Source organism: Vigna radiata, chromosome 1 (genome assembly GCF_000741045.1).
Source record: "Vigna radiata var. radiata cultivar VC1973A chromosome 1, Vradiata_ver6, whole genome shotgun sequence".
Classification (NCBI taxonomy): Eukaryota; Viridiplantae; Streptophyta; class Magnoliopsida; order Fabales; family Fabaceae; genus Vigna; species Vigna radiata.
The window spans coordinates 3,159,449-3,260,559 of NC_028351.1; the positions used below are offsets into that span (position 1 = coordinate 3,159,449).

Sequence of the window (101,111 nt, forward strand, 5' to 3'; positions counted from 1 at the left end):
AAATTTTATTTTTTAACTGTGATAGGGGAATCTACCGCGGTTAAGTACTTAACCGCGGTATATTATGGTTATATGTCGCGGTTTCACAGCAAACCGCGGCCTATAGTCATTAAAAAAATAACCTAAATGGCATTTTTGAAAATTATTATGGCACTATATACCGCGGTTGCCCGCTGAACCGCGGTATATTCCTCGAAATATTTCAAATTCATTTTAAATTTATTTCAGGTGGGAGTATATGCCCCTGTCATTTCCAAGAAGGCAGTTGGAGGGAGTTATTGTATTTAGAACGTTACAGGGGTATATGCCGCGGTTCCACAGAGAACCGCGGCATATACCCCTGCAACTTCTGAAATTCCCTGACTGATGGGTTACTTCAGAAGTTACATGGGGTATATGCCGCGGTTCCCCACATAACCGCGGCATATACCCCTGTAACGTTCTGAATACTTCTGTCTACCCAACTGCCTTCTTGGGAATGACAGGGTTATATGTCGTGGTTCGCTGGGGAACCGCGGCATATACCCCTGTAACTTCTGACATTCTCTGACTAAGTCAGCCCCTGTAATAAGTTGGCTTGGGTATATGCCGCGGTTGCCCAAAGAACCGCGGCATATACCCCTGTTATTTCATTTTTTATTCAAATGTGGGTCAAAGGGATGGTTGACTGGAGGATATGCCGCGGTTCAGAGGGGAACCGTGGCATATTCTTTCGTTTTATTTATAGAACTGCCACCGCGCACCATTATGTTGCGGTTTCTGGTGAACCGTGGCATAATGTGCACTGTAAAAACCCAATTTTTTACTAGTGGGTGTTTGTCACATGCCATAAGACATTGTAAATTGTTGAAGTTATTGAATATTAAAAGCTCACTACTTTTTCCATATAAACCATCAAATTAATTTGGACACCCCAATTGTAAAGGGCAGAAAGAATCACATGGAGGAACATGAAGCCCCACAATTTCTGTGATTTCACCTTTCTTTACTTCTATTCATTTAATGAACCTCATCAATTTCAATTGCAATCAACCAAACCATGTTCAATGCGGATTCATTGGCCTAGCTTTTACTATTATTAGAGATCATTTCAAAAGCAGTAATTTTTTTTTTTTTCATTTTTAAAGTCATTATTGAAGAAATGTTGTTAGCAAAAGATAGTTATGCCAAATGATACATTTTTATTCATATAAATCCAAACTGATATAACACAATCTTAATGAACAAAATATTTCGTGATGAAAATAAAATATAAAAGCGTATCTGAATTTGAATTTGTTATTGTGAGATATAGATAATAATATTAATAATAACGAGAATGTGATTTTCTAAATATAAAGAAAGTTAGATATCAAGTTTATTTTATCCCATGACGAGAATAAAATCTTAATGTAACCCGTCTTATTATTATTGAGTTACATTTCAATTGTTGCATGTATTTACATGTTGGAGATATTTTTCTTTTTACAATAGTGATAATTTCATTTGAGTTTATATATATATATATATATATATATACACACACGCTTGTTCAAATTTCTTGCTAAATTCATTAAATGTGTGCTTGAACTTTTGTCTAATAATGATACGACTAAATGTGATTATTTTAGATTGTAAGACTTTAAAAAAAATTGTAAAAAATGAAAAATAACGATAAATGTAGTTTTGTTTGTGTTGACAATACATGAATGTAGGTTGGGTATTTTACATGTAAATCGACAAACAAGAGACTTTAACAAGGGTTTGGAAATTATATTATTATATATATATATATATATATATATATATATATATATATATATGAATTTGCATAATATTTGAAATATGAATTATCATGTTAGAAAGTGTAGGATAATTATGAATCCTGCATTTCGGTTTTGTTTTGTATGTTTGTGACGTTGAGTACGAATAATTTGATTTTCTAATCAGTATTTGTCTCAAAATTCATTTTATATTTTTCAATCATGTTTAGTTGAATTTTAACTTGTTTTCCTCCATCATAATTGTTTCGTATTCTCTTATTGGACACACTAAAAATAGACATTAGAAATAAAACAAATACAAAATAACTTAAACATAAAACAATACAAAAAGCAATGTAAACTTAAGGATTAAACAATATAAAGACTATAGAGAAGTTGATTTTATTCATTAAACTTAACACAAATAAAAAGTAGAAAATAATGTTATCAAACTCTCACACATTTAAAACCTTGTTTATTCTCAAACAAAAAATAACTTAGCTTAGAAAGACATCTACTTAACATAGGTGAAATAACTAAGAAGCAAGTTCACACAATCAATTCATATATCATTCATGAACGTTCTTTTTCAATATCCATTCAAAGATAATATGTGTTAATTTGCAAATCCTTAGTTATGATGTTCACATTGCAACAAGAATGAATTCACATGCTTTATCACATACTATCAACCATGAAAACTTTTTTGCATTAATTAACCAACATAAACGAACCCATGTATAAGGATGTGTTATTCTCTCTTTTACCACTAATTACACACAATTTAACTATCATTTAAAAGTCAAGAGTTTCATAAGGTACAAACATTAGCAATGACTTTATTTGGTAAATTATGACTATGTTGAGAAGGAATTGTTCTTTCTAGTTAACATGAACAAGCAAAGAAAACAATCAATAAAAAAAATTATATTCTACTATCTTCTATTTGAACTATAATGAAACCAAACATCATCTTAAAATCACTTATAAAGTAAAAGTGTTTAAAGTCATATATAATTAGTTGAATAATACATGTTATCTAAAAGTGTGTAATAATTAAAGAAAAAATTGAATTGAGAATGTTTAATATATATATATATATATATTTAAAATAATTTATTATCATATCGATTATAATTATAGTAAAAATTAAACGACAAAAATACACTAATCAATATATAATATTACACTCTTAATGAATATTTTATACAATATATTTTGATTTACTGTGTGAATATAGGTATATCTACCATTAAATAAAAAGTAATTATTATGCTTAATATTTATTCAAACCAAACATATATATTACTTTATATTTTTATTTTTATTCCGTCTTCATTATACATATACATATATACTAAATTTAATAAAATTGATATATCTTAAACACAATTAATTTTTTTTTAATTATTATTTAAAATAATTAATTTACAAGATTTATTTCAAAATATAAAAATTAAATATATGTGCGTGTGAGTAAACTACAGATAATTACAAATTCTTTATTACTTTTGAAAAAGAAATAGTTTATAAAATATGTTCTAAAATTCGTAGCAAAAAATATATTTTTAAAAGAAAAAGGTCCATATATATAAGTATGATAATATAGAAATATATATATATATATATATATATATATATATATATATATATATATATAATATTTTTCTTACTATTTTTCAAATGTTTCATACATTATTTTGAATTTAAACTCAAGACAAATTAATTGAATATTGAATTATCTATGGCATTATATATTTTTTAATCTTAGGTATATTTTCTATAGCATCATTTATCCATCATATAACTACCACTTTTTTTTTCCTACTTGGTAGTATTTTAATTTCAATGGAAGAAGCAATTTGCAATTCTCTGCAACCCTAAATGAAAAGTAACTTTCACACATTTAAGAAGAACCTAACTACCAACTTCCATATTCCAATCCGTATTGTGGACCGTACGATGAAATCTCATTTATCATTAAAGAAAACAAATCAACTTTACGTTATACTCTGTAATGAAATACTAATAGTTTTTTTCTTAATCTATCTTCAAAATAATTACTTAATATGTTCTTACTGAAAAAGTAACTCTACTTCAACAACAAAAACTATGTTTGTAAATCATCTTAATTTATAAATTGTTTTCCAAATTATACTTTATCAGAATAACGTGAGAAAAACTTGAATTAATGTAATTTTGAGACGGAAGCAACAGTGGTTAGTTAGCATGAACATAACACTTTAACAGTAACATCACCAATGCTGACAAACATGTGTGATTTTAGGTACGAAGTAAAACTCTCTGCTAGTGTTCACACTCCACAGTAATAAATTTTGGTGCTACTTAAGGTATCCCTTCCAACCCCTTCCAACCTTCTTCTATAAATGCTCCCACATTCATCTCTTTCTGTCACCACCCTCTTCTTCTTTCTGCACAATATAGTTGAAAAAATTTCTGGTTTATGCTAGCTTCCAACAATGGCTGTTGTGACTGCTAAGCTCCTTTCTGCTTTCATCATTGCCCTCATTGCCATTTCCATGCTTCAAACAATGGTTGGTCTTTTCACTACATATATATACAACTCACACTCTTGATAAATCTGGTTCAACAATATTGTCGAAGTTTTGAAAGTTTTTCTCACATTTTTCTTGGTTTGGTTTTGAAGGTTGTAGCATCCCATGGACATGGAGGTCACCACTACAATGACAAGGTGTGTGTGTGTGTGTATATATAGCATGTCTTCTTATTTCTGGTTTTTTCTGTTATGAGTTTTTGATAACTGATGTTCTGCATAATTATTGTGTGTTTATCAGAAAAAATTTGGACCTGGAAGTCTCAAGAGCTACCGTAAGTGAAGTTTTTTCTGCTATTCATTAAGTTATTTTTCAATATACACTATTTCCAAACATGGTGTTCTCATTTGATTATGGTCAGATATATTTTTCCGTGATCTTTGGATCTGAGACTTTGACTTTAAATTTGTACAAAATTAATTTTCTCATTTACCAATAACTGTTCATCCAATCACTAAACTGAATTCATATTTAAGGAAAATAAATTATACTATTTTATTAGTTGATATATTTGAAAGGGATCAATCAAATACTCTCACATAAATTATTATAAAAATATTGTTAAACATACATTTCCTTTCACAAAAAAGTTAGAAATTTCATATGGAAAAAACCTATATGGTTGCTATTATTCTTCACAAAAAGTTAGAAATTTCAGATGAAAAAAACCTATATGGTTGCTATTATTCCAAGATGTGAATTAGAATTTTTTTTCTTGAAACATGAATAATAAATAATTTTATTAATTTTTAACACATAAATAGTATCAATTACACTAATAATAATGTATTTAAGTTTTAGTTTTATCTGATCTTATTTATAAAAAAAACAAATCATTGTTGTGATAAATTAAGTGTTTTTATGTATATATATGTATCTTATATTATTTTTATCACAAGATTTATAATATAAAATATTAATTTATCTTCTATAGATTTAATTGTGTTACATTACTTTTAAAAACTTTTACTTTAATTTAAGAGTATTATAAATTTATATTTTTATGACCTAAGATCCTATTTGAGAGGACTAGGGTGGGTCATTAATTAAGATGCCTTTTTGATTACAGTAATCAATGGATGAAGATGCCTTTAAGTTGACATGAGAAGATTCAATTTATGTAAATTTTTTAATGAGAATTTTTATTTTCTTTTGGGATATGATATGACCAGAATGCCCTTCACAATGCACAAGAAGGTGCAGCAGGACCCAGTACCACAAGCCCTGCATGTTTTTCTGTCAGAAATGTTGTATGAAGTGCCTGTGTGTCCCCCCGGGGTATTATGGGAATAAAGCAGTGTGCCCTTGCTACAACAACTGGAAGACCAAGAGAGGAGGACCCAAGTGCCCTTAACAAATTAACAAAGTTATATAGCTTTAATTTCCATAAAGTATAATGTCTCAATTATTCAAAAGATAAAATTTTGAATGTAATTTTAATTGTGCTTACTTCAATAGTCTACATCAGCTTTCATGGTTAGTCTTTGCCATAGATAGAAACTGAATTCAAACTTTCATTATAATTGAATGATAATAATAAAAAAATCTGTATTAATTTTCTTTAAATTAATTGAATGAACAGTGTCAACAGTTTGAAATGCAGTAAAAAAGATGAGAACAGGATTTTGTAAAGGCAACAGGGTTTTCTGTCTCACATAGTGTTCTGCCATTGATCACAGAATCTTTATAATCATACCTTGAGGGAAAAAATTACACAAGAAAAGGTGCAAAAGCAGGAACATCAATTAATAAGCTTATGGTGTCATAACTGAGATCATGTTGTCTGAGAATTTGGAAACACGGATCACGGCATCCTAGGAAAGTCATGAGATTCATCTGAAAAATTCATGATTATAAAGGAAGCCAGAGAGGAAACACATATCAACTCTTGTCTTAATTCATGAGCGAATTAGCATCATAGTAAGCATTTTTCAACCATCCTTAATACCTAGAAGAAAATGCTAAAACATGCAAAAGTGAAAAGGTTTGAACTGAAGATTTATCATTGACTGAAATATTTACAACTCTCCTTCCCAAAACTATTGGAACTAATAAACATGTCTTCTTTTGGTACAACACAAAATAAGTACATACTAATAATTATAGATTTTTAACTATGTAGCTATTTCAGTATCTAGAATCGAAAACTATGTCACTTCTCATTGCCTATCTTCCATAATGTTTTATCAATTTTTTTTTCTTAAAATCCAAATCTGAACAAGTGAATACCTATCAAAACCACTCCGACAATTAAGTCCGTTTTCAATTATATTAATAATTAATTTTTAAATGTTTAATAAATACCATGATCTAATGTCTCATAATCATATTTTGACTTTATTAATCAAATTGTGACATCTTTAATGTGTAAGACACCGAACAATTACCAACACGACCGTTCGACTAACATTGTATTAGGTGTTTTAGGAATTGATGTTCTAAGTAGTTGACTGACTGAATTGCGTTGACTGATCAGTTTATACAGTACAATAACAAATCCATTTCAGAGTAGAATAACCCTTTAGCATAAAACTATACACTTTGTTGTAGCATGTATTGTGTCTACAAAGCTTCCATGTCCACAAACCTATGCTTTTTAAGCAGTTGTTGGTTTTGTGATTCAAAACTATTGAGATCGTCTTCTAATTTTCTCTTGCCATAAGGATCAGAAAACCAAATATCCTCCATGCCACCTTGTTTGAAAACATGAATTCCACTTTCTTTAAGGATTGAAATCTCTTCCAAACCTACGTATTTAACTTCAGCATGGTTCCATTCATTGTCTAAAGGAACTCCATATAAGTTATCTTCAAACTCTACCGTTAGAAGATAAAAAATATATGTATGATCCATTCCCATCATGAAATAGCCACTACCAAGAAAATTCTTATTGCCATTGATGACTACCATAGGCCTAAACATTCCAGAGTCATTCACAGGTCCAATAACAAGACAAAGAACCTTCTCAGGAAACCTATTACGAAACCAGAAAGAAATTGAAGGTCCATTACTTTGGTGATCAAACCATTCTGGAACCCTTTCTCCTGGTAAATAAAACTGAGTTTTTCCAGCCTCATGTAGTTCCTGTTAGTCACAAAGAACTCATAAGTTTTCCGACATTAAGTGAACTATATAGTACTAACTCAAGTACATTAGAAACAAAACAAAACCAAACCTGATTTAGGAACATCCTTGTGCTTGAGGGAGTCAAGGATTTACAATTTGTTGCTAAGAAATGTTTCAAGCTTGGTGGAATCCCTCTAATTTCCTGAAGAAGCTTGCAATCGTTCACATTAAGCTTCCTTAAAAATTGAAACTCTTTGATGCATTCAGGTAGCATTGTGAAATTGTTCTTTGATAAGTCTAAGTCTTTGACATGAGCAAATCTCATGAAACCGATTGAAAAGAAATCATCACACAGGTTGCATTCTGAGGCCCAAAGATATTCTACATTTGAAGATACTATAGATGATCCCTCTTTTTCTTTATCCTCTTCCTGTTTCAGCCATTGCCACCCTTTCCATTTCCAACCAATAAGATCAGTCAGTTCTGGCATCACAGCAATGCTACTTGGTAATTGAACAACTCCACAGTTTGATAGTTGTAACTCTTGAAGCCGTGTAAGATTTTGAAAAGAATTTGGAAATTCTTTTATGGCTGTGTACTCCAACTGAAGTTCCCTTATGTTTTCCATCTTTCCTAAAATTTCTGGAAAGTTTTCAAGACTGTAACAACGTGAGAGATTGAGCTTTTCAAGAGCAGTCAACTTGATAGGTGGAAAACTCACAAGTTTGGTGCAGCCAAAAGCACTCAATATTTTGAGTTTACATAGAAAGCCAATGGAATTGTGAATTGCAGTTAAATTCTGACAATGCTGAAATGAAAGTTTCTCTAAATTTGGGAGACCAGATACATCAGGTATCTGTGTTAAGGATTTGCTTTTGTCCAAATTTAAAAATCTCATACCCATGAACTTCTGCAAAACAAGAAAAGACAATCAGATGCACAATCCTAATGTAAATTCATTGCATGATAAGAAAAGTGAACTAGTTAAACTTGCCTTCAATAAGCTAACCAGCTCATGTGATGTAAAGCAACTCTGAGGTAATTTGCACATGGCAAGTTTCTTTGAATGAAAATCGGATGGTAAATCATGTGAAGGATATCTCCACCATTCTAATACTCTTAGACTATTTGGAAGATATTTGGGACCTGCAGAAAAGTTACCACTTTTAATAATTAGTGTTTTGAGGTTTCTCATCTTCTTGAAGGCCTTTCTGTTCCATTCTACCATTTCTTCTTTGTCAAGTAGGGCAAAATCCAAATGTATGATTTCAATTTCACTAGTTCCCTGTAATGCAAAAAGGCACATATCAACCACCAAGAATTTAATCAGAACACATTGACAATATGATAAAGTTTGTAGACTTTTTATGATAATTACATACAGTATATTTTTTGTTGGTTTATAGAGAAAACATTTTTACTTGTTAATGCAAGGAAATCAGCCTCATTATATATGCAAGATATCAAACATGCATATTATAAAGGAAAAACAAACAACTATGACATAGCATACAATTGTCTGAATAGATAAACAAAATCTCACTCACTGTGTTGTCTTCTAAAACCTGTATTATATCCTCATGCAACCATAATCTGCTACGTTTGCCTGGATCTTTTGGTGACTCCTTTCGTACAATTTCCTTACCCATGTCCTCTACCAAGTCATGCATTGTCACCATCATACCATGCATACTAAACTTTAAGAGAGATTTATCAACCAGCACCCCAATATGATATTTCATGCAATCACCGTAATGTGCATGAAGTATATCTTGGACCTCTTCCAATTCATATCCCTTGAAGCAGCAAGCAATGTCAAGAAAAACATTCTTCTCTTCTTCCTCCAAAGCATCAAAGCTTACTTTAAGTATCTTCAGGATTTGGTTATTAGGAATTCTTTCATATTGTTTGATAGCAGATTTCCATTCTTCTATACTTTTTCCAAACAAGTTGGAACCTATTACTTCCAAAGCCAATGGAAGACCAGAAGCATAAGCTACCACACGTTTCAAGACCTCCTCATAACTTGGATCAGCTTCATCAGTTCTAAAAGCTTTCCATGTAAGCAATTGAAGAGCATCCTTCTTGTTCAATTCCTTCACCTCATACATTCTTTTAATCTCATGAGATGCTAGCAGCTGTTCATCTCGAGTCGTTATGATGATTCTGCTGCCTGAACCAAACCAGTCAGATCTTCCAACAATAGCCTGCAACTGCTCATGCTTGTCAACATCATCTACTATCAAGAAAACCTTCTTTCGTTGCAGCCTATGTTGTATCATTGAAATTCCTTCTTGTACACTTGCTATGTTTATTCTCTTTTCTTTAACCAACTCTGCAAGAAGAATGCTTTGGAGATGTTGTAATCCATGTTTGTCTGAGTTTTCTCTCACGTTTTCAAGAAAACACAGACCATCAAAATGGTCAAAAACCAAATTATAAATTGCAAGAGCAAGTGTTGTTTTTCCTATTCCACCAATTCCATGGATCCCAACCATGTGAACACCATCATCAATTCCAACATCCAAAAGCTTCATCACTTCTACCATTTGTGCCTCTAATCCAACCGGGTAATCCGCAACATGTAAAGGAGTTCGATTAATCTTGCTAGAGACCAACTCAACAATCCTTCTGATAAACTCATATTCATATTCATATCTGCTTGAAAGAAATGTTCCAATGAAGTTAGATTAAAGATGAAATAGTTTATGCACTAGTAGTATAAAGAGTTTTTCACTATCATTACCTATTATGTTTAGCAAACATCTATTTTCTGTTGACTAAATCATTAGACAAGTGTAACTGAATCAAACAAAACTTGAGTGAAAGTTTGGTAAAACTGGTACCCTTGTTTGAAATGATAGCCAGACAAGTTAGCCACATGAAGCAAAGCCATCTTCCATTTCTCCAACCTCTCCATGTTATGGCTGAAACTTTCCTTCTTGTCTTTGAACCTTTCCTCATGCCTTGTCAATGCTTCTGCATAACTACCTTTCTGGTGTCTTACATCAGAAGGATTTAAGTCATAAAAAACAGGCAAAACCAACAAGCCTTTCTTCTTAGCACAAGCAATGATATGAACAAGTTCATCTAAACAAAATGATGAAGAAGCATAGTTGTGAGAGAGCACAGTGATGGCAATCCTAGACTCTTCAATTGCCTTCATAAGTGCAGGTGTTATTTCCTCTTCTCTCTGAAGCTTCTCATCATCAATGAAAGTGTGGATTCCCTTGTCATCAAGAGCTTTGTAAAGATTCCCAACAAAACCATGGCGTGTGTCTGAGCCTCTAAAGCTGAGGAACACATCATGGGAGAAGGCATAGGAACATGATATTGCAGCCATGAGAAGAAAATTTGGTGGGTTTAAGATGGTTTTGTTTCTCTGGAATCAAACTCCATAGGTGAACAAATGTTAAAATTTAGATTAAAAAGTGAGATATATGTGCTACCAAACATTCATTGCAGAAGAACTTTGTGGAAAAATATCTCTTTTTTTCTCTTTCTATGAATTCTTAACTTGTGGTCTACAAGCAATCATATAGATACCTTCACATCAGATTAGCAATTATTTTCTTTTTGGCTTTCTTTCAATTTTAATTCTTATTGCCTCAAAAACATAACTTCATTTTTTATAAGATAATATCTGAGACTTATTAGCATCACAATTTTTACAATATCAACATATAGAATAAAATATATTAGAAAATAAATATCCAATACATTTAAGATTTGTTGGAAATTTAAACATGATTCTTTATGTATAATATTAGACTTTATTTTTTTATAATGAATAATATTTACCAATTTTAAAATATATATATATATATATACATTTTTTTTCTTTTCTTGACTCCTACACTTTTCTTTTATGGCAGACCATTTAAATTGAATTTTTACTGTCGTGTTATCCTTGTATTTTTACTAAATAAATTATAATCTATTTTACTGTATTGAAAAGACAACTTGCATTTTCACTTGTCACCGTCATCTTCCCTTTCTTAATATTGTTTCCTTGTTTATTCACTGCAATCACTTTCTGAAGAGCTGGTTTGCTTAAATTATACATTGAAAGGTTATATTAGAGAGAAAAACTTAAAATATACCAAGATATCAACTATAAATGATAAATTTACAGGTCAATGGAGTAAGACATAAAATTGTAATGCATAAATACTAAATGAAATGTTTTTAATATTTTTTTTATAATTAAATAATAATAAATTGGATCATATATCTTTTGATAAAACTATTTCTTTCATCAAGATTAACTTTCTGTATCATCAACTAATGACATTATAAAAGTAGTCTTAAAGCATTAACTATTTATCAATTTATTCTTTGTAAAATTTATTACTATAGATGGACTAGTATCTTTTTTTTCCAATACTTCCACGAATATTTTATATGGTTTATAATACTTGATAAGCAAAAAGTATTAAATGAAAATTTTAATTATTATTTATATTTAATTTTATCTATTTAAATATATATTTTTTAATAAATCATATTCTTCATATCATACACAAATTTCTATTAATTTCTTACTAAAATTTTTTAATCCAAATAATTTTATAATTCATCTTCTATCTCCTCAAATTTATTTACCTATTCTTTCTCAAATATCCAACTCAATCCAAACACTGCTTATATGTTAGTACCAAAACCATTATAAAATTGTAAAAATTAAATACACATGAGACGGAGAAAAAAAACTTATTTAAGTTAATACGTAGTATCTATCTCAAAAATAAAAAATGTACTCCTAATTATCTTTTAAAACATAAAATCATTATTTTTTTTTTCTACAAAATTTCTGGTGAAAGAATGGTCCTAAATATATATATTTTTTTAAATTCTTTTGACACTTGTAAAACTTTAAATATTGTAATTTAGTTTGATAATAATTTGAGTAAAAGAATAATATATTTAAACTAACAATAAAAAAAATTATCAAAATTAAATTATTACATTTATTAACTATTGAATGTACTAATTCAATAAGAAAGTAAATGTCACAACTAAATTAATATATTTTCTATATATCAAGGGTAAAAAAATATTATTTTTTTATATAGGTAGATGATTAATTTTATGAAATACCAAAAACTAATTTAACCCTATGTATTTGGTGTGTGGCAATTGGGAATTCAAATTCCCGCCAATGTCCCTTTTCTCTTTAATTTGATTTTCAAAATTCCAATCTCTGCTCTCTCCCATCTCCAACTTCCAAACCTTCCGCGCCGATGGACCCGCACGCCGAGTCCGCGCCTGACTCAGCCACTCGCCGCCGCTCCGCGCGCCCTAGGCTCTTTATAAAGGAGATGATCATGCGCAACTTCAAGTCCTATGCCGGCGAGCAGCGCGTCGGTCCTTTTCACAAGGTTAGGGTTTCTCTTTCACTTCCCAGTCTTCTTTTTCTTCTCTTTCTCCTTCTCTTTCACTTTCACACTTCGATTTGCTTCGAATTCGCTTGCGGTAATTTGATTGGTTCAATCTCACTTGCAAACTTTTGAATTGGCGTGTTTACATATTGTTTCTAGAAGTTCACGAGTCGTGGAATTGGAATGGTCTTTCTTCCTCGAACCTTTTTTAGTGTTTTTGTGCGTATTTCGATTTGCTCCGCTTTCACTTGCTAAACTTTTGAATTGCTTCGGTTTCACTTACGAACTTCAAATTTCTTTGGCTTCACATCAAAACTTTGGATTGATTCGGGTTTTTGCTAACTTTGAATTGCATTAATTTCACTTGCGAACTTTTGAGTTGCTTTGGTTTTACTAGAATACCTTGATCCGCTTTGGTATCACTTGCGAACTTTTGACCTTCTGAATTGCTTGGGTTCAATTCGTAAACTTTTGTATTTCTTCGATTTCAGAGTTTCTCTGCAGTGGTGGGACCTAACGGGAGCGGAAAGAGCAATGTCATCGACGCAATGCTTTTTGTGTTTGGGAAGCGAGCAAAGCAGGTGTGTTTACAGATGTTCAAGAAACTCACAATTTTTTGGAATTAGAATGTTATTTCTTACCCGGTCGATATGTTTATTGTTGGTGTGCTTATTTTTATTTATTTGGAAACTGGTTTTGGTACTTGCAGATGCGGCTGAACAAAGTTTCGGAGCTGATACACAATTCTACTAATCACCAGAATTTGGATAGTGCGGGGGTTTCTGTTCATTTTCAAGAGATTTTAGATTTGGTAATTTCTACTTATTTTTAATCTTGTTAGGCTTTATATATGTTTACAATAATATTAATCGTAAAAGTGACATTTTTTTAGCTCTGCAATATGATATAATAGTATGCTGAAATTTTGATATTTAACTGAGTTGAAAAGTGTGGTCTGATCTATGTAGCAGTCTCACCTAGTGGATAACGACTTTTGTTTTTCCTTTTCAACATGACATATTCTATTTAGCTCTCTGCCTTGCTTTCAATAATTGACTAATTGTGACTAAAAAGTGCCTCCTCGAAAATTTGAGAATACAGCTAGTTGATTTGATGTTTCTCTTCTAAAACTACATGGCTGAGGATGTGTTTGGGCTTTTATTTATTTTTGTTTTGTTGATATGTTTATAACTATGAAATAATTCCAATTTTTTTTCTTTATCTCTGATTCCCGTTTTCAAGAATTTCTGAAGTGATATTGAAAATTAAAAACAAACTATAGGAACCAGCAATGACACCAAAGAGTTCCATATCCTGGCTATGTTTTTGATTGCTTTTTCTATTTTTAACTCAGTTTATCTTTTATTGAGTAAAAAATTTTGTAACCGGGTTCAACTCCAAGTTATTGGGATTAGGTGAATTGATTCACTTAAGGATGTTTTATTCCTTTTATTTATTTTATATATTTGTCACAGTACAATCAAAGTGGATTGACATGACTTTTTTTATAATAGTACAATCAAAGTAATCACTGAATTCATCAAACATTACTGTAAATATAGTAGTTGAAAAATTAAAGTGTCAACTTATAAAATTGGCAAACAAAAGAAATTAAACATTCAAACTAATTAAATATCATTGATCAATATTCTAGTATTTAAAAAAATCAAATTGTCAACTTACATAATAAGAAATAGTAAATAATTATAATAAAAAACACATGGAAAATGTTAAAAAAATAATAAAAAATTATTGTTGGTGGGTTTTGTGTCAATGCGCTTTCTATCTGTCTCGAATATATTTAACTCACGTATTAAGTGAGTTGGGTTCAATTTGATCCACATTGAAAAAAAAATACATTTTTAACCTAACTTATCACGAGTTTGAACTGGATTGATGTAAATTCTTCAACTTACCCTCTCTTGCCAAGGGTTGGACATTTTGAGTGTGGGACTAGAGGGTGACACTGTCCAGCAAACTTCATTAGGATATGTTCTTAATGACTCTAACACCATCTTAAGAAAATGTAATAATTTAATATTATAAAACTGACTTGGTAAGGTGATACGATAGACCATAAGATGGTATTAGAATTATTCAGAGCAGTCTAGTTTGTTAGGTTTAGTGTTATCCGCTATTGGATCCCCAACCCGATTGCATGCTTAGAATGTCCAGTCCTTGTCATGAAGGAGTGTTTTGAAGCGTTCACATTAACTAAAGATAATGTCAAATTATGTTATATAAGTGAAATGTAAATCTCATTTTTTAAGTTAGTTTTATGAGATTAAGTTAAATTTGAATTTGAATTTCTTACTATAGTCATTTCTTATTTCTATATTTTCTTAACGAAAGTAAAAACTAAAAGTATCAATGGTTACAGGAAGATGGAACATATGAGGCTGTTCCAGGAAGTGATTTTGTGATTACCAGGGTAGCTTTCCGGGACAACTCTTCTAAGTATTACATTAATGATCGCACAAGTAACTTTACGGAAGTTACTAAGAAACTAAAAGGGAAAGGTGTTGACCTTGACAATAACAGGTTTCTAATCCTTCAGGTCTGTTATTTGTTATATGGTGATTTTAAGATTTTCTGGAAATCTTTCTATTCTGTCCACCTCTTTTGATGTTTGATCTGCTTCTTATCAGGGTGAAGTTGAGCAGATTTCACTTATGAAACCAAAAGCTCAAGGACCACATGATGAAGGTTTTCTAGAATACTTGGAGGATATAATTGGAACCAACAAATATGTGGAAAAGATTGATGAATCACATAAACTGTTAGCACTCTTTCCATTAAGTCCTGAGCGAATCAGGCCATGCAACTCAATCAACATTGTGAAATCATTTATACTTGTTTGCTGTAGCAGTCTAATTTTATTTTTATTTTTTATTTTTAAAATTCGATCAAGTATTTAGTACTTCCAATGAATTTTTTTCTGTTTTGAAAATAACTTATAATAAAGTATTAAGAAGGCTTTTGAAGAAAACACAGCAATTCTTCCCAACTTTGATTATTTCATATTTGGTTAAGACTTTCTCAGGAAGTTTTAATGTGGATTTTTTAGGAAATTAGCCAATCTAAATGCACTCTTATTTTAGTATATCTTTCATTTTTCTTTTTCTTTTCTTCTTTTATAGTATACATGTTTTTGAGCTCATTTTTATTTCAATTTTAGAGTATCTAATTTTTGAAACAATGTTGGGATGTTTTAGGTTAGAATCCCTGAATGAGAAAAGATCTGGGGTGGTGCAAATGGTTAAGCTAGCTGAGAAAGAAAGAGACGGCTTGGAGGTTTGTAAATTTATGAGTTTGTGTAAGCATTTTATATTTGTCCAACACTTAGCATTCTTATGCTGCAGGATGTGAAGAATGAAGCAGAAGCATACATGTTGAAGGAGTTGTCTCTGTTAAAATGGCAAGAGAAAGCCTCAAAGTTGGCTCTTGATGATACAAGTGCAAAAATGGATGAGTTGCATGGGAATGTTGTCACTGTAGAGGAAAATCTCAAGGAAGAAAGGTAAATTTGGATTACATAGGGTAATTTAATTGTTTCTTTATTGTTGAATTTGTATTCTTGTCTCATGAAGGATTTCGTGATATCATATTCCAGGGATAAAATCCAAGAAAGTAAACAAACTCTCAAAGAGCTTGAAACTAAGTACAACAACTATATGAAAAGACAAGAGGTTTGGATGACATGGGTTTTGTAATTGAATCAGTTTTCATAGTTATATTGCTTTGCATTTATTCTTAACAATAAGCTTTTGAGGTGGTAATCTTGCCATTATTAACTTCTTTCATTTTCAGGAGTTAGACAATGATATGAGGAAGTGCAAGGAAGAGTTCAAGGAGTTTGAAAGGCAGGATGTCAAGTATCGGGAAGATTTTAAGCACGTAGGTCAGAAGATCAAAAAGCTAGTGGATAAAGTAGAAAAGGTAGAGGGAATTCATAGTTCATTGCAATTGAAACTGTGTTCACGAGTCATCTAATTCTTTTGTTTCTACTTTGTATGTCAGGATTCATCCAAAATTGAAGCCCTTATAAAAGAGGGGGAGGAATCAACTGATTTGATACCAAAACTTGAGGACAATATTCCAAGACTGCAAGAGTTGTTGCTTGATGAGGAGAAGATCTTGGATGAAATCACAGAGAGTTCCAAAGGTGGGTTTTTATCATTTTATTAATATATTTTCAATATATTAGAAAGTACTTTTAACTAAATTTGCTTTGCTGAAGTGGTGATGGATCTCCAACTCCAATAACTATACTTTAGTCAGCCTCCTTAAAACATTTTTTGATTCTTAAGCATTCTTCGTTGCAAGTTAGTACATTTTATTTTCCATTCTATTTTAACATTAAAAAGTTTACTTTAGTCAGGTTCCTTATTCTAATGCAGAGATAGTCATGGCTGTCTTCTGCCTCTCGAGATTATGAAACACAGTTAGAGTGAACACACATATTCTATTGACATATTTGAATAGATTTCAAAATATACCTTGCTATTTTTGTTGGAGTAAGCTGCATATAGTTATCCCTCGAGGTCTATATTATTTCTAGTCATTTCTGGAACACATCATACTGACTTTCGGTGTTATTTGTGGTGGAGGCTGGTCTTTATATTTTATTTATTATATACCTCTGTACACAAACGGAACTGATATCCCATTTTGAATAGAGGGTTTTTAGCTACTTTATCGTATGTAATTCTTTTTTATCTTTTGTGTCCCTGCCATTGGTTGGTGAGCAGTTGAAACTGAGACGTACCGCTCTGAGCTTGCTAAAGTTCGTTCTGAGCTTGAACCTTGGGAGAAAGATTTGATTGAGCACAAGGGAAAACTTGAAGTTGCATGTACAGAAAGTAAGCTTCTGAATGAAAAGGTGAGAAGGACATCTCTTACGTTTTAAGTGCTATTGCTCCCTGTCTCAGCTTTAAAGACAGTAATTTATTCTTTGCTCTTAATCATTCGTATATATTTTTTGAAAAATCATAGTAAACCCGTATATGTTACAGTTACTTATGGTGATTGTAAAAGGAAACTCTCTAACGGACTTTGCCTCTATCATTTACTTACAATTTTCTGCGATCATATAATTTGAAGGGTCTTTGTGATTAGATAAAATGTGAAGGACAGGACAAAACAGTTATTGTTCTTTGTTTGATTTTGAAAGAGGTCATGGAACTACATGAAAAGGGATGAAGAACAAGACAAAAATAAAGAATTTTATTACATAGAAAACTAAAGATCAACATTTGTTTAATGGGAAATGTAGAAAACCATCCGAACGCTCTACCTACTTTGGTGTTCAATCAGTATACTAACTCTTAGAAAGTTGATTTAAGTCCAATTCAATTTTACAAATTCAGCTTGCAAGGTAGAATTTGCACTTATATAGTATAATTTGGTCATATCTTTAGTTGATATGAGACTTTCAATTCAACCCACTCTCTTATGTTGAGGACTAGATATTTATGGGTGGTCTGATAGCAAGTAACATGATAGGCTCAATAAACTTTGCTAAAATAGACTCTAATGCCCTTTTGGAAAGTAGATTAAGGTCTAATTTAACCTCACATAATTTACTTTTAGGACTAAGTTTTTATCCATTTAGATGTGTAATTTGGTCATATTTTTAGTCAATACGAGATCTCTAATACTGGCCATCAACTAGCATGTCAACTATACTCACTCCCCCAATCATTGCCATCATAGGAACTACCATTGACCCTCGTACTACCTTCGTGCTTGTTACTGTCTGTCCCAGCTTTTGCAGTCACTATTACCATTGTTGTCACCATGAGTAACACATGGGGTTTGATGTTCATTTCACATTTTTACTAGTCTTCTGGCATATCAAACACTATGTCACAACATTATTTGCGTTTTCCTTCAACTAGCAATCAGTAGACTAAACAAAGAGTTGTATTGTGGTTTAGTTATTTCTAATGTGAACGTAAGAAATTGAACATGGACGCAAATTGATTCTTTCTCCGAATGTAAACTTTTATTTTTTGTTTTCATCATGCTTGTGAACTTATTCAGTAGCTATTTCGATTTAAAAGCTTATGCTTGCCTTGTACTTTGAATAAAATGGCCCTCTCTGCACATGAATGATCATGATTCATGGAGGGTGCACTTATTTATTTATATTGAATTTGAATTATGGTACATTTGTGGGAGCAGAGTCCCTTTATGTTTTCTTGTTGTTGGATGTTTAATAAAAGACTATTGATTTAATTGGCAGCATGAACGTGCTTCTCAAGCTTTTAGAGATGCTCAAAAGCAGATGGAAAACATATCAGAAACAATTAAATCAAAGACTGCCAGCCTTTCTCAAATCAAGAGGGATATAGAAAAGAGCAAGCGTGATGCTTCAGAAGCTCACAAAATCGAAGAAGTTAGCAAATTTTCTTTCTTATCCTTAATTCTATGTTTCTTTTTTGAGGCTTGTAGTGATTTGGTTGCTTCTTTTAAAGGAATGTATCAAAGAACAAGATGAACTGATTCCTCTTGAGCAAAGTGCTAGACAGAAGGTTGCTGAATTGAAGTCTGTTCTAGATTCTGAAAAAAGTCAAGGATCAGTTCTGAAAGCAATCCTGAAAGCTAAGGAAACAAAACTAATAGAAGGAATTTATGGCCGGATGGGTGATTTAGGTGCTATTGATGGTGAGGTTCTCCAATAACACTTTTAGCTTCATGAAGTTCCCTGTCTTCCAAATTATGACACTTGAATGCTGCAAAATTTTAGGAATGTGATTTTGGATGCTCTTGTTTTTATCTAAGATTAACATTTATGTTAAAACTCAGCACAACAGAACATTCAAAAGAAAAACATATATTATTCTACTTGACAAAAATAAATAGGTTTGGTATGCTTGACTCAAAGCTTATGATTATTGAAGTTTTGAACTACTGGTTAAAGGCTAGGCTTGTGCTTTGCCAATTCGTTATTTGGTTCTTGTTTGAGATTAAGTAAGCACATGATGGGAACCAGCCTCACATCTGAAACTTAAAACCCTATCTCAAAAATCATACTTGATAAGCGTGTGTAAATTAATAGAATATATTTATAATATGCCTGTAATTAATATTCAACATTCCAAATGCAAATCTTAGAATCAATATAAAACTAATATTCAACATTCCAAATGCAAATCTTAGAATCAATATAAAACGTATTACTTGTCTCATGTTTTTTGAAGCATTCTTTCTAGTCTTGGGAGAATTAATATTTTTCTTGATGGTCTTGATCATAACCATCAAGCAGGAATTAATTAACTGCAGAGTTAGTACTTAGTGTACAGTGGTCATTTATACACCATTGAAGAAAGGATATGTGATTTCTTCTGTGTTTTTTATTAATAGTTTAGACAATCCTGATTTTCTTAGTATGATAAAGTAGTCATATTTTTTTTATGGAAACGGCATCTGTGATTTCTTCTGAGTTTATTATTTGTTGGTAACATAATCCTAATTTTCTGAGTACACTGGTTTTGCTCTTAGATTGATATTACATTAGATTAATACTTTTATATTTATTTTTATCATGTGGCATTCTGCTTTGTATGTAATCAATGAATGTCATTGGATTAACTTCTTATAAATTGTTGCAGCAAAATATGACGTTGCAATATCAACTGCATGTTCCGGACTTGATTATATTGTGGTGGAAACAACAAATGCAGCTCAAGCATGTGTTGAGTTGCTTCGGACAGAGAATCTTGGTGTTGCTACTTTCATGATATTGGTATTTCTTATTATATTATTTAATTTGTTGGTTCTAAATGACTATTTAATATTTCAAAAGGCATAAATTAAATTTCTTCCCTTATACTTCTGGATTTTTGTGTATGTATAGTGACAAATGGGTTAAGGGCATGTTTGGCATTAGGAAATGTTTTCCATTTTTATATTTTTTTCACTAATAGTTACAAAAATTTGATTACATTAAGCATTCGTACAAGAAATGGTGAAACCTGAGATTTTGGCATAGTTGGTCTTTAATTTCTAAATTACTTTAAGAACACAGGGCCAATATAATTTCCTTAATTCAATATAGTTTGCAAATGAATGTTAGAGATATATCACTTTTCTCTAACAATGACTGATGCTCCATTTGGTTCTGTAATGCTTTTTAAAAATGCTGATAATACTTAAATCAGATATTCGATAAATGTATTTAGAATGCATTTTCTTTATTCAGGAGAAGCAAGTCGATCTTCTTCCAACGATGAAAAAGAAGGTAAGCACTCCAGATGGAGTTCCACGCCTTTTTGATTTAGTGAAAGTTCAAGATGAAAGAATGAAGCTTGCTTTCTATGCGGCACTAGGAAACACTGTGGTTGCTAAGGATCTTGACCAGGTCAGTTGCACTTTTGTAGGAGGATACTCCACTCTGATGTTAAATATTAAGGATTTGTTATAAAATGATATATTTCAGATATGAAAATCATCATATCCATGTTTATAATTGTTTGATAAGCAAGTTTCTAGATGTGTTTCTGTTTTGTACTTTCAACGTTTATAACATTGTGCTTACTGTCTGGTCTCTTTAAGAAATAAAGACCTACTAATAGGATTGTTAGGCTTAACTTATTTACCATTTGGTTGCAATATGTAATTGAAGTTTTGTTGCATTTGCAATTTTTCTTGTCAGTACAGTTAAACGGTTAAATAGTAACATTTTCTTATACTGTAAAATTTAGGCTACACGTATAGCATATGGTGGAAATAATGAGTTTCGTCGGGTTGTCACCATTGATGGTGCGCTCTTCGAAAAATCTGGAACAATGAGTGGTGGGGGTGGTAAGCCTCGTGGTGGGAAGATGGGGACATCCATTCGAGCTACAAGTGTTTCTGTAGAAAGTGTTGGAAATGCAGAGAAGGAATTGTTTGAGTTGACTGCTAAATTGAATGACATTCGCCAAAAAATTGTGGCTGCTGTGCAACGTTACCAGGCCTCAGAAAAAGCTGTTGCTGCTTTTGAAATGGAGTTAGCTAAAAGTCAGAAGGAGGTAATGCACTATTTCTGAGCCTGAGAAAAGTAAATTGTAATTTTCTTAAAGTTGTTGATGCAGGCATTGAGACTTTTTCCCCTTCCTCTACAGGTTGACAGTTTAAGTTCACAATTTAATTATATTGAGAAACAACTTGATTCCCTTGAGGCGGCATCGGTGCCACAGGAAGATGAGCTTGAGAGATTGGAAGAGCTGAAGAAAATTGTTTCTGCCGAAGAAAAGGAGATTAAAAGACTAACTAATGGATCTAAACAATTGAAGGAGAAGGTTGGCTCGAAATTCATTTTTTTAATTCCTTTACAAATTGAGGGTTGCCTGACAGGTCTTGCATTTATTTTTATTTCTAAATAAGGTGGATAAATGTTGAAAATAAAGGTTATATTTGTATTTAACTTTGATAGTTTAATTAATGTTTGACAATTCCAGGCTTTGGAGCTCCAGAGAAATTTAGAAAATGTTGGGGGTGAAAAATTAAAATCTCAGAAGTCAAAGGTCCAGAAAATTCAGTCTGTAAGCATCTCTTATATCAAGAACCTTCAACTACATTTGATATGGGGGATTGTTTATGTACTAATGATCCCTTTTTACTAGGATATTGATAAGAATAGTTCAGAAATAAACCGCCTCAAGGTCCTAATAGAGACAGGGCAAAAGATGGTGAAAAAATTGACTAAAGGAATTGAAGATTCAAAGAAGGAGAAAGATAGGCTCACTGAACAAAAGGAGAAGTTAACCGGAGCCTTTGCAGAAATAGAGCAGAAAGCTTTTGCAGTTCAAGAGAATTATAAAAAGACCCAAGAGGTTATTAATAGCCTTGTTTTGGATTTTGTAAAATTTTTGCCTTAGTAAACGATATACGTTAAAAATGTATAGTGCAATGCACCTTTTGAAACTTAGAACATATACATATTGGTTGTGTAGGGTCATGGCTAATTTATTTTTACCGTGCAGATAATTGATAAACATACGATTGTCTTGGAGGAAGCAAAATCCAAGTACAACACGATGAAAAAAAAGACGGATGAATTGCGTGCATCTGAGGTACTGGTTTGTTCATTTTTCACATTGCAACAAACTTGAAGTTTTCTCATTACAGTTATTATTTTTCAGGTTGATGCTGATTTTAAATTAAAGGACATGAAGAAAGCATACAAAGAATTAGAAATGAAGGGGAAAGGTTACAAGAAAAGACTAGATGAGTTGCAAACTGCTATTCACAAACATCTCGAACAGTATGTTATGAGATAACTCTTTTGGAATACATGGTTTATCATTCTGAAGTTCTTATAAGATTGTAAATGGTATGCAGAATACATGCTGACTTAGTGGATCAAGAAAAACTGGAGGTTACATTGACCGATGAACATCTTAATGCTGATTGTGACCTAAAAAAAGCCTGTGAAATGGTTGCTCTGTTTGAAGCACAACTGAAGGAGATGAATCCTAATCTTGATTCAATTTCAGAGTATGAATTTTTCTAATTTGGTGCTCTGTTTATCTTTACTTATTCTGATGTTGTATTAATGAAGATTCACAATTTCTTACTACCATCAGATATCGAAAGAAGGTATCTTTATACAATGGGCGAGTTGAAGAACTTAATTCAGTCACTCAGGACCGGGATGACATAAAGAAGCAGTATGATGAATGGAGAAAAAAGAGGTGTGCATGATAAATAAATAAATATATATATATATATATATATATATATATATATATATATATGTTTAATTTATTATATGCCTTGATTTACGTTAGTTGACTGTGTTATGGCAGATTGGACGAGTTTATGGAAGGATTTAATGCCATATCTTTAAAGTTGAAGGAAATGTATCAGGTTTGGAGTTTTATCTCTCTTTGAATGCTCACTTTCGTTGCCACAAACACGTTAAATAGTTCTCCTCCAGATTTATTTGTGATATTTTAATTCCTTATGGATTTTGTCACCTCTCTTAGGACTTTCAGACCAGCGTGTTGGCAACTTGGTGTGACTATGATGCCAACTTATCTGTAAAATTTGCATTACAGCTTATAAAATGATGTTAAATTGAACCAACAATTTATTTTTTAAAATTTTAAGGGGTTAATCTAATGTAGAGCCTACACATGTATTAGTTGCATAAATTGATATAATGCTCTTACTTATTTTTCTTGAGAGTGCAAGTTTCAATATTAATCACAAAATTGGTATTTTGTGGCAGCAGGAATAAACATTTGCTCGAATCTAGTGGTAATGAAATGAGTTTACCATATAATTAGTAAAAATAATTGAAAAACACCGCTATTCTTAAAATGGTTCCAACTTTGCCATGTGAACTATCTATTTTTATGTTTCCTTCTGAAGACATGCACTTCTAAATTATACCGTCTTTTACCGTCTCCATTTCCTGAAATCATTGTTAAGAAGCTCTCACAACAATGTTATATCATTCTCAGGAACTTATTACCTAGTAATTACCATTCCTATTGTGCTATTTTTACATGGTGTCTTGCATTACATGTTTTCTTTTATCTTTCAATGCCCAGTTTTTGTGATACTGACATAATTTTGTAAATTATAATCGGAACTCATGGTTTGTGTAGCTCGTTAAAAGTTGTGATTTGGTAAATGTCAAACTATATATATATATATATATATATATATATATATATATATATATATTTATATACATATATATGTGTGTGTGTGTGTGGAATAATAAAAATAAGCAATACTGATTTCTCTATTTCCTTAATATTGATAATGAGAACTAAAACAATATTAAGGTGACATTTTTTAAAACTATTGAGACATGAAAGCGAAAACAAAAAAAAAATTCTCACTCCTGTTGGCTCCAAATTTAGAGCTGTTATGTTCCTAGACTTATGATTATGGCGTGTGTAACCACTTTTATCATTTACAGATGATTACTCTTGGAGGTGATGCAGAACTCGAGCTTGTGGATTCTTTGGATCCATTCTCTGAAGGAGTTGTTTTCAGCGTCAGACCACCAAAGAAAAGCTGGAAAAATATTGCAAATTTATCGGGTGGTGAAAAGGTTATATCCGCTTCTTGTCTGCATTTTCCTTTGGTTTGGTCTCGGTTGTTACATTGCAAAGTTCTATGTACAAACTAGAATTCTATTTTCTGGGTTGAACTTACATGAGAAATTGAGCATTATGCTTCCTATGCATAATATCATTTTCTTAGGCATGCAGAAAACGTTAAAATGCGTTCATGGACACCATGATCTTTTTTCCTTTCTATATACTTTTTCTATTTCTTTTGCAGACTCTTAGCTCGTTGGCTCTTGTATTCGCACTTCATCATTACAAGCCTACCCCGCTTTACGTAATGGATGAGATTGATGCTGCCCTGGGTACTTACCATTAACTTTACACCTTAATTCTTTTATTGTAAATGCTATATGCAATGCATTAAACTCCTTTTTACTATATGGTTTGACAGACTTCAAGAATGTTTCTATAGTTGGGCATTATGTGAAAGACAGAACCAAAGATGCTCAATTCATAATCATTAGGTATGTCCTTTTACCCGGATTATCATTAGTAAATTACATAAGAGAAATAATAGCAATGATCTCATTTGAACATACTTATTATGACCTAATTACATTTTTTTGTCATAAATTGTGTAATTTAGTTTTTGATTTTCTAATGGTACCAATTATATTTTCTAGATAATGTAACTGAATTTTTTAATCTTTTAAACACATCTCTCAACTCAAGAAAAAACTAAATTCGTAAAATTATGATATCAAGAAACTTTGATGTAATTGAAACTTGAGAACTAAAATAATTCATATTCTTGACATAAATGGAATGAGGGATTAAGATTAGACTATTGTTACATTTGAGGGATTAAAAGTTCAAATTAGTCATTTATTATTCGTTGAAGATTTTTAAAACTAATTTCGTAAATTTTAGTTGTGATTTATAATTTTTAATAAATTAAACAGTGTTAGAGTGTGTTTCTACTATTCGTACTGTGTAATATTTCTAATACTTGCAATGGTATATGATTATGCTTCGTGTAGTCTTAGGAACAACATGTTTGAATTGGCTGATCGACTTGTTGGGATATACAAAACTGATAATTGCACAAAGAGCATTACTATCAATCCGGGAAGTTTTGTGGTTTGTGAAAAGGCTGCTTGATGGAATTGTCAACGTTTTGTTGATGATATTTTGAAGAATGCTTCCATAATTAGTCTCTTGACCAGGTTGATCTTCCATGTAATCCTAATTGTTACTAATTTATTTGTCTTTTATGTTGTATATAAAATTATGGCATGTCTGACTTTTTATTGTACCATAGATTAGGGGGAATGAAATCTATGTAAATAATTAATACACTGGTTTCTTTGTGACAGGAATAGTTTAAAAAGTTTTTAATTTAGATTAATTTGTTTCAGAAAATTATTTATATTTTAAACCAATTGTAAGAAAGAATAATATTAGTTCAAAATTTGTTTGATATTCATTGAAACTTTGGTTTAGTTTAATTATATATTATCAAGTATGATATTTAGGCCAAAACGGTCAATGTTTATAATTAAATTAAGTTTTAATATAAACTCATTTGTTACTAGATTTGATGTTAGAATTGTATACATTTAAAGTGATGCAATTCATCACATTTGTATTCTAAATCAATATTCTTTAACATAAGATAATATTATAAATAAAAATGTTTCTATGTGCACCGTTCCTTTCTTTTTTTCTCTTCTGTCGTTGGTTCCTTAAATTTAAATGTTATTATATAACATCTTTAATACATTTTTGCACTCTACGCATTAATAATTCGATATTAATAAATTAATAAATTAATTAAATAATAAATTTTGTTATAATAGATTATATTTATTTAATTTTAAATTAAAGACTAATTAAATTATATCAAAATTTATTATAGGATTTTTTTTTATTTCATTTATAAGTTTAGGAAGTAAAATATATTTAACCTCTTGTAAAACATTTACCCATATTCTAATGTTGATGACATATAGCATATTCATAGTCTAGATAAGAAGTCACGTGGTCACTTGACAATTATCCCTAATTATAGAACTAAAACGTTAATGGGTAAAAGCTTAAAATTTAGGAGTAGTCAAACAATTGTTTTAGAAAAAACACTTTAAAAAATAAATGACTTAAAAAAATATTTTATCCCTAATTTAATTATATTCTGCCTTTTAAATTCATCCGCCCTCTTAAGAAGAATTTTAAAATGAAAGAAATGTATAGAATTTTGGGTGGAGGTGATATACAAACATAATGGTAAAATGATATGTAAAATAAGAAAAATAATTTTTAGGACTTTAGGTTCATCTTTATTTTTTCTCCTTACCACCAACAAGAAAGATCACTATGCATTCAATGTAAAACAAATTAATAAATAATATTAAATAGATATCAATAATTGTATATATTTCAAAATATTATGAAATATCTCAAAAAGATATTTACATTTAATTATAATAATCAATAAACAGATTTTGTTGCATCGTCAATATACTATGAAATGTGTCTAAAATATAATACATTTAATATGTTATAATATAATAATTTATCATTATGTTATATCTCTAAAATATTATAAAAATAATAATTTATTATTCAATATCTTATAATAATTGATAATATAATATTTTAAAGATATAATATTTGATTATTTCAAAAAAATAAATATTTTAATATCTCTATTTATTTTACTTATTCTTGAGTGTTCGACCAAATTTGATAGAAACATTATTTAATATTTATATTATTAATAAATATTTTAATTATTCAATTTTTTTTATGCATGAATATAAATATCATTTATCTAATCTGCATATTCTATTTTTTTAATGAATTTTATTTAAATATTTTAACCAGATGAAATTATGAGAGTAAAGTTATTGATTAGATATATATTAGTCATTACATAATTATTTAAAATTTAATTTTACACATGTAATTATTTTTATTTAAAATTATGAAATTGAAGCTGTATTTAAAAATACTTTTTTTACAATTAATACTTTATGATCCAACTTATTTATCTTTTAAATATATTAAAATATTTGTACCAATATTTTAAAATTAAGTTTAAAAGTTTAATTCTAACTCCATGTTACATATATATGGATATTCCCAATTACTTACTTTCTAATATGAGATTGTTTGATTTCTTCAAATTAACATTATATATTTGTAAAAGAAACAATCTTACAATAATATTTGAAAATGTTTTCATCTCGGCCACAAGTATATCCATTGGTGTTAAACCATAATTATTGTTGTGTTCAATAGTATTTTCTAACTTTTTTTATAGAAATAAGATTATGTTTGAACACAGATAATAATTTCTAGTTCATCAACTGTATTATAAAGCGTCGTTATGATAATATTTATAGTTTAAGTAATAATTTATATGTGAGTCTTGCATTATTATGTGTTGTATGTGAGTTGTAAACATATTACCAGAGTTTGGAAATGCATTTTAGATTGTTTAATCTGAAAATTACAATTGAAATTCTGGATTGACCAATCCAGTCTGCATTACTGAATTTGGAAAAACATTCTGAATTGTCCAATTTGAAATACACAAAGGTGTTCCAAATTAATTAATCTATCGTGTATTTCTATATCTAGTACTACATTTTAAATTAATAAATCCAAAAATCATAACTAAAAATCATAAAATTATTCAATTTCAATTTCATTGTTCTCGCCCAATTTGAAATCTCATTCCTTTTAATTATGAATAACATCTTAATGAATCATAAACTAATATTTTATTAATAAATTATAATTAAATAAAAATGTTAAAATGATAAATAAAATAGCTTAATATAAATGGTAATAAGTGTAATTTTTTTTAATGTTATTATAAAATGTTGTTTTGTTTTATTTATTAAATTTTACAATAACTTTTATTTTTATTCTGATTTATATTTTAAAACTAAGTTTATATTAAATTGTTTTTAAAAAATTACATTTTAAATATATTCTGAAAAATTATTTTACAAATCAATTACATCTTTTACAAATTTTTCATTTTTTTAATCCAAATAACTTAACTCTTATTTTGTGTGAAACAAAAACAACTTGCATTATTCAAAAGTAAAAAAAGGAAAGAAAAAAAAAAGAAAAAACTATTACATCAGGTAATATTGAAGTTTTTACATTGTTCTAAGAGACACTTCGTCAAGATCTAAAAACACCGAAGAGAGGTTTCTTTACTTTTTATTTTTTCTGATTTATGCATCCATGAATACTGTATAAGAATATACAGAGAAAATCATAAAACTGAATAACTGATGTAGCATAAAAAAAATCTTACATATAAGACCTTGAGTGTTAGGACTAAAGAATTTTTTTTCAATCTTAATAAAATATAATATTTTTTTTTTTAAGTTTTAAAAAGTTAAAATTATGTATATACAAATATAACAAAAGTATTACATCTACAACAATGTTATAAATAACTTCCTTTAAGGAGAAAAAATTGTATCCTTTTAAAGAAATTATGTATTTGCAGTTTTTGTTCTCATGTAAATGAGCTTCAATCCTAAGCAAATATGGGAAGTTATTTTATTACAGATTTTATTATACTTATACTTTTTTTAGTTTAACAGTTTTTAAATTTAGAAAGCTTTTATCAAAATATAAATAATGAACAAAACATATTTTAAATATTTTAATGTAGTTTTGCAGACAATAATGTCAGGCAAATCACTATAGTCGCCAAAATAGTGATAGTTTCCCAAATCACTATATTAAATTTTTGACACATGATATTCATTTACTAAAAGAGCGAATGCTGTAATTAGGAAAGATATTTATATAATCTTCTTAATTAAAGAAAATATTTATAAAATTTTCTTAATTAAAGAAAACACGTGTATTATCTTCTAGACTATTTTGTTTCCTTATTTCCTTTTTTATAGAATATTAAATTAGTATAAATAGAGGTAAAAAAATATAATTGCAATAAATAAAAATAATAAAATAATTCTTTTTCAAATAACTCATAATCATAAACTTATTCAATTTCAATTTCATTGTTCTTGTCCTATTTGAAACGCCATTCCTTTTAATTATGAATAACATCTTAATGAATCAAACATTAATATTCATTCCAGTGAAAGAATGAAAGAATAATTAAGAGTTTGTGCATGATTAAAAGAAAAAAGTATGACATAAGGTAATATTGAATTGTTTATATTGTTCTAAATCCATGGAGGAAGAGATAATAACTCCATCAACATCTTCAAACACAATTTGCTTTCATTCACTTCCTGTTCCTGGTATCCCATGCCACGTAGGATATCAACTTCTGCTTCTTTCCCTTCTTCGTCTACCATTATCTGCTTGCAAAATAAAGTTTTAAATAAAAAACTAAGGAAAAAGTCTCTTTAACAACCTTTTTTTTGACAACGCGTACGTGACAGCTTATGATTGGTCCGTTTCAAATATTTTTTTAAAATAAATTCAAACAGACGAATGAAATGGTGACACGTGTTCCGTTGTCAAAAAGTGTTATTAAAATATCATTGTCCAAAAACTAACTTTCAAATGCTTCTACTTTTTATACAGCAATAAAATAAGTAACATTATACGAGAGAAAGTCAATTTTAACCTTAATACATAGTCATCATTAAAAGTTTATCTTAATGATATGTGTTGTTATATTCGTTATCGGACTATCCCACGCTTAATATGTATATATTTCCTGTATGATGCGGATATACGTTTTTCTTGTTTACCTTATTCTTCGTATGTCATTATCTTGTTGCAAATTTATATATCAACCCAACAAAAACAAAGTTATTTCAAATAAAAAACTAAGAAACAGAGAAAAGAAAGTTTCAAGTAAGAAACTAAGTATCAAATATATTTATACTGTCTTCTACTTTTTATACAATAAATAAAATAAGTAACATAATATCTCTGCTGTAAGGTCTAATAGAAATGAAAGAACATTATTTTCCTAAACATTCTTGTTAGGTGAAGATTTTTTTTGTCACTATGTTTAAAAAAACAAAATAATTATTTAAAAAAATTACAGATAAAAACATATATTTAATAGTTGAACATTATTTTACAAGTGCATACCCCTTTGTGATAAACTTTTTAACTGGAGTAACAAATATTTAAATATATCTTAAGATTTAATTGTATTTCAATTTTAATATAAGGGCACTTTAATGATTTTTACGTATATAATTTCTTTTTAATTTTTCACATAATCAAATCACTCGCAACTTTTATTTCTTATTTTTTCTCATTTCCTATTCTCTTCTCTTAGACTTACTCTGAAGAACCTCAAATTCAATAATTTGTTTCTCTTCTTTTATGTCTTTTTTTTTTTTCACTCCTTTGATTCAAATAAATCATGGTTGTGAAAAGATGGAAGAGTGGTGGACCCCTTTTAAAAATGATGAATTGATATTTATCTCTCCAATAATTGAAATCAATTACATTACATAACATCGTAAAAAACAATGAAAACATATCATCCAATAAAATGCCAAGTCACATAATACATAATGGAATCATATGGTAAATATAATATACTTCTATATTACAAACACAATTCATTTTGTAAATTTTAGTCATATCTAAGAAAGAGATTTTTAATAATCACTTTTGTTTAATGTATGAAAGAGATAGCAATTTCAAATTTTAATCCTTTTAAATACAGAAAACACTATTCAATTTGTAATGATTTAACTTATTTACATTACTTAATTAAATTCTAAGTGTATTTTGCATTAGAGTTTTTATTTTTTATTTTATTGAGTTTTTAAGATTTATATATTTTTAATTGATTTTTTTAAATTTTTTTAGTTAAGACTATACTTTTAACTTATATAACAAGAAAGCATCCTAATAACCTACATTAATGGTTACGAATAATAATCTATCGACTATTATAAACAATGACCGAACAATATCTTAATTTTTTTTTATTTAATATATTATTTGATTACATAATTAAAATATATTTTTATATTAATAAAAATGTTTTACATCTTTAACACGTGGATAAATAAATATAATACGAAAATAATTTAATTAAATAAAAAATAGAAATTTTTTAAATAGTTGATAAATCAAAATCTTTTTATAAAAATACAAATCACCTACAATTTAATTAAGCTTGCTTATATTTATATTTCTCTCAAATTATATATCAGATCTTCATTTTCTCTTTTTGTTAAACTAAGATTTTACGGCGTTTGAAGTAAACTTTTTAACAGAGTCAAAGCTACCCGATAGAAAATGGTGGAAAGGTTACTCCAAATTTAGTAACAGTTTCACAAGAACAAGACAAGTGTGCACCACTTCACTCAGCTAACCGACACCTATGTCGAACCACGACGATCATCATCAACTGTTTCGAAAAATTTCACCTTTAAAATTCTCTGTCCTCGTCATTCAAACTACACTATCAAGGGGACCCTTTCAGGTCACTAATTTGCGGTCATCTTAAGCTCTGCTCCAGACAAACCATCATTGCATGCTTTTTTTCTTCTTCGCCATTTTCAGTTCTGAGTATGTTGTGAAAGAAAGCTCTCACCTTTTCATCACACTCTCACTCTTTTCTTCACTTTGCTCCCACCCTTTTGCTCACCCTCGTTGATCTCTAGTTTACGCCATCTTGGTCTCCCCAGTTTTCGCCACAGCACTTGTTCCTCTGTATCTACTGGCGATGGCATCGATGGGTTCTGCACCCTTTCTCGTGGAAGCCAATGCGGACTCCACTTTGATGATGAGGATGTTTCACGGCAGGAGTCTCAAGCTTTCTTCGCGGAAGTTTGGTTCTGTGAGTGGTTCATCGTTTGGACATTCGGGGGCAAGAGGGTGGGGGCGTGGAAGAGTGAACCATTTGTGTAGTAGGGGTTTGCTGTGTTTGGTGGAGAATAATAAGCGAATAAGAGCTTTGGGGAATGATTCTGGGATGAGTGAAGAGTCAGAGAAGATTCTTCAGGGCACAATTGAGAAGAGTAAGCAGGTTCTTGCTTTGCAAAACGAGCTGCTTCAAAAGGTATCATTGTGTTGTGGAATGAACGTGTTTTACATAGGGTCTAGGATTTCATCTCTATGTTTGTCCCCAAAAAGGTTTATGTTGAGACCCACGTCAGTGTTGATTTTTTTAATTCATACTTTTTTCAGACTACATGCATGCAAGATAGGATTTTTTATTATAATTTTTGGTCTTTCATTGGATTGATTTGTTGAGATTGGGAAACTGGGAATTTATTGGAAAAATAAAGGAGACACTCTATTTTTCTCTTGGAAAGGTGAGTATAAAAAATGACTAGTAAGCATGCTTTCCTTGGTTGCACAATTGATCATGCTGTAGCATCGACAACCTTATTCAGCTTCACTCATCGTGGGTCTTTCGCTTCTGTGATCTATTTTTGAGATGTTAATTTGGTCTATGAGATCCTTGTGCTAATACATGCAAATTGCATGCAGCTTGTCCTTTTTAGGATTAAGTGCCAAGGAATTAACAATAACTAGGTAGAAGTGACAAAAATATGCTTTGTTTAGTAGAGAAGATAACTCAAATCAACTGAAGGGCGTAATAGAGTGAGACTTTATTTTTTTTAGAGTAAACTACTATATGCTACTGCTTAAATTAAAACTTTCTTTACCTGTCGTTCTTGTTTTTTTTTGTGTGAGCATACTTTGTTTGCTTTTTTATGTGCTTTAATAACTGGTCATATTATTATAAGCATCCATGTGGTGATATTACTTAGCTTTATTGTTTATTGTAGATTGCTGAAAGAAAGAAACTGATTAATGCGATAAATAGTGAAATCGGTCTTGTAGAAGAAGGAAATGGTATTTCAGATGAGCACAGCAATGAATCCCAGTTAAGTATTGTTGAGAACCAAAATGGTGGCACTGTTTCAAGCAATTACGTCCAATCTAATGAGAAAGAAATACCAGATGTCTCGGTTTTAGGCATTGATCGTGGTTTTGATAAAGGTGAAGAAGAAGATAAATCTCTTGCTGAAAAGGCTTCAGCTGTGCAATATCTTGATGAACTGTTGAATAGTAATAGATATGAGACAATTGCCCCTGATACTGTACCAATCGAAATCCCAAGTGGCACCAGACCCACCAATCATGTTATTGAAATACTGGAAGGTATGAGAGAATCAAGTTTAGTTGAGGTTGCTAATGAAACTGACAATGTTGAGAGTGAAGGTGAAAAACCTCCACCATTGGCTGGGGACAATGTTATGAATGTTATATTGGCTGCAGTAGAATGTGCTCCCTGGTCCAAAGCAGGTAACTAACATTATTTCATGTAATGTTTTCTTTGATGAATGTAGGCAACTGAACTCCTTTGTGAATTGTGACTAAACACATATAGGCATTATTGAAAGAAATTTGATAATTGGCTCTTTGTTGGTAATCTGTTCACTAGCCTGATGATGTTTAAATAAAAGAGAAAAATGAAAGACTTTTTTTGGGGGTCAAAATTTTCTTTTAAATTTCTATTTTATCATTGCATGCCTTGTTCTTGAATTAACATTCTTGTGATGCATCTTACATGAAGCTTCCAATTCTCTGGATGTCAATCTGTGCATATGCTGTTTTGTCTTGCCGTAATTTAAAACATATACCTGAATTGGTAGGTGGGCTTGGAGATGTTGCTGGATCATTACCTAAGGCTTTGGCTAGGCGTGGACACAGGGTTATGGTAACATGCTATTCCCTAAATGAATTGACAGAGCATCACTTAATTTGGGAAGAAAACTTGCTCTTTAGATATACTCCTTGCTTAAAGAATGTGTTAAATTGTCTTTTGAGATAGAAAATTTACACTATAGAAGAAATAGAAAATTCTCTATTAATAAAAAAAGAATAAAACTACTAATAAGAAATCTCTGAATTTTTTATCTCTTACAAGAGTACTCTCCAAAGAATTTGTACAGTTATATATATATATATATATATATATATATATATATATATTTTTTACAAGAGTACTCTCCAAAGAATTTTTTATCTCTTTTGAATGAATTGTTACAATATCTCTGCACATATTTATACTAGTTCTGAATTAATTGTTACTATATCTCTGCACTTATTTATACTAGAATGCAAGCAACACAAGCCTTCCGTTATGAATGGTTAATATCAACTAAACCATTAAAGCAAGTAACGGAATATGGTTATTTACTAAATGTAGAAATTCTATCAAGCCAACGCAACAAAACTCCACCTTGGCTTTAATTCTCAATGTTATTTAGCTCTCACCATCTATCAATGTTGTTCCACCCACTTCCAATGTAAAGTAGGACCAGTAATTTCAACTAAGCCCTAAGGATCTTCTCTACCACCTCAAGTTATGACATCCCATATTAAATATATCCTGGCATCAATATGTTTGTCATCACATATGAAAAGTCATTAAACTTCTTAGACCCTTTGTGGCTTCCATATAGCACCATCTCCAAGTGTGGAAGTATAACCAGTCAATGACCTCCTATGATCAATATCACCCACATAATTTGAGTCATAAAACTTGCAATGTGATATTAACACCATTTGTTCCTCAGTTAAATGCTAGTCCTATGCCAATTGCACTCTTCAAGTATTTAAGCATCCACTTCAAAACTTGCCAATGAGCCTTACCAAGATTAGTCATATTACAAATAACAACACTCACTACATTTACAATATCCGGTCTAGTACAAATCATGACATAGATAAGATTTTCAACTATATTGAAGTAGGGCATTTGAGACAAAAACTCTTTCTCCCTTTTTACATGGTGACATTTTTGCTGGTAACATAAAATGAGTCGTGAAAGGTATACTAATTGCTTTCTGCATCGTGCTTTGAAAATCTCTCCAAAACGTTCTCAATATAGCTCCTTTGAGTTAAATATTATCTTCCAGCATTTTACCTTCTTTGATCCCCATACCAAGGACTTTTTTTGCTAACCCAAATCCTTCAACTCAAATTCAGCATTTAATTGTGCATTCACTTTATTGATCTTGGTTGGGGACTTATATGCAATTAGCATATCATCAACATAATGAAGTACCTAAATATAGGAGCTTATAGACAATTTCTAATTATTGGAGATCTTACATCAACTAGAGATACTACAAGTTGGATTTGTGAAGTTGAATTAGATTTAAAATCTACTAGAGTCTATCTTAGCAAGGTTTGTTAGACTTATCATATACCTTGTTATTGGACTACTGTTAAACCACTCACAAATATGTAATTTGAGTACTCAACATAAAGGAGTGTTTGGAGATTAATTGATTACAGATATGATCAAATTATAGTACATAAATAAATGCAAAATTCATCTGTTTTGTGATATTGAGTTAGATGTAATGTTTACTTTATGAAACTTATGATAAACATAACTATCATACTCTCTTCTTGTATATCCAATGTCAATCATAAATGAGTTGGATCGTTTATACCATTGCCTGAGAGACCACTCCAACCCTTATTCAACAAACACAAGTGTTCTTGTTTTCTAGGTTTGTTATATCCCTTTTGTTGCGAGTAAATCCTTTCCTCCAAGTCACCATGGTCTTCACATCTAGTTGTTCTAACTTTGAGTCACACTTGTATGAATGGATATTATAGAGTCCCCTATGAACTCCAACGTGAGATTTTACTCTAAACATAAAGCGCACAAAAATCTGGCTTTCCAATCCATTGTCTACTAAGCACATTTTTCTTACTAAGCTCCTCCATTTCACCCTTGCTCCAATGGCCTTACTTCGTGTGCCATAAATGATTTTGGTCAAGATCATAAATAAAGGTTACTACCACAAGATATATAGTCCATTCTTCAACTTTCTTTTCATATTAAGGCACCTGTAGAAATTCTTAAGACTTCACCTTCAGCTCTATATGAACAAGCAAGAGAATTTAGGTTGCTAAAATAAATTAAATTCTTAATGTGCTCATACTACCATCAACCATCTTTATTTGCATTGTATCTTTGCCAACTATTCTTCAACTACCATCATATTGAAATTGACAAACACTTCATCAAAGATAATCTTAACAAGAAGCCTAGTGGTTACAACTCACGTTGCAACATGATTTTAGATGGCAGACATTCTCACTAAAGGACTTCCTTAGGACAGATTCCAGGATCTTGTAGGCAAGTTGGGAATGATATTCATTTACCAACTTGGGAGTGTTGTTAATGGCAGATTATTAGGAAAAAAAATATTCTCAATTTATCCATAGTCTGTGAAAAAATATCTTCAGAATCTTTCTATTCATTTCAGCATATTTGTATTTCACTTTTTAAAGGTTTTGATTATTACAAAGATGAGAATGTAAGTTGTGTGATTATTATTATTAATAATTCTTTATTTTCTTACATAGTTCAAGTGAAATGACAGCTGTTTCATGTGTCATCAGATTGTTATTGGACACTTCAGTGAGTTTCATCTTCCTTTTTATCAATACTCCCATTGTCTTTTTTCATTCTCTTCATTTTCTTTGTAGGTTGTAGCACCTCGATATAGTAATTATGCTGAAGCACAAGAGATTGGAGTACGGAAACAGTACAAAGTGGATGGTCAGGTTTGGAGCAGCAACTCTATTCTTGATCAGTTATAATTTGTTGCTGCTACCTTGGTTTTGTAACAAACCATTGTTTTTTCTTGACAGGACATGGAAGTAACATATTACCATGCTTTTATTGATGGTGTTGACTTCGTTTTTCTTGACAGTCCAAACTTCCGCAATTTACAGAATAACGTATATGGTGGAAACCGAATGGTAATAATATATTTTTCTTGAACGGTAATAATATGCTTTTGCTTGAGTTGTAGCCCATCATTAAGTACTTCCATTGTCTTAAATGGTAATACGTCTGATTTTAAGGTATTCTAGTAACTCCATCTTGCATTATCATATATTCAAGACTGCCCAGTTTACCCGTAACTATTTCTCTGCTCATATTAATTTCTTTTTGACTCGGTTCATGTCCTTTAATGGAACAGGATATTCTAAAACGCATGGTGTTGTTTTGCAAGGCAGCTGCTGAGGTACGTGAACTAAATGATTTAGTTCGTGACCACATTATTTATGGGGATGCTTGGTTGACAGCTATCTATGTTTTATTAGAATGCATATGCTATGTTTTATAAAGTTAACCAAATGTATCCTTATCCTTGATTTTTGATGTAAATAGTATGTTTCAGGCAACATGAAAAATACCAATCTGCATTACATCAGGTGATAAAAATGTTAAAATAAGTGACTAGGTAATTTGTAGTTCCACGCAATGTGACTAACATAAACTCTGGTATTGTAATGAAACAAAGATGCTTGCCCAACTGAGCTTCCAATGAAGACACTTGGGACATATCCATCTTCATTTGTTAGAGAATACTAATTTTGAATTTTTCTTCATTAGCACTTAGAATCATTTTTATGCATGCTTCCATGCATCACTGATTAATGGACAGGACTACCACAGTAAATATGTAAATATGCCTTTAGAATTACTTAACCCTGGGTCCCCAAGAAAGTTCTGTGAAGTTCTTACCACATGATAAGGCGTATAAAGCAGGGTGCTTGTGAGTAACCAATTTGATAGAATTATTCTCATGCCTAGTTGTTGACAGAGTTTATCCAAATCATTTGTATCAATTTTCAAAAGTCTTTTTGCAGATATATTCTATATGAAATCTTTATTGTTGTCTACTTTCAATGGATAAATGACATTAATGATTTTCAGGTTCCATGGCATGTTCCATGTGGTGGTGTTTGCTATGGAGATGGAAATCTGGCCTTCATTGCAAATGATTGGCATACTGCATTGCTGCCTGTGTACCTGAAGGCATATTATCGTGACAATGGTTTGATGAAGTTCACAAGATCTGTTTTTGTGATTCATAACATAGCCCACCAGGTTCATCCTCTAGCTATTTATATGGTTAATTACATATCTATTGAGTGTTTGAGTGGAGTTAATCTTGGCCATACAATTGTAGTAGATCTCATATTGAGTAGAGATATACCAAATTATGGTAGGTAGAGAATGCAAATCTTATCTTACAAATTTGTTTTGTAAGGTTAAGTTAAACTTAAAGTCTACTTCTTCTGATGGTAGTGGTAGTAAAATTTGTTGAGTCTATTGTGTCATTTGTTATCTGATCACCCATGAATATTTAATATCCCATATTGACTAGAAGTATGGCTAAATCATAGGATATAGGTGAGTGTAAACATTACCTTACAAACCAATCCTATGAACTTGAATTAGACTTCAAGTCCAATTTCTACGAACAATAATAAATGGATAGTGAAGATTATTTTACCTAAATTTAATCTTTACAATCCAATTGAATTAAATGACATAGAATTACTCCTCTTGTTATAACTATAGAAATTATAGAAATAAGATGCAAATCCTTTACAATCACTAATATCTGAATTATATATATATATATATATATATATATAACATTTCTATTGATTCCCATATCATATCTTTATCATTAGACGATTTTAAATCTCCTCTATTTATTGTACTAATTCTATTTTCTCAATAAGAATAAAACACCCATGCTGGTAGGATATAATGTGTGCAGAATAAAAGGAAATAGATTAGGAATTAGTTGTTAGTTGGTTAGGGGAGTCTTTATAAGAAGGCAGGGAGGTCTTGTGTCAGGAGACCTTTTGATAATTTTGTAGATTGAGCTTTGGCTCTTTGTGAAGGGGAAAACCTTGGAGGAGGGAGTGCTCTTCTATTTTTGTATTCTTTAGTTACAATAATAATACAGTTTTGTTTCTAGTAATATGGTGAGTGAGTGTGTTGTTTTGAGTGATAGTTAGACTTCTTGACTAAAGAAGCCTAACAAATTGATCCGACCTACCGGATTTCCTTAGGAGAGGACTATCACATATCCTTAATCAGAGGCAAAATTCCTGGATAGCTCTCTATCCCAAGGCTAAAATCGAAGGGTTTTTTAATGAAAAAATGGCTTTGGATATTCGTACCCTTAGATGTCTTTGTTTCTCTTCGATGATTTATTTATTGTTAGGAGGTTCTTATTGGATAGAATGGATTACTTATGTGGTACTTAAGCCTTAGGTTCTCCCAATTAATGGATCAGTCTCTGTTTTTGTCTTCAACTCCGAACATATTGTCATATGTTTGCACTCCAACCTTTTAAATATTACGTGAATGTGAGTATGCATGTATACTGTCTTGATGATTAATGTTAATGACTACTCAATGCAAGAATATGTTTTCTCATCTGATGCATTTATGTTTGTTTCACTTATGGAATGTGGATTGTTGTATCTATAAACAATTATTTTATCTTTAAACAAAAAAAACTATTTGTTAAGGCAAATCACTGTTTCATTTTCATAACGGTTGGATTTTATATTATAGGGTCGTGGCCCACTTGATGAATTCCGTTACACGGATTTACCGGAGCACTACATAGACCTTTTCAAATTTTATGATCCTGTTGGAGGTGAACACATGAACATCTTTGCGGCTGGCATAAAGGCAGCTGACCGGGTTGTCACTGTCAGTCATGGATATGCATGGGAGATCAAAACTTCTGAAGGTGGTTGGGGTTTGCATGGGATCATGAATGAGAATGACTGGAAACTGAGGGGAATTGTCAATGGAATTGATACCAAAGATTGGAACCCCAAGTTTGATGTTCACCTGACATCAAATGGATACACCAACTACTCCATTGAAACCCTGCAAAGTGGCAAGCGTCAATGCAAAGCTGCCTTGCAAAGGGAGCTCGGTTTGCCAGTTCGTGAGGATGTTCCATTACTCGGGTTCATCGGAAGGCTGGATCATCAAAAAGGCATTGATCTCATAGCTGAAGCTATTCCATGGTTGATGGGTCAGGACGTGCAGCTTGCCATGCTGGGAACAGGAAGGCCAGACTTAGAAGATATGGTTAAGGAACTTATGGCCCAACACGGTGACAAAATCAAAGGATGGGTTGGCTTTTCTGTGAAGATGGCTCACAGGATAACAGCAGGTGCAGACATATTGCTCATGCCATCAAGATTTGAGCCATGTGGATTGAATCAACTCTATGCCATGAACTATGGAACAATCCCTGTTGTACACGCTGTGGGTGGACTGAGGGATACTGTGACACCTTTTAATCCATTTGAAGAGTCTGGCCTTGGATGGACATTTGATAGTGCTGAAACTTATAAGCTAATAAACTCATTAGGGAACTGTTTGATGACCTTTAGGCAGTTTAAGCATAGCTGGGAAGGGCTACAAAAGCGTGGGATGATGCAGGATCTCAGTTGGGACAAGGCTGCTGAGCAGTATGAGGAGGTTCTTGTTGCTGCCAAGTACCAATGGTGAAATCTTTGCTTCTACTCTACCTAAGCAGATTCATCAATGTGAGTGCATTCATGCTGCTGAGTTATATCATGGTCTGTGCAAGGGAAAGGGACCCTGTTAATTGTGGCCAAGTTGCTACAACTTTCTTGATGCAGGTCCTGCAGGAATATTTTTGCCCATTAACTAAGGTTTATGTAATAATCACTTGTTATATATGTCATCTCTGGCACATCTAGTATTGTCCTTTTTGAATAAAGAAAGAAAGAAAAAATAGAGTATTAGCCCTTTAGATAGATGAATTCTATACCTTTCAATGTTGCAATGGTGTGTCTACAACTATGTTACATAGCAGTAGCAAAATAATGAAACTTGTAGTGTGTAGATGCTTAAATGTCTTCTTTATAATCATTTTAGAATTAAAAGTGTCTTTAACATGTCTTTTATTTTTGTTCTAATGCATAGCTAGACCTTTGTTGTTTTAATAAAGGTATGAATATATCAGGATTTGATCTCAACCGCCTTACCACACTTAATCATGCATTATTCTGTTTTTGTAGTTTAGGAACACAACCAAAAAGAAGACAATGAAAGGTTTATAAATTCTAGTACTATATGCCAATATATACGCCAATAGGGTAACTTAAATTTTTAAATCAGTTTCTTATTATAAATGTTTGAGTTGAAGGTTGTGTAAAATGACAAAACATCTAATAAATATATTTGATCTTTTCACCACTATGATATATTTGTCTTGTTTGGGTATCTAGAGTTATTATGACATTCTCAAACCATTACTCTTAGTTGTCTGAACAACACAATATACAAATAGTTTACATAAATTCTATATGCAAATTTCGCAACTTCTATATTCTAATGAATTTAACATGTATGTTTTCGGTTGAAAGGAACACTTTTTAACAATGCAACAGCTTTCAACCAAGTAGTTCAACAAAACATTCACAATTCATTTTAATTTCGTATGATCTCTTCTAAATATTTTCTGATAATCCTGAATACAAAGCTAAGAAGATTAACTAAATTAGCTATATCAAGATTTTATACATAAACTCTGCATAGAAAAAGTGAAATAGAAAACTACAAATATTACTTTAATTTCAAACCAAATTAATAACTCCTCAAATCTTAATGATAAGATCACATTTTTATTTCATCCCAATAAAACCTTAAAATAAACATAAAAATTCTACAAGACTAGTTTCTATAAGACTAGTTGTTGAAATTCATATATCAAATATTTACATGTTTTCAACTGATAGCATAAAAACTGACAGATTCTGAGATGTTGATATTCAAATATTTCAACTGATAGCATAAAAACCGACAGATTCTGAGAGGAACTGTTCAAACATTTCGCCTGCCTATTTCCTTGACCACTTCCATATGCAACAGTCATTGCATCCAACATATAACATTTGTAAAATATAACATCATTGGAAAACTTTGTCTTGTCTGATTTGTTTAAATGTAATATTTATCTAACTTGACTTTTTCTTTATAAATATCACAGTCATTTTAAGCCATGTTTATCTTTCTTAATAAGCATTAAAAAGGCAATCTATTTAATCTTTATGAGAAAAGAGATATACAATATTTTAACATAACATGTTATAAACAAAACACGAACTTGTTTTTCATGTTCTAAACAAGCCAATCTTAGACTGATAATGTTGACAGATGAAAAAAACAAAAAAAGTGAGACAGTTCACTTAATGCAACTATGACCATAGGCACACAACTTGCCAGCCACAATGAAATTCCACAATTCAATTGTCTTCTCTTTCATTTGGTGAGAAAACACATTTAGGGTCTTCAATGCTTCCACACTTACCACACACATCATGTCAATCACTCCATATTACCTTTCCCTTCTGCCAAGTGCTCTTTCTCATGATACTTTGACAATATTTTAACATTATTTACGTGTCATTTTGTTATTGGTTCATGTTGGTGTTTATGATTATTATTATTGATTGTAAAGTAATTTTGAACCAATCACAAAATAACACGTAAATAATATTAAAATGTTATAAAAAATATTGTCAAAATATCATTATTTTCTCAATATCTTTGCATTACCATAAAACAAAATGTCTTAATTACAATTATCTTAAACTACATCTTATTAAAGAGGGCATTGACATTGTTATTAAAGAGAAATGGTGGCATGTGTATCAATGGATTCATCAGTGGTCCAATCTTATGGCTTAGTTACACAGCAACCTAAAAAGGTTGACATTTGAATTTAGAACAAAATAATAATAATAATAATAATAAAATTGGAACTTGTAGAGGATCTACCACAAGAAGGTTTACTTAAATAATTTGAAATGACAAGGAACATTTTTTCCAGAAAAAGAAAACATGTATCACTTCTTCAATCTTCATGCATTTCAACCATACATGTCTACATTTTATAATCATATCAATAATTTATAGTAATATATAATTCTTAGTTTTTCTGTAATAGTTTCACTCTGTTTTTATCTTTCAGTAGTTCAAACATTGAATAAATAAAGAAGTAAAATTTAAATATATTTTAAAAATATATTTTTTCTATTTTTTTTAATTATTGTATTTATTTATAGCCCATAATTTTTTAAATTTAAAGAATGCAACTGCACAAGCACAAAAATACCTGTGTTTGACATAGTGGTTGGGGTAAGTTTTCAATCTTCTAAATATCTTGATGGCAATGCTAAAGTTTAGAAACTTTAACATATTAGGACCAATGTAAAAAAAAAAATAAAAAATACCAATTTTAACTAAAATCAAAATACAATACTAGTCTTATTTGTTCTTCCCTTTTATGTAGTAGAGTCTTACATGGAATAATTTAATTTTTCATTTTTACTTTTGGCACCCTCTCAAGCTATGTATTCACTCTATGCTTTACTATGTGTGCAAATATTTACAAATTGAATCGCTTACGTTTTCATAGACTTATTACTTAAAATTTATTAATCAAAATATAAGATTTTAAAATTGCGTATAAAAAATTTCCCTTTTCAAATTCATCTCTCGTTCAATGAAAGCCTTCAGATGATTTTCAGCATTTTAAATGGAAGAAAGATGAAATCATGACCAAATTAACTTAAAAAAATTAGGGGTCACATCATCCAATCTAAAATAACTAAAATCACAATTAAAGGTAATTAAGAATTACACTACCAATACCATTATCCCTATCACATAAGGAAAATGTTTGACTTTGCATTACAACAAAAATATCTCCACACCTACCAAATTCTTCAATGTTATTCTTAGTTTCCATTTTCTCTTTATGCATGCCCCAATCACTAATATGTTTTCTATCACATTTTTCTCAAATACTACATCAACCACTCCCTACACGTAATCATTTTGCACCTTGTTTTTTCTTATATATAACAAGACATTCATTTTAACACTCATCTCCATGACTCTAACCTTTCTCAGAAAGGAAAAGTAAGATGTCAAAGAAGGAATTCACAATAGAAATGCAAGTTTTGTTAAATTGAAGGCTTGAGTTTATCACTACAATTTTCTCTTTGTTAGAATATTCATCTTAACCTATTTGTATGAATATCCATCTTGGTGTTGTTTTGTCCCCATTTAAGTTTCGTTGATTGTTCTCTCATTTGTATCTGTCTATTCCTAGGTTATAATTTAACCAAAAAGATTGTTTATAGAAATTTTGCTTTGATTTCATCGCTACCCTTGTAATGCTAGTGCTCATCTGGGTGACCATTTAATATACAAATACTATTTTGATCTCTATTCTCCACATCTTAGTCATATGTCTCTTGATATATGGAGTTTGCAAACTTGGTTACTGAGATGTTCACGTTTCTTGGTACAAAGCTATGAGCACCTGCAGAAGTTTTTGGTGCCATGTAACATCATTAGATTCACAGATTTTGAAAAATTGAAAATCATTCCATTAAGACTTATTGCAATTATTTCACAGCAAAATAAAATATAAGGAGGGCATTGTGTTGCCCCCATAAAAGGAATGATCAAATATCATCCCATTATCTTATAGATGCCAATGAAAGAGACTAAAATCTAAAACAAAATGCGGTCAACATTTACTTTTGCAACCAGAAGAGAGAATGGCATATATTTCTATAAGCCCATTTGCCTTTTCCCTTAAAAATTGTTTGGGTGTAGTAAAGGGTACCTACCATTAAAATCAATGTACATCAGTGTATTTTGAAGATACAATAAAAGCTTAGTACCAAAAACCTTGCAGAGAATCCAAATTCATCATTTAACTAGCATATATTATGCCCTCTTTTTTGGGGCTCCAAAGGTGGTCATCCTTACTTTGTGATAGAATTGATCATTGCCCTTAACACATGGGAAGGCAGATAATACATGACAAAAGTTTAAGCATTCAATTAAATTTTCTAGAACAGAATATAAAAAAAAGAAAGGATCCTTTGGAGTTACTTGAGAGAGTTTGGTTTTGTTGAATCACTCATCATCAAAACATTCATTCCTTGACTCTAAATTGTAAATTATAACCTTGGGCAGTTTCTTTCTGAGGAAAAATGAGAGGTCACAAGCTTATGGTAGTGTTAGGGGATTCTTTTAGTTTCCTAACATATTTATAAAACAGTTCCATGCTGCAGAATGTCTGTCCAACTGTTACGGGATTCTTTTACTTTCCTAACATATTTATAAAATAGTTCAATGCTGCAGAATATCTGTCCAACATATTTATATGTTGGAAACATTACCACAATGTTAAGCTAAAAATGGATTGGTTTATCTTGACTTTCTCATAATTTAAATGGCCATATCAGTGGAATTTCTCAATATTAAGCTTAAGAACTCCCCACTTAAGATATCTTGTTAAGAGTTTCTCGGTGAAATTTCTTCATCATCCTCCTAAAGTGTTTTAGTTATTTGCAATACAACAAAGGAAATATAAAATTGGAGAACTAAAAGAATATAACTTAATTAAAGAAGACAAGACTATTCAAACAGGACAGAGTCTAGAAAACTGCAATTGAGCAAGATGGCTGCTAGGATTTGCTAATTTCAACTAGTGAGACAGACTGAGTGTTCAAATAATTTAAAATCTGTCATGTTCAAAATTATAATTGAAGATGAGTTCATATACACCAAAGAAAATATATAGAAATATAAATCAAAAGTTGGCTCAATGCACTACGGATGAACATCTTACCAATATCGCTGCTCAAATCACTATTCCAGAAGAGAATTGCATGTCCTGCCCCCAGATACTGATCAACAATAGAAAAAAATGACTTGTGCAATAACCTTGATTTGAAGTTGTTGCAAATAAAAAAGTATCAAAGTCATGATACTGATAGTCTAACACATCTGCGAGCAGAAAATGAATAGTTAAATGCAACCGCAAAAACTTATTTACAAACAATTTGTGTATCTGAGTCTTACAAAAGTAAGTCAGAATCAGACTAACTAAAAATATATGCAGAAAATTAAGCATGGGATCCAGCAGCAACAAAAAATGCTGTGGTAACAGATAGAAATATAAACCGAGTGGATTTCTTTGGGAGAAACCAAGGAAGAAGGAAGAGATGGAAACATTTATATTATAATTCAGGATTCAAAATAGTTTTGTTCTGTTTATGCAAACAGATAACAAGATGAAAAATTAAAACTAAGACGCAACTGGCTAAGTAAAAGTCTGACAAATGCACACAACATATACAATACAACAATATACAAAAGGAGACATCCACAGTAAAAAATAATTCTAACTGTTTTCTCCATTAGCAAATTCAATTTTCTGAAAAAAGAATTCAAATAGAACCAAAGCTTTTTTCTACCTGAATAAAAAGATGTCATGTCCTTGAGGTTGAACAGTCTATCCCACAGTTAACATTCCAGACATCTTCTGCTACAATCACAACACAGGGCAATGAAAATTTTTCAAGATTGAAACAAACTCAGGCAAAGCTAAGATATATGTTCAGAACATCAAACTTAATCTGTCATAACCTGCAGCACATAGCAAGATTAAGAACTCGTCCTACACTTATCATCACAAAAACACACAACATAACAATAACCACAAGAGAGTAAAATTCAAAACCATGATGCAAAAATCTTCACAGAACTATATATAAATCTTGAAAACTCAAGAACTAAATTAAAATAAAAATGTTTTTTTTTTTTTTATATTTCCAGGTATAACCAACTATTTGTGTATGACCCATAGTTCCTTACAACTTATTGCCAAGGGGCTTATTTAAAGACATCCTAAATTCCTACTAGATCAATGAACACAAGGACGACAAGTACACATTCTCTAGTGATCCGATTATCCCTTTCCTTCCTTCCTTCCAATAAATCAAAAGGGTGTCCTCTCCTATCCTGTTCCTACTCGAACAGGATTGCTGCAGCTGCTGCTACTTCTTGATCTTCCGATGATGCTTTCTAGGTCCCGGCACCTCTAACCTTCCAACAGAACATCCACACCTTGCTCGTAACACAAGCACAGCCCTTCCATTAGGCGGTGCCATCTTCTTGAGCTCAGCCTCCAGCTCCTTATGGTGATCACGGGGCAATTCAAAGAGACCTTTCTTCACTCCACCATTGCCACCACTCTCTTTTGCAGAATTCAAGGAGGAAGAAGCGGAATTCTTCACACAATCTTCAGTCTCCAACTGAATGTCAAACTCAGCAGCCTTCCTCAGACCCTTGCAATTGGGATTCCCACACCTCCTAGTGGTGCAAGCCACCACACCCCACGTGGCCAATGCAGCGCACACAACACTCAAACCTATGGAAACATAGATCCAAGGTGCAATCGAAACCTCTTCCTTAACCAAAAACACAACAACCTTAACCCCGTCATAGCACTTTGTCACCAAAAATTCCAAGTAAGGAAAGAACAAAAAGCCACAGGCACAAACAACAGCAATGAACATCACAACATCAACCATGGCCGATCGAGATCGATCACAAGGAGGAATCTGAAGGGAATTCGATGACGCTGACGATGAAGAACTAGGGGTTCTCCGATTCTTCTGAAGATGATTGATTTGCCTAGATTTCGAACCGAAATCCGCAGAACAAATTGAATTCGCCATGGAAGATGATTGATCAAAGGACTTGCAGATAGAGATCGAGCTATGGAAATAGACCATTTCAAAAAAGGACACAATCTTGAATCGGAAATAACCCAATTCTTCCTCTTTTCCTTTTCCAGATCAAACCCACAAGTATTGCACGAAATCGGATCGACCCACCTCGCCAAAAGTCCAAAAGATTGCAACTTTGGCACGAAGAAGATCGAAACTTGTCGGTGACCAAACGGGCCGAAATTCACAAACCGATCATTTTTTTTTAAATTTTCTTAATTTTTTATGCTGGGCAATGAAACTGAATATGTGATTATCTAAAAGAGAGTGTTGAAGAAGAAAAAAAATTAACTTTTGGCTAATGGGGCTTTGGCCGGCTTGAAGGGATTGGTGATGATGCTGTTGTTATTGCAGAAAGAGTAAGAGAAGAAGATGTAGAAGAAGGATTGAGAGGACAATGAAGGAAGAATCATCATTCACTGCTTTATTATCATCATATGAAATCAGCAATGTTCATTTATTTACTTATTTTTATTTATTTTAATTAATTATTTATTATTACTTGTAAGGAGGGAGAGAGATAAGAGTTTAAGTTACACACACTCCAGCCATCATAGATGAAGGAAAGGACACGTTTTGTTTAAGGTGGGCTATGCAAAGGAATGGAATGGGCTTCTATGATGCAACTCTTTTAGAAATCATGTGTGAATGATTTGGTGGGGCATGACCCACTTCTCTCTTGGGAAAATGCCATTTTGCTTTTTTAATTATTGTATTTGTGAATAAATAGCATCAAGCAATATGTACCTAGTGATGTTATTTTTTTTTCTTTTTTTCTATGAATGACTTTTTTTTTATGTGAAAAGTAGTTTTAGCTTATAGGGAAAAGTATAAATATGTTAGTAGGGATGTGAAAGTTATTTTAAGAGAGATAATTGTCTAAATAAATGTTTATAGTTTTGCATTTTTTTTATTTGAGGAGAGGTTCATAATAGGTTTTTTATAAGAAGTTAAAAGGAATTTAGGAAAAAATTAAATAGTGGAGAGTAATCCTTTTGGAGATTCAAAACCATTTATTTATAATTAATCTAAATTACTTTAATCAATTATATTTAACTAATGGGCTAACTTAAGAAAATATAGTTTTATATATTTCTAAAAAAAAATTTGGTGCCTTCTAATTTTATAATTGGCTAATTATTTTTGCATCTCAAAATTAAGTCTCACATCTCATGATAAGATAAAATGTAGAGAGAATTATATTGTTTGGTAAAAGTCATTAGGAGGTAAAAAAAGAAGAATAGTACAAGATGGGTCAAAAGCTATTTTCATGGTTAACTTCCTTCTTATTCTCTTATTATATTTTATATGTTTTCTCTTTTTTATTATAGTTTAAGTTAATAAGTTTTTTATTCAACAAACTTATGCATATATGAAGTTAAATTATGATGATTTCATTAGTGTAAAAACGTTGTTTAACGTCACTCATAAGATGTCGGTTTGCGTGTAATTCGACGTATAGGAGCGAACGGTGGCATTATTTTAAATAGTTTGGTAAATTAGACATCGGTTTTATCCAAAAACAGACGTCTATTAATTTCAAGACGTCAGCACTGCAGCATCCCGACGTCTACTGGACTGCATTTAATGCTTTTTACCTAATTCTCAGGCGCTTAGACGTCACAGAGTCCAAATCCGATGTCTAAGGCATGTCTGGAAGGCGGGAAAGACAAAAAAATCTTTAATGTTGACGTCGGCGTTTCGGGCTACGCGACATCTATTATACCTGTAATAATTATGTTTACAAATCTCGAGGGCCTGAGACGTCGGCTATTTAGGGCCCCGACGTGTATGTTATTATAGATGTCGGTAGCCCATACCAACAGTCGTGAACATCCCTGACAGGATATCAAACGTCAATCGGTTCAACTTCCTAGACGTCGGTTCCCCCTGACAGAAACCGACGTCTAATGGGTATTCAAAAAGTCAGTTTTAAATGTTCACTTGGACGTCACATTAGTAGGATAACCGACATCTATAGACGTCGGTTTCTGGAGAATAACCGACGCCCAATTCCATTTTAAATACACTGCAACTCTCCGCGGCATTCAGTTTCTGATATCGATCGTCTTCCTCTTCTCCTTTTTCTCTTGCCACACCTCTTCTTTTTCTCTTTTCAGCATTCTATTGTTGTTTCTCGTCTTCCTCCTCTCCTTTTTCTCTCTTGCATCCCAGGTGCGTGGTTTTTTTTGTTTATGCTTATAGTTTAAACTTTATTTAGTCTTTCATCTATTATCTTGTGGTTGAACTGATTAAAATTTGCTTTCTTTGTGTTGTGTTTTAGTGCAGTTTTGATCCTCTCTTTGAGTAACATAGTACAACATTCTCCCTTTGCTAGTTTCCTCACAAGAAGAGTGGCGGTCTTTTGAGTTTTCTATGGCTTCTCGACCCAAAATGGAACTTGGGTCCTTGTCTAGTTCTCGTGTCATCGTAATTTTTTTCTTTTGCAGTTGAATAATGGAAGTAGTCATGGACCCAGGTTCGGTTTTGGGTTGAAATGTCATAGAAGATTCAAAAGACGCAAGCTTTTTTTGTGAGGAAACTAGCGAGAGGAGAGTGTTGCACTATGCTACCGAAAGTCTGGATCAAAACTGCACTAAAACACAACGCCTTTGTTAGACGTCGGTTAGTGTCAGGTCTGACGTCTATAAGGAACATAGACGTGGGTTAGTGTCATTTTAAACCTCTATATATTCATGTAAACGTCAGTTTTATGCATAGGTGGACGTCTATATAGAAAAATTAGACGTCGGTGTGGGTATAAGTAGACGTCTATATGGACGTCGATGGATATCGTTAACCGACGTTTATATTGACATCGGTTAAGAGGATTACCGACATCCCATGGATGTCACCCTTATAAACATCTGTTGTGTAAGTGATGTTAAAAACCCAAATTAACCGACGTTAAACAACGTTTCTGCACTAATGTTTAATGTCAAAATAAACTTAATCAATAACAATATTGTCTAAGAGTAATATATTGACAAAAGAGATGCTGATAAGAAAAAGACAAAGACAATTAGCATAAACTTTTAACCCTCACTGATAAGAAAATTCATTGTTGAATTTTTTTATGTTGAAATGTTTTTGCGATAGTTAGATAAATAAATAAATATATATATATATATATATATATATATATATATATATATATATATATGTGTGTGTGTGTGAATAGTATGGGTCAATATCAAAAATATATCACATTATGATAAAATTTATCTAAATTAAAATTGATAATGCTATTATATTTGCGTTATCATTAATTTATGATTTTAAAATTAAACTGTAAATAACACATCATAATAGGCATCAGGCATATAATAATAATATTTTATATTTTCAAACCATAACAAAAAGTTATATCAGTCACTTTTGAAAAAAAAAATTATATCATCACAATGAATCAATCCTAACACTTAATAATATAACTTTAAAGCTTAAGTAATTTATTAGCCATGAAACATATCTTATGATTATGGTATCAATTATATTCACGAAAGAATCAAACTAATTAAAAGAGTGGCTTATAATAAAAAAGAGTTAAAGTGAAAAGGGAAGAATAAGAGAAAGGATTCTTACAAATGTTGGCAAATTAATTACATATTGTTGATCGAAAACTCATGCATGGTACGCAATCATGTATTCTTATAATAGTTTTTTAATATAAAAGTGATAAGAATATTGATTATGTTAGTGCACTAAACACATTAAAAGATTTGCACCAAGTGGAAGTGTTTAATCCCTCCAAGTAAGTACATTCAAAACTATTTAGGAATCAACATCTTTCTATAGGTGAAGATGACGATTGGAAGAATTTATATCATAAAAAGATAAAGAGGACACATATCCTTCTCCACAAAGCTATAAAGAATATTCAATATAATGTCACTTTAACTTGTATTCTTTAATAATTTTAAATTAGACAATCGTATTTTAATTTTCACCAGTGATTTAAAATTTCCTTTTATACAAATTATGTTTATAAAATGTATATTATTTTATATTTAATTTCAATATATTAAAATTCACATAATATATTTTAAAATATAATAATGTCAACTATTTACGTTCATGCTCCTCTACTCGTCATCATCCTCCACATTGCATCACGACCAACTTTGGCTTGTGCTACCCTTTACGTTTCTTTAGTGGGGTAAAAAAGATTAATTTATTTTTATGTAGTTTAGAATATAGAAGCATAAAGTTTTATTTATTATATAGGAATATTTTTTTAATATCAAATTTAGATATAGAATTTAGTTAAATATACAACTATAACATAAAAGAAATTAGTATTTAATAATTTAAAACGGTTTGTATTCTAACAATTATTTTCTTAGACAAAAAGACCATGGTTCTCCATTTATCTTATAATGAAAGTCTTTTTTTATCCACGAGTACACTATTGTTTGCATTGAACATCCCTTGTTCTCTTTCACGACTCATAGTCACACCATTGAGCATATTTTATTCTCTACTTCCTAGGATTCATTTTGTTGTCTATCACCGGCCGCCTGTTAGGCTTCACCTTATTATGGAGGGTCATATTCGTTTGAGCCGGTCACCAAGACTAACCATTGGCTCGGATACCAATTGTAGGAAGGATCAACACACACATAGGTCTCCACAATGGTAAGATATTGTTTGCTTTGGACCAAACCCTCATTTCAAAATTTTCTGGCACTTGTTTCTTCAACTTGTTAATTTCTTCCATATTAACTCTCGCTATCAACATGTCATCAACATATAAAGCAAGGATGATATAGTTGTCAACATATTTTTTCACATAACAATAATCTTCTTCATATGTGTGAAAACCTGGGTTTCTCATAAACTCATTAAACTTGTTGTACCATTGTCTCAATTCAATCCATACATGCTTTTATGAAGCTTGCATATAAGATTCTCCTTGTGTTGTGCTTCAAAACCTTTTGGTTGTGCCATAAAAATTTCCTCCTCAAGATTCCCATATAGGAATGCAGATTTGTCATCTAACAGCTCTAAATGAAGATTTTCTACAGCTACTATACTAAAGATAACTCTTGACCACAGGAGAAAAAATTTCTATGAAGTCAATACCCTGTTTTTGTTGGAACCCTTTCATTACGAGTCTAACCTTATATCTTCTATTACCATCTGGTTCTTCTTTTAACCTATAGACCTACGTGTTTTGCAAAACCTTCTTTCCATCTGGTAGCTTGGTTAAAGACCATGTTTTATTCTTCTGAAGAGGCTTTATCTCATCTTTCATTGTTAGCTCCCACTTAACATATTCATCTCCCTTCATAGCCTTAGCAAAATGCTCTAGCTTACTAGCCTCATCTTTTGGTTTTGACTCAAGCTTTACCTTTGTATTCTTCCTTTTGTTGACTATGTTACTTTCTGAAATTTCTTCTAATGATACTTGCTCTAGCTTTGCATTTACCTATTATGCAGTCCTATCTTTATAGAACATGTTTTCATTAAAGGTAACATTTCCAATTCTAATAATTTTCTTATTTTGATCCACAATACTAACAATTCTCTCACTTGAAGCTTGATTTACATTGTCACCTAGCGTAGTTGCCTTTATCATCGATTACTCTTGAAGGCCAGTTGAGACAATACAAAGCCTCAACTTATTTGTTGTGACAATCTTGGTCATTATATAAGCTAGATTCTTTGTGCCTAGAATTTTCAACAAAGTCAGGTCTCCATCATTTATCAAGTTTATGATAAAATTATACTTCAATTCAATGTGCTTGCATCTAGAATGAAGAATTAGATTTTTAGAAAGATGTATAACACTTTGACTATCACTGAATAATGAAGGGTCATCTTGCTCTTTCCCTAATTCTTTTAAGAGGTTCTTCAATCATATCATTTCATTCGATGCTTCTTTTGAGATAACTACATACTCAGCTTCAATGGTTGAGAGAGAAACTCTTCCTTGAATTTTAGACTTCCAATTGATAATTGTACCACCCAACATAAAAATGTAACATGTTGTGCTTTTTCTACCATCAGATCTCTTCTCAAGTCTGCATTAAAGAACCCTTGTAAAGTGAGATTGTTTCTTCTAAAAAACAAATGCATCTTTGAAGCGCACTTTAGATATCTCAATTTCCACTTCACACCTTCCCAATGCTCCTTTTTGCGGTTTGATAGAAACCTACTCACAACTTTCGTTGCATGTGTTATGTCAGGTCTGGTCTGGTGCAAACCATAATATACATCAAGCTCCCTACTACAAATGCATATGGCACTTTAAACATGTAAGATTCTTCTTCATCTGTCTGAGAAGATTTTTCTTTTGAAAACTTTAAGTGAGTTTCCAAAAGTGTATTTCTGGTTTTAGCATTTCTAACATTGAATATACGAAACAATTTTTCTATATATTTCTCCTGAGATAAGTTCAAAATATCTTCAGATCTATTCTTGGAAATTCTCATACCAAGAATTTGTTTGGCTGGGCCAAGATCCTTCATTAAACTTAACAAGTAGTATCAGAGTCAGGTTAGCTTCTGATGAGTATAATGGTCCTAGTATAAAAAATCTTCATAGTAGAGGTTTGTAGGTAAGCGTGTCCCGATAAGGTGAACGTCGGTACGAAAAGGGGTACTCAAATACTTCCGCTAGAGGAGGAGTGTATCAATGTGGAAGGGACTCACCCTTGAAGGGGGTATTATTATAATTCCAAGTGTGAGTCTAAGTCCCGCATTGGATAGAAATGAGAAAGTATAACATTATCTAAAGGTGAAGACCCTTTAACCCATTGTCTTAAGATTTTAGGTAGAAAGTGATGTCAATCTCTTATGTGGTTGGATTCAAATCTCATTGGTGTTGTGTCTCCTCAATGAACCCCTTCCTTTATAAACCCAACAAGTGAGGTAAGTGTGTCTCATTTAGATGAACGGTGGTACGAAAAGAGATACTTGAATGCTATAGGAGGAGTGTACCAATGTGAAAGGGACTCACCCTTGAGAGGGAGAATTTTTTAGAATCCAAGTGTGAGTCCAAGTCCCACATTGGATAGAAATGAGAAAGTGGAGCAGCTTATAAAGATAAAGACTCATTAACTCATTGCCATAAAATTTTAGGTAAAGAGTGGTGTTAATCTCTTATGTAGTTAGTCATTGATGTTGTATCTCCTTAATGAAATTCCTCCTCGATAAATTGTTTCTCAAACCAAGGACTTGTTAAATTCTCACTTGTACCAATTTTTTATACCTCGATTTGCTTTTTTTTTTTTTTTCAATGACTTACAAATTGTTTTGTGCAAATATGATTAAAATTTAAACATCCAACAATAATACATTATCTCTTTTCGGATTCTAGTAGAATTAGGATACTAGGTGGGACGAGTATAGTTTATCTATACTCATCCAATTTTTAAAGTAAAATTTTTTATACTTCTTTATTCTTATTCTTATTAAATATGAAATGTGTCAAATCTTCCTTCTACGAGGAAATAGACATATTTGTAATATTTTCAAAAGAAAAACCTATTAAGAAGCACACTGAGAACATAAAATAAGTTTTTAAGTTACGTAATAAATCAAAATTATATATTTTTTAACATTCGAGATATTTAGATTAATAGATCATCTTCATGTGATAATAAACAATAAATAAAATATTAAAAAGAAGGAAAAATATATTATAAATTGATTTAATATGTTGAAATTTATCTTGTTTTTAAAATATAAACCCTTATTTAAATACAATAATATGTAGAAAGTGCGTAATAAAAAAGTAATGATATCAAGACAAATTAATAGATATATTTGAAGAAAACTTGTGATATACTATACACTAACAAAATAGCCTGAAGATAATTTTCATTACCTCACCTTATCTAAATAAGGTAATAAAAGAAAGGTGTAAGTAAACTTTAAGTATTGAATATATATTCTTTATTTCGAAAACAATTATTTATTTAACAATCACCAATCTTGCTGAAAAATGTTTTTAAATTAAGTTAGGTTTTATATTTGAATCTTAGAAGGAAAAAATGTCATTGGAAAATAAGACCCTTTTACAATAGGTAATATTTTTTTTTTATCCGTTTCTGATAAACTATTTTATTGGATATTATTTTAAGTCGTGTTGAAATTAATCGCTGATTGTATTTTTTTTTTTAATGTGAGTCTTATTGTATTAGTTTAAATTATAATAGAGAAATTATGTGTTATGATGTTTACTTTGTTATGATAGTAAAAATAATAAAATTATTTTTATTATTATTATTATAAAATTATATATAAATAAATTTTATAATTTTATTGTAAGTAATTTTTTTAATTTTATAGGTAATTTTTCAATTAAAAAATGATTAAGTTTAGAAAACGGTTAATTAAAAGAGATAAACACTTAAAGAATAAAATTGGTAAAATAATTATTTTATTAAAAAAACTATTTAAAGGATAAAATTGAAAAATAAATATGAAGACTAAAAATAAAAATCATATATATATATATATATATATATATATATGTATGTATGTATATACATATATATGATTGAAAAAAAAAAACTTACAATAAATTAAAAACATTTATATTTTAGAAAAGAGAAAATATCTTTATAGAAGAGAACTTTTAGTTTGGATTTTGACATAATGGTTTCAAACTAGAATATAAGACTCTCAATATTTAAACTGTTGCTTATTGGTGAAAAAGTCCAATTCTAAAAAAAAAAAATTACAAAAAAGAAAAAAAATGTGACGGGCAATTAAGTAAAAGTTTAACGTAATAATATAATAAATGAATATAATAATAAATAAGAGAATTGAGTAAATTCTTCATGTATTTAAGGCTTCCTAAATCTTTAGATGAATAAGTTAAGTTTGCAATCTATAAATATTTTTATTGTCATTTAAACATACATTCAATGTTAACATACTTATTAATTAAGGGTATTTTAAAAAATAATTAATACATTAACTACAAACTAGTCTAATAAAAATGGACAATAAGTTATTTTTAAAAGTTAGTTTATAAATAGGGAGGAGGGGACTAAAATTTATACAATTTTGGATTAAAATTTTATAATTACAAAAATTATAAAATCATAAATTATAAAATAATAAAATAACATATAACGACAACTTAATATAACAAGATAACATTTACGTTAATTACCATAAACAGATTCAATTAAAAAAAATATAAATTTACTGAGTATCTAATAAACTATAAAAATTTATTAAAAGTTCAATTAAAAGTTTTCAAATTTATATAATTAAACTTATATTTTTTAACTATAAAAAGTTGTGAAGTATTTTAATTTGATTTAATTATATTTTATTAAGATACTCTAATTTTAATTAATGCTTATTCCTTTCAATTATTAACATAAGCATTTCAAGGCATAAGAAAATGAGAAAAGGCAGAAACAGAAAAGGATTGCGTGTTCGTTCATCAAATCATTGTTACTCCTTAATCGTATTATTAGTCAACAAAGCCACATGCTTTCCACTTTCTTTCGTGCCTTTCTTAGAAGAAATATTGGGCAAATGTTAGGTTTAAGGTCACTCAATCACCAAGATTTACAGAATTTGATTAATTATTTTTTATGTAATATTTTTAGCGAGATTAATTATTTTTTATTTTATATATATATATATATATATATATTACTATTTTATTATTTTATTACTATTTTTTGTGTGTTTCCGTATATTACGATTATTTTTACATATTTTACCATCACGTTAAATACAAAAGCATAGCTTTTCAAAATAATTAAATAAAATAATATCGTTTTCAAGTTAGCATTTTATGACATTAAATGTGCCAGTAAAGTACACTGAATTTTAAAATATTTAATAAAATTATACAATTAAGTTATTTTCATAATATTTTTTGATAAATAATTAAATTTCAAATTCTTACCCTAAATCGTAATTCAATATTGGCAATTCTCTTTTAGGTTGTTTCATTTCTATTATATTTTCATCTTTTTTAAGTGAATTAAGGATGGTAAGGAGAAATAAATAATTAGTTGTTATTTTTTATTAATTATATTTTGGTTTTGGATCCAAAATTTTATGTGTGGAATACTTGTCTCCATTACCGTTTGGTCCTTTTTTATATTTGGTCAAGTTGAAAAGTTACCTACAAAAAGTATTTTGTTGGTAAAACTTGTATTTATATATTTTGGAAGGAGTTTTAAACTTTCATTAGCCTAATGATGACTGATAATGATATATTTTTTGACATAAAATAATCACCATCAAGTTTAATTATTGTATAAGAACGATCGATCGATTCATAGGATCCAACCACTTAATTTTTGGATGGTTTAATGGATGTTCCTAATTGTGTGGACCAATCTTAGACTGAACGATCATGCGGTACCAATTATATCAAAAATTAGGTAAAACATAACGAAAGAAAAGTCAAATTGTGTTTTATTTTTTTTTCTTGTCGATTTTCACAAATATTGTTTGATGATTGATAAAGATTTTAAAAAACTAAGTATGAAAATTTCTCCATAGATTAGTGCAAATTCAAATATGCACCATAAAAATATAAAGAAGAGAAAAAAAAAAATACTCAAGATATTCTTATGTTTATTTGTTTATACCGAGGATTACATCTATTTCTCAATCAATCGATTATATTTCACTAAGTAGACTAATAATGTAAAGATACAACATAAATACTATTTCGACTCATAACCATTCCTAACCAACTTATATGAGTATTAGTTTGAAACGTAATTACCTGTGCCTAACCCACCAAGTATTCTTTAATCCTTAGTTACTTTTGACTTAAAAATTCAAATATTACTTAATACATAACCACTCACAGCTTAAACAAAGATGACATAGAGTGTGATCAAAAGGTCATGAATTGCTCATTAGAATTGTTTTCAAAATTTAAGCTCTTACTTTTAGTTTTGCTAAACAAACATAATAATGTTCTTGCAAAAACTATTATGGCACAAAAAAATATTTTGTTAGTGTTTTAAACTTACAAATATGGCTTTGAATTCGTTTTCTTCTCTTTAAAGGATAACTTTACACACACACACACACACACATATATATATATATATATATATATATATATATATATATATATAAATAAATAAAGAGTCATAACAAATATTTTTTTGTCATTGAAGAGTTTCAAACTCACTTGAACATTCATTGTGTTTGAGTAATTTGAACATAAAAGATGCATCAATTACGCTTCATTCTCCAAGAGATCGTTGATGTAGTAAATGTTTTTTCAGATATCCATGTTCAAACATAGGGAATAAATATTCTCTTTTACATATAATAAGAAAACAAATATTCATAAAATACTATGTTAGCTTAAAACTACACGTCTATAATTTGAGTAAACATTATTTATAAGATAAAAAGAGATTGCATAATATTATATCTTTTGATCGACGAAGCACTTATATTTTACATGATTAGTTGTTCAACAAAGACTTTTGTTTTACAAATCAAAGTATGATCATTTTTATATTTTTTGTTGTTTTCAACACTTCATTAAAATCTTGTTAAATTTTCCTCAATCATTTTATTTTTTTATAGTGCCTAAAACAATAACAGTTAAATATGACATTTTAAAAGTAAAGATTCAATTGATGAAGTTTTCTCAAATCATAGGTTTGGTATAGTTTATCATACTTTGTATTATTTTATTTTATTTTTAATAAATTTTCATATAATAACAAATAATTAATAAGTTTTACAATGTTAGCATAATTTAATATCAACATAATTGAAATGTCAAAGTTCATAATAATAATATCTAAAATAAAATTTTTAAATACTATAGAAACTTAAAAAATATACAAAAGACAATAATTTGATGAATTGCTAAAATGAATCATAAATTCTTTTTAGATAAATTATATCAATATAAATATAATGTAACCATTGGTGAAAACACATGCATTTCCACACATGTGTCCACTGTACCAATAAAAAATAAAAATTTAATTATTCTAATTATTATTAAAATAAAAAACTTATAAACTTTGAAAATATATATATATATATATATATATATATATATATATATATATATATATTCTTTAAAAGTATTTGTAAAAAAAATAGATAGAAAATTTAAAGGATAAAATAGTTTATATTAATAAGGATGAAATGAATAGTGTAACATGTACACCAAAAAATAATTATCAAACATGTAAAAAAGAACAATCTTCTTTTTATATATAATTTTAGATTATAGATAACTTCAATATAAATTACAACAAAATTATTAGAGGATATGGTATAATAATTTCAATAGAGAGTAATAAAAACATTATCTAAGTAAACAAAATTATAATTAAAAATATTAGCAAAGATTTTCTAAAATGCATATAATATATATGTGTATATTATTTCTTTTACAAACTTCATTTTTCTACATTACATAATAATCATATTTAAATAACTGTTTAATTTAATTTTATTAAAATTTTTGTTCTGTAACTACGTATTATTAGTAGTGGAGAGTCAAGATTGATAAGGTCAAGGGTCAAGATTCAATAGGTCACTCACAATCAAAAGAGAAACACTGAAAATATGCTGCAAAATAATTTTATTTTATTTTATTTTTTATCTTTGACGTCTAAAAGGCTTTATAACAGTATTATTTTAGGGAGATATTTTGACCAGAAGATTCAGTATGAACAATTTAATTTATAAGTTTTTGACTTCTTTGGTATTTCTCCTTATATTTATTATAAGTTCTTATAACATTATATTACCCTTAATTTGACAGATTGTAGAATCAAATTGGACCCACTTTTTAAGTTATGTTTAATGTGTCATTATCATAGTATTAAGTATTCATAATCATATTTATTATTTATTTATTTATTATTGTGTTAAGTAGAGATAAGTTGAGGAAAGTGACTCTGTTTCCCACTTCAACCATATATTTCTCATTCCTCAACTACAAAAGTTGGTAAATGATTTATATCCACACTTTTTTTTTTCTTCAGATTAATTATATGTATATTTTACTATACATAATTCAGTTTTAAGTATTAAGATTTAAATTATTTAATGCATTATTCAAATGATGATATAAAATCGGAAAGTTGAAGGTGGGAGGGATTGAGTTATTAATTATATGTGTGTTGATTTTTTATATATTAACAATTAATTAACATATGTGGATAAAAAATATTTATTAATATAAATGTTTTCAGCTTTTGTAATATATGTTGATAAAAATATTTCTATTTGGATTTTGTATTTTCAGTTCATGTAACATTTGTTTACTGTTTTAATTATAGTTTTTTTTATAAATATTATTTTTGGTTGATTCTATAGTTGTATTTGAATAAGATCTCAAAATGGAAACATGTTTTGCTAGATTTAGAGTTTTCTTCTATTTTTTACCATTTTTAGAATTTGAGATAGATTTATTAATTTTTTTTAAAAGATACCCACAAATTATCTTTTGTGTGTAATATTAGTTTAAGTTTTTTTAATGGAGATTATGGACCTAATTAGAGTTCACATTTTTTTCTGAATTTAGAGCATATATAAGATCTAAATATGTTAAAACAAAGAGACAAATTAATTGTGAAATTTTAGAGTTTTAGTTTTTTTAGTTTTCTCTCTTTTCTCTCAATTTTTCTTTGACTTTTCCAGTTCTATATTAAGCGTTTCTGTTCTTCATGAGTAGAGAACTAAATTTTTTGAGGAATAGTTTACAAATCAAAAACAAACAAGGCAAATTGAGTTCATCAATCTTTTTTCATTCCAGCTTATTCCTCTCTTTTTTATTTTTTGTTTTTTTTCCTGTGATATTGAATTACATTACTTATTTTAAAATTCAAATTAGAAACTCCTTGATTTAATAACCAGAGACAAATTGAATTGAATGATATTTTTATTTAATTAATGTAATCAATTTGGTTTATTAAATGAATAGGTTAATTATTCAAACTTAGATTAAAAATTTTATAGAATTTTGAAAAAAGAATTGCTTAGTTCTTAAATATGTGAATTCATCAGTTTTAATCTGAATTTTTCTTTTATTTTTTATTTTATTTTGCATTTTATGTTTTATGTTTTTACATAAATTTATTTGTCTTTTGAAAACCGACATAGGTTGTGCTTTATATTGAAAAATCGCTATTTAGACTCTTCCTATTATTGTTTTCGTTTCTCTGAGACTATAATTTTTGAAGATCAAAGAATATATTTAATTGATAAAAAAAAAAAAAAGTAAAAAGGGCGTCTGTTGTGCGTGCGTGTTAACCATGTATTCTTGTCAGCTGAAATTAGAAAGAAAGCTAGATTGTTGATAGGTATCTAATTAGAATCTTAGGTAGTATTTGGGTTATTTATAAATCATTTGGCTTTAGTATTTTTTAATTCTCTTTGTGTCGCTTAATTTGATTAATCAATATTTAATTAGTTTTTTACATTATTAATTTGTTAGGTATTGCTTTTCTTATTTTTTTAAATAATTTATTCTGTTACAGATATGATCATAAGATGTCTATGAAATGAAGACAATGATAACACTTTTGTTGCAAAATCATCAAGATTCATTGTGTTTACAGTTTGCCATGTTTCAATTATTACCGGTAATAATTGCTAAATTTATTTGTATGATTCTTTTTATTAAATATATTATCGATTAAAGTTATATTGTAGGTATCCGATCAAGTGAGCATATCAAACAATGAAGTAATAGAAGAACAAAATTAGACATTATTTCTTTTTTAGTAATGTAATGAACATCTTAGTCATATTTTTAGTAATATTTTAATTTAGTATTGAACATCTTTCTTTTTAATATATGAACAATTAGTTGTGTAAACATATTAATATGTTGAACAATGTAATTTATTTTATATATAATATTCAGTTTTAATTCATATTATTTCATTGTCTGTTTGGTTAATAAAACTAATTTTATCACAATTTCATTTTATTATCTAACCCTGGTTAGTTCCGGTAGTTACAGTAAAACCTCCGTTAATTTCGATGGTTACAGCAAAACTTCTGTTAACTCTGACGGTTTAACCCCTGCTAATTTTGGTGGTTCCAGCAAAACTTCCACTAATTCCAACGGTTTTCTCAAAACCCCTGAAAATTACGCCAATTCCTCAAAAAACCATCAATAATTACTTAACGACGCAGTTTTTTCCAACAATTTTTCTAACCACGAATAACATACTTTTTGAAAATTAAAACTGAATAACTCCTATAAAAATCGAAATTTTTGTAGTAACAAATAGCAATTAAAAGTAGTATGATAAGAAAAGGCCTAGGGATTAAGGTTATAAAGTACCTCTCATAAGCCTCACTACTATTTGAAGGTAGCATGATGAAGTTAGTGTTAACACAATCCAAAGGTTGTGATAATTTTACAGATTTAAAAGATAAAATCAGAAACATGAAATTTGATTTTATCCAATAGAAAAAATATCTATTTAAAATTTTCATAATTCCATTTCTGTAATCTGATTTAAGTAATCTGCACATAAAAAAGTATTACAGAAAAAAACAGAGCATCAAAAGTGATATATCTCTAACCCATCATTTGCAAACTATATTGAATTAAGGAAATTATATTGGCCCGGTGTTCTTAAAGTAATTTAAAAATTAAAGACCAACTATGCCAAAATCTCAGGTTGGTAGTTGAAATTTAATAAAAGGTTTCATCCTAAGAAAATCAATCTCTAAGGGGATACTATAAAAGTCAATATCTTCTCTTTTGAGATCAAAATTGGACTTTTTCTTCACTATTTTTAGCATATCATGAAGCACATCTCTCTCTGCAACATGCATATGAACAATATCTCCAGAGTTCTTTATCATTGTGTCTTTGATAAGATTATGAAGAGTTTCACTAAGAATCCAGAGGGATCAAACTTCTTCAAAAGATAATCAGACAAGACAAGTTGAGAGGTTAAGAATTAATTATCTCTTGATTTTAAAGTCTTTCTAAATTCCAATGTTTACAATAATACTTGTAAAACAATATCAAGGTATTTATTTTATTTTGATTACAATAATACTTGTAATACAATAGCCCTAATTGGTACCTTCTTAACATTAATGATAAAGAGCACAATTCTTCAAACTAGTTATGAATGTGATGCAACACAACTCAAGAGAGTTAGGTCCAACATCATAATCAAGTTTTTGCAGTCATTTCATCTGTTTTGTAGGTCTTAAAAACTCTTCAATTAATCCATTTTTTTGGACCAAATCCAATGTGAACATTATGATGAAGTTTGTGTCTAAGTGTTTTGGACCACACACATGTTTGATGGAAGGGATGGTAGACAATTTATATGCTACACACACTACTTAAATATAGCCTTCTTATTCATTGATTTATACTCTAAAAAAATTTATTGAAGGATTAAATATTTTGAGGTATGGATGAATTTATCCAAATACATCATCATGATAAAAATAAAAATCATTTTTTTTTTATAAATTAAAATTATTATTTATATTATTTGAAAATAGGCAGATTTGAATAAACTAGTCCGTTTTTGACCCAATCTATAATTGGCCTACAAAAAAGAGGATGAGAGAACTAGCCTGTCATTACAAAAAATAGTGGGTTTTGATAACTTTTTCTTTTAAATTTTGTATTTTTAAAATTTGTGTCTTGGTTATTTTGAAAGTACATTTAATCATATAAAAAAATTAATTTTTAATTCATTAAATTTTGGAAGTATTATTACATGTTAAATTATTATATCATAATTAATAATTGAAACCTGATTACTAAGTGTTAGCTATTCAAATTACAATATTATTTGCATTTTCAAATACAAAAATATTAATATTTTTAACTATTTTTTATTTTACTTTTTAAAGAAAAGTAAATTAACAAGTAAAAACTTCAACTAGACCCATGAAAGGGGAACCAAAACCCACTTTACCACTCTTTAAATATAGAATATCTTCTATAAATTAGTTTGTCATAAATTAAATTAAGTTTGAAAAAGCTGATTTCATTTTTAGAAAAATGAAAGTGCTTATAACAAAAAATTATCAAATTATATAAAGGAATAACATACCATTTCAGTCCCAAATTTTTTTATAATAAATTTGAAAACCTTTTTAACTTATATATGGTTAATCTATCCTACTTATATCAAACCAAATTGCAAGTTTGAAGGAAAGTGAGAAAAGGGTTTTGACTAGGTAGTAAGTACTTTTGATGTTTCCTTTATCCATAAGCCAACAAACAATAGTAGGGTTCTAGTATGCATTTTAGATTTGGTTTTATTGGATCCTATGATTTAATTTTTATTTAAAGAAGATTTTGGTGAATTATTTCACCATGCAAAGTACTTTAATCATGAAGATTTTAAAAAGATTTAAAGAGACAAGTGAAATCCACTTAGCATTTGATTAGTCATTTGAACTGTAATGTATTTTTTTTTATCTGCTTACACATTACATGATGTTTAATGAAGTCATTAAGCGTGACTAACACTTTATAAACCCAGTTAAAAAAACAATGTATGAGGCATTAAAATGTAAGAAGCATCACATTAGAAAACAATGACAATGTTCAGCTCCTATAAAACTTTCAACAAGGTTTTCACAAAAGATCACCACATTTTAGCTTCAAAATCCTCCAACTATGTACACAAAAGCTTCCAATCTTTCTCTATCAGATGACAGAAAAATTAAAACTGCCATTAGTTGTTGGCATGAACAGACAACTTAGTTTGTAAGATTCTAAACAACATAACCAACAACAAAATGGAATAGTTTCTTTCACAGAATGAACATGAAATGGATTGGAAGACCTTGGAAATCAAGACTCTTTTTCCTTTGGTATATTTCGTGGAAGTCTGTTGAAAACATTCTCATCTACTATTCTATAATGTCTTGAAAGTTGGCGGTTTATTACTCCACAACATTTATCTACATAACCTCCATATTTGCGGTACAATGCAGGGATGGTAATCATAAGAAGGGTTCCTGTCACCATTAAAGAGGAAGAATATAAAAAAGATTAACAAAGTGTCATGTATGTCACATAGGGATTTTCTATCATAGACCCACTTGTTTTCTAAAATAAGTATGTTAGCAAGTTACATATGGGTTTATATTAAGATCTACTGAAATTATAGTTTGCTAGGACACTCAATTCTAAAAATTGAGTGAGTACACACTAACAAACTTCTATCTTTTAGAAGGACAACATTATAATTTGTATTTTAAGATCTACTGTAGTTATAATTTGTGAATGTACTCCTAAAATGTAAGTATACATTAGCAAATCCTATAAACATGAGCTAATATACACCACTTGTTTCTGTAAAAGGAGTGTGTTAGCAAATTACACCCAGATATAATTTCAGGATGTATCATAGGTACAGCTTGCCAACATACTATATCTAAAAACAGATGTGAGATGTTCAAGACAATTGGCTATTAAAATGGCTCTTCAATATACAACATCCAATGTATGTGTACAGTGATGATATGCGGGTAAAAAGGTTCAAAAGCACCTAATCATGTATGTTTGTGCAAACATCCAATGGGGTAAATGGAAACAATGTACATCTTCAACACAACCCACCAAAAACCAAACAAAAGATAAAAATCCAAAAATGATATATTACAGAGTTTACTATACATCAATGAAAAAGGATGGTCTGTTAGGGACATCAGAAATTGAAAGCATACCAATATATGCAAGGGTAAAGAAGGAGAAGACGCTGCCGATGACAGACAAGAGCCACAGACAAATAACCACCTGTCAAGTAGACAATAGACACTGAATTATGTCAGTTGATTTTCCACTAAGTCATACAAAATATTGATAATTACCATCATCTCATTTCTAATTCTAGGCGCATAAAGCACATTGCTGCAGAAAAGAAAAATGCTTACATAACAGAAATGCCCAAAACATAGTATTGAAAAACAAATGATACATTTGAAGGAATTACTTAAACAGAGCAAGTTCAACGAAGGGAGTGACTATTGACAGCATTTGATAAGCCATTGCCAAATTAAGTGTAAACCTTCTAGACAATAGCATACAAAACCTATAATTCTTTACAACGAAAAGAAATACTAATTATTTAGGTCACACTTCCCCCAAGCTACAATACTAAAAGGCTGCAACATGAAACACACTAACCTTGAAAAAAATTCTAAAATCCTTGCCAATAGTGATGTCATGGGCTATAAGAAGAACATTGTTGATTTTGACCCGAAATGAAGCTGCCACATTATTAACCATCTCCTCTGACACAACTAGTTCAGGTAATGTTGGTGGTTGTCTGCGTGAGAAGAAAAAGATACAGATGACATTGTTCTAATGTTGAAAACGGTAAAAAAAAAAAAAAAAAAAAAAAAAAAAAAAAGCATCAAAGGGATGGCAGTCATACTTATTTCTGAGGGCAGCAAAGTTAGCATGCATAAACAACAGTACGATCAAAATCAGTAAGACATCTGAACATATTGTTAAAAATGGTAAATTGGTCCACTCAAACACGATCCAGGCAACTGTAGCAACAACAATGACACCCAAGGAAATGTGCCACCTCTTCCACAGTAGAACATCAGCAACTACAAAACAGACAAAGGAAAGCAAACATCAGAGCTAGTAGAACTATATTGAACGCATAACAAAAAAGTGCAGCAGTCAAAATTACGCCCTTCAGCATTTTATCTTTATTTGCAAAGACAGTTCAATTTATTAAAAGGTATCATTAACTAGTTTGAGTATATGGAAAAGAAATCAAAATGTCTACTCAGAACAATTCTCAATTCCTCTGAACAATTAATAAGTTGACCAACAGAAAAGAAGAACAGAATATGCTCACATGCTCACAGAAGAAAAGAAAAATCAAAGTACCCATGCATAAGGAAGGCTCCTGAAGATTCTACCAAGGTTTAAATAAATAAATAAATTAAAAAAAATAAATTAAACAGTTCAAGGTGGCTATTTTGACTACAATATCAAGCTTTTTGGAGTCTACACAAATTATGGACACATCAGTCACACCAAACCACAATATCAAGGATGATGACAATAGGCGACCACAATTATCAATAAAGCTTGGATTCAGTAGACATCAATAAAGGGGAAGCTCATGTGTACTATGTGTCCAATTATCAAAATCTCCACTTGAATGACAACATCATAAAACAGACAATCTGTGTACATGAATCAGAAACCAGAAAATTACAACATACCAACGGCAGTAGGAAGCTGAGCTTCTGATTCAGACATTATATAGAACTCTGAAACTGAAGTCCTACAAAGCAGATACCCCAGATTTGGAAATAATCAAACATATTAGACAGATATATGATATGAAAGCATCAAAATCAATCTTCAGAATTCAGTCATCCCCACTAAATCATAATCCAACAAGTCAACTAAGTCACAACAATACCACCAAGATCAAAGGAAAACCAGTTGAAATTATGTCATGCCAAGAACACAATGCAGAGAATTGAAAGATAGAAGCTTGAATCAAATTTAGACCCGATTGCAATGAGAATGGGAATAGATCAATGTATTCAATTCATTGGACTGAGAAAATGCTTAGAAACGTGGAGTCCCATATGCTTAGGATTTGCATTGCAAATAATTTTTTTTGTTATGTTTTTTTGGTATAAAGAACATTGTGGGTTCAAATACTATACTAATAGTATGTTTTTAAAACTAAATTATTGTTCATCTTTGAAAAATTATTTGGATGAATTAGTAGGAGACCCTTCTAATTAATTATGTTTCATTTTTTTCTAAAAGTAATTAATTATCATTAATAATAGGTTAAATTAATACGCCAAAGTGGTGACGTTGTGGAAAATTCTCAAATCTATGCCAAAGTAGTGCAAGTGGTTAGCTTAGGTTTCTCCCTTTATGAAGGCCATTTTGTTCTTCTGAAATGGATAAACGTGATGTAAGAACCTAGTAAGTCAAACCATCAACTTTGCCTGCCATCATGTAATGTGAAGGAGTTCTTATGCAATGCACAAAGGCAAACCTACCATGACCCGAACAGACAACAAAACAAGCAGCAAACTCATTAATAATCCACATCAAAGTTGCTTTCATCATAAAAATTTTGCTTCCTTGAAACATCATATGTCAAAACTCCATCCCATGACTTCTTTAGATAGTCAATAAAAAGGCTCTAAATGAGCATCAATATTGGCATTTGAATTAGATGGGCTTGGTATAAGGCAACACAAAAACAACTACCTTTTGACATCCACATTCATGTGGATGATTGAATACGGTAAAAATTACAAGCCAACAAAAATAGTGAAAATGATGCCTTGATATATAAATCAAACCCATCAAAACATAAACCAAATCTTACATTCATGGAAAAATCTAGATGTACTAGATCAAAGTGCTTCCAAGTTGTGCCATCATATGGATGGCATAACACTCATTAGGTTCTTCTCTTTTCATGGTTTGTCCTGCAGTTTGAAACAATGCAGACATTCTTTGCAACCTTAGGATTATAAGCAAATAGAAAATTGCCCCAAACTGGAACTTGTCTTTTGTTACTTGTTCCAGTGTGGCAATCATGATACCTTGGCGTGTGACAAATTTGATTTAACTAACTTTCCCTCTTGTTTTTGAAAAGTCATTGACAAAAAAAAAAAAAAACATATAACCATCTCCACAACAATCAACTCTTTAGCTTCCAATCCTAGCTTTGATACTAATCTTGTGGCATCATACTAACTTTTTGACAAACTCTCTTTTATGGGGGTCACATCCAAAAGCACTTGGATAATAAACTCTATGCATTGATCAAGAAGGTTCCAATTGGACATGCAAGACAAAAAGCCTGACACATATAAGTCCTTTTGAATAAAAAATGAAGCAAAGTTTGTGCACTAACTGGAATGTTCCAGTATAAAAAATTTCAAGAAAATGGGTCCTTGAAAAATTCATTTGCTTCCTGTAAGTCCTTTTGTATCAAATAAAAAGAAAAGTGTGTGTCTGCATATCAAATATCAAATACAGATAAAGGACTTACATCTAAGCAGATAAATTTCTCAATGATTCATTTACGTGGAAATTTTAATCAGTAGATGTCAGACCACTCATCTTGGAAACAATTGAGTATTTACTCTATTTTTTGCTCAGCCGAAGAAAAAAACATAATTTGACAATAAAACTTGAAGGAAAACAAATAATTAGTAGATGATCACATATTTAAGAAGTAGACAAGATTCGCTCATTAAAAATAGTTGAAAACTACTTGTTTTTAAAATAAACAGATTAGAAAAACATATTAGAAGAAAGCATCAATTTATTTTTTTAGCAAAAAGGACTTTAAAACAAATAAGCACAAACAAGCTGACCTGGAATCTGAATTTAAGTACTTTTTTGGAAGAAATTAAAAACTTCATCTCATGAAGTAAAACCAAATCAAGAAATTCATGTGAGAAGTACTTGGTATTGGTCAAGCTTTTCCAATTTTGGTCCAACATTCAAACCTACCAAGTTCTTTTAGATATGCCATCAAATTTGTATTGGCCAAGGTATACAGATACCTTCAAAACACCATAGTGACTATTTTGTTGGAAATACATGTCCATGTTGTTTGACATGCTCAGACTAAAATGATATCCTTAATAATGCATGCCTATGTGATCTAAAGTTCTTTTTTTTATGCTCCACAAAACATGTTGATTTCAAAGAAACATGAATTAAAATTTCCTCACATTGCTACCAGTGATCATTGCATGTGCATAATCCATCTCTAAAATGATGAAAACGGTTAGCATCTCTTACAACTATCAACCTATTTGTGACCTTTGAAATCAATTTTACAGCAATGTGACAATCATCACACATCCTAAGGTTTTTTATTATTCGGATTGGCCCTGGTGGAGGTATTTTCATGAGGCCATATGCTAATGCTAGCTTCTCACTGTGATAGCTAAGATAACCTTCCTTTTGTTCCTCTTCCACATCATGCAGCACAGCACCAACATCAGGCACATACCCCAGTGGCTTAATCATTGCTAACAACTCTTGAATTTTCTCATAGATTTGAGTAGATTCTGGATGATTGCTTCCTTCTGAAACAAAGACATGAGTATCATTTCTTATACCTAACCAACTCGCACCGGGTTCCTTCTTAATATTCCTTTCCCTCATCAATTTTCTAATCTTCACTACTCCATCCCATTTCCTTGCCTTGGCATACATGTTTGATAGTAATGTATATGTTCCTACATCATGAGGGTCCATCAGTATCACAGTTTCTGCAATTAACTTCCCCAAATTATAGTTTCGATGAACATGGCATGCATTAAGCAAAGTACGCCAAGCAACTACATCCCACTTGACTTGTGTTTTTGCCTTCATAAAATTTTCCGCCTCATCAAGTTGACCATCCCTACACAAAAGAGAAACCATACATGTGTAATGTTCCAATCCAGGCTCAATATTAAGTTCCTTCATTAGTTGATAAAAATAGTAGAACCCTTCTTGCACAAGAGCCAAATGAGCACAAGCAGAAAGTACCCCAATGAAGGTTACATAGTTTGGACATTCTCCAGCAGACATCATGTCTTGAAACACTAGTAAAGCTTGTTTACCAAGCCCATGATGGGAATAACCACATATCATAGCATTCCATGTAATCACATCTTTATATATCATGTTTGAGAACACACTATATGAAGAATCAATATTGCCACTCTTGGAATACATATTTACTAAAGCATTTCCAACAATGAGATGATTCTTAAACCCTAATTTCATTATGCGACCATGTAATGCATCACCATACGTTAGTGCAACCAAATTTGCAGAAGCATTTAGAAGAACTGCAAAAGTGAACTCATTTGGATGTGTACCCTCTAGCTCCATCCTTGGAAATAGATTCAAAGTTTCCTCAAAATATCCATTTTGCAAATATGCAGTCAGCATGGCAGTCCATGCAACCACATTCCGATCTTGCAAGTCATCAAAATGCTTTCTCGCATTTAGAACTTTACAACATTTCCCATACATGTCTATCAGTTTGCTAATAACAAAGACATCAAATACCAAACCAGTCTTCATCAACTGTGCATGAATCTGCATACCCAATTGCAAATCTCTAAAATGAGAACAAAGGCACAACATATTTACATGAGTACCACCATCCCAAGACACACATTTATCCACCATCATGTTCAGAACCTTTTCAACTTCTTCTCTACACCCTGATTTCACAAGTGCACTCAAGATAGAATTATAAGAAAACACATCATTCCCAGGCACTGTTTCCAAAATCTGCAAGGCTGAGTCCATATGAAAGCACCTAGAGTACACGTGAACAAGTGCATTCTTCACATATTGATGCAACAACAAACCAGACTTAAACAAATACCCATGACATTGCTTCCCCTCTTGGACTCTCCCACTGTCTGCACAACAAGAAAGAACAATGGTAAAAATATACTCATTGGGGCATGCACTGTCCAATGAAACCATGTTCCTGAATAGCCCAAGTACTCCCAAAACATCCCCTTTGTGCAAATACCCCGTCATTAAATCACTCCAAGAAATCACGTTTCTCTGTGGCATTCTGTCAAACAGCTTTCTGGCATACTCCAATTGACCGCATTTAGAGTATAGACTGATCAGTGAATTAATTTGAGTGATGCCACTGTCTTTTGAAGTTTGGTTGCAAACAAGCAATTGGGCATGGATTGTTTTTCCCAACCTCAGACTCTTTGAAGTGGCAGAGAGTTTCAACATGTTAACAAGTTCTTTGAACTTGTGACTCAAATTCATCTTTGCCCTTTTCATGTAGCACCCCATTCCCCATCTGTTTCACCATATATCACCATATATCTCCAAAACTGAAGTCCTACCAAGCAGATACCCCCAGACAAGGAGACAATTAACACATTAGCCTTATATGATATGAGAGAATCAAAATCATTCTTTAGACTTTAGGAACCACAGCCAAATCATAATCCAACAAGTTAGCTGAGTCACAATACCCATGCACTTAAAAAAAACACTAGCACAAGTTTAACACAATGCATAGAGCAAACACAGAAAATTACATTAAAAAAAGACAAAAATTACCGAGATCATAGCCACAACCATCCCAGTAATTAAACAGTAACCAACCAAAAGAATTATCCCAGCTAGAAACTATATGATCAAAGGAAAACCTAAATCTAAAATTCCATTTCCAATTAGAAAAATTACTCCAAAAATAGCAACAAATGTTAAACATCAAAAAAATAAATTTCAAACCAAGCTACACAGTTTATACCACAGATATCCAAGGAAAACCAATTCAAATCCTTCGCCACTCCAAGAACACAAAGCAGAGAATTGAAAGAGAGAAACTCGAATCAAATTGATGAGAAAAGGAATAGAAGAGTGAAACCCTAAAACTGATGAGGAAAATATTGAAATTGGGGAATTCAACTCAGTTCAATTCCTATGAACGAGAAAATGGTTAGACACTTGGAGTCTCACTTCTACTATGCTTATCGAATAACTTTTTTATGTTTTTCCGATACAAAGAACATTGTGGGTTCAAATACAATAGTAACAGTTTTTTTTTTTTATAATTATTTAAATTAGTGTTCATCCTTTAAAAATATTTTAATGGTTTATTATGTGAGTTTTGGGAAATTCTCAACTCTATGCCAAACTTGTGCAGGTATAGCTTATGTGGGTGCCCATCCCATTAAACTTCTCTCTTTGGGAAGGCTTTTTTGTTCTTTCTTATTAGAAAACTTAACCTTACAAAATTGGTTTGTAAAATAAGATTTGCACTCACTTATATACTATATCTTGGTCGTATCTTTAGTCAATGAGGGATCTCCAAAATATTTCCTATCGTCAAAGACTCGACATCTCAAACATGGAATTAGATATTTGTGGGTGCTCAAATAGTGGATGGCACAATAAGCCCAACAAACCTCACTAGGATAGTCTTTGATGATACCAACTTAAAGAGAAAAGTTTTAAGAGATCTTAACTTGGATCTCATTGTCTATTCAGATTCATATAATTGTAAGGAACAATTGCTTACAACAGAAACTTAAGGAGAAAGAAACCCCTAGGATAACTGATTACAAACTACTAAGCACAAACACATTCGGCTAAATTAAAAAATACAGGATAGGAAGACATGGAAGTATACATATTTGTATGATAATAAGACTACTAAAATATACTGATCATACTTCACAATCCAAAAAATCAAGAGAAACAATTACAAAAGTCTAACAAATTGTAAACTATTAATTGACAATCACATTTGGTCATCCTCATTAAAAAGTATAACTTATTAGCCTAGTTCGTCAAGAGATAAGTTGGAAATCTCAAGAGTCTAATTGTCATCAAATGAAAAGTCATTTCTTGCAATATCTCATAATTTAGTTTCCTCTTCATTGAAGTTTGAAAAGTTTCTTCAAAAAAGACGAAGATTGCTATAGACAAATACTAGATCCTTCGTCCTTTGGGATGTCCTCTTATTTCTTTTCAAAGAATGAATAACAAAATAGGTTGTCCAAGTAACTTAAGCACTATCTTTTGAAGTTTCGTACTTCAGAGCTCCATGAAGAATCCACCATAACTTTTCATCCCTTTTACCCCTATCCCTTAAAGAATCCAGACTGACAAAAGCGTTTTTTTTTTTTTTTTTCATTTGAAAAGCTTGCAAACTTTGTATTTATTCGTCCCCTTACATCCACATCATTAAAATACCTTTACAAACATTTCTTCCTTTCATGAGTAAGTTTCATATACAGAATTGAACGCTCATCCTTTTATGAGGTAGTAAACGCAACATTAATTGATCATTGAACTAAGAGTAGCACATCTTTTCATTGTCTTGTTCATTCTTTAAATCCAAGGTTATTATATTGTTAAATTAATTTATGACTATATTTTGTTGTTGTACATTTTTATTTATAATATCATAAATTTATAAATTATCTTAAGTTATGTTTATATATTTTTAATGTTAAAAATATTATATTCATGTGTTTCATAGTCTAAAATTGAGCAGATTGGAATTTCTAGATTGTGCAGTCTAAATGGTATTTTAGGACCTTGAATTTCAAGATTGAGCAGTCTAACTAGTGTTTTAGAACCTGGAATTCGAAGATTGAGCAGTCTAATTGTTATTTTAGGACCTGGAATTTCAAAATTGAGCATGGAGAATGATATTTTAGGACCAGGTGGTTAAGGTTGGAAGGAAAAGAAAAAGCTGGCATTGTAGACAATCACTCTGATCCGACAGAAAGAACTAAAATGAAAAGTAAAGAAATAACCATCATGTCAAGATGGATGCTGCACACGTATAATCCTCAACATTGAAGGATTGGAAATTGTAGAGAGAATACCCTGCCACAAGACCAATAGAAAATGGCTAAAGTTTTTGTCCTTATACTAGAGATTGGACAGGTCAATCAGCTTGAATGTGTACGTAATTAATATTGTAATGTATGTCAACATGTTAGAATTTGGAATCAATCAATAACTTACCATACAATACAATTCATTTAAGGAAAAGGAGAATATTACGAGAAAGTGAAACAAAGGAATCCCCATACCACTGAAGCCACCCAGCAGAATATCAAACTTCAAGCAAGAAAACAAAGATTAAATATTTCAACTTTAATAGCAACCTAAAACAGATGAAAATTCAACATCACCTTGTACAATGATGTTGTAGTCAAAACAATAAATTAAGTTATACATCTTCCTATTCAAATGATTGTTTAAAAATTTGTTTATTTTATCATTTAAATTAGACAAGTTATATATCTTCCTATTCAAAACAAGATTCGACTCTCAGTTCAAAATATATAAAAAACGATTCACCATTTGAATCTCACTTTAATAGCTATGTTACATATCCATCCAGTAAAAATATAGACTGTGATTGGAGCCTGCTCATAATCATTAATAACATTATCATGTCATGGCACAAAGATAAACAGCAAGCAGTAAGAATTTACAACAGCGTTACACAAAAATGCTATTCACCTCAAGATCTCAAGAAATTCCAAAAATAAAAATAAAAAAGACTTTATACATCATCACAATCCACAGTGAACCTTATTGGTTTAACATTGCACGTGACAAAACCAGCAAACCACCCAGTACCCACACATATCTCTACCTTTCTGTGAATATATTTTGTTGTGTATGTAAAAACATTTTCTTTCTTCTGTGCAGGGTAGCATTTTTGTGAGAAGCCTTATGTGTTGGCACCAAATCAGAAGCTAAATGGGTTAGTTAAAGCTGCAGACTGATGAACTGATACGTAAAACTGCAGAACAAATTGCATTTGGAGGCATTGTCTATAGGCTACCTGTGCCAAGGGATGTTCTTCTTCTCCCACTCCAATCTCACTTCACTTAAAACTCACGATCTGCACAGATTGTGTTGGATCACCATTCGAAATTGCAACTCGTGTGGAACGGGGATTCTCGCAATGCAGTTCCTCCCAGCAGCGAGGGAGAAGCGGACACAGGTCACAATTGTGCTTCTCTCACGGCCTCCCGATGCAATCCCTCCCAGTAGGGGATAATAAGCGGACAGACCTCACGGCTGTGGCGCCTCTATCAGTGGCAACTCTCACAGTATCGGTGTACCTAGCAGTGGCAGCCTTATCGCTGGCCTCTCTATGAGTCTCTTCATGGAAGGTGGGGGTGACATCTCTAGGGTGTTTTTTATGGATTGGAATTGTTTTCTAACCTAAAAGGTTAAACCCATTTAATTTAAGCCAAATTATTAAAATTTTTATTAGTGTTACCAAATCAGTAACATAACAGTAGAGGATTCGGTGCATATTACTGGAATTTAGGACTGAATCAGTATAAATTACAGTGAATGAGACTAGAACTGAATCAGAGTTGAATGCTTAGAGGCTAAATTTAAGGATTTTAAAATGTTTATTTAGTAATAGAACGAGAGGATAAAACAGGTTATTCAGTAGTTTTTAAATTGGAATACTATGGAATGAAAAATACATTTGTGAAGATTTCGCGCATATGATCATGACTAGAGTATTAGATAAATAATTCTCACGTCTTTCAATGCATTCTCATTCAAGTAAGAGTTCTAATCATGCAGAGAACAAACATCAACAATCAAGTCAATCAACGAGTACTCTTATATGATAAACCCAACAAAAAATGAGATTCAGAAATGTAAATAGTTTATGGTTGGCATGTTTCATTACCTGGTAATGGTCAATTAGTGGAGATTTCCTTGCCTTGCCCGTTTGAGTCAACTTGCCACCAAAGCTAAATGGCCTGCTCAAGTACACTGAAAAGTTAAACATATACGTTTGGGGGAGGATAGAATTAAATTTAGCAAAAAAAAAACATCTGCATTATCAAGAAAATTGACCACTTACAGCATTGAACAAGACATCTCCAAAATTAACTTGTGAAACACAGTTTACCTATTTTACACCAACCCAATTCCTTACATGTACTCAATTTGTCATATAATTTGTTCAACTTAAAAAGGGTAAGATAATACAAGTTTGGCCACCAAATCACCCCACCCACTTGCTTTCAAGTTCAAACAAAATCCTTTTTTATTCTTTTTTTTTTTTACTGGTATTCATCTCAGACAATTAACAAAATGAAAAAAAAAAAAAGTAACAATCTCAAGTTCTGTTAGATAATACGGCATCAGTATCCTTAATCCATTAATTTCAACGGAAAAAAAAAAGAAAAAAAAAAACTAATTCATGTAGAAAGCTTTAAACTTGGATGCCTGGAACCCTACACGATAAAAGATATTCGACGTCTGTTACAATAAAGGGAAAGATAGGCACCTCGCAGCAGCGAACAACGTTGAATAGTTGTCAAGTCCCCAACTTTTTGGAGTCACGCTTTGCAAACGCGATTTGGGGACTCGGAATCCTCGGGTATTTGAAGAACAAACAAATTTGGGAACAAATTTGGAAGTGGGATTTGGGAACGACTCTGCGTTAGTACACGAAGCTGGGATTTGGGAAATTTCGAATTGTTGGTTCTAAAAACTGATAAAGATTGAAACTCGGGATTTCAATTACGAAAGAGAAAATGCAAATAGGTTTATTGTATTGTGTTTTTTCTGGTACAAAAAACTTATTCAAATACCGTGCTAATTGTGATTATTTAATTATTTGACTGATTTGAAAAAATTATTTGAATGATTTATTAGGAGGCCCTTCTAATTAATCATCTTTCAGAATTGGTTAAATTAATATAAATGCCAAAATCAATTGAAAATTTTAATTATTTCTCCATATCAGAATTCTTTTATATTAGATCTTTATAAGTTTTTGGAGTCTGTTATAAAATGATTTTGAAATTGGTTTTCCTTGAAATAGTAAAAATAAAATATATGGCAATTTTAAAAATCATCACCATTTAAAGAATTATAAGATTAAAGACTCAGTTCTACCTTACTTAATTTAGAGTCGTAATTAAAATTATCAAATATTTTGGAGATTTAAAAATTAATATAAAACTTAAAATTCGAATCTTCAATCTCTTTTTTAAATTAATATTGATGTGCTTGGAGATTTAATAAAAATACAAAACATATGTCGTAATAGGCATATAGTTTTTTTTATATATATTAGAACAAATATTTAGATGGTATATAAAAGTTTTCCAAAAAGAAATTAATTTTGTATATCAAAGCTGTTCTAAAATTATATATATATATATATATATATATATATATATATATATATATATATATATATATATATATATATATATATATATTCTTACAGATTGAGTGTTGCTTCTTTTATTTATCTCCAAAAATATTTATTTGGTCATCTGTTCACATATGTTTCATATACAATAATTTCAAGTAGATGTAAAAACAATATGAAAATAAGACGAAGGGTAAACTAGTGAAGGATTTCAATATTTTTTAAAATAAATTATCATAAAATATTCAATAATACGATAATATGCATTTCACTATAGTACCATTATAACAAATTCATATATATAAACTTTAATTCTACTTCTTGAAATCAAGTGTATTAATTGATTTAAAAACTTTATACATGTTATGTCTCTTTTCAACTTCTCAAAAGCTATAGATATAAATTTGAAAATTAAGATCTTCAATCCCATAATGAACATGACCAAGATAAATTTTTATATCTACCAGTTTAATACTTTTTATATTGAACTCTAAAGCATAGAAACATTGTTCAGCTTTCATCATTAGAAATCATTATCTACTTAAGTATGATATTAGTCGTCGAGTTATGATAATCTCCACAGGAGATTTCCTCTTATTATACCATGTATCAGACATCACATTAAAGTAATTCACTACCTAATCTTGACAATGCCAAACAGATATTGGATAACTATCACAATAATATATACACTATTTAAACAAACACAAAAAATATACAATAACAGAAAACATATAGATAATTTTCTTTTATCCAAATTCACTAAATAAAATAATATTTATTTTTACTTTTTAAATTATAAAATAATGATAAAATAAAATAAAAAAACAAGAACTTTAAATAGATAACTATATATAAATTAAAATGTTATAAAAAAATATAATAATAAAAATATAAATGACCTATAACTGAAAATAAATGAAATAAAATAAATAAAAATAAATTAAATTAATAAATAAAACCATTACATAACTGAAGATAAATTTAAATAAAATAAATAAATAGAACTAATACATAACTTTTAGTATAAATTCTATAAATAATTTTCATATACCTTTTTTCCATCAAAATTAAAATTTCACTTCTATAGTATACAAAATAAGTATTTGTATATATTTTGAGATAAAACTTCAAGGGAGAAAATCACAAATACAACACAAGTATAGAATTTTTTCTTTCTTTTAAATCTTCAACCATAGATTCTGTTCTGTCAGAAAACATGCCATTAATATCTCAATTTCCATAATCATAGAACCACCCTTAACCCCTTATCCCTCTTCCTTCCCCTCCCCAAAATTCAGCTCCCAAGTTGCGTTTTTTTCACTCCAATTTTCACCCCAAATCAGAAATGCAAGTTCTATCAGCATGCAATTTGTGGTCAGTGGGTGTGCCAATCCACACAAGAAGAAGAAGCTGTGTCCTCAGCCGCCGTGAGATTTGCTTTGATGGAATGTCCTCTGTCTGCTCTCACTCTCAAAACTCCTCAAACGACGCCATTTCATCCACCAGGTTCGCCCCCATTACGCTATCTATCCTCATTGGTTTTGCAAATTGAGATTTCAGTAAAAAATTGCATTGGGTGTGGGCCTTTTGTGGTTGCGTTTCAAAAGTTTGAGTCTTTGTGCATGCTAGAGTGCATTTTCATTCTCAAACTAGGGGCTGTTTGGTTTGGAAAAGCATTTTCTGTTTTACTGTTTTCAAAAGTTTGCATAAGAAACAGCGGAAAAAGAAAACAAAAAAAAGTGTTATTAAACACTGACATGACAGCAAAAGTCATCAAATTTATCATATATATGACAATTTGTGATTGAATGACAATATAAGCTTACATTAGGACTGCGTAATTCTTTTTCTCTTTCGTAATTAACTGTGAAAACATAAGTTTTTCATGACAAACTGCAATTTGGTGTGTGTCTTTTGTGGTTGCGTTTGCAAAGTTTGAGTCTTTGTGCATCCAAGACTGCGTTTTGGTTGTTGGTGTTGCTTGTTTTATGTGGGATTGAGACTTTGATTGACGTGTGCATGTTTGATTGAATACATATGTAGCGGCAGCACTATTCAAGTTCAAGATAAAACTTTGGATTTTGATGAAATGGTGAAGAATCTTGTTCTATCTCCAACACGACGTGTGTTAGTGGCGAGTTTAACTATGTTTTCCTGTTTATGTTCTTCAAGGTACATGTCAGGTCCGCACGGTTCTGCTTTTGTGTTCTACTTGTTTGATTGGTTATATGTTCGTAAGTTCATAACTATTGCTAAGTATGTACGGGATGGTAAAATTGTTAGACTTTCGTAATGGTTACTTTGGAAAACATATCTAAAGCGATTTCTAAGAATATTTTCTATCATCAAACGCATTTTCTTTTACATTTAATACTTTCTTTATAAAGTGTTATGAGGATTTGTAGGAAGATATAATATTACCCAATTTAACTATTTGACCATGTAAAAATCTTTGCACCCATAGTATGACAATTAAACCATTAACAGGGTATTGTTAATTTGCTAAAATATTTATATTTTTGTAAATGCTAGTGAGATGGATCAGCTTTGGTTTGGTGTATTTGACTAGTAGTTTATAACATGTACATGGAGCTGTGAGTTGCCAATGGTGGGAGGAAAATTTTCTGTAGTTAGAGAGAAAGAACTTTGAATCTTAACCTTTAATTTTATTTTTTTAACTTTGTAAAATTCATATGATATTAGAAGAAAAAAAAAAAATAGCCATTAGATCGTGATTGTACCCTGGAGTGTGTGAAATGTGTCAGCAGTTATTCTAGGAACCCGATGGTGTCATGAGTTCATAGTTGTAATATGTCATCAATTGTAAATACATAACTGGTGAAGTGCAGTAATCGAATTCTAGCCACGTGTTTTAATTTTGTGTTTTCTTTCATTATAAGCATATTTTTGCATTCTTTTATGCAAGTCTCTTTTTAGTATTTACCAACAAAGTTTATCTTCATGTCATAACTGGTAAATGTACAGCCCTAGCATTGGGAGATCCATCAGTAACACTTGAAGAAGTAACCCCTCCCGTGTTTTCTTCTGGGCCACTCTTTCCCATAGAGGTCAGCTTTCAACTATAGCCCCTCTTCTGTCTGTGGTGGCTGCATGGCACATTTTCTATACAGTTGTAGCAATAGTTAATTCCAATTCATTGTGATTTTCAGGATCGAATTGTCCGACTATTTGAAAGAAACACATATTCTGTTGTTAATATTTTCGATGTGACACTACGTCCTCAGCTTAATATAACTGGTGTGGTTGAGGTACCTCAGTATTTAATCTATAATATCTTATGTTAAATCATTTTAAGGTCTTATCAAGGACTCTAACTATTTTTTAATTACTGTATTGTGTCTATCTAATAAGCATGATAGGTTTTTTTATCGTCCTACAATAGAATATCAAACAGTTTGATTTGTTTTTTGTATCTATATTACCAGATTCCTGAAGGAAATGGTTCTGGAGTAGTGTGGGATGAGGAGGGCCACATTGTGACAAATTATCATGGTGAGAATCAGGCAGGGACCAGTTTCTATGTTTTATTTTGCTTCAATCTTTAAAACAACACACACACATTTAGCTTTTGATCTCTTCAGTAAGATTTTGTTGAGCTCTCCACGTGAATGGGCTTAGGTTTCTCGAATGTGGATCAGGCCTTTCTCCTGTATTTGATCAGATTCAGCTGACTGCTTGTTTTGGCATGTGTATTTGATGTAACAAGTATTTGTTGAATTTTGTATTGTGCTTTTAAACATCTTTTGATTTATCTCCTCTTTGCTCCTTTCTTTGAAATCTTTAGCTCCATTTTTCTGCTTGCCTAATGTATTTGCTGTGCTATGATGGAATGCTCTGTACTATGCGCTTGTTAATTTGTATGCATATTTTCCCAATCTCAGTGTATTCAGTAGGCTTGCGAGACCAAGTGCTGACTTGTGATTGTTACATTCTTGTATTATTCAGTAGTTGGCAATGCCCTTTCAAAAAACCCAAAGGCTGGTGAGGTTGTTGCCCGAGTTAATATTCTAGCATCAGAAGGGTGAGGCTCATGTAGACTGTTTTTTCTTTGCATATAATGTCAAAATTCTGTTTGGAACTAACATATGTAATTCTGATTTCTACTCGATAAAGGTTACAAAAGAATTTTGAAGGTGTACTTATTGGAGCTGACCGTTTAAAGGATCTTGCTGTCTTGAAGGCATGATTTCTTTTTTACTTTCTGAATTTATTTCTTCTGTAAATCAATTGTCTGATTTCCATAACATCTCTGTTGAACTATATAACATTTTTGCTTCCAAGTTGGATATTCTATTGTTGTTACTGAGGTTCCTAGTAATATGAGGTCTTCTGCATGTTAGTTCCTGTTTTACTTTTATAATAATCTATTCTATTCCATCAAATGATTAATTCATCATTCAAATTCTAAAGGTTTGTCTTCTTCTTTAGTTCATCCATGTTACTTGTGCATTAAAATTATGGTGGCTAAAAGTTGCTTTCTTGTTAATTAAAACTCGTTTGGACATGACAAGTATTAACAAATCCACAAATACAGGTAGATGCCCCAAAAGATATTTTAAGGCCTATCAAGGTTGGGCAATCATCTTCTCTAAAAGTTGGGCAGCAATGTTTGGCAATTGGAAATCCATTTGGTTTTGATCACACCCTCACAGTTGGGGTTATAAGTGGACTTAACCGAGATATCTTTAGTCAAACTGGGGTAACAATTGGTGGTGGTGTTCAAACTGATGCAGCAATAAATCCTGGGAACAGGTTACACTAGGCTCCTTTCCATACATGAACTAGAAATAGTTCCCTTTCTTGAGTTTGGTGCTGTTTACTTGGTCAAAATGTTTTCTTTTTCTTTTTCTTTTCCATGATGGTATTGAGTGTTAACTGGTTGTTATATCAAATGCTGCATTTCTTACTTTTCCTATGATGTTTACAGCGGAGGCCCCCTTCTCAATTCGAAAGGAAGCTTAATTGGGATTAATACTGCAATATTTACGCAGACAGGCAAGTTATTTTACCATTACAATCAAAAGGAATTGGACTACTGAACACTGATGTATATATGAAAATTATAGCTGAGAAAATCTTTTGGGTTCACCTGTCAAAAAAATTCTACCACTCTTTCCTTCATTACATTGTTGATCCATTGACTTTACTTTGCATGGCGAAATGACTATTTAAGCTGCAAGTTCTAGTTGCTGTTCTAGTTTTGCAGGGTTCATGCTTTTGTTTCTTTTCTTGCTATTGCAGGAACATCAGCTGGTGTAGGATTTGCGATCCCATCTTCAACTGTATTGCGAATTGTTCCTCAACTCATTCAGTTTGGAAAAGTAAGTGTTTCATGGAACCAAAATATGCAAAAAGAATCTAGCAAGTCTTTAGCTTTGCTGTGATATCCTTATTAATATGACAAGGTTTCATGGTTGGTAGATAGTCCTTTTATGATTTAATGCAAAAAGCACATTATTTTTTCTAGATTTTAATCAGAGAGAAAATGCTTAGTTGTTTGTTTGGGAAGAAAACACAGGAAAACAACTGTTTTTTTGTTAGTTCTACATTATGTTTTTTAATCATATTTTATATATAATATCTGTTTTCGCAATCTAGCTGCATAATTTTTAAGATTTATATATTTATGGCTACATTTACATTTGGTTTCATAATTTGTCATTCAAGGTTGTTAGAGCTGGTATAAATGTGGATATTGCACCGGACTTAATTGCAAACCAACTTAATGTTCGAAATGGAGCTCTTGTTCTTCTGGTAAATCCACAAGATTCTCTTGTTCTCTGTAATTAAACTTTACTTATTGTCAAAGATTCCACATCGATTAGAAATAAGACGAATTTATAATATATAACGAGTTAGTGTAAACTTCAATTTACAAACTGATTTTGCGAGATTGAGATAGGTTTAAAGTCTATTTCTTAACACTTATACATCATTCGTTTACTCTCTCGAACTTATGTTCCTCAGGTTCCTGCAAATAGTCTTGCAGCCAAAGCTGGTTTAAATCCCACCACAAGGGGATTTGCTGGCAATATAGTCCTTGGAGATATCATTGTTGCAGTTGACAATAAGCCTGTGAGTCCTCTTCTGAAGATTTTTTTTGTTAAGTGTTTGTACTATTCTCTCTTATCATAGTTAGAGTTTGACTTCAGTAATGCATATGATAAACTTGTGTTAATTTATTTGATAATAAGTTTGGTGCATCCTTTGCAGGTGAAGAGCAAAGCAGAGTTGTTGAAAGCATTGGATGAGTATAATGTAGGAGATAAAGTGGTGTTGATGGTTCAGAGGGGCAGTGAAAAGTTGGAGCTGCCTGTGGTACTTGAGGAACAAAGTTCTTGAAATGGTTTTGGTTTATATGTATTGATGTGTTGTTATACAGCCATAAATGTATTATATTTGCAGGCCAAAAGAAAGTAATTCATCTGTGCAATCCAGGGTCTTATAATAGAAGTATGGTATAAATAATTGCACGATTTTCAAAATACTTCACTCTTGAACCAAAATCCTGTACATTCTACAGCTCATTTTTCACTGATTTATATTTACATAATTTATATGTATATATATATATATATATATATATATTTATTATTTATTTTTTTTTCTAACAAAAGTTATTGAATAACATTGTGGTATTTGTATCTTTTATGTAAAATAGATTATGCATATAATTAAATAGTTTGAATATACGAAAGAGCAAGTGAAAATAAGTAAACGAGCATATATATTCATTTAATAAATTGGAAACAAATTTGCATTTTTTATTAAAGCAATATTACAATGTGAATTTACTCAACGGTGAAATTAATTATACAAAGAAAATTGGGATATACGTTTATGATAAAAAAAAGAAATTTGCAAATGAATTTAATATAGCAAGAATAATTTTAATTAAACGAGATCATATCGTTCTATACTTGTCTTTGTGAAGTCAAAATATGATTCCTGTGTGCAAAACATTATTAATTTTTTTTTTTTCATTTCAATCTATTTCGACATAAAAAGTTCAAAATATTCGATAGGTTATTTTTTAAGTCAAAATATGATTCCTTGCGTGCAAAACTTTGTTGGATCAGTAACATATATAATACTCTAAATGAAAAGAATGGTAAGATAAAAAACAAAGTCAAACGTTGCTAGTTTCATATATTTCTGCTCAAGCAATAATGGAAACTACATTAGAAAGTGATGTGTTTGGCCTTTTTTTTCAACTAGTTCACATACTCAGAAACTAACATAAAGAAATAAATTATGCTTTCTTGGCTTAATTAACAATAATATATTAAGATTGCAAGAGATATTCCCTGTTGATCGAAGAAAATAACACTACATTACAGAGATTTTGAGAGCTACCAATCAATTTCGTGTGGAAGATGTTTAAAGTGTTTGAAACTATGAAAATTCCAAATTCTTATCCATGTTTTTCAAGCATGGATAATTACATCAAGTAATTCTTTGTTTAGTTTACCATTACTACTTGATTGCTAACTTTTTTAATTGCAGAAATTCGTTATAGATAACATTTTAGAGTGAGAGATGACGTTTGAAAGCAAAGTTGTGAAATATATTTATACAGACTCAAAGAAAGTAAAATATAAATGTGAAACTTTATTTCAATATACTTGATTACCCACTTGATTTTTGTATTATGATAACTTAAAAAATGAAAAAATTGCAAAGCATAGTTTTTAAGTCTTAATAATTAGGATAATGATACTTTGACACCTAAATTCTAACAAATTTTTGACACTGGACACGTGCCATAAGTCAATTAGTCCGTGTGTTTAATGTCTAAAAAAATTGAAACAGACGGACCAATTGGTTTATGACACGTGTTCGGTGTCAAAAATTTGTTAGAATTTAGATGTCAAAGTATCTTTATCCTAATAATTATATTTGGAGTGGTGTCCACACAGAAAGAGACAGGGACTTAGGTTGCTGGAGTTTGACCAGTTTTCCAACATGGGTTGTAAACCCTAAGACACACGAAAGAGACAACAATGGCATCAAACGAGGTCTAAGTTCTTGTAAATTCACTATGTTTCGATTTTTATCTTTACCGATTTAGTAGACTCCTATGTTGCTACATAGCTGCTTACTCATAAGGGACATGGTTAGCAATTTTATGCACTGTCATTTCACCATATCTTTAACTCTTAAACTTTTATATTTTTTTATGATGATCATCATCATTCCTCATTAATATTTAATAAATAAAAAATTGGTTAAAACTAATTTATGAATCTAAATTCCCATTTTTAGTTTGGAGAGAAATTCACTATTTTTTTTAGAAATATTTATGTTAAAGATTCCCTTCATTTGCATGTGCTTTTTTCAGAACTTGTGACAGGTTACATGTTCATATCTGTGATGGAAAATGAGGAATATAAGATGTGAAAAGTTTGGCATAGAAAAGGGAATGTTGCAATCCAAGAATTAGCACAGATGTGACAGAAATTGTCTCAGAAGAGTCTCAGAAGAATGAGGCAGAGAATTTCTCATACAGAAAGCAACATTAACAGTATTATATTGAACAATGGGTCCTTCCCACATACTTCACAAAGGAAGAATTCAAAATAGAATTGTTTACACGTAGAAAATGAAAAACAAGTAAGTTAGAAGGTTGCCTTGTCATGTTGTGCTTGTCTTTGATTTGTTGAAGATAAAAGGAAATGTTTGTGAGCATCAGCAATGAACGTGAAACAATCATAGCACAGATTCACAATATAAAAGCACCTCATAATGCTTCTAATTCTGCAGTCTCTTCTGATCCTTAATTTTCTGTCATTCATTCACACCAATAACACATAAAAGGCCAAGTGGGGGAGTGAGAGATATCCATTGAAAGGGGTTTTACTTTTGCTTGACTTGGTTGGTGACATCTTCCTTTGCAAGAAGCTTAAATAGCATACAGACATACCCTCTTCTCAACATCAAAGTCATCATCATTTTCATTGGAGCCATATCCTAAAAGGGAGGCAGAAGTTTTGGAAACAGAAGCCTTCTTGGGAGGCACATAACTTGGCCTTGGACTGACCAAATTTGCAAACACTGTGAGTTAGCACAACTTGAAACTTCTTTTGTGTCATCATGCATATTTGAGAACAGCAAATAAATAATGGGTTTTTATTTTCCAAAACTTGCAAACTACAACATGCTTGTGTTTCCATGTATGGAAATATCATAGCCATAAGACAAGTTATAATATAATATCTTATATTTCACTGTGACTTAGTGAGTTGAAGCTTCTTACAGATATTTGAAAAGGTATTGACATCTTGAGAAGCCTCTCTCTATATATATTTGCTTTTGGCTTTTGGAGAAGTAATTCATATAGAGAGAAAGAACATGGAGGAGAGGAATGAGATGGAAAAGATTGATGATGTTATGCCAGGATTTCGTTTTCACCCCACTGATGAAGAGCTTGTTGGTTTCTATCTCAAGAGAAAAATTCAGCAGAAGTCTCTCCCTATTGAACTGATTAAGCAAGTGGATATTTACAAACATGATCCATGGGACCTTCCAAGTAAGAACTCTCACGGCTCACACCCTCATTTTTATTCCATCTCAGCTATACTGATACTTCTAAATATTATTATAAACTTTGACATCTCAGCTATGCTGAATAGCATATTTAACTTGTTTCATTTTGTTGTTTTTATGCACAAGAAGAGCTAGCAGGCACAGGGGAGAAAGAGTGGTACTTCTATTGCCCAAGGGACAGAAAATACAGGAACAGTGCACGTCCAAATAGGGTCACAAGAGCTGGGTTTTGGAAGGCCACTGGAACTGACAGACCTATATATTCCTCTGAAGGGAAGTGCATTGGTCTGAAGAAGTCTCTTGTGTTCTACAGAGGAAGAGCTGCCAAAGGGATGAAAACTGATTGGATGATGCATGAGTTTAGGCTTCCTTGCATGTCTGACTCAGCCCCTACTAAAAAACTCTCAGACAAAACTCTCCCTCCAAGTGTATGTATTCAACCAATTCCTTATACATACATACATTTGTACAGGACATTTCAAGGCTAATCTTGTCATGTTCATACTCATAAACTATACAGAGGACTGTTAATGCCATACACATTCTCTGACAACATTTATTTAGTATGTTCTTCAAACACTTTCTGTATTTCGATACAAATTTGTTGAAAACTTTACCATCATGAAAGAGACTCATTATATGTAAACTGAAACCTACAAAAATTTGTCTTTTCTATAACTGAGAATGTTGAAGAGTGTGTTATCAGCATTTTTCAAGCAATACAAATAGATAGATAAACAGTACATTGTGTGTGTGTGTGTATATATATATATATTCCAATTCTGCTTATTCATGCAGTGAAACAGAGTTCTTTGTCTGTGTTTTCAGGATTCATGGGCAATTTGTAGGATATTCAAGAAAACCAACTCCCTTTCCATGGCACAGAAAGCTTTATCTCACCCTTGGATCTCTCAGTTATCAGGAAGCATGGTATCTGACATGTTCACACAGGGTGCAGAAACAAACCATCACCTAGGATCACCAGCCATTCAATTTTGTTATGAAAAGCAAGAGTTAAACCAAGTCTCCAATAGTGACATCAACACCAACTTCACAGCTTCAGATATTCCCAGTTACAAACCCATCAACAGCAGCACAGTTCCCAAGCCTTCACCACAAATTCCAGTTTCAGATGACTTCATATTCTACACAGAACACACCAAGTGCACACTTGATGCCACTTCCATGCTTTCTCCCAACCCTGACTACATAACATTTGAAGAGCCAAACCAACAACAGTATAGTGGCTTCTCAACCAATCTACCTCACTTCATCCAACAAAACATGACCACAGAAACAGTAACAAAAGAACAAGAAGATTGGGAAACAATTGGGAGAACCACTGGATTTCCCTTTACTTTGCTTCCCCCATATGATGCATGGAAGCCTTCTTCTGTGGCATGGGATTCACCTTCTTGCCCCAGTGACATGTCCACTACCTATTCCACCAGTAAATGCTACACTTGATTCATCAACCAAATTGGGGGCATTCATGCTGTGTGTGATCAGGTTTACCACTTCTACAATTTTGGTATATTTACCACTAAAATCAATACCACCAAGTGCTGATTTTACTTGTAAATGTACAAGGGTTACACCATTGTTTCCTTGTTCATAGTTAAATGTACCTGAAGGTAACAGCCACCAAGAAACACAAAAAAGAGTCCAAATCTTATAAGTCATGCATGTGCTGGGAAAATAGATCTTCCATGTTAGTTTTTCATGTGAGAGAGTCATGTGAAGGGAAACAAAATACACAAAATTTCTAGTTTTTTGTATGTCTATGTTTCTAACTCATGTGATTCTCTCACTTGCAAAACTCTCTAGGATTGATTCACTTTGGGTGCAACAATCACTTGTTTCAAGGAGGTTTGCTTATATGGTTATATGTTTTATGTTCTTGGTATTATATTTACCGAGATGTACATATAGTTCCATTTCTCTGCATATAGCTTTAATTTTTTTACTGGTTTATTATTTATTTCCCTTCTCTTATGTTTTTCTGTTTTGTACATTTTAGTGTGTAACGAAAATCTAAGAACAAACACTTGGAATCTTCTTTGTTATACTATTGTTGAAAAGGCTAAGTTAACACAAAGCATATTTAGATTTATGTTAAGAGAATAAAGACTTTTACTTTGGCTTATACTATAAAAACACTTGATCATTAATAAATAAATAAAAGTTAGCTTTCAGTGTTATATATAAGAAATGAGTAATACTGACAAATTGGTTCATATCATGAGAGGATAGTGCAGGAACGTGGCGTGCAAGAATGAATGTGAGAAGTGAAATGAATATATATATAGTAAAAAAGTTATGCATTAATTTAACATATAAAATAATATATATGGATAATTAGATATACACACACTATAAACTCTGAGATATAATACTTTCATTCTGCAGAGAAGCAAATTTTCTGGCCACCGCATACAGAGATAGCACGGAATTACAAGTTTCTTTAGTTCAGGATTACCATCAACTAGTTGCTTCTATGGATCAACTGATTTTGAGATTAAACACTTTTAATTAAATTTTTTAAAAGTCTTTATCTAAAATAATAATTTAGTAATAATGCAAAAAGTATTTTACACTGTAAATCTAATCATAATGAGTTATTGCTTCGTCAAAAATAAATATTTAAATAAAGTGTTTGGGTTTGATTCTTGTGAATTCATGAAGTGACATGATTATCAAAATATATGGACTTGGACTGACACAAGAGAAGAAGATGAGGGTAAATTTATCATTTCATTAAACTCTGGGATGCAAGAATAAGAAAAAAGAGGTGCAGAAGGAGGAGCCTTGTAATTTTTTTTTCCAAATATTAGATTGGCTTCACTAACACAATTCGTTTTGTAGATTTTTCTTTTTGCACCTTCATAATTTCTTATCCTACCATCGTAATACAAGAAATGATTAACATTTACATCTCATAATACCTCTTAATTGAAACTATATTCTAAAGTATTCTGAAATCCTAAGATATAAGCATTTTATATTAAACAATATAAAATTATCCAACATATATTATAAATTATATAACGTTAAACTATACTTGATTGTGTAATTATATTTCAGATTATACAATATAAAATTACTTTCCAAATTATTTGAATGTTTAAAGTATATAATCTAAAATATACTATATATAATAACAACGTTAATATTTTTTTTTATATTACAAGGTAAAAAAAAAGCATACGAATAAAATAGGAAACAATCATTTTTAATTTTAGCTTTTTAATCATCTCAACCTATTCTTTAATAATAAAATAAAATGAATAAATGAAAATTACACAATTTTCTTACAAAATATGCTAAAGTATAATAATACCTTTTTAGACTAGTTATTGAGTTAGAATCTCATAATGTAATTTTTATTTTCATTAATCACAAATTAATTGTCATTGCCATATTATATATATATATATATATATATATATATATATATATATATATATATTAATTTCTAATATCCTTTCTCTCTCTCCTCTCTAATTAATGTCTCCCTTGCATTAAAATTTGACCTTAAAAGTATAATTTTTTCTAGGTGAAGAAATTATCAAAACACAGGTCAAAATTAGTCTATTTTAATCAATAAAAGCTCCTTAGCTGAAGAGTTTAGCTTTAACAAGCTAACTATAAACAAAATGCTAAATATTCATAGATGATGTCACACTTTTTCTTATAATCACTTTATTGGTGAAAGTGTACACCAATTTTGTCCATTTTCATTGGAAGATATAACTTGTAATTCTTAGCGTGATACCTCTGTTTCATTCTCTATTTACAAAACACCAACAATTTAGTTGTGGAAAGAATAAAAATTTCCTTGGCTACATCCAAATTATGTACAAAGCTAGCAAATGCTAGCTAGGAAAAAGTGAGAAAGATGGTGGTTCTATATGTATCCTTCTGCTTACAACATTGATATTGTTTAGTTTATTATGACACCATACTAGTTGATCCTTTGTTATTTTTGACATGTTTAACACTCTCCAAACCAATTTTATCTCCACTTGAGGAAAAAGGTAAAGAAAATTATCTCTACTATTTTCCTCATGCTTTTGGAACATCCTCAGTATGCTACTTCTGCTCTTCAAAAATTCACCAACTCTTCTTTCCTTCTGCATAAATGAAAAGAAATAGTTAACAAAAGAAGAATCATCACAAAACCCTTTTCACATAAGCAAAGGAAACTTTGTTTCACAAGTCTCAATTACCTTCTGAAGTTCTACTTGAATCTCCCTTAGAAATTCTGAATCTGCAGGATCTTGGATTTTTACTTGAGTTTCTCTTGAACCTTTATGAGCTGAGCTAGATGCATCTTTATCAGCTTTAGTGAAATGCCAAAATATCCTGATTGATTCTTCCAAAATCTCAACTAGCATGTTACTTGTCATTTCATTTTTATTATCTGCATATTTCTCTTCATCTTTGGTGCTGTCCTCTGCACTCAAGTAATGTTCTACACATTAGATACTAGTTTCTTGCTAATGGATTTCTATATGGTTCAGCATGTATGTAGTTCAAAGCAAGGTTTAAAGATAGATTTGAAAAATTTCCAGTATATTGAAAGTTCTCACCTCTTATAACTGGAACATGAAGAAGATTTTGCATAGCACAACGATTCCTGGCATAGTATTCAACTCTTGGACCTTGGAAACGTTCATTCTCTAAGAATCTTAGCAGAAGCACTTGAAATTGTTGGAACTCCTCAGCTACTTCACTGTAACTTTGAAACCTATGTTGTTCAGATTCCCATAACTGCAAGGCCTTGTCATACTCCCACCTAAGAAATTCCCAAGAAAGGCACAACTGTCCCACATAAACCATTTCCAAGTCACTGTAAATTTCTCTTCTGAACTTCTTCAATGGATCAGATTCAAACTTCTTACGTCTATAATGGTGAAAGAGATGTGGAAGCAAGGATGTGATGGCCTGAGAAGAGTTCTCACGACTTGAAAATGATAGAAGGTCTGTGGTCTTCAGGGCACCTATAACACAACATCACAGTTAGAAAAAAGATATTATGATTGGATTCTTAACCACTAAACTAAGCACGGTGTAAATTCTAAATCATTGAGTGAAAACAGGTGAAAGGTTAGAACTACTGACCAATGGCAAACAGTTTCTGGTAATTTAAGATATCAAATTTTCTCATTCTTTCTGTGTAACTCTTGTAGAGTTTTGTGAGATCATTTCTTGTACTTCCATGCTTGAAATTTTCATCAATTTCCCATGGCTTCAAGTCTTTCATTATTCTTTGTGTCTCAAAGGTAGTAGGCAAACCAGTGGCTCTGACCTTGTTCAGCTCCATCTTTAGCTGTTCTATCAATTCTTGGTGTTCCCATTGCGCATCAAACCGGTAGGAATCCTCAAGATCTGAACCTGTTGAACCATGCAAGTTCTTGCCATGCCTATCTTGAAAACAATGGCTTTTCAAATTTATGTTCTCAATAATATCTGAATCTTGCTGCACTCTCATCTCTTCCTCCAAATTTCTTATCCCAATGATTGTGTCTCTATGTTCAAAGTATAAACTCTCTGATCTTATTTCACCCTCGTAGTCCAAATTTTCCTTTGGTAGCACTCCATTTTCTTCATCATGCTTAACAGTGGTTGCAAAATCTGTGTCCAACAAAAACCCACCTTCTACAGAACTGGTCATAGAATCTAATTCAAAGCTTACACAAATGAAATCATCTTCAGAAAAGACACTATCCACAGCTGAAATTTCTTCAACAAACACATTGGCATTAAGATTCTCCACTTGATGTTCATTCGGCTGTTCTACAGAAGGTGCGGTCTGGGGCCTCACTACTTGATCAACATAACTTTCTGCTTCAAAGCTCCCTTCAGATTCAACTGCAGAATCCTTTTCCAAAGGAAAATATTTTGAATGAACACATGTTTCATCCAAGAAGGTGCTGAAACTTTTACCTGAGATGAACTCGTGCTTGTTGTTGATTCCAGGAGCCTTATCATTGTCAGTGTTCACAAAATCAGAAGTTTCACCACAGTTCCAAGTTTGATATTGGAATTTGAAAACCAACATCATTTTCTCCTTTTCTTCAACGCCAAAGTTTCCAGTATAGTTAGTAAGAGTGACTGTTTCAGAACAATCTCCATTGGACTTGGCTTCTGGTTCAGAACCATTTGAATCACTTTGATGACTACACTCTTGTTTAAGTTGAATAACATCATTACCTTCCTCAAATCTTTCACTTTTGAACTCTGCATCTTTGGAATGTTCGGAACAATGTTCTTCAACCACAGTTTTAATCTCAGAGTTGTTAGGATCAGTGTGATAGGTTTCATGGCAAAGGCTTGAAGAACAATCTGAATTGATTGCTTCATGAATGAAGTATCTGAAATAAACATAATATAGCTAAGGAAATTAGCATAAATGGCTAGTATCTTAACTTATGATGTGATGAAAACTTCAATTTCAGTACCTCATGAAGATTCTGGTGAAAACCCAGAACAGAGTGTCCACAAGCTGTACGAGGAAAATCCAAACATACCAAGAGAAAAGATCCATCCTTTGGTGAAAAATCTCTTTAAATATGATGTATTTTCTTAGGAAAATAAGTGGGTTTTTCATGGAAATCTCATTTATCCATTTCTTCCTACATAATTTCTCAATTTCCTAATAAACCAAAACAGGGAAGTTCATACAAACTCTTGATTTGTAATTTCTGATGACCTTGTAACTATAAAGACTAAGATATGTACGTAAAAATCAAGATTTAATCATTGAGAAAAACAAACTAGGCTTACACCATATTGGAAGCAAGGATTAAGGGAAGAAAAGAGCATGTGAGCTACTTGATTTTGACTTATGAGCCTCTCTTGGGTTGCTTTAGAGCCATGAAATCCCCATGAATTGAGGGGATTTTGTTCTATCCACCATCATTCTCTTTTATACACTCCATTGATACCAGACACACAAAAGGGGGAATTGTGTTGAACCGAAAGTTTTGTCAATTTTTGAATTTGTTATTGACCCTAAATTTCTGCAGATACAAACAAATGTTGCAGGTTTCATGCATTTGTAAGGAACTGAAAATTCATACTATGTGACAGTGAAACCTTAACCATGCATAGATTGAGAAAGGACATGAATTGGAGTCATGTCATGCTACTTGCAATGTGTTTGTTTTCTGACAAATTTCAACAACAATGTGTTGCTAACTTATCATTAGTTTAACAAAGTTCTAACCATTATTATTGTAAAAAATCTACATTAATTAAACCAATTCAAAATTACTATTAACACAATTTTAAAAATAGTTATATAAAATTTAATAAATTTTGTATGCATTATTTATGTATTTTAAATTCATTAAACATTCAACACGTATCTTGTGTTTAGATTTTACTATCAAATCTCTTGAAAATACTTGTTAAAGAATTGGAATTTACTTCAGAAAAGTTATAAATTTTTAACCAACATGGGATACTAATTAGTGTTTGTCTTTTTTCTTTTTTTATGCATTAAAGTTAAACTACTTTAATATAAAAGTGAACACAATGTTTTTTTCAGTGGATTTTATTAGTTGTTGGAAATATAATTCCACTTGTGCTTCCTGAGAAAAGGACAACATGGATTGACCTGGCAAAACAAAGATCACTCTTTTAATCTTTATTCTGTGGAATCTATGCATTTGGTTTTACTTTGGCCTGCATGCCACAATCATGAGAAGTTTCCTTCCAAACCTAAAGAGTAAACAAAACCCTAATTAAAGTTAAAAGGGAATTGTGGGATTTACTTTAGGAAAAAAAATTCTTTTAATAACTTTAAAAGAACTTTTTTTGACAAATTTTTAACAATATATAGTAGTTTGTGATTGATCCGTTTCAAATGTTTTTTTAAAAATAAATTCAAACAGACTAATATAAAAGTAACACATGCCGTATTATAAAAAAAAATTGTTAAAATATCATGATCCGTTCATTGTTTTTTATTCAATCCAACCGATTCCAAAAAAATAAATAAATAAGAATTAAATATATTTTTAATTTCTGAATTTTGATTTCAAATTAAAATTTGTTCCAAACTTTAAAAATTCATTATATAATTTTTATATAGTTCTAATATATATATATATATATATATATATATATATATATATATATGTACGATGAGTTAGGATATTGTATATGATTACTCTGTTGGCTCATGTGTGCTCTACAAAAATTTCACAGATGTTGATGATTAGCATTTGTTTGTCCTTCTGGATAAAGTTCCCTCTCAAATTATATTAACATTTTACTTTTGAAGCTTTATGTAAATATTTTTTGAAGGATATTTAGATAAACATGATAGGGAAAGATTCAGCTATGATCAATAAAATCATTCCAATCACCCATAATAACTTTAATAGCGAAAAGAGGGTCCATTACAGAATTTTAAATCACAGCAAAAGGAAGTCTTATTAACATGTTTTTCTAGACTAATGATACATGCATACTTTTAGAAAGTACATTTTCTTAGTTAACGTTGTTTATTTTCTTTTTCTCTTATAATAAATAATTAAATTAAAGACGATGAAGAATAAAATAAAATATTTTTTATTTTATTTTTCTTATTTCTTAAGTTTTTTATTCTTTCTATTCATCTTTTTCTCTTTTTAAGGAAGGATAATGATATTTAGACAACATTTTTTTTTTACAAAATTTGAACATTGATTACGTGTCATTCTGTGATCTGTCCTAAATTACTCCATAATAGTGTTTATGATTGTTATTATTGATTAAATTGGAAAATTAAATACAAATTTATTATTTCTGCTTTCATATTAAAAAAAAAAATCATCCCATCCATATAGTATGTTTTTATCTCATGAACCTTTTTATACTATTTTTTTTAGAAACATAAAAGGGAAAATGACTGATATGTTTTTTAATGTGGCTTATAATTATGATACTTTTCCTTTTAGTAATCATCTCTCTTAATTATTAATTTTAGTAATCATGTCTCTTAATTTTTGATTAGATTTTGATAGTTTACTTTTAATTATAAACTTTATTTTTTAAAAGTAGATATATTACTTATCAAGAATAAAAGAATAAATTTATTTTTTAAAAGTGATAAAAAAAATTACATGTGAAGACGAACAACATAAACTCCATTTCTTTAATTATCTCGAAGAAAGATACTAATAATATTGTTCAATTAAGACGTCTTTTGTGAACAAAATTAATCTTTTAAATTGTAGTGCACAAGATAAGACTAATTTAAAACTTCGACTTCAACGTTTTAATGTTGATGCTATTAATTCACTAATCAGATTTGAAAAAATTATCAATTATGTTTAAATTGTGTCAATCTTTAATAAAAACAGAATAATAAAATGATCATATAGTATTCATCGCTTAATTTATCCTTTTTTAAATCTTCTTGATTTTGTAGTTACAACAAAAAGATAATATTTTGTAACAAAGATTATCAAAATAAGATTGTAAAATAATGTGAAAAATAAATTTCTTATATATATATATATATATATATGATTTATTTTATAATTATTATTTTTGAATGCATTATTTTGCCCTTTCAATATTATTCCTCAAGATCCACTGGCTGGTTTGGTTCAAAGACGTGGATGTTTCGTAAATATTCAAAAAAACTTTTGAATGCAAAATAAAATATCTGTTTCTATTTATCAAGAGAAACAATAAATTCATGAATTGAGAAATCTTTGCCTTTTTGTTTTCTTACTCTTTTAAGATATTAATCTTGGCAAAAACATTCTTAAGATACCTAACTTTTGAAACCCATTTAAGAAAAGAAATTAAATCATGTAAACTTCCAAAAAATTAACAAAACATCATTTGTGATTGTTCATGCATATTACCTAAAACCTACTCATAATATAACCCATTGTACTACAAAATAATAAATTTATATTTGTTACTTATTTCTTAATCTAACCCAATACTTTTTTTTGAATATCATATATACATTTGAAGTTGAATTTTTTTTAACTATTTATTATTTTTCATCTGCATTTATACTTTNATAATTCAAGAACATTTATTTTTAATGATAATTTAAAATATATAAAAAAATTATAACACTATAAAGAGAAAATTAACAAACTAAATATTATTTAGTAATCAACTTAACATAGTTAGGTTAAAATGACATAATATTCATGCATAAGAAAAAAAACAACAAGACATTAAAAGTTCATAAAACAATCATAAAACGAACAGAACAGGAATACAATTAAAACCCTAAAACCAAAATATCCAATTATTGAAAAAAAAGAAAAAAAACCCTGAGCAGTGAGGATGATTGACGGAGGAAGAAGGAACGGGAAACCTATGGTCAGCGGCGGAAACGGTTATCGGAAAAGGCAGTGAAATCTTGTCTAAGTTTACCAATGTAACCGTCTATCGCGAAACGAAGGAAGCTGAGGTATGATTCTTTCATGGCAGCATCAAAATTTTGAATATTTTTAAAAATAAGGAAACGAAACACAAGCCTTACTCCTATCCTAAGGTAATCTTTATAAACGGCTTCATCACTGATCTGTGTGTTTCTGGAGTATCTTTCAATGTTCAATCTCAGAAAGTGAGGATTGAGGATAAGGGAATTCCATGTCTTGGAAACGCATCTTAATTGTATGAGACTCTTCCCTGGAACCCATGACAGAATTTCCTGTATGAGTTCATCAGGAATCATTTCATTGGATGCCATCTTTTTCAAAAACCTCTTGAATGAGATGATGTAACTTTTAATAATATATAAAAATAACAAATAAGAAGTAAAAACTAAAAAAATATCTATAACAATTTCATACCAAATATATCAAAATAATGATTATTTAAAAAAGAATTAGTTAATAATTATATTTAAAAAAAACAAAAATCAGTAAAATTTAAAATTCAAAATTTGAAACATACTTAAAAGAAAACCTTATTTAATTATATTATTTTAAGTAATAAAATAATAAAATAATGAAGAAAATATTCCAATTATATTGTCTTATCTTGTAAAACAAAGGTTTGATTTGTAGAGTCAAGTTGTCTTTTTTTTTTTTTTTTCAAAAGTTCACTAATATCTTACATTTCGCAAAAACTTTGCACATTAGTTCTTTTTACTTACAACGTTATAAAAAGGCTAATGATAGACTTGTCTCCGACAAAAAGTTGATTACTTATACAATTTTGGTTGACATGTTAAAATCAATTGCCGATTCATCCGGTTAGCAAAGTGATTCACACTACAGTGAGCAAAGTTGTTGTTCCCAAATTTGAAAGCAAAGGGTTAGGGTTGTTGGTGATTTGTGTTACAGTTGTTCCCAAATTTAAAAGCAAGGGGTTAGGGTTAGAAATGACTTCTTCACAAAGTTGTTCTTCTTGTTCGAAGACATCAGGCAAAGGAATTTTGCATTCCTCACATAGTGCTGTTTGGAGAGGAGTTGGGATAACCCCTATTTGGCAACGAAAGTTGCCAAAACTGCAAGGAATGCTTGGAGGCAATTTTGGGGATGTCGTCATTACAAAGTTTTATGAATACCATAGTCACTTTATGTGTATTGGATTTTATGTGTTCATACATTTTTGTGTTTGCTGAATAATATGGTGGATTTTCAAATGGGATGTCATGTAATTTTTTCAAGTAGTGTTCTGAAGACAACACTCATGATAGAGATGGTACAATTGAGGCAAAGCAAAAGGATACGTGATCTCAAAAATAATGTGAAAGAGTTGTAGAGAAGGATAAAGTTCTTAGTTGGAGTTGTGTTTGTTCTTATTGTGCGGAAAATTATCATATTGTGGCTGTGTTTAGCTTAATGTTAGGTGGACAATGTGCAATGTATTTTTTCTTCATGTAATGGTTTAGATGTTTAGCTTCATGTTTTATTCATGTAATATCAGTTGTTGTTGTAATATGGATAAACAATCTAAGTTCTTGTAATAAAGTTCGTTTTAGTCTCTCATATGACTTAAAAATGTTAAATGTAATCCTTTTCTTCTTAAAAAATTATGCAACGTGCTCCCTAATGTATATATGGTTGTCATACATATTAAGTAAGAATACTTAAGATAACATACTACCCGATATAATAACATAATATCACTACATTTAATATGGCTAAAAAGTTTGTTATTAATGCTGAATTATCACTTAAGTTTTGAAACACCTTTTGAACTATTATCTATTGACTTAAGTTTTGAAACACCTTTTGTAAGTAATCCGCACACCCTAATTTAACGGAATTGTAAGAACTTAGAAAGCAAAGTAGTCTGAACTTTGAAACCAACCTTTGGTGTTTTGAAGTAAAGTATAGTCTGGAGTGTTGAATAGTGGATCTCGACTCCACCCCAAAAACATATGTATATATTTCATCATTAAAACTAGAGCTGTCAAAACGGGTAACCCGGCTCGACCCGGCCCGGCCCACTACGGGTTGGTCACTTAATAAGCCAACTCAACCCGGCTCATTTATTAGCGAGCCAGAAAAACTTGAACCCGGCCCGACCCACCACGGGTTGGTGGGTAAACGGGTTGGCTCACTAACCCATTTAATTACATTTTTTTTAAATAAAAAAAAATACAAACTTTCTGTAATTTAAATTTAAACAATTTT

General features: G+C 30.6%; 10 protein-coding genes across 17 annotated transcripts; 5 read left to right on the top strand and 5 right to left on the bottom strand.

Moving 5' to 3' along the window:
- The first annotated feature begins 4,031 nt into the window (after positions 1–4,031).
- Positions 4,032–5,843, top strand: LOC106768480 (gibberellin-regulated protein 6-like). Its single transcript, XM_014653661.2, has 4 exons — positions 4,032–4,297; positions 4,411–4,455; positions 4,559–4,592; positions 5,491–5,843. The coding sequence occupies exons 1-4, from the start codon at positions 4,223–4,225 to the stop codon at positions 5,670–5,672; spliced, it is 336 nt and encodes a 111-aa protein (XP_014509147.1). The 5' UTR covers positions 4,032–4,222; the 3' UTR covers positions 5,673–5,843.
- A 905-nt stretch (positions 5,844–6,748) lies between these two features.
- Positions 6,749–10,884, bottom strand: LOC106773533 (TMV resistance protein N). Its single transcript, XM_014660222.2, has 5 exons — positions 10,231–10,884; positions 8,932–10,042; positions 8,379–8,669; positions 7,494–8,294; positions 6,749–7,402 (listed from the first exon to the last, which is right to left on the bottom strand). The coding sequence occupies exons 1-5, from the start codon at positions 10,725–10,727 to the stop codon at positions 6,881–6,883; spliced, it is 3,222 nt and encodes a 1,073-aa protein (XP_014515708.1). The 5' UTR covers positions 10,728–10,884; the 3' UTR covers positions 6,749–6,880.
- A 1,640-nt stretch (positions 10,885–12,524) lies between these two features.
- Positions 12,525–26,184, top strand: LOC106774313 (structural maintenance of chromosomes protein 4). The gene is made up of 28 exons (XM_014661269.2): positions 12,525–12,765; positions 13,257–13,346; positions 13,475–13,576; positions 15,146–15,322; positions 15,414–15,544; positions 15,981–16,059; positions 16,128–16,285; positions 16,379–16,454; positions 16,576–16,704; positions 16,786–16,930; positions 17,517–17,647; positions 19,013–19,165; positions 19,245–19,434; positions 20,382–20,515; positions 20,972–21,130; positions 21,474–21,782; positions 21,876–22,052; positions 22,212–22,295; positions 22,377–22,586; positions 22,737–22,826; positions 22,896–23,017; positions 23,095–23,250; positions 23,340–23,447; positions 23,562–23,622; positions 24,689–24,823; positions 25,057–25,144; positions 25,234–25,306; positions 25,823–26,184. Exons 1-28 carry the CDS (start codon positions 12,628–12,630, stop codon positions 25,941–25,943), a joined length of 3,726 nt encoding a protein of 1,241 aa, XP_014516755.1. The 5' UTR covers positions 12,525–12,627; the 3' UTR covers positions 25,944–26,184.
- Positions 26,185–32,150: 5,966 nt separating this feature from the next.
- LOC106772035 (granule-bound starch synthase 2, chloroplastic/amyloplastic-like) lies at positions 32,151–41,567 on the top strand. Of its 2 annotated transcripts, none has more exons than XM_014658172.2 (8): positions 32,151–32,826; positions 33,563–34,082; positions 34,433–34,497; positions 37,293–37,370; positions 37,458–37,568; positions 37,793–37,837; positions 38,533–38,706; positions 40,198–41,567. In XM_014658172.2, the coding sequence occupies exons 1-8, from the start codon at positions 32,491–32,493 to the stop codon at positions 41,152–41,154; spliced, it is 2,286 nt and encodes a 761-aa protein (XP_014513658.1). In that variant the 5' UTR covers positions 32,151–32,490; the 3' UTR covers positions 41,155–41,567.
- A 5,711-nt stretch (positions 41,568–47,278) lies between these two features.
- LOC106763986 (uncharacterized protein At5g19025) lies at positions 47,279–48,804 on the bottom strand. Its single transcript, XM_014648180.2, has one exon. The coding sequence runs from the start codon at positions 48,276–48,278 to the stop codon at positions 47,538–47,540; it is 741 nt and encodes a 246-aa protein (XP_014503666.1). The 5' UTR covers positions 48,279–48,804; the 3' UTR covers positions 47,279–47,537.
- A 16,945-nt stretch (positions 48,805–65,749) lies between these two features.
- On the bottom strand, positions 65,750–78,115 carry LOC106771036 (reticulon-like protein B16). Of its 3 annotated transcripts, XM_022781982.1 has the most exons (8): positions 78,052–78,113; positions 77,446–77,518; positions 69,586–69,688; positions 68,447–68,508; positions 67,636–67,816; positions 67,386–67,527; positions 66,926–66,995; positions 65,750–66,214 (listed from the first exon to the last, which is right to left on the bottom strand). In XM_022781982.1, coding segments are annotated over exons 3-8 (624 nt in total). In that variant the 5' UTR covers positions 69,588–69,688; positions 77,446–77,518; positions 78,052–78,113; the 3' UTR covers positions 65,750–66,047. The 3 variants fall into 3 exon arrangements, with proteins under 3 accessions (XP_022637703.1, XP_014512433.1, XP_022637707.1); XM_014656947.2 differs by lacking the exon at positions 69,586–69,688 and having other exon boundaries at positions 78,052–78,115; XM_022781986.1 differs by lacking the exons at positions 69,586–69,688; positions 77,446–77,518; positions 78,052–78,113 and adding an exon at positions 75,527–75,551.
- LOC111240486 (pentatricopeptide repeat-containing protein At5g39680) lies at positions 69,695–78,098 on the bottom strand. Of its 2 annotated transcripts, none has more exons than XM_022781975.1 (3): positions 78,052–78,098; positions 77,446–77,518; positions 69,695–73,092 (listed from the first exon to the last, which is right to left on the bottom strand). In XM_022781975.1, exon 3 carries the CDS (start codon positions 73,041–73,043, stop codon positions 70,953–70,955), a length of 2,091 nt encoding a protein of 696 aa, XP_022637696.1. In that variant the 5' UTR covers positions 73,044–73,092; positions 77,446–77,518; positions 78,052–78,098; the 3' UTR covers positions 69,695–70,952. The 2 variants fall into 2 exon arrangements, with proteins under 2 accessions (XP_022637696.1, XP_022637699.1); XM_022781978.1 differs by having other exon boundaries at positions 69,695–73,084; positions 78,052–78,071.
- Positions 78,116–80,088: 1,973 nt separating the features above from the next.
- LOC106766117 (protease Do-like 8, chloroplastic) lies at positions 80,089–85,436 on the top strand. 3 transcript variants are annotated; one of them, XM_014650877.2, is made up of 13 exons: positions 80,089–80,436; positions 80,974–81,113; positions 81,916–81,998; positions 82,101–82,199; positions 82,377–82,443; positions 82,897–82,972; positions 83,065–83,131; positions 83,486–83,703; positions 83,879–83,946; positions 84,193–84,272; positions 84,619–84,705; positions 84,919–85,026; positions 85,165–85,436. In XM_014650877.2, exons 1-13 carry the CDS (start codon positions 80,276–80,278, stop codon positions 85,291–85,293), a joined length of 1,383 nt encoding a protein of 460 aa, XP_014506363.1. In that variant the 5' UTR covers positions 80,089–80,275; the 3' UTR covers positions 85,294–85,436. The 3 variants fall into 3 exon arrangements, with proteins under 3 accessions (XP_014506363.1, XP_022637714.1, XP_022637719.1); XM_022781993.1 differs by having other exon boundaries at positions 80,980–81,113; XM_022781998.1 differs by lacking the exon at positions 80,974–81,113.
- Positions 85,437–87,687: 2,251 nt separating this feature from the next.
- Positions 87,688–90,357, top strand: LOC106755687 (protein FEZ). Of its 2 annotated transcripts, none has more exons than XM_022776185.1 (4): positions 87,688–88,007; positions 88,210–88,480; positions 88,624–88,925; positions 89,326–90,357. In XM_022776185.1, the coding sequence occupies exons 2-4, from the start codon at positions 88,303–88,305 to the stop codon at positions 89,962–89,964; spliced, it is 1,119 nt and encodes a 372-aa protein (XP_022631906.1). In that variant the 5' UTR covers positions 87,688–88,007; positions 88,210–88,302; the 3' UTR covers positions 89,965–90,357. The 2 variants fall into 2 exon arrangements, with proteins under 2 accessions (XP_022631906.1, XP_014493378.1); XM_014637892.2 differs by having other exon boundaries at positions 88,627–88,925.
- A 1,890-nt stretch (positions 90,358–92,247) lies between these two features.
- On the bottom strand, positions 92,248–95,573 carry LOC106765704. Its single transcript, XM_014650412.2, has 5 exons — positions 94,962–95,573; positions 93,622–94,874; positions 93,090–93,500; positions 92,727–92,953; positions 92,248–92,630 (listed from the first exon to the last, which is right to left on the bottom strand). The coding sequence occupies exons 1-5, from the start codon at positions 95,108–95,110 to the stop codon at positions 92,373–92,375; spliced, it is 2,298 nt and encodes a 765-aa protein (XP_014505898.1). The 5' UTR covers positions 95,111–95,573; the 3' UTR covers positions 92,248–92,372.
- Positions 95,574–101,111: the final 5,538 nt, after the last annotated feature.

Bases quoted from the DNA above. Each gene is read 5' to 3' on its own strand.
- LOC106768480 (XM_014653661.2), top strand. From the start codon at position 4,223: ATGGCTGTTGTGACTGCTAAGCTCCTTTCTGCTTTCATCATTGCCCTC. The intron at 4,456-4,558 runs GTGTGTGTGTGT...TGTGTTTATCAG, and splicing joins GTCACCACTACAATGACAAG to AAAAAATTTGGACCTGGAAG. The intron at 4,593-5,490 runs GTAAGTGAAGTT...TGATATGACCAG, and splicing joins TGGAAGTCTCAAGAGCTACC to AATGCCCTTCACAATGCACA.
- LOC106773533 (XM_014660222.2), bottom strand. From the start codon at position 10,727: ATGGCTGCAATATCATGTTCCTATGCCTTCTCCCATGATGTGTTCCTC. The intron at 8,295-8,378 runs GCAAGTTTAACT...CTTGTTTTGCAG, and splicing joins AGCTGGTTAGCTTATTGAAG to AAGTTCATGGGTATGAGATT. The intron at 7,403-7,493 runs GTTTGGTTTTGT...TGTGACTAACAG, and splicing joins CAAGGATGTTCCTAAATCAG to GAACTACATGAGGCTGGAAA.
- LOC106774313 (XM_014661269.2), top strand. From the start codon at position 12,628: ATGGACCCGCACGCCGAGTCCGCGCCTGACTCAGCCACTCGCCGCCGC. The intron at 19,166-19,244 runs GTTAGCAAATTT...CTTCTTTTAAAG, and splicing joins AAGCTCACAAAATCGAAGAA to GAATGTATCAAAGAACAAGA. The intron at 25,145-25,233 runs GTACTTACCATT...ATGGTTTGACAG, and splicing joins TGAGATTGATGCTGCCCTGG to ACTTCAAGAATGTTTCTATA.
- LOC106772035 (XM_014658172.2), top strand. From the start codon at position 32,491: ATGGCATCGATGGGTTCTGCACCCTTTCTCGTGGAAGCCAATGCGGAC. The intron at 34,083-34,432 runs GTAACTAACATT...CTGAATTGGTAG, and splicing joins TGCTCCCTGGTCCAAAGCAG to GTGGGCTTGGAGATGTTGCT. The intron at 37,569-37,792 runs GTAATAATATAT...TTAATGGAACAG, and splicing joins TATATGGTGGAAACCGAATG to GATATTCTAAAACGCATGGT.
- LOC106763986 (XM_014648180.2), bottom strand. From the start codon at position 48,278: ATGGTCTATTTCCATAGCTCGATCTCTATCTGCAAGTCCTTTGATCAA.
- LOC106771036 (XM_022781982.1), bottom strand. The intron at 67,817-68,446 runs GTATGTTGTAAT...TCTGTTTTGTAG, and splicing joins TCAGCTTCCTACTGCCGTTG to TTGCTGATGTTCTACTGTGG. The intron at 67,528-67,635 runs GTATGACTGCCA...CTTCTCACGCAG, and splicing joins TTTGCTGCCCTCAGAAATAA to ACAACCACCAACATTACCTG.
- LOC111240486 (XM_022781975.1), bottom strand. From the start codon at position 73,043: ATGGGGTGCTACATGAAAAGGGCAAAGATGAATTTGAGTCACAAGTTC.
- LOC106766117 (XM_014650877.2), top strand. From the start codon at position 80,276: ATGCAAGTTCTATCAGCATGCAATTTGTGGTCAGTGGGTGTGCCAATC. The intron at 82,200-82,376 runs GTACCTCAGTAT...CTATATTACCAG, and splicing joins ATATAACTGGTGTGGTTGAG to ATTCCTGAAGGAAATGGTTC. The intron at 83,704-83,878 runs GTTACACTAGGC...TGATGTTTACAG, and splicing joins GCAATAAATCCTGGGAACAG to CGGAGGCCCCCTTCTCAATT.
- LOC106755687 (XM_022776185.1), top strand. From the start codon at position 88,303: ATGGAGGAGAGGAATGAGATGGAAAAGATTGATGATGTTATGCCAGGA. The intron at 88,481-88,623 runs GTAAGAACTCTC...TTTATGCACAAG, and splicing joins TGATCCATGGGACCTTCCAA to AAGAGCTAGCAGGCACAGGG. The intron at 88,926-89,325 runs GTATGTATTCAA...CTGTGTTTTCAG, and splicing joins ACAAAACTCTCCCTCCAAGT to GATTCATGGGCAATTTGTAG.
- LOC106765704 (XM_014650412.2), bottom strand. From the start codon at position 95,110: ATGAAAAACCCACTTATTTTCCTAAGAAAATACATCATATTTAAAGAG. The intron at 94,875-94,961 runs GTACTGAAATTG...TGTTTATTTCAG, and splicing joins TTCACCAGAATCTTCATGAG to ATACTTCATTCATGAAGCAA. The intron at 92,954-93,089 runs GTGAGAACTTTC...ACTTGAGTGCAG, and splicing joins TCATGTTCCAGTTATAAGAG to AGGACAGCACCAAAGATGAA.